At 36.1% G+C, this 144,179-nt stretch overlaps 9 protein-coding genes and 1 long non-coding RNA gene across 12 annotated transcripts; 4 read left to right on the top strand and 6 right to left on the bottom strand.

Annotated features, from left to right (window-relative positions):
* The first annotated feature begins 17,942 nt into the window (after window positions 1-17,942).
* On the top strand, window positions 17,943-21,130 carry LOC109158055 (LRR receptor-like serine/threonine-protein kinase FLS2). The gene is made up of 2 exons (XM_019305873.1): window positions 17,943-20,888; window positions 20,981-21,130. The coding sequence occupies exon 1, from the start codon at window positions 17,943-17,945 to the stop codon at window positions 20,871-20,873; it is 2,931 nt and encodes a 976-aa protein (XP_019161418.1). The 3' UTR covers window positions 20,874-20,888; window positions 20,981-21,130.
* A 40,027-nt stretch (window positions 21,131-61,157) lies between these two features.
* LOC109158311 (receptor-like protein 12) lies at window positions 61,158-63,498 on the top strand. The gene is made up of 2 exons (XM_019306236.1): window positions 61,158-63,136; window positions 63,273-63,498. Exon 1 carries the CDS (start codon window positions 61,202-61,204, stop codon window positions 63,119-63,121), a length of 1,920 nt encoding a protein of 639 aa, XP_019161781.1. The 5' UTR covers window positions 61,158-61,201; the 3' UTR covers window positions 63,122-63,136; window positions 63,273-63,498.
* Window positions 63,499-65,792: 2,294 nt separating this feature from the next.
* Window positions 65,793-68,581, top strand: LOC109158226 (DNA-binding protein HEXBP-like). Its single transcript, XM_019306113.1, has 3 exons — window positions 65,793-66,362; window positions 66,594-66,788; window positions 67,829-68,581. Exons 1-3 carry the CDS (start codon window positions 65,820-65,822, stop codon window positions 68,249-68,251), a joined length of 1,161 nt encoding a protein of 386 aa, XP_019161658.1. The 5' UTR covers window positions 65,793-65,819; the 3' UTR covers window positions 68,252-68,581.
* Window positions 68,582-71,506: 2,925 nt separating this feature from the next.
* Window positions 71,507-84,474, bottom strand: LOC109158224 (Fanconi anemia group D2 protein homolog). 3 transcript variants are annotated; one of them, XM_019306110.1, is made up of 31 exons: window positions 84,028-84,474; window positions 82,856-83,306; window positions 82,496-82,750; window positions 82,172-82,384; window positions 81,945-82,076; window positions 81,679-81,808; window positions 81,556-81,602; window positions 81,361-81,459; window positions 81,172-81,279; window positions 79,814-79,956; window positions 79,632-79,726; window positions 79,453-79,531; window positions 79,290-79,341; window positions 79,134-79,214; window positions 78,050-78,145; window positions 77,862-77,965; window positions 75,870-76,338; window positions 75,376-75,411; window positions 74,974-75,178; window positions 74,766-74,899; window positions 74,369-74,549; window positions 74,039-74,271; window positions 73,856-73,951; window positions 73,509-73,601; window positions 73,397-73,429; window positions 73,169-73,303; window positions 73,026-73,086; window positions 72,897-72,952; window positions 72,751-72,807; window positions 72,525-72,645; window positions 71,507-71,831 (listed from the first exon to the last, which is right to left on the bottom strand). In XM_019306110.1, exons 1-31 carry the CDS (start codon window positions 84,384-84,386, stop codon window positions 71,677-71,679), a joined length of 4,509 nt encoding a protein of 1,502 aa, XP_019161655.1. In that variant the 5' UTR covers window positions 84,387-84,474; the 3' UTR covers window positions 71,507-71,676. The 3 variants fall into 3 exon arrangements, with proteins under 3 accessions (XP_019161655.1, XP_019161656.1, XP_019161654.1); XM_019306111.1 differs by having other exon boundaries at window positions 79,814-79,953; window positions 82,172-82,387; XM_019306109.1 differs by having other exon boundaries at window positions 82,172-82,387.
* A 3,038-nt stretch (window positions 84,475-87,512) lies between these two features.
* On the bottom strand, window positions 87,513-91,540 carry LOC109158225 (cytochrome P450 CYP82D47-like). The gene is made up of 4 exons (XM_019306112.1): window positions 91,172-91,540; window positions 88,553-89,217; window positions 87,693-88,320; window positions 87,513-87,590 (listed from the first exon to the last, which is right to left on the bottom strand). Exons 1-3 carry the CDS (start codon window positions 91,506-91,508, stop codon window positions 87,712-87,714), a joined length of 1,611 nt encoding a protein of 536 aa, XP_019161657.1. The 5' UTR covers window positions 91,509-91,540; the 3' UTR covers window positions 87,513-87,590; window positions 87,693-87,711.
* A 7,336-nt stretch (window positions 91,541-98,876) lies between these two features.
* Window positions 98,877-102,063, top strand: LOC109158227 (protein WVD2-like 2). The gene is made up of 7 exons (XM_019306114.1): window positions 98,877-98,987; window positions 100,035-100,437; window positions 100,549-100,646; window positions 100,738-100,834; window positions 101,024-101,095; window positions 101,233-101,343; window positions 101,518-102,063. Exons 2-7 carry the CDS (start codon window positions 100,039-100,041, stop codon window positions 101,881-101,883), a joined length of 1,143 nt encoding a protein of 380 aa, XP_019161659.1. The 5' UTR covers window positions 98,877-98,987; window positions 100,035-100,038; the 3' UTR covers window positions 101,884-102,063.
* A 3,177-nt stretch (window positions 102,064-105,240) lies between these two features.
* LOC109158228 (PRA1 family protein F3-like) lies at window positions 105,241-106,023 on the bottom strand. Its single transcript, XM_019306115.1, has one exon. The coding sequence runs from the start codon at window positions 105,924-105,926 to the stop codon at window positions 105,270-105,272; it is 657 nt and encodes a 218-aa protein (XP_019161660.1). The 5' UTR covers window positions 105,927-106,023; the 3' UTR covers window positions 105,241-105,269.
* A 2,200-nt stretch (window positions 106,024-108,223) lies between these two features.
* On the bottom strand, window positions 108,224-110,618 carry LOC109157970. Its single transcript, XR_002050299.1, has 2 exons — window positions 110,494-110,618; window positions 108,224-108,757 (listed from the first exon to the last, which is right to left on the bottom strand). It is a non-coding gene; the product is annotated as an uncharacterized LOC109157970 (long non-coding RNA).
* A 20,103-nt stretch (window positions 110,619-130,721) lies between these two features.
* Window positions 130,722-131,453, bottom strand: LOC109158056. The gene has a single exon (XM_019305875.1). It carries the CDS (start codon window positions 131,451-131,453, stop codon window positions 130,722-130,724), a length of 732 nt encoding a protein of 243 aa, XP_019161420.1.
* Window positions 131,454-133,506: 2,053 nt separating this feature from the next.
* LOC109158190 (GDP-mannose 3,5-epimerase 2) lies at window positions 133,507-136,394 on the bottom strand. The gene is made up of 7 exons (XM_019306060.1): window positions 136,208-136,394; window positions 135,140-135,550; window positions 134,934-135,027; window positions 134,715-134,844; window positions 134,495-134,627; window positions 134,100-134,307; window positions 133,507-133,874 (listed from the first exon to the last, which is right to left on the bottom strand). The coding sequence occupies exons 2-7, from the start codon at window positions 135,547-135,549 to the stop codon at window positions 133,719-133,721; spliced, it is 1,131 nt and encodes a 376-aa protein (XP_019161605.1). The 5' UTR covers window position 135,550; window positions 136,208-136,394; the 3' UTR covers window positions 133,507-133,718.
* Between the last annotated feature and the right edge of the window lie 7,785 nt (window positions 136,395-144,179).

Consider the following 144,179-nt stretch of genomic DNA (forward strand, 5'->3'; position numbering starts at 1 on the left):
CGTTAACGGCGTTAACGACATTATTCATTTGTGGAATTATAAATGTACAGTTATGAAATTATGAAATGTACAGTTATGAAATTATGAAGCTCTGACATTATGAACATATAGTGATAAAATTATGAACATAGAGCTCTAAAATTGTGAACATAGATCTTCAAAAATAATGAATTTACAGTTATTGAATTATGAATGTACAGTTACGGAATTATGAATGTACAGTTATAGAATTATGAACACAGAACTCTGACATTATGAACTTATAATTATGAACATATAGTGATAAAATTATGAATATATACTCCTATAACGAAGCTGTCTGAAATTTAAAAAAAAAAAAATGGTGGAAGATAACGGTGCCACTAACGGCACCGTTACTGTGTCCACAATGTATGCTGGACACGGGTCCATAGCATAACGATTGTACGTGTGCTGTGCTTAATGCATGATTATTAGAAAAAGGAGGTGTTCAAATTGTTTACATGCATGCTCAACTACTATACATTACGTGTTGACCATGAAAACGTATTGATCAAGGGAAAATAAAGCCTAAAATCAAGGCGTCCTATAATATGAAAACAAGCTTGGTAAAGATTGAAAGCGTGGAGTTTAGGAGATTATCTATAAATAATAGAGTTAATACAATTTTTGGTCCTAGACTTATTGGAACATTGACACTTTTCATCTTTCATAATAAAAATTGTTAATTTGTAGCCACTCTTATTGGTCGTTGGACACTTTTAGTCATCCGTCAAAAGTGTAGTTTGTTGACCGTCAAATTAAAGGGTATTGTTGCATTGTCTTTTCAGTGGCTTGGAACAAATTGTTGATTCAAACTGTTGAATAACCAAACACTTTCTTTAGCATTTTGATCTTTGGGTTACATCATATTTACCAATCGTCCAATATCTTTGGGTTACATTATAATTAAAAAATTTAAATTTTTACTACTTCATCTAAATTCTTTAAATTAGGAATTTCTTTATCCATAATAATTTATTCAACAATAAGGTTGAATTAAATGAACACTGAGCAAAACACCAAAAGGACGGGTACCGTTGATTCATTCATTGATCTTGTATATATATGTGCATTCATTAAATATATTAGAACCCTTTGCAACAAAAATACTTGGTTACTATTTAAAAAAAGTTTAGAGGGGTGTATTCAATCATGACTTTGTAGACTTTTAAAGACTTTTAATATATAGATTTTAATAAACTTTTACTGATTTTCATAGAGTCGTTTTGAACTTTTTAAAACTTTGTAAAACTCTATAAAAGTCTATATAAAAAACATTCATAAACTTTTATCAACTTTTTATTTTAAAAAGACTACAAAACTTATTGTAATTCTAAATTGAACACATTCCTACAAATTTCCAATGATTTCAATTTTTATCATTTATAATTTTCTTACAAAACATGTTATAATATATCATAAAATTCTTCTTATTATATAGTTCTTCACCTACATCAATACTATTATTTTTATCCATATTATGGTGAGACTTATATTCTAATTACTTATACAGTATTAATAAGCATCAACAAAACAAAAAAAATCATAAGAAATTCATAACAATATTGAACACTAAAATTTATAGTAATAGAATTATTCAAATAAAATATTTAAAATATAATTACTAGTTGCATAAAATAAAACATTAAAAATATTATATTTTTTAATATTATAAAAAATATAATATTAATAATATTTTCAATAGCAATTCAGGATTGCGAATAAGAACAAGGTACTACTGTTTGCAGCCTCAAATTGCTATTGCGAATAGTAGTTCGCTATTCGAGTATTCGTAGTAGCTTATTGTTAATATATATATATATATATATATATATATATATATATATATATATATATATATATATATATATTACAAATATAAGCACAAAAAGAATAAAAATCAAAATATACAAGTATTTATATGAATATTATGAAACATATAGTAAAATAAATAAAAAATCAAAATATACAAGCAATAATAAAAGAAAAAATAATATTATTTCGAATTTTTAGAGGAAGATTGTAAAGTTTAGGAGAGATAAAAAATTGGTAGAGTTTAGGTATAAAGAAAATATAGGATAATGAAGAAAAAATAATTTATTGAATTTAGGTATAAGGTTTATAAAGTTTAATAGTGAGAAAAAAAAAAGTTTAAATAGAGAGAAAAAACCTTGGTAGAAAGAAAATTTTGAAATCTTGGAGTTGAGGGTTGGATTTCAACTATTAATATTTGAGAAGGAAAGGTCTACAAAAGTCCTAAAATTATAAAGTCTACTCAAATTCATAACTTTATAAATACCACATGACTTTTAAAGACTCTTTAAAAGTATTAATCGAATACCACCCGACTTTTAAAGACTCTTTAAAAATCTTGATTGAATACTGCCTGACTTTTAAAAACTCCTTAAATGTTTGAATTGAATACCTCCAAACTTTTAAAGTCCATAAAAGTCTTTAAAAGTTTATGAAAGTCATGATTGAATACACCCCGTAACAATTATAATGAATCTCATATATTACATTGTATTTATATACTATGAGTTACATATTTAAATAAACAAATTCGACATTAAATTATTTATGTATGAACTTCTCATATAAAATTTTACATTGATATACTTTCAAATATTTATTTAATTATAAACATTGGACATTAACTCATTCGCGCAATCCGTGTAAAACTAGTTTTATATACTAAATGTTCATAATTTACATACTGAATGTTTACAATATAACTTGTAACATTCAATTATCAGTATATAAATTGTGTATTGTAGACCAAGATCCATGGCATAACAATCCAAACTCAGCCTTCCTCCTCTCTTCGGCCACGAAGTCATCACAATAACAGTACACCATAACAGTTCCCATGACCCAAAATCAAAAGTGGATTGTTAACCTCTTCGTGCACACCGCCCACTTTTTTAATATGCAATCACAAAGGCCTGTGAAATGCCACAACTTTACATTTTTAATATGTAAATAGAAAATGTGTTTGAAGAAGTTGAAAATTTGAAGTTGTGCTTTATAAAATAAAGGGAAATTTTAATTTAAATACATCTACAATTACAAGTTTGAAAAAACTCGTGAATCTTGAATGCAAGAGATAATCTAAAGATTCCTACTAAATTTTAATTCAATTATAATTGTAATTTATGCCCCTCCATAATATGTCAATTATCAATGTCACTCCAGAATTATTAGTGGTGTAAATGTTGCCCCTCAATTTTCAAAACGCTACATATATTGTCACTCCCGTATAGTACGGGAAGAAAATTGAGGGGCAACATTTACACTACGAGAGGGGCAATATATGTATCGTTTTGAAAATTGAGGGACAACATTTACACCACTAATAATTTAAGAGTTGGTTCTAGTTGACAACCTATGGATGACTCCTCATCATCGAATTATTCTGTGGTCTGACACAAGTGTGGCGGCAAATTATTTTGTGGATTCATTTTGCAAGGAAGATTCGGGTCCAAAAATACACAATTTACGTACTGAATGTTTACAATTTTACATAATAAATGTTCACAATTCAAATCATAAACATTCAGTATATAAATTGTGAATATTTAGTATGTAAACTGTATTTTGAATCTGAATCTACCTTGCAGAGTGGACTCGGAAGTCTGGTGCATGATATAACTGCCGAAGTGTGAGGCAAATTATGTTGTGCATCCGTATGCACCATGCACCATGCATGGTGCATACGGATTCAAAAACAACGTCATTTTAATAAAACGCGCGTCTCCCCTTAAAAAAAAATCAGGTTCGATTCCCAGCAACAACATATGAACTAAAATTCCATAATCGATGAACTATAATTCCATAATCTAATCTACGAACTAAAAATTTCAGAATGAATGAACTAAAATTCCATAATCTATAAACTAAAATTTCAGAATCGATAAATTACAATTCCATAATCGATGAACTATAATTCCATAATCAATGAACTATAATTCCATAATCTATGAACTAAAATTCCAGAATGAATGAACAATATAATATTGTTGCTGGGAATCGAACCTGAATTTTTTTTAAAGAGAAGACGCGTATTTTTTAATAAAACGACGTCGTTTTGACATCCGTATGCACCATGCATGGTGCATACGGATACACAGCATAACGATTGGAAGTGTGACTATACTTTATTATCAAAATGAGGCCCCGCAAACCATTACAATATTTTTCGACTACTTTTTGACCCAGAGGTCTTTGTATGTCTTAATGCATTCAATTCGTTATTTAAAGAGAGGTTTGGAAATTTCCTTTCATTTTGTCTGAAATACTTCCATCAATAAACGCGTACGCGGTCAGGCCGGATCACGGCTTCTAACCAATTGCAATGATTTTCTGTTCCAAGTCAAGCTTCAATTCATTTTCCACGTACCCTTATTTTTAATTACTTTCCCATCAATAAACGTATAGAACAATCTTTTTTTTTTTTTTTGAAAGTTACTGGCTCTATTACATTGTAATATCTGTTCATATACTTTCTCAACCTACTGAAACACAAAGAACCAATAACGCCTCCACTGAGGCTTGAACTCATAATCTTCCAAATGGAAGTCCAACCCGGATACCATTAGACCACATAGTCCTGGTACGTATAAAACAATCTAGTTTAGATTGTTCTATACGTTTCAAAAAAAAAACGTATACAACAATCTAAACTAGAGCAGTAATATAATATATCATTTTCGATCGTAATTATGGACGTTTGCATTATTGCATCATATCTTTATCTTTATCTTTATCTAACTAACAACATAAAACTTATAGGATTAATATTTGATGCACCGTCGGTGTATAAATGCTATACATCGGCGGTGAAGGAGAAGATACCACATCATTAAAAAATAAATTCAATATTAATGGGTCTTTTTTTTTGCAAAATATCTAAGACTTGTATTTTATTAGGTAAGTCTTTTATTTCTAATTAACAAAATATATTTACTTTCCTAAACGTATTTATTACTTGATTATTATATATTTAATTATTAACAATTTTACACTTGCAAGTTCAATTCTATGATAGTGACAATGAAACCTGTATCATTCGTATGATTAATAATATTGTTAACATGTTCTATACTTAAAATTAAGAATTCTAATTGAATTAACATTTTTTAACTTTAATTAACAAAAATCATCTAACTTCTTATATTTATCTAAACTCCTAAATCTATTTAAACCCCTAAATTTAAATTACAACCTTAGTCACTATTATAAACAATTGCAACATCTTGTAAGAATACATATTCAATAATGTAAAAAAATCAACACTTAATCAAATATTATATAATAGTCAAATTATATCTTAAAACTTATTAAAAAGTTAAAATGTAATATTCAACACAACAGTATCCAATAATGTAAGAAATCAAATTTGTAAACTAGGATGATGAAACATAAAGCGAGCCACAAATTTGGTGAGGAGCCACAAATTATTTATAATCATGACTAAGGTTGTAATTTAAATTTAGGAGTTTAGGGATTTAAATAAATATAAGAATTTAGATAGATATAAAAAATTAGATGATTTTTGTTAATTAAAATTAAAAATTCTTAATTATAAATATAATAATTTAGAAATTCAGTTCAATTAGAATTATAAATTTTAAGTAAAGAACCTTTTAACAATATTTGTCAATCATAAGGAGGATCGTTATACCCTGCACTACGGCGCGCGTAGCACTCTGCGCCCTGCGCCTCCCAAAACGACATCGTTTTGGCAAGTTATGTAGGGAGTTGACGTGATTATGTGTATTGTTTATACAATTATGTGTATTTGTTTATACAATTATGTACATTTTTTATACAATCATGTACATTTTTTTATACAATTATATACATCCGAAACAGGAAATTTATGTGTATTATGTTAATAGTTGATGTTTATTATATTAAAAGTTTGTGTATATTATGTATTATGTTAGATTATATGTATTATCTTTTTTAAAAAAATGTGCATTTTGTTGTACAATAATGTACATTCATGTATACAATTATGTGTATTCTAGTATAAAATTATGTACATTTTTGAATATGAATTTTGTTTTTAAAGAAAATTAACCGCCAACACAAGGTATCGAAATTTCAAAAAAATAAAATAAAAATCTGAAACGACGTCGTTTTGCATCAGGGCGCACAATGCAATGCGCGCCCGCCCTGGTGCAGGATATAAATTGCCTCATAAGAATGATACATGCTTCATTTGTCACTGTCGTAGAATTGAACCTACAAGTGTAAAATTATTTTATTTTTTTTGATAACGAAAATGTAAAATTGTTAATAATTAGATATATAATAATCAAGGAATAAATATGTTTAGGAGAGTAGATATATTTTGTTAATTAGAAATAAAAAACTTACCTAATAAAATGAAGTCTTAGATATTTTGCAAAAAAAGGACTCGGTTAATATTAACTTTGTTTTTTAATGATGTGGCATCTTCTCCTTCACCGCCAGTGTATAGCATCTATACACTTACGGTGCATCAAATATTAATCCAAAACTTATATTGTGAAGGTTGAAGAGCTTAACCTAAAGAAGTTTTGTGATATGAAGAAAAAAGCCTAAACAAATTTTAAATTTAATCGGGAAATAGCAAATTAAAAAAAAAAAAAAAAAAAAAAAAACCTAATATCTGGGGAGTCCCGGAAATGAGCTATTCTCTTTGCATAAAAAGTATTACCAAATAATGGAATAAGTCTGCTTCCAAGAATGTCATTTCATTTCATGTGTATTTCATGAATCAAACTTGTTGTTAGTCTTTAAAGCATCTACGTTGAGCATAATTGGCAAGTTATTCCAATAATTATAAGCCTTTTCCCATCAAGTTTTATCAGACAATAGTTATACCATGGAATCATGTAACCAATACATTCCTAACTTTTCTTCCTAGATTTTTTCAAGTTAAAAGCACACAATTATTGAGATTTTGAAATGATATTATATATAAATAAATAAATAAATAAATAAATAAATAAATTATATATATATATATATATATATATATATATATATATATATATATATATATATATATATATCATTTTAGTCGGTTTTTTCTTCTGATATATTAAATTAACATTTATGTCCTTAAAGTAAACATTCTATTTATTTTTCTTTTCCAACAAATTATTGTGTATACGTAGGGATGACCACGGTTCGGTTCGAACTGAATCAGACACTATAGCAATCGAATTAAAAGTTTTCGATTATGATTCAGATCCAGAACCCAATATTTAGATTTCAGTTTATTAAAATTATGAATCGGAAAAACTGGATCTTGAACCGTGAACCTGCGGTTCCGGATCCGTTTCGCGATTTTGAACCGTCTTTATTTTAAAATTTTATTTTTTTATTTTAAAATAGTCTAAATTCTACAATAAATGTATTTTATTTTTTTCAGTTTGGAACATGAACCGGCCGTTCCGGTTCGCGATTTTAATAAACTCTAAATATCAGGTTTCAATTCTAAATTATAATTGAAATATTTCAGTTTAGTTGCTATAGTGTCTGTTTGGGTTGAACCAAATTGTGTCATAATTTGTTGGAGAAGAAAAATAAATAAAATATTTATTTCAAGGGTAAATATGTCTATTTAACATTTTAGAGAAAAAAACAGCCACTTAAATAATTCAGAGAAAAAAAGTGCTATAAGTATATAACGTAGGGGAAAAGTGCTATTTTTCCATTAAGAATTTATAATATTACCTTTATAAATCTGTAATAGTTAGTAATGAACCTGCAATAATAACTTAATGAACATATATTATACTTTATGCACTTAATTACCATAGTAACTTTATATACATACAATATCGATTTTATTAACTTATTGTAGTGATTTTATGTAGCTATAGTAATTTTATAAATTTAATTTGCAGTTGTGACTTTATGGACATACATATTGTAGCGTGATTTATGAACTTACAATAGTGACTTTTAAGTACTTGTATATTACATAGGATAAAGTAGCATCCTGCACCATGAATCATTCCTAATTATTCATGACGCACCATTATCTTTAATAAGTGATGTTTAGAGCCATAAACTATTAAAAAAAAAAATTCGTCTAGAACTTTTTACAGGTTTTCCACAGGTTACTAGTAATAATATTGCTGACATGGAATTTTTTATTAGTTTTTTTTTGGTATTTTTCTTCTTTCGCCTTTGTTTTTTTTTCCGTATTTTTCTTTTTTCCTAAACGTATAGGCATGCTCTGCATTTTTCGCTTCTCGTTTCTCCGATCAGGCCTGCTCTGTATAGGCCTACTCTACAGAGTTTGAAACGTTATGCTGTGAGCGCCCTTGCAAGGTGGGCACGGTTCCATATCTATAATTTCTATACCGTAGATTCATAATTTCTATACTAATTTTTATATTGTAGATTCATAAAATTTATACTTTAGATTCATAGTTTCTAAACCGTGGATTCATAATTTAAATATAGTAGATTCTTAATCTCTATACAGGAGATTCATAATATCTGTACTACAGATTCATAATTTCTGTACTGTAAATGTAAATTCATAATTTCTAAACTGTATAGTTATCGAATTATGAACCTATAGTTTTCTGATTTGTGAAAACAGAGTTCAACAATTGGAATCTAAAGTATAAATTTTATGAATCTACAGTATAGAAATTATGGATTTACAGTATAGAAATTATGAATCTACAGTATAGAAATTATGGATATGGAACCGTGCCCACCTTGCAAGGTGGGCACGTGCTCACAACATAATTTGCCGCGGAGTTTGGTATCAGAGAAACGAGAAGCAAAAAACGCAGAGCAGGCCTATATGTTTAGGAAAAAAGAAAAATACGAAAAAAAATAATAATACGAAGGCGAAAGAAGAAAAATATCAAAAAAAAACTAATAAAAAATTTCATGTCAGCAATATTATTATCGGTAACCTGTAAAAAGTTCTAGACGAAATTTTGTTTATGGTCTATGGTTCTAAATATCACTTATTAAAGATCATGGTGTGACATGAATAATCAGAAATGGTTCATGGGGCGGGATGCCACTTTTATATTAATTAATTTTTTTAAATATCAATATGGTAATATTTAAAATATCTTAATTAGATTTTTTAATGATTTAATTTCTATAAATTAATTTTATTTATAAAAATATTTGTACAAAATTAATATTTAATTTTTATACTAATGTTAGTTGACATATGCTGATTATGTTGATCATGAACCAAAGCAAATTATGTGCACATGTGCTATGAATGAAAATTCAAAAATGCAAAGAATATGAGGCAAAATCAAGACGCAAGTGGAAGTACGTGTGCAGGAGCGGATTCAAGAATATCGTTAAGTGTGAAAATTATATCCAAAGTGGACAAATTTCTTGTGTGTACTGACATTTGGCGCTGCCTACTAACCCATTGAATCACCATGATTTACATCCTCTCACATGCTCTATCAGGCCAGAGTGTGGGGGCCCTTAGAGTTGGGGATTTAGTCTTTTAGGTAAGAATATCGTTAAGTGTGGTACAATTTTAAAATATTTAAAGTGGCAAAATCAAAACGCAAGTGGGAGCTCGTGTGCAGAGTGGATCCAAGAATATCGTGGCACAAATTTAAATTTTTTTAAGATGTGATAAAAATATTTATCATAAAATATGAAATGATTGGATTAAATTACATATCATTTTTATTAATATGATATTCACAAATATTTTTAATTTATTAATTAATTATATGTGTTTTTAGATTAATTTGAATATAATAACACACAATTAATTAGTAAGTTACTATTATTCTCTATATACAAGTACTCAAGATTTGTGCATAGCACAAATTCAAAAAGAATTTTATAATTTAGTAGATTACTTTCTAGATCGAAAACTAAAGCTGTTTTAGATTTCCTATGGAAATTAAAGTGGAATCTTCCCCTGAAATGAATTATTTTATAATAGTATGTAACAACCATACTCAAAACGTTGCGTTTGATGCTTAGGCAGTTACGGTTAGAAGTAGTTAGAAGCAAGGAAAAGACAAGAATGCCCCTGCTTGTTATTACTTAAACCAACTGCTGTAACCGTTTCAAGTTGTTGAATGAATTCTCTTCTTTTCGTTTCTTCTTCTCTTCTCTTTTAATCTAAGAACTGTAACAGCTGGTATCAGAGCTCATGACGAACACCCGCAGAGATTACAATGAGGCAGCAAGACACATCACTGAAATTCAAGAACAAATGCAGACGATGCAAGCTCAGATGAACGACAGCCAGAGGGCTCAAGCTGAGACATTGGGAGCATTCCAAACGGGCTTCCAAGCATTCCAAGCTGAGGTCAGGCAGTGGATGAGGAACATGGTAGCTCCAGGTCCTGCCATTCTGCAAGCTGGAGGCCAGGCGCAGCATTCAGAAGCCGGAAGCACTTCAGTCAATCCTCCAACCAGGATTGATGGACCATCTGTAGGTAACCGGCCAATCCCTATTCATATTGACAATGCTTCAGGGGTACAAGGGGGGAATGCACAGGGTCAGGATCAGCCTAGACACTTGTTGCGCAATAACGAGGATTACTAGGGGATGGGTTCGAAGATGTAATAAATTCTTCCTTCTTTACCGTATTCCTGAAGAATTGAAGATGGAATATGTGTCTTTTTACATTAAAGGGGGTATTGATGCTTGGTTTGAAGGGTATGTATTGGATCATGGGGGGAGAATATTCTGGGATGAGTTTGCAGAAGATGTATGTAGAAGATTCAACTCTTTTGGCCTAGAATGTGTGGATGAGGAGTTCAAAATGTTGAGACAGACTGGGAGTGTAGAGGAGTACAATAATAGGTATGATGAGCTCAGAATCCAAATGTTGATGGCACATCCCACCTTGACAGAAATGTACTTCATCAGAAACTACACTAGTGGATTAAAGAGCCATATAAGATGCTTTGTTAAAACCACCAATCCACTTTCCCTAATGGATGCATATGTGTATGCTAGTCAGTTTGAGGAAGGATTGATGGGAACTAAATGGTCTACCAGAGGACTAGCTAATGCTCACAACCCATTTTCTGCCAATAGCAACAGAAGGCAGCCTACAGTCCAACTGAGTCAGGCAGAGATGGAGAAACTTAAGGAACAAAAGTTGTGTTTCTATTGCAGGGAAAAGTGGCAACATGGCCACAAGTGCAGACCTAAATCCTTTAATGTGATGACTGGCCTAGAAGGGACTCAGCTAGAACAAGGAGAAATAGAGGAAAATTTGGGGACTGAGAGCAGTTTTGAGGAAAAAGAAGGGGTTGCTGAAGTTTCTCTCTTAGCTATGCTAGGGGGGAGGGGTTGAGTACAATTAAGCTGCTGGGAAAAGTGGGAAAAAGGAAGTTGATCATACTAGTAGATACAGGAAGCACTCATAGCTTCCTGGACCCTGCAGTAGTTCAAGGGCTCAAATCTCACATCTACAAGACTAATCCTCTCTGTGTAACAGTAGCTAATGGGCAGACATTGATGTGTGATGAGGCTTGTAGTGAATTCTCATGGACAGTACAAGAAGAAGATTTCAAGAGAGATTTCAGACTGCTAAGAATGGGGGGATGTGATATGGTTTTGGGCATGGACTGTCTTGATCAGTTTTCCCCTATTCAATTGCACACCAGGCCATTAGGAATATCCTTCAATAAAGAAGGGAGAGAGGTGACATTAGAAGGCATCTCTGGAAGAATGAATCTTAAAGAAGCTACCACAAAAGAGAAGGCCAGTTGGACCAGGAAAGGAGCCCTAGGGTTCTTAATTGTCTGCTGCAACCCAGAACAAAACTCAACTGAATTAGCTGGATTCTGTAATGCTATAGAATCCTCATTGGCAACTAATGAGAAAGTGAGTACTGCAGTAGTGGAATTGCTTGAAAAGTTTGTTGATATTTTCCAGGAGCCCTAAGGGTTACCCCCTACTAGAAGACATGATCATGCCATTCCCTTGGTGCCCAATGCAATTCCTGTCAATCTGAAGGCTTATAGATACACTCATGATCAGAAGGATATCATTGAGAAGATGATTGTAGAAATGCTACAGGCTGGAATAGTATGCCCAAGTACCTCTCCATTTGCCTCTCCTGTGTTACTTGTGCCCAAGAAGGATGGAACATGGAGATTCTGTATAGACTATAAAGCCCTAAACAAGATGACAATCAAGAACAAGTATTCTATTCCTCTAGTAGAAGACTTGTTCTCAGAATTGGCAGGCTCCACATATTTTTCAAAGATAGACCTAAGAGCTGGCTACCACCAGATCAGAATGAAAGAAGGGGAGGAATTCAAAACTGCCTTCAAGAGTCAAGACACACCAGGGTCTATATGAATTCAAGGTCATGCCATTTGGCCTTACCAATGCCCCAGCCTCCTTTCAAGCCTTGATGAATGAGGTATTTCTGCCACACTTAAGGAAATTCATCCTTGTGTTTTTTGATGATATTTTAGTCCACAGCCCTTGCTTGGATACACATCTGGAACACCTTGCCATCACATTACAAATACTAAGGGCAAATCAACTGTTTGCCAAGAAGAGTAAGTGCTTTTTTGCTCAAAAACAAGTAGAGTATTTGGGCCATGTCCTCTCTGGTGAAGGCCTAGCCACTGATCCTGCTAAGGTGGAGACAGTTGCCCTTTGGCCCAAGCCTAACACCATTCAAGCTCTAAGGGGATTCTTGGGCCTAACTGGCTATTACAGAAGATTCATTAGGGGATATGGAGTTATTTGCAGACCCCTGACAGACATGCTAAAAAAGAATGGATTTATATGGTCTGAGGAGGCTCACCAAGCTTTTGAACAACTGAAGATAGCGATGTGCTCAGCACCTGTCCTAGCCATGCCAAACTTTGAGAAGGAATTCATTATTGAGGCTGATGCATCTTGTAGAGGAATTGGGGTTATTCTAATGCAAGAAGGAAGACCAATTGCCTACTACAGCAAGGGGTTAGGGCCTAAACATGCTGACTGGTCCATATATGAGAAGGAGTACTTAGCCATCCTTAATGCAGTGGAGAAATGGGGACCCTATCTACAAGGGAGACATTTTATCATTCAAACTGATCATCAGAGTTTGAAACATTTACTGGAGCAGAAAATCACTACCCTGATTCAGCAGAAGGGCTTAACTAAATTGTTGGGATTAGACTATTCCATTGTGTACAAAAGGGGAAAGGATAACTCAGCAGCTGATGCATTATCCAGAAGAGGGAAGTTGGGAAGTTGCCAAGCCATATCCAACCTTAAACCCCTTTGGTTGGAAGAAGTTCTGCAAAGTTATAAGGGTGACAATTGGGTACAGGAAACAATCACTGCATTAATGATTGATCCAAATTCTGTGCCAGTTATGAAAATGGAGAATGGACTGCTTAAACATAAAGGAAGGATGGTAATTGGGTCCCATGACCAATTAAGAGACAAGCTGATCACTGAGTTCCATAACACTGCACTAGGAGGTCACTCTGGGACACAGGTGACTTACAACAGGCTTAAGGCAGTCTTCTATTGGAAAGGTATGAAGAAGCAAGTTAAACTGTATGTGAAGAGCTGTGACAACTGTCAAAGGAATAAATCAGAAAATGTGCATACCCCTGGGCTGTTACAACCCCTATCTATCCCTGAGTAGGCTTGGGTCCAAGTGTCCATGGACTTTATTGAGGGATTACCTAAATCTAATGGCAAAGATGTGATATTGGTAGTAGTAGACAGATTCACAAAATATGCTCATTTCATGAGTTTGGCTCACCCTTTTACTGCAGAGAAAGTGGCCAATTTGTATATGGAAAATGTGTATAAACTGCATGGCTTACCACAAGGGATAGTGTCAGACAGGGAAAAGGTGTTTCTCAGCAAGTTTTGGAAGGAAATATTTAAAAAGATGGGTACTCAACTGCACATGAGTTCTGCATACCATCCCCAATCAGATGGGCAAACAGAGAGGATTAACACATGTTTGGAAACTTACCTCAGATGCATGAGTTCCCATAAGCCTAAACAGTGGGAAACATGGCTGGCCCTAGCAGAACATTGGTATAACACCAGCCATCACAGTGCTTTAAAAATGTCTCCATTTCAGGCTCTATATGGCTACCCACTTTCCCAATTGGCTATCAATGACACAACAAGAGCAGCTGATGAAAATGCAGAAAGCTGGGTTCAAGGGAGGGTAAATATGCTAGCCATACTCAAGGAGAATTTAAGTTAGGCTCAGCAGAGAATGAAGCACTATGCATACAGGAACAGATCAGAGAGGACATTCTCAGTGGGAGATCTGGTTTACCTAAAACTACAGCCCTACAGACAAGTAACAATGGCTATCAAAAGGAATGTTAAGCTTAGTTCCAAGTTTTATGGACCCTATGAAGTATTAGAAAGAATTGGGCAGGTAGCTTACAGATTGAAGCTTCCAGCTGGGGCCTTGATTCACTCAGTTTTCCATGTTTCCCAGCTTAAAAAGAGGGTTAGTCATGGAAGACAAGCTCACATGGAACCCCCTATGGTTGGTCCTGATGGACAACCATTAACTGAACCAATAGCCATCCTTGGGAGAAGAATCCTAAAGAAAAACAATGCAGCATCAGTCGAAGTTCTAGTGCAGTGGGCTAACCTGACTCCAGAAGAAGCCACTTGGGAGGAGTATCACCACCTTATGTCTCAATTTCCCAATTTTAAACCTTGAGGACAAGGTTGCTTTAAGGGGAGGGTACTGTAACAACCCTACCCAAAACGCTGTGTTTGATGCTTAGGCAGTTACGGTTAGAAGTAGTTAGAAGCAAGGAAAAGACAAGAATGCCCCTGCTTGTTATTACTTAAACCAACTGCTGTAACCGTTTCAAGTTGTTGAATGAATTCTCTTCTTTTCGTTTCTTCTTCTCTTCTCTTTCAATCTAAGAACTGTAACATAATACCTGAAGGTTACAAAAGGGACTGATTTCATCTGGATTTGTGCTTAAAAGGTGTTCCAAGTTTTTCAGTTTGGTGACTCTGGAATTTGACCAATAATTTTTATTTTTTTTACAAATCATGATACAATTGGTTTGGACAATTTAGTGCATCCACACTAATCTTAAATTTTTTGTGATTTTTTATGTGCCAATTAAAAGAGAGAACAAGAAAAAATAAAAGGAAAAAGAAATTTTGACAAACTATAAAAAAAAAAAAAAAACCACAAAAGGACCTTTCTCGTGCAGAGTGCCCGCCAGTTGCCCAGTTGGGGTGAGCAGTGTGCACCTGCTCTGATCTCTTTCTTTTTCTTTTTCTTTTTTTTTTTAATTGCTGACAAAAATTTTATTTTGCAAGAAGAAAAACAAGTCTAAAAATCATTCTCCAGATCAGTAAAATACCATCTCAAAATTTTTAGACTGACAAAAATTCATAAAAATCTATTAATATTAATGCTCTTATTATCAAGTATTTTTTGGAAAATCCAAAGTCAGGTCTTTAAGACGGAGATTGAGATGTGCCAACCAAAGCATAGCATAGAATTTGGACCGACTATCAACTATATTTTATTTTTCTTTTGATATTATTTCTAAAAAAAAAAAGATAAAACATTTTGATTAGTTCACTTATAAATATTTCCCGAGTTGGTACAAGCGCCCAATCAGTCCATGATAGACTTGCCCATGTCAGACGTTCATCAATTCCATGCCCCGGTCATCATCATTGCGGCTCGCTACCGAGTAACGTGGGCTTTTGGATAGACGACTCTATGTACGTCTTTATGGTCGGGAAACAGAATTTGCAAGGAAACAGTACGACCATTATGGCCGGGGTGAATAGGGTGGCTAACACATCTCGGAGCTCCAAGGTGCCCTCCTGGGCATCCATCTTCCTCCTCAACCTTGTCGTTAGACAAGCCCAAAGCCCGCCTGTTAGTCTCTCTGAACTTCTTCGCGTGTTTGTGGCGACTTGGGGCTCAAGCACCCAGTTCGACTGTCTCATGGAGGCAGTGGCGGAGCCACATATACAATACAGGGGGCCTTGACCCCCCTCCATTTTTTTTATATTAATATTATAAGGATTTTTTTTTTTTTTGTTGCCAATTGGCCCCCCTTGTCCCATCCAAAAGGTTCTAGAATAGACTTAGGTCTTGTTTGGTTGGATGTAGTTTAGTTGTAATTGAATTGTAATTCAATGAAGGCCTTAATTACAGTTTTTGGTTGGAAGGAATTGCAATGAAAACCTCAATTAAAATGTTTGGAATGACATTCTAGTCTTTATACTACTTTTTCTTTCACATCCTCAATAATTTTATTCCTCCCTACCAAACAATGTAATTTGAATTCCTACATTATTCATACCTTATTATTTTCCCACCGAATTGCAATTCATTTCCTTCATAATTCCTTCCTCCCAACCAAACACCCTCTTAGTGTAAACTTTGAAAAAAGTTCAGCTCCAAAAGCTTCCAGAGTACTCTTTACTCCAAAATTTAGCCTCATTCTCATCCAAAAAATTCAGCCCCCCCCCCCCCCCACCCCACCCCCACTCCCATAGTCTCATCCAAAAACTTTAAAAAATTTCAGCTCCAACAAAAATATCTTGTTTTTCTGACAATTATCGTGATTGGCCCTCCGCATTCCTACATCCTGGCTCCGCCCCTGCGTGGAGGATTCACCTTGAGATAGGCTCAATGTCGTTGAACTGGGCCCCAAATGGTCTTGAGCCGGCACCTGGGTGCCCGAGCATATTTGACCTGAGTTAGACGTTCAATTCTACGCCCCAGTTCCCAGGTGTCCTCAGGCTCGTATCCCCCGCACTTCGCTGCGCTTGCCTTCCTTGGCCTCAGATCACTATCTTGAGCCCCGGGTCTCCATTCTTAGATCATTTCTAATATCTCCATCACTTATTAGATTGGCTAAATTGAATGATTAGACGTTGTTGGTCTATCAAACACTATGTCTATATTGATGAGATAATATAGAATGTACCGTTTATAGTATATACAGTTTATGGTACTTACACTGCTTAGGAATAATTTTCAATACATTATCGAAGGTTCTGAGTCAAGTGTGAGACAACATGTTTAATTTTCTTCAATTCAGATATTCCTATGTGAGACGAAACATCTATACATTATTGCTTGAAATGGACAGTCATATTGGTGAATATAATGAAAAATTAATATACGACGAAGTTAGAAAAAAATTAAAGTTGGAATTACTAGTAAAAAGCATTTATTCCACATTAAAAAGTAAAGAAAATTTGTAATTTATGTCCCTCAATAATATGTCAATTATCACTGTCACCCCTGAATTATTAGTGGTACGGTGTAAATGTTGCCCCTCAATTTTTAAAACGGTACATATATTGTCCCTTCCATACCGTATGTGAGGGATAATATATGTACCGTTTTAAAAAATGAAAGACAACATTTAACCGCAAATAATTCAGATGTGACATTAATAATTGGAATATTATTTACACTTAGGTATACAATTCTCTACCAGGACTATGTGGTCCAATGGTACCCGGGTTGGACTTCCATTTGGAAGATTGTGAGTTCGAGCCTCAGTGGAGGCGTTATTAGCTCTTTGTGTTTCAGTAGGTTGAGAAAGTATATGAACAGATACTACAATGTAATAGAGCTCGTAGCATTCAAAAAAAAAAAAAGGTATACAATTCTCTTTTTAGAAAATTTTGAATTGTATGTAAAATTTTCTTTCGCCTTCATAGCTTGACTCGTGTGCCATACGTTACGTGCACAGATATTAATTATTACCACTGGCAGCATTAATTTATTGTCGGAACGAATAATCTACCCTACCTCCTATCCTCATCCACAAATATTAAATATTATGATTATTTTTTTCCACATTGGCATTCCCTCTAAATCCGCTATATATAGGATCACATAGAAGCATTGCTTCTTAGTTCTTATAAACCATTTTATTGAATTACTATTCATTAAACTATGATGAGAATCTCCATTTTCACTCATCTTTTTCACATCCTTTATTTGCTTGCACTAAACACCGCACCCTTACATGCAAACAAAGAAGAAGCTGAAGCTCTCTTAAAATGGAAGATCAATGGCGTATCATCATCATCTACTTCTGTACTAGATTCCTGGTCTGTAGAGAGCCTCACAAATGTGTGCAGTTGGGAGGGCATCATCTGTAACTCAGATGGTTCTATTTCAGAGCTAAATCTACCTCATGGAAACATCATAGGTACACTTGAGCCCCTCGCTTTTTCCTTACTTCCTAATCTTACTCGCATCAATCTTAATAACAATAGTTTGAGCGGAATGATACCATCCGCTATCAGCACCCTCCTTAAGCTCACTTTTCTAGATTTGAGCCATAACAACCTAAAGGGGGCAATACCAGTAGAGGTTGGTCAGTTGACAGAGCTCAGGTACTTTAGTTGTTTCAAAAACTTTTTGGACGATGTGATTCCATTTGAAATTAGCAATCTCCAAAGATTGAGGTACCTGGATCTGGGAGCGAATAATCTGGAAACTTCCAATTGGTCTAAATTCCATGCTATGCCTTTGTTGTCGCATCTCAACCTCCGTGCTAATGAGTTCACATTGGATTTTCCAAAAGACTTGATAACAAGTTGCCCAAACCTGTCTTACCTTGATTTGTCAAAAAATCATTTTACCGGCCAAATCCCAGTATCTGTGTTTTCCAAACTAGAGAAGCTGGAGCATCTTGATCTTGGTAATAATTTCTTCCAAGGACCTTTTCCCATTAGTCTTACCAACTTGTCTAGTCTTAAATTTCTTCGTCTTTCATGCAACAACCTTTCTGGTACAATTCCGGATGAAATTGGTTTGATCACCAGTCTTCAAGCACTGAAATTGTACAATAATTCATTTCAGCGGAAGATTCCGCCTTCCATTGGAAGCTTGAAACATCTTCAGTTTCTTTCTCTTGGAATGAATTATCTGAATTCTATGTTACCCTTTGAACTTGGGCTATGCACAAATCTTGAAATCTTGCTTCTAGATAATAACTTTCTAACAGGCAAGTTGCCTCTCAGCATGGCCAATCTTTCCAAACTAGTTGAGTTAGATTTATCTTCCAATATTCTTTCAGGTCCGTTAGTACCACACCTCATTGCTAACTGGACACAATTAACTTCCTTGTTTATAAGCAGAAATAATTTGTCTTGTCGCATTCCCTCAAACATTGGGGATCTGCAAAAGTTGTCTGAACTTAACCTTGAAAAAACCCACCTCTATGGTCCGATTCCTCCAACAATTGGAAATTTGACAGAGCTCATTCTGATAGATCTTTCAGATAACTATCTTAGGGGATCAATACCATGGGAAGTGGGATATTTAACATCACTATCTATTGTTTCCATAAATACCAACTTGCTTCATGGACCTGATACCTTATCAGTCTTTTGCAATGTCACATCTCTTTCAGTCCTTGTTATAGGCTTTAACAAATTGAATGGACATATTCCAAATTGCTTGGGAAACATCACGAATCTAAATAGTTTGCAACTTGATGACAATGAGTTTGACGGGGGTATCCCAAAATCACTATGCAATGCATGCCACCTTCGATTGCTTGGCCTGTCAAGCAATTACTTGAGTGGTGTAATTCCAACGTGCATGGGAAATTTTAGTAATCAACTCTCAGTCTTGAATCTTGACAATAATAATTTGCATGGTGCTATGCACGGAGAGTTTTGCAGTTCAACCTCTTTCAATTTTATTGACCTATCGGAAAATAGTTTGAGTGGTGTTATTCCACCGTGTTTGGGAAATCTAAGCACAACATTGTGGCTACTTGATTTAAGCATGAATCACTTTTATGGAAACATTCCAGAAGAAGCTTTAAAGGGTGATGTTCTGCAAGTTCTCATCTTGGGTTATAATGAATTTGAAGGACCTTTACCTCGTACTCTAATCAATTGCACAGTTCTCAAAGTTCTTGATGTTGGAAACAATGGACTAAATGACTCATTCCCACACTGGTTAGATGCTCTTCCACATTTGGTAGTGCTCATCTTAAGCTCTAACAATTTTCATGGAGTAATAGGCGGCAATACTACCACCAAGGTTCCATTCCCTATGTTGCGAATTCTTGATCTCTCCAACAATCACTTCACTGGGCATTTGCCTGAATATTATTTGCTGCATTTTACTGGGATTATAAATGATATTACTTCTGATTTAGAAGTAACATACTTTGATGGCAATATGGTTTATGGTCTTGGAAGTTCTATAATGCTAGTGGTGAAAGGGTCTGAGCTTCCCGTGGAAGAAATTCTAAACCTCTACACACTTATAGACTTATCAAGTAACATGTTTGATGGCGATATTCCTATTTCCATAGGAATCCTTCATTTCCTTCGGCATCTCAATCTGTCTCATAACAGGCTAACTGGCCATATACCATCATCATTGGGAAATCTGACATTGCTTGAAGCACTAGACATGTCTTGCAACGAGCTGACAGGGAAGATTCCATGGCAATTCTCAAAGCTTGGATTTCTTGAAGTACTGAACCTCTCCTATAATCATTTATTGGGAGCAATACCCCGCAGCGGGCAACTTGATACAATTGCCAATGACTCCTACCTGGGAAATACAGCACTGTGTGGCTTTCCATTGACTGTGGAATGTGAAGCCAGAAAACCACATGTGCGGTCACAAGAAGAAGAAGAAGAAGAAGAAGGGGATTCAGGTTTTTTTAATGGATTTTCTTGGCAGAGTGTGACGATAGGATACTGCTGTTCATTTCCATTTGGAGTCTGTGTGGGATATTTTGCTTTGCGATATGGAAAACTCAACTGGTTGCTAAGGAAACTCATATGGAAGAGAAGAAAGGGTTCCAAAACTACTCTTCCAAGAAGACATGGCAGAAGAAGAACAAATTAAATTATATTTGCAAAGGTAATTAAATTAAAACGAACTTCTTTTTGTTTTACAAACTCCAAATATAAAATTCCAATTTCTTCACTGACATTTTCTATTGCATATATAAGAACTTTAAGTTGTTGCATTTCATAGGCCTTAGCTTGTGATTGCAGGCGGACAGTTTAAAAGGGCAGCGTGCACACAAGTTCTCACCCGGCCAGCTTGGGATGGGAACCTTTATGGGGCAAATTATGCCCTGGACCCGTGTCCACAATGAATTGTGGACACGGGCCCAAAACGACGTCGTTTTTATAAAAAAACGCGTCATTTAGTTAAAAAAAAAAAAATCGCGCGTGTTTTGCCGTTAACGGCGTTATTTTTTTTTTGGATTATGAATGTACAGTTATGCCGTTATGAATGTACAGTTATACCGTTATGAATGTACAGTTATGCAATTATGAAATTATGAACACAAAGCTCTAACATTATGAACTTACAATTATGAACATTTATAGTGGTAAAATTATGACCATGGAGCTTTAAAATTGTGAATATAGAGCTTCGAAGATTATGAATGTACAGTTATGGAGTTATGAATGTACAGTTATGGAGTTATGAATGTACAGTTATAGAGTTATGAATGTACAGTTATTGATCGAATTATGAACAAATAGCTCTGACATTATGAACTTACAATTATGAACATATAGTGATAAAATTATGAACATAGAGCTCTAAAATTGTGAACATAAAGCTTCGAAAATTATGAATGTACAGTTATGGAGTTATGAATGTACAGTTATGGAGTTATGAATGTACAGTTATAGAGTTATGAATGTACAGTTATGGAGTTATGAATGTATAGTTATTAACATATAGTAATAAAATTATGAACATATACTCCTATAACGAAGCAGTCTGAAATTTAAAAAAAAAAAAAAAAAAAAAAAAAAAAAAAAAAAAAAAGATAACAATGCTGTTAGCACTGTTACCCGTGTCCAGCTTGGGTCCACTGCATAACGATTGCCTTTATGGAGTACTTTTTATTTGTATAATAATTATGTCTTTTAATTTTCCTATTGTCTGTTGTGTTATTTTAATTTGAAAAAAAGAGTCAAATAAACCCTCAAATTTTATCTAAAAAATTAATTAAACCCTCAAACTTTTTAAAGTTGCAATTAAGTATATAAACATGTCAATTAAGTTTATCAAAGCACCATTACCTTTTAGTAACCTGCAATATCAGGTCACTGAAATTTCGGCAGTTGTCCGATAATAAAAATGGACAGAAAACAATCTCCTAGGGTCAGAAGGCGACCAGTTTGGTCGCCATCTCCGTCCACTGGAACAAAATATCCCCTTTGCAACATCCTGGAATTCACATAACCAATGAATCACCAGAATAAGATGCAGTTGAGCATCATAAATTCGCCCACAGAAAAAAGAAGCGCTATCCTTGGTTACTACAGAACAAAAGATGGGAAAAAGAAGACGAACAATGGAGATTCTGTGATCCAGTGAAGTGACTGATTAATAGCAAATTAGCAAGGAGAAAAGAGGTGTTTTTCAAGCTACAGAAGCTGGAGCATCTTGATCTTGGTAACAATTTTTTCCATGGACCTTTTCCCACCAGTCTTAAATATCGCGCTACCAACTTTCATGGCATAATTCCAGACTAAATTGGTTCAATCACCAGTCTGGCGGCTGGAAGTGGAAGTCGAAGAGTTTTCTCAGTTTGGTGGCTTGGCAGTTCAAAATCTTTATTATCCTTAATATTTGTAATCTCCTTTAATTTGTTTGTCTTTCCCGTTGTTTGCACTTAATTTGCTATTCCTTTTCCTTGGACTCCTATTTAAACTATGCATGCTATTGTGGGAGAATAGATGAGTGATAAATTTGGAGTGTTTTGTAATCAGTTTGTGATTTGAAGAACTTCTCTGTTTTCCATCATTATTGTTCTACATCATTTAATCTACTTAATTCAACAATTAATTCCAGTTGAAAATTGGGTCCATGAATAGCCTTCGGGTATTAAAGCTACAAAATAATTCATTTCAGGGGAAGATTTGGCCTTCCATAGGAAGCCTAAAACATCTTCAGTATCTTTCTCTGGAAATGATTCAACTTAATTCTATAATTCTATCTTTCAGAGCTGAATCTACCTCATGGAAACATTTGAGGAACACTTGAACCACTTCGTTTTTCCTCACCTCCTAATCTTACTCGCATCAATCTCAAGAACAATAGTTTAAGCGGAGTGATACCATCTGCTATCACCAGCCTTCTTAAGCTCACTTTTATGGACTTGAGGTATAACAGCTTCATGGGGACAATACCAGAAGAAATTGGCTCCATGACTAGCCTTGAGGTACTAAGTCTATTCAATAATTCGTTTCAAGGGAAGATTCCACCATCCATAGGAAACCTGCAACATCTTCAGTATCTAGATCTTGGAAAGAATCTATTGGAATCTATAATTCCTCCTCAACTTTGGCTATCCACAAATCTTGTGTACTTGTATCTAGATGATAACTTTCTAACAGGGGTGTTGCCTCTCAACTTATCAAATTTTTCCAAAATACAAGTGTTAGATTTAGGTAATAATAATGAACTTTCAGGTTGCATTCCCTCAAACATTGGGGATCTTCAAAATTTGCATCATCTTTACCTTGAGGGTAACCACTTCTCTGGTTCAATTCCCCCACAATTGGAAATTTGACACAGCTCTCAGAGTTAGAACTTTCAGGGAACAATCTTAGTGGATCAATACAATGGGAAATAGGATATTTAACATCTCTATCTGCTTTTTCCATAAATTCAAACTTGTTTCATGGACCCCAGACCTTATTAGTCATTTGCAATCTCACATCTCTTGGACTACTTTCTCTAGCAAATAACAAACTGAATGGGCCTATCCCAGAGTGAGAAGCATTTGCTTGCTACAACAGGCAATTTATATCGTGCACCACGGTGCACATAGTAACGTGCGCCCAAGCACAAAACGCGCACATTTCATGCTGACGTCATACTGACATCACTCCATTCATTTGAACAGACCAAATCTCATTATGTGTATTCAGTTAAAATTTTATGTGTATTGTGTTATGAGTTTATGTGTATTCAGTTAAGAGTTTATGTGTATTATGTTAACCAAACTCATTATGTGTATTCAGTTAAAAGTTTATATGTATTGTGTTATGAGTTTATGTGTATTATGTATTATGTTAGATTATGTATATTCTGATATGAGTTTATGTGTATTCTGTTATGAGTTTATGTGCATTCGAAACAGGAGATTTTTTTTTAAACAACTTAACAAAACGACGGCGTTTTGGAGGCGCGGGGGCGCACAGTGCTATGTGCCGCAAATTATGCCCTGGACCCGTGTCCACTATGCATTGTGGACACGAGTCCAAAACGACGTCGTTTTCATGGAAAACGCGTCATTCTAGTTTTTTTAAAAAAAAATTGATTTTGTCTCGCTGTTAACGACGTTATTCGTTTGTGCCATTATGAATGTACAATTATGGGATTATGAATGTACAATTATGGAATTATGAATGTATAGTTATGGAATTATTATTGTAAATTATAAAATTATGAACACAGAGCTCTGACATTATGAACTTATAGTTATAAAATTATTATTTCTCCCCTTTTTGATAAACATTAGCCAAATGTAACACAACCATAACAGCATGTATTGAACAATGCAAGAAACTTCAACTAAGAGCATGCAATTGATATAAAATCTGAAATATGAGAGGTTCACAGCGGGATGTATATGAGAGGTGTATCAATACTGGAAAGCTTTCACACGAGATCTTCTCAAGTCCTTGTGAATCCATATTAAGTACATGGTAGCCCTCTTCCAGGTAACCAATTTAAGGAACCCTTAACTCTAGATAGCTTTCACTTCGGGCTGTTCTATGGTTCTTTTGAATCGTAGCAGACACCGGGTAGTCCTCTTCTAGGTAAGTATTTCAGATATGTCAATGGAGCGTTTTACACTAGACAGCTTTCCCTCCGGGTTGTTCTAGGGACCTTTGGAACCGTAGCAGACACCGGGTAGTCCTCTTCTAGGTAAACATGATAGTATGCACCAGTTCAATAGTGTCATAGAAGCTCAAGTTTAATATGGGTAATCAGAGTGGAGAAAAAAAATGGGCAATCAGCATTTTAATCTGGTTTAGAGTGGTGCCAAGAGGATAAACTATCCACAGACTATCAATAATATGCTCTAGAGGAAATACTTGCAAATTGCACAACACTACTACTGAAAGTTAAACATTACCAGTGACCCCAATAGAACTGATTCGATGAAGAGCTCGCGGATCCAAATGAAGTGTCACCATTGCACACAGGGTTGTGCCCATCACTATTTTCAGTACCAAAACCTTTCAGTTTTAATAGAAGGCGTTGGGTGTGAACCTCCCGATCAACCAATTCCTTTCGCTGATGAGAAAGCAGACATAACTCTTTTTTCTAGGAACTTAATAGTCAATTCTGTAGCACTTGCATTTTGACGAGGGACTCGCATGATCAACAAACTCTGACACACCTAGGTCAGCAAAATGTGATCACGTGAGAAGGTAGTGATCAACCATTATGAGTGCTGGCTCGGCTTATGCTTCCATATCAGAGTTGCAAAGGCTTATGAGAAGCATTTGTCTTACATTTAAAAGTGATGTTGTTTATACAATAATTTCTTTTTTAGAGAAGTTTGAATTGTATAGTAGAGATTCTCTTTCAATGAAAATATAGTTACTTCAATCTCCATCACCGGCATTCCTTTCAAGCTTATCAATGTAAATTAAGGGTGTGTTTGGTTGATGGGTTTTGCTCATAGGAATGGATATGAAAGTGATTGTTATTGTTTGGTTGATAGGTTTTTAGAACACTACTATGGGTTTCGAATTCCCCATCAATTGAAAAACCCACACCCAAGTAAAACAAGGGTTTCATTCCCTTATTCATTCTCAATCACTAGTATTAGTAATTGAAAATATGTAATGCAGAAATGTAGCACAATATGCAGAAATATACGAAGCACCAAATTAAGTACACAGTTGAATTTTTTAACGCAGTTAGAGAACACCTCCTAATCTGCGGGGCCACACCCAAACTTTTTCACTAAAGATCAACTCGTGATTTTTACAATTACAAGGCTCAATGAATTACAAAACTAGGTCTACCAGCTATTTATACATTGACCTTATAAACACAACTCTATGAAAAAAGTATACAATACAATTTGAACTAATTCTACTAATTAAACAAATTGTAACCAACCTGGATTTAACTCAACTTATACTGAATAAAGTGGAGCTGAATTCTCCGAATAATACACCAATCCTTTCCCGTCTGAAGTTTCCTTGTAGTACGTGTCTTATGAGTAATTAGTTGTAGCACACTAGCACCTTCCAAATTTGTATTGCCTTTTTCCGTTTTTGGAAATTTCATTTTCCTTTCAATACTATAATTGCTATTATTTATAGTATTTTCCACCTTGAATTGCGCAGCATGTAACCCACGTACTCCATGAAACATTTCCTTAATCTACTCCCATTCACTCATAATTAAAACATTCATTTACACTTCCCACAATAATAGTATCATGTCTCACCCTTACACATGTACACACACGTATTGACTATTGAACTTTCCATTGCGTGCTTCCATCCCATTCCATATGATCACACCTTGTTTGATTATATGCCAACAACTAAGTACTAATTAATATATATATATATAGGGGTGATCACATGTGGTCATGTTGTTAGGTGTGGTCATATGGTCAATTATAGGCCATTAGATTAGATAGATCCAATGAATCATATTAATCAAGATTTTTTTCAGTATTTCGCGCACATTCTCCTACCCAGCGAACTGCAAGGGTAAACTCGTCATAAAACACCGGAATAGGGGAAATCACATTGTTATGTGTTTTATTACACTATTGGTGCATGTTGTCAACACTGTTGGTGTATTCTGGAACCTGGCCGCTATAAATGGCCATTGTAATTACCATAACATGGGAATACACCATTGGTGTGTTTCACTGTGGTGTATTTTATTACACTATTGGTGTATGTTGTCAACACTGTTGGTGTATTCTGGAACCCGCCCGCTATAAATGACCAATGTAATTACCATAACACCCCCACCTACCAAAACGCGCGAAAATCCTCAGAATTACCACTGCCGTTAGATTAAACTGATTCAACGACACAGATACGACCACACGACCACACCTAATGACATGACCACATATGAGCGTTTTTCTATATATCCATAGATCGATGCATGTTGTGTCTAATGTTTTATATATATATTTTTTTTCACTTTAGTAATGTTGATGCTCTTAATCTTTACCAAGCTTGTTTTTATATTATAGGACTAGGGTTTATTTTCCCATGATCATACGTTAATTACCATGGTCAACACGCAATGTATAGTACGTAGTTGTGCATGCATGTAAGCAATTTCATGCATTAAACACAGCACACGTATACACCTATGCATGTTCCCATTTATTTTGCATTTTGATTTGTGAGAATACACAACACACCTACTAGCTGTAGCTCATGTTCCCATTTTTGTTTGGAAAAAGGGCCACATTAGCCCCTAATTAAGTCAAATATATAGTGCAATTGAGTCCCCCGATTAAAAAAAAAAAAAAAGCTTCATTCAAATTTTATAAACCTGCTAAAATGTTCAATCGAGATTATAGTAAAAGATTGAGACAGATTTTCCATTTTCTTTTTCTTGATGACAATGTAAAATGGTTGATTGGGGGATTGGGGGATGGGGTTTCAGTCTAAACATAAACCTGTGAATCTCCAATTCTTCAAAGATTGCTTTTTTCTTGAAAGGAAAAACAAGGATGAGCAGACTATTAATAATCAATTTCATAAAATTTATAGAGTTAATCAACGATTTGTACCAACAGTCAACACATTTGTGTTGGACCATGATCCACAATTATATCAATTGCCAAATTACCAATTAGAAGATATCGAGTATTTTGTCTGCAAGACAAATTTAAAGAACAAACATGGCCAAGGGATGAAATAGTGAAAATGGAAATAAAGAAACTTGGGAGCTAGATCAAAGAATCTTTCACCTTCATATTAACCTACCCTACCCACCTCTTCTCATCCACAAATATTAATTATTTTTCCTTTTTTATTCTTGCATAGTCATTCTCCCTAAATCCGCTATATATAGGATCACATATAGAAGAAGCATTATATTGCTTCTCATCAATCACGTACTTTATTGAATAACTTACTATTAATTAAACCAAGATGAGAATCTCCATTTTCACTCTTCTTTTTCACATCCTTTGTTTGCTTGCCGCACTAAACACCGCACCCTTACATGCAAACAAAGAAGAAGCTGAAGCTCTCTTACAATGGAAGATCAATGGCCTATCATCATCATCTACTTCTTTACTCGATTCTTCCTGGTCTGTCAATAACCTCACAAATGTGTGCAATTGGGAGGGAATCATCTGTAACCGGTGTGGATCTGTTTCAAAGCTCAATCTACCTCATGGGAACATCAGAGGTACACTTGAACCACTCCGTTTTTCCTTACTTCCAAATCTTACTCGCATCAATTTGAAGAACAATAGTTTGAGCGGAGTGATACCATCTGCTATCACCACCCTCCTTAAGCTCACTTTTCTGGACTTGAGCTATAACAACTTCATGGGGGCAATACCAGTAGAGGTTGGGCTATGCACAAATCTTGAGTACTTGCAGCTTGGCCATAACTTTCTAACCGGCGAGTTGCTTCCCAGTATGTCCAATCTTTCCAAACTAGTTGTGTTAGATTTATCTTCCAACAGACTTTCAGGTGAGTTAGTACCACACCTCATTGCCAATTGGACACAATTAACTTTGTTGTCTATAGATAGCAATAATTTCTCTGGAAGGATTCCCTCCGAAATCGGTTTATTGACACAACTTCAATATCTTTTACTGAGTAGTAACCAGCTTTCAGGTTGCATTCCTCCGGCAATTGGAAATTTGACTCAGCTCTCACACTTAAACCTTTCAGAAAACAATCTTAGTGAATCAATACCATGGGAAATAGGATATTTGACATCACTATCTATTTTTTCCATAAATTCCAACTTGCTTCATGGACCCCAGACCTTATTAGTCATTTGCAATCTCACATCTCTTGGACTACTTTCTCTAGCATATAACAAACTGAATGGGCCTATTCCAGAATGCTTGGGAAACATCAGGAGTCTAAGTCTATTGAGGCTCTATGGGAATCAGTTTCATGGAAATATTCCAGAATCACTATGCAATGCAAGCCAATTACAATATCTTAACTTGGGAGAAAATTACATTAGTGGTTTAATTCCAAAGTGTTTGGGAAATTTTAGCAATCAACTCTCATTATTATATCTTCAGCTAAATAATTTAAATGGTCCTATGCACACAGAGTTTTGTAGTAGTTCAACTCCTTTGAAAATCCTTGGCTTATCTGATAATTCTTTGAGCGGTGTTATTCCTCCATGTTTGGGAAATCTAAGCACAACATTGTCTCTGCTTGATTTAAGCATGAATCACTTTCATGGAACCATTCCAGCTGATGTTACAAGGGGTAATGTTCTTCAAGCTCTCATCTTGGATCATAACCAATTTGAAGGACATTTGCCTCGTACTCTCATCAACTCTACAGCTCTCAAAGTCCTTGATGTTGGAAACAACAAGTTAAATGACTCATTCCCGCACTGGTTAGATGCTCTTCCACAATTGGTAGTGCTCGTCTTAAGGTCGAATCATTTTCATGGAGTGATTGGAAATCCTACCACCAAGCTTCCCTTCCCTAGGTTGCGAGTTTTTGATCTCTCCAACAATTATTTCAATGGACCTCTGCCTACATATTATTTGCTACATTTTACTGGGATTATAAATGATAGTAGTTCTGACTTACAAGTAATATACACAAAAGCCAAATTCTCTTACCACCACTTTAGCTCTGCAACACTAATGGTGAAAGGGAAAGAGGCATCCGTGAAACGGATTCTAAAGCTTTACACGAGCATCGACTTATCAAGTAACATGTTTCATGGAGAGATTCCTGTTTCAATAGGAAACCACCTTTATACTCTTCGGCTTCTTAATCTCTCTCACAACAGGCTCACTGGCCATATACCTCCATCACTTGGAGATCTAACTTTGCTTGAGGCACTAGACATCTCCAACAACCAACTCACGGGGGAGATTCCGTGGCAACTGTCAAAGCTTGGATTTCTGGAAGTACTGAACCTCTCCTATAATTACTTATCTGGAGCAATACCCCGCAGCGGGCAACTTGATACAATTGCCAATGACTCCTATCTGGGAAACACAGCATTGTGCGGGTTTCCATTGACACTAGAATGTGAAGCTAAAAACCCACATGTGCACTCAAAAGAAGAGGATGAGGAAGAAGATTCAGGCTTTTTTAATGGATTTTCTTGGCAGAGCGTGACGATAGGATATTGCTGTTCATTTTCATTTGGAGTTTGTGTGGGATATTTTGGTCTGCGATATGGAAAACTCAACTGGTTGCTAAGGAAACTCATATGGAAAAGAGGAAAGGGTTCCAAAACTACTGTTCCAAGAAGACATGCCAGAAGAAGAACACAATAAATTTGTAAAGGTAATTAAATTAAAACGTTCGTACATACTCCTTTTGTTTAATTTTCCAAACTCCAAATATAAAATTCCAATTTCTTCACTGACATTTTCTATTGCATATACAACAATGTTACGTTGTTGCATTTCATTGGCCTTAGCTTGTGATTGCAGGCATATTAAAAGGGCAGCGTACGTGCACACAACGAACTTTACGCCCAGACTTTTGAAGTGCTTCTACTAGCTGATTGGTCATGGGAACCTTACTTAATGGAGTACTACTTTTAGTTTGTATAATTATGTCTTTCCCCTATTGTTTGAAGCTATTCTAAAACTATTGTTACAGTGTTTTTTATTTTTTTGTGTACTTGTTATAATAATTTTCAGACTTGTTTAATAAATAAAAATAAATAAAAATAAAAAAGACAAAAAGCATGCAGAATCAATGTGTAAAACATACATGATTATTTCTATCGGTTGTAAAACTAAACATATCCTCAGTGTGAACATTGTATCATCACGATTGCCAAAAAGTAATAGGAATACAATAAAGTAAGAGAAACGAGATACATGGAGAAAATTATCATCAATCTTTTATTGTTTATCTTTCAATCTAATATATACATGGATCGGAGTACAAAGTCACACTATAACTAACTATAAATAATGATGAAGAAGTATTATCATAATATAGTACCTCTTAGTTAAATTATTTTATAGTATACCAAATAATATATACTTTCAGTACTCAAATAATGTATCTTTAAAAAATAAGTATTTAGTATATTAAAAATGTATCTTTAGTAAATTAAAAATGTACCTTATATTAATGATTCATCTTACAAGGTCACTATGGTCCATGGTATAATGATTGAAATAGGAGATAAGTTTATTCCCAAAATGATTCTCCAACTATAGTCATTTTTTATATTGATTCCTTGATTTTTAATTACACCCAAACTGATCCCTCGATTTTTGAAATTTATGCTATATTGGTTCGTCATTAGCATTGGTGTTAAAACGAAAGGTAGTAAAAGTAATTTAGGTGTTCCACTCCATTTTAATGAAATTCTCTCAACCAGTCTGCAACTTCCCCACCCATACTAAGCTCCACAAAATTCGGACACCCCGAAGAAAACGCTTCAATCCCCTCATCACTCACCCTGCATCCACTCATACAAAGCTTTATCAAGCCCACACATTTCTTGGCAATGCAACAAGCTTCATCAAGCCCCCAATTCTCTAACTATGAGCAAAAACCACAACATCTAGTCGTTTTAACAATAAACATGTCCACATGGATAGCTCAATTGGTCATAGAGATAAAAATTGAAAAGAATGACCAGAGATCAAGTCTCACCCGTGATCGTGAGAGAAACTCTTTATGATTTACAACCCCTAGATACTCTGTTCGGTCGGGGTTTGGGTTCGATCTTTTAGAAAGAATAAATTGTCATTTTTTGTCCTCAATTTTAACGTCATCTTGATACCAATGCTAATGGAAATCAATATGGTTTAAATTTCAATCATCACGAGACTAATTTGGGTGCAATTCAAAATCAAGGATTCAATTTTTAAAAAGTTCATAGTTGAGACATTTTTGAAATTAACTCTTAGAGAAATAGTTCATAGTTGAAAGACATTTTGGAAATTAACTCTTATGGCATGTTTGGTTCATGGAATAGGTTAGGAATGGAATGACATTCCTTGGAATAGCCCTATTCCATTGTTTTGTTCGTCACTTTGTCATGGGAATACTATTCCTAGGAATGATCTATTCCGATCCCTTTGCAAGGGGAATAGCCATTCCTAGGGGGGGCCTTGGTATTAGCTATTCTCATCACCACCACCACCGCCATCATCACCGCCACCACCGCCGCCGCCACCACTACCCCACCACTACCACCACCACATATCTCTATAAGGGTATTTATGTCTTTTAAAACATATTTCATTTCTATTCCTTAAACCAACCAAACACTGTAATATAATTCCTAAAGTCTATTCCTTCCACGAACCGAACAATAGAATAGAGAAATTAGTTTCATGACCGGCCTTAACAATTGTGTTTGTTTTCACGCACGGAGTCTTCGGAATCTCCTTTTTCAAAGGAAATAATATATTGTCACGATCAAACCTATTAGGGAAAATAGTCAAATAAGTGCTCAAACTTTAGCGTAAAGTCAATTAGGCCTCTAAACTTTTTAAATGTGCAATTAGACCCATCAACAATTCATTTAAGTGCAATGAAGCCCAAAAACAAATTAATGACCATTAGGGTTCAGGCCACCTTCCGGCAAATTTTCCGGCCAAAAAAAAAAAAAAAAAAAAAAAAAAAAGTGATCAGCCAAATTTCTGACAAAAAAAGTGACCAGCGAAATTTTCGGCAAATCTGGGTCGGTTGCTGGTCACTTTTTTTGCCGAAAAATTCGTCGAAGGTGGCTTGAACCCTAATGACTTGTGATAGCAGGTCATTAACTTGTTTTTTCATTGCACCTAAATGAATTGTTGATGGGTGTAATTGCACCTTTAAAGAATTTAGGGACCTAATCAACTTTTAAGCTAAAGTTTGAGGGCGTATTTGATCCTTTCCCGAGCTACTATATTGGTTCACAATTATATTACTTATCAGATTTAGCTATAGTGTTGTCATATGCTATATTTTCTGTCACTCAAAAACAAACAATTTATACAATATACTGTGAACCATTATATATTACAAGTTTTTTTTACCCCAAAAAAATTAGAACCATTATATATATTCCTTATAAATCCATTATATGTGATCAGATAGAATCATTGCATCTTGTTATCAATTAACCACTTTACCAAATTAAGGCATGATGGGAATCTCCATTTTCCCTCTTCTTTTTCACATCCTTTGTTTGCTTGCATTAAACAATGCACCCTTACATGCAAACAAAGAAGAAGCTGAAGCTCTCTTACAATGGAAGATCAATGACCTATCATCATTATCATCATCTACTTCTTTACTGAATTCTTCCTGGTCTGTCAACAACCAAACCTCTCAAATGTGTGAAATTGGGGGGTATCATCTGCAACTCGGGTGGATCCAACTCGGGTAACATCTCTATCTGCTTTTTCCATAAATTCAAACTTGCTTCATGGACCCCAGACCTTATTAGTCATTTGCAATCTCACCACCGCCGCCGCCACCACCAGCCGCACCACTACCCCACCACTACCACCACCACATATCTCTATAAGGGTATTTATGTCTTTTAAAACATATTTCATTTCTATTCCTTAAACCAACCAAACACTGTAATATAATTCCTAAAGTCTATTCCTTCCGCGAATCGAACAATAGAATAGAGAAATTAGTTTCATGACCGGCCTTAACAATTGTGTTTGTTTTCACGCACGGAGTCTTCGGAATCTCCTTTTTCAAAGGAAATAATATATTGTCACGATCAAACCTATTAGGGAAAATAGTCAAATAAGTGCTCAAACTTTAGCGTAAAGTCAATTAGGCCTCTAAACTTTTTAAATGTGCAATTAGACCCATCAACAATTCATTTAAGCGCAATGAAGCCCAAAAACAAATTAATGACCATTAGGGTTCAGGCCACCTTCCGGCAAATTTTCCGGCAAAAAAAAAAAAAAGAAAAAAAAATGATCAGCCAAATTTCTAACAAAAAAAGTGACCAGCGAAATTTTCGGCAAATCTGGGTCGGTTGCTGGTCACTTTTTTTTGCCGAAAAATTCGTCGAAGGTGGCTTGAACCCTAATGACTTGTGATAGCAGGTCATTAACTTGTTTTTTCATTGCACCTAAATGAATTGTTGATGGGTGAAATTGCACCTTTAAAGAATTTAGGGACCTAATCAACTTTTAAGCTAAAGTTTGAGGGCGTATTTGATCCTTTCCCGAGCTACTATATTGGTTCACAATTATATTACTTATCAGATTTAGCTATAGTGTTGTCATATGCTATATTTTCTGTCACTCAAAAACAAACAATTTATACAATATACTGTGAACCATTATATATTACAAGTTTTTTTTACCCCAAAAAAATTAGAACCATTATATATTTTTTTTTTGAAAACCACATAACTCAAATTCATTAAAACAAATGTTCAATACAACGCGGTAAAGAAATAGACCAAATCATAGGATCAGGTTGCGAACGTGCCGCTCTAGCCAAAGCATGAGCCGCCATATTCACTGATCTCGAAACATACTGAATAGACACTATATCAAAGTGTCGTTGAAGATCTCGGCATTCACTTAGGATACAGCCGGCGTAGGTATAGTCTGGTAAAGAGCCATTGAGCAACTTACATATCATCTGGCAATCAGAGTGTACTCTAGCTTTTAAAATACCTCTCTCCTTAGCCCAAGAGAGAGCTTCCTTGATAGTTATGGCCTCAGCTAAATGAACATCATCCATGCATTGTACCTGGCCATTCTTCGCTGCGACAAAGTTACCATTTGCTTGTGTAATCACCACACCGTAGCTAGCTTCATGTGTGGCTGTAAAAACCGCTGCATCGACATATAGCATAAACATATCAGCCGACACCGTGTTTGATGCAGAAGTATTTTCCAGCCTTGCGCCACCACCTTTCAAAGCTTCCATTCTCTCCTGCCATTCATGTACAAGACGTGCTACTTCCAACTTGATGTGTGCTGGCTGCCAAGATTTATTGTTCCAAACAATCTCATTGCGACTCCGCCATATACACCACCATAGAGCAATACAATTAAGGTTGGAGGCATTATCAGAGAGTGCAATATACCCAGCCATCCAAGCCGCAAAGTCTGTAATAGTACCTGGCAAATTGCACTGCATTATATCCTGCCACAAAGGAATCACGAGCCCACATTCGCAGAACAGATGCATAAGTGATTCATTGGACTGCCTACACAACGGGCAAGACATATCAGCTTCAATACCTCGACTCCTCAACGCCACCATTGTAGGAATGACACCATGCAAACAGCGCCATAAAAAGTTTTGAACACTAGGTGGTATTTTTAGTTTCCATAATCGACGCCATGCTTCACGAGTTTCCATTGCAATTGTGCTAACGTCGGTCTGGAGTCTGTACCCCAGTTTTACAGAGTAAACACCCCGTATGTCACCCCTCCAACACCAAGAATCTTCAAAATGATCAGCAACTGGAATTTTCAGGATGAGCTCCGCATCTCTTTGATCAAAGGTATCATGAATCAACTGTCTGTTCCAGTCGTGTGTTGTGGTGTCAATCAACGTGTTCACAGTTCTATCCTCATCATCAGGTGAACACGTGGTATGAATATAAGGGTCCTCTATACTTGGTAACCACGGATGATTCCACACACTAGTAGTCGCTCCATTTCCCACGCGACGAACACAACCTTGCTTTAACAAACCTTGACCTGCAAGTACAGACCTCCAGCAGTAAGAGGGGTTGGCTCCAATTTTCGCTGAAAGGAAATCTGAATGCGGGAAATAGCGAGCTTTATACAATTTTGCAGCCAAAGAGTGTGGATTAGTCAAAAGTCTCCAACCTTGTTTTGCTAGGAGTGCTACGTTAAATTTGCTCAAATTTTTGAAGCCAAGACCACCATCCATTTTTGGGGCACAAAGTCTGCTCCACGCCATCCATCTTACTCCCCCACCACTGTTGTTGTTGTTTACCCACCAAAACTTGTTCATAAGGCGTTCTATTCTTTCACAAAACGTGACTGGAAGGTAATAAATACTCATCGAGTATGTGGGTAAAGCTTGGGCAATGCTCTTTAGTAAGATCTCCTTGCCAGCTCTGGATAGCACTTTCTTTTTCCATCCACTCAGCCGGTGCAGTAATTTTGTCTCCAGATAACTGAACACTTCCTTCTTATTTTTTCCAATTCCCAAAGGTAAGCCAAGGTATTTCCCTAGACTTGCTGCTTGAGGGACCATGAAGACATTGGCTACAGCAATTCTCAAGTTTTCACAAGTGTTGCGACTGTAAACAATGCACGATTTATTATAGTTGACGGCTTGGCCTGACATGCGAGCATAATTAACTAGACATTCTTTTACAGCTTCAGCTTCCCTCACCGTTGCCTTAAAGAAGAGCAAACTGTCATCTGCAAAGAAAATGTGAGACACTCCCGGGGCTCCTCTAGATATAATACATGGAGATATTGAACCATTACTAGCAGCTTCCATAATCAGGTGTGATAAAGCTTCTGCGCATATAATGAACAAATAAGGGGACAATGGATCTCCTTGGCGTAGTCCACAAGTTGGCTGTATCTGATCAGTAAGTCCACCATTAACATTGATTCTGTACTGCACTGTAGTTACACACCGCATAACCAAATTAACCCACCGCGGATCAAAACCCATTCGTAGCATAATCTCCCGTAAAAAAGACCACTCCATTTTATCATATGCCTTAGCCACATCAAGTTTCAGTGCACACCACCCTTCATTGCCTTGTCTCTTACGGTTCAAGTAGTGAATTAACTCAGAAGCAATCAAGACATTATCTGTGATCACATAGAATCATTGCATCTTGTTATCAATTAACCACTTTACCAAATTAAGGCATGATGGGAATCTCCATTTTCCCTCTTCTTTTTCACATCTTTTGTTTGCTTGCATTAAACAATGCACCCTTACATGCAAACAAAGAAGAAGCTGAAGCTCTCTTATAATGGAAGATCAATGACCTATCATCATTATCATCATCTACTTCTTTACTGAATTCTTCCTGGTCTGTCAACAACCAAACCTCTCAAATGTGTGAAATTGGGGGGTATCATCTGCAACTCGGGTGGATCCAACTCAGGTAACATCTCTATCTGCTTTTTCCATAAATTCAAACTTGCTTCATGGACCCCAGACCTTATTAGTCATTTGCAATCTCACATCTCTTGGACTACTTTCTCTAGCAAATAACAAACTGAATGGGCCTATTCCAGAATGAGAAGCATTTGTTTGCTACAACAGGCAATTTATATCGTGCACCACAGTGCACATAGCAATGTGTGCCCAGACACAAAACGCGCGTGTTTCATATTGACATCACTCCGTCCATTCGAACAGACCAAACCTCATTATGTGTATTCAGTTAAAATTTTATGTGTATTGTGTTATGAATTTATGTGTATTCAGTTAAAAGTTTATATGTATTGTATTATGAGTTTATGTGTATTAATGTATTATGTTAAATTATGTGTATTTTGTTATGAGTTTATGTGTATTCAGTTATGAGTTTATGTGCATTCGAAACAGGGGATTTTTATTTTTTTTAAACAACTTAACAAAACGACGTCGTTTTGGAGGCGCGGGGCCACAAATTATGCCCTGGACCCGTGTAACACGAGTCCAAAACGACGTCGGACCCGTGTAACACGAGTCCAAAACGACGTCGTTTCAGGGAAAACGTGTCATTCCTGTTTTTAACCTACTAAAACACAAAGAACCAATAACGCCTCCATTGAGGCTCAAACTCACAACCTTCCAAATAGAAGTCCAACCCGGATACCATTAGACCACATAGTCTTGTGTCATTCCAGTTTTTTTTTTTTTTTTTAAAAAATTTGATTTTGTCTCGCCGTTAACGGCGTTATTCGTTTGTGCCATTATGAATGTACAATTATGGGATTATAAATGTACAGTTATGGAATTATGAATGTACACTTATGAAATTATTATTGTAAGTTATAAAATTATGAACACAGAGCTCTGACATTATGAACTTAAAATTATGAACATATAGTGATAAAATTATATGAACATAGAGCTCTAAAATTGTGAACATGGAGCTTCGAAAATTATGAATGTACAGTTATGCAATTATGAATGTACAGTTACGGAATTATGAATGTACAGTTATGCAATTATGAATATACAGTTATGCAATTATGAATGTACAGTTATGAAATTATGAATGTACAGTTATGAAATTATGAACACAGAACTCTGAAATTATGAACTTACAATATGAACATACAGTGATAAAATTATGAACATAGAGCTCTAAAATTGTGAACATAGAGTTTCGAAAATTATGAATTTACAGTTATTGAATTATGAATGTACAGTTACAGAATTATGAATGTACAGTTATGCAATTATGAACACAGAACTCTGACATTATGAACTTACAATTATGAACGTATACTCCTATAACAAAGTGATCTGAACTTTTTTTTTTTTTAAAAGAAGAGAATGATGCCACTAACAGCACCGTTACCGTGTTCAGCATGCATGCTGGACACGGGTCCATAGCATAACGATTGAGATTTAAGTTGTTGGGTCATGTATGGCCCAATTCGATTAGACCTGGACTTATTTTAAAAAAATTATAGCCTGTTTGGTGTGGACTTTCTTCACTTTTATTATCTTCATCATATTTGGACTTCTTCTAAGGCTTATGCTTCCATATCAGAGTTGCAAAGGCTTATGAGAAGCATTTGCCTTACATTTAAAAGTGATGTTGTTTAGACTAGTACAATAATTTCCTTTTTAGAGAAGTTTGAATTGTATAGTAGAGATTCTCTTTCAATGAAAATATAGTTACTTCGATCTCCATCACCGGCCAGCATGACACTTGCATTCCTTTCAAGCTGATCGATGTAAATTAAGAGTGTGTTTGGTTGAAGGGTTTTGCTCATAGAAATGGATATGAAAGTGATTGTTATTGTTTGGTTGATAGGTTTTTAGAACACTATTATATTATAGATTTCAAATACCCCATCAATTGAAAAACTGATACCCATGTAAAACAAGGGTTTCATTCCCTTATTCATTCTCAAGCACTAGTATTAGTAACTGAAAATATGTAATGCAGAAATGTAGCACAATATGTAGAAATATACGAAGCACCAAATTAAGTAAACAATCGCATTTTTTAACGCAGTTAGAGAATACCTCATAATCTGCGGGGCCACGCCCAAACTTTTTCACTAAAAATCAACCCGCAATTTTTACAATTACAAGGCTCAATGAATTACAAAACTAGGTATACTACCTATTTATACATTGACCTTATAAACACAACACTATGAAAAAGTATACAATACAGTTTGAATTAATTCTACCAATTAAACAAATTGCAACCAACCTGGATTTTAACTCAACTTATACTGAATAAAATGGAGCTGAATTCTCCGAATAGTACATCAATCCTTTCCCGTCTGAAGTTTCCTTGTAGTGTCTTTTAAGTAATCAGTTGTAGCACCTTCCAAATTTGTATTGGCTTTTTCTGTTTTTGGAAACTTCATTTTCCTTTCAATACTATAATTGCTATTATTTATAGTATTTTCCACCTTGAATTGCGCAGCATGTTCCACGTACTCCATGAAACATTTCCTTAATATACTCCCATTCACTCATAATTAAAACACTCATTTACACTTCCCACAATAATAGTATCATGTCTCACCCTTACACATGTACACACACGTATTGACTATTGAATCTTTCCATTGCTTCCATCCCATTCCACATGATCACACCTTGTTTGATTATATGCCAACAACTAAGTACTAATATATATATATATATATATATATATATATATATATATATATATATATATTAAATAGTTAATATATATATAGAGTACGTAATGCATATATTAAGTATAGAGTATATACATATATACATAATATAGTACTAACAATCTCCCCCTTTGACATATGTTGATCAAACAAATATATAACGAGTTTTCCCCCTTAGCTTTTATTTTCTCTCCCCCTCAAATCATAAACATTTCAATTTCTCCCCCTTAACTTTTACTTTCTTTCCCCGTCAAATCATAAACACCTCAATTTCTTCCCCTTTTCAAATATATAACAATTTCTCCCCCTCAATTCATACTATATTTCTCCCCTTTTTGATAAACATTAGCCAAAGGTAACACAACCATAGCATCATGTATTAAACAATGCAAGAGACTTCAACTAAGAGCATGCAATTGATATGACGTAAATAGAATCTGAAATATGAGAGGTTCACAGCGGGAGTATATGAGAGGTGTATCAATACTAGAAAACTTTCACACCGGACTCTTCTCAGGTCCTTGTGGATCCATATTAAGTACAGGGTAACCCTCTTCCAGGTAACCAATTTAAGGAACCCTTAACTCTAGATAGCTTTCACTCCGAGCTGTTCTATGGTTCTTTTGAACCGTAGCAGACACCGGGTAGCCCTCTTCTAGGTAAGTATTTCAGATATGTCAATGGAGCGTTTTACAGTAGACAGCTTTCACTCCGGGCTGTTCTAGGGACCTTTGGAATCGTAGCAGACACCGGGTAGCCCTCTTCTAGGTAAACATGATAGTATGCACCAGTTCAATAGTGTCATAGAAAGCTCAAGTTTAATATGGGTAATCAGAGTGGAGGAAAAAAAATGGGCAATCGGCATTTTAATCTGGTTTAGAGTGGGGCTAAGAGGATAGACTAACCACGTACAGACTATCAATAATATGTTCTAGAGGAAATACTTGCAAATTGAACAACACTACTACTGAAAGTTAAACATTACCAGTGACCTCAATAGAACTGATTCGATGAAGAGCTCGCAGATCCAGATGAAGTGTCACCATTGCACACAGGGTTGTGCCCATCACTATTTTCAGTACCAAAACCCTTCAGTTTTAATAGAAGGCATCGGGCGTGAACCTCCCGATCAACCAATTCCTTTCGCTGATGAGAAAGCAGACATATAACTCTTTTTTCTAGGAACTTAATAGTCAATTCTGTAGCACTTGCATTTGACGAGGGACTCGCATGATCAACAAACTCTGACACACCTAGGTCAGCAAAATGTGATCCCGTGAGAAGGTAGTGATCAACCATTATGAGTGCTGGCTCGGCTTATGCTTCCAAATCAGAGTTGCAACGGCTTATGAGAAGCATTTTTCTTACATTTAAAAGTGATGTTGTTTACACTAGTACAATAATTTCCTTTTTAGAGAAGTTTGAATTGTATAGTAGTGATTCTCTTTCAATGAAAATATAGTTACTTCGATCTCCATCACCGGCCAACATGACACTTGCATTCCTTTCAAGCTTATCAATGTAAATTAAGGGTGTGTTTGGTTGATGGGTTTTGCTCATAGGAATAGATATGAAAGTGTTGAGTTTGTCTCATATATGGATTAGGAATAAGAGTTTGTCTCATACTAGGAGTAGGAGTGAAATAGATAGACCCTTTGTATAGGGATTAAATGCCTATAAATATATTGGTTGTATCCCTAAGGGGTAGTGTCACCACTATCACCATCACTATGAATATAAGTATTGTTTCACTCCCGTGGATGTAGGCACTTTGCCGAACCACGTAAGTCTTGCTTTCTTTATCCTTCTAGCCATTATTATTATTTCTTGTTCTTGTTAAATCTCAACAAATTGGTATCAGAGCACTGTTGAGATGGTTAGTTCAAGTACAAAATTCGAGGTATCAAAGTTTGATGGTATAGGGAATTTTGGGTTATGGCGGTCTAGGGTAAAGGATTTGTTGGCATATCAGGGCCTTCTGAAAACCTTGTGGGCGGAAAATCCAGCAAATCTAGAAGAGGCTGATTGGAAGGAGTTGAAGAAGCCGGAAGCTACGGACGTGGTACATGCTGATGATTCTTATTATAGTGAAGGTGATGTTCTAGCGGTAACTAGTAACAAGTTCGAACATTGTTTGGACTTGTTGGGCGTTTCTAGATGCTAAATGAGAAGGTGGTGACGGGTGCTGTGGTGTTGGGCAGCGCGGATACCAGGAGGGTCATGGACCTGGTATGGGCGGACTCTTCAAGATGAAGAGGTTCGTGAACATGCACTAGGAACGTTTGATGCTGCGTGGTGCGTGTTGCTGGCCAGTGGTAATTTCTGGTTAGTGGAGCATTGGGCAAGGCACACGGGTTTAGTGTGACTTTGCAGGAGCGCTGTTGTGTTAGGGGCAGCGTGGATACCATGAGGTGATATGGATCTGGTATGAGTCAGGCTTGTCATGAGTCACGACTGGTATGAGCTGGGTTACGGATTGCTTGGGACTAAGCAGTTTGTGAACATGCACTGGAAAACGTTTGATGTTGCGTGGTGCGTGTTGCTGACCAGTTGCGATTACTGGTTAGTGGAGCATTGGGCAAAACACACAGGTTTAGTGTGACTTTGCAGGGGCGTTGTGGTATTGGGGCAATGTGGATACCAGGAGGGGACATGGACCTGGTATGTGTCGGATGCAGGAGGGCAGCTGAACGAGACAGTTAGCATGAGTCGCGGCGGTATAACAGGTCAACGGCTGAGGGGCGAATGGCTTGGAACAAAGCAATTCGTGTACATGCACTGGGTAACGTTTGATGCTGCGTATGCATGTGGCTGGCTAGTTGGGATAAGCATGGTTGTTCCTACCCATGGGTATATGTGAGACAGTATTTTTCTCCTAAAGAGCATATTCGCGAAGGTGGAGATAGTCTTTTCTCCTAAAGGGCAGATATGTGAAGGTGGAGATGGTGAGATAAGTCTTTTCTCCTAAAGAGCATATTCGTCAAGGTGGGGATTTGTTGAGTTATCTTTTCTCCTAAAGAGCATATTCGCCAAGGTGGAGATTGTTGAGTTTGTCTCATATATGGATTAGGAATAAGAGTTTGTCTCATACTAGGAGTAGGAGTGAAATAGATAGACCCTTTGTATAGGAATTAAATGCCTATAAATATATTGGTTGTATCCCTAAGGGGTTGTGTCACCACTATCACCATCACTATGAATAAGAGTATAGTTTCACTCCCGTGGACGTAGGCACATTGCCGAACCACGTAAATCTTGTCTTCTTTACCCTTTTGCCATTATTATTGTTTCTTGTTCTTGTTAATCTCTACAGAAAGTGATTGTTATTGTTTGATTGGTAGGTTTTTAGAACACTACTATGTGTTTCGAATACCCCATCAATTGAAAAACACATACCCAAGTAAAACAAGGGTTTCATTCCCTTATTCATTCTCAAGCACTAGTATTAGTAATTGAAAATATGTAATGCAGAAATGTAGCACAATATGTAGAAATATACGAAACACCAAATTAAGTACACAGTTGAATTTTTTAACGCAGTTAGAGAACACCTCCTAATCTACGGGGCCACGCCCAAACTTTTTCACTAAAGATCAACCCCTGATTTTTACAATTACAAGGCTCAATGAATTACAAAACTAGGTCTACCACCTATTTATACATTGACCTTATAAACACAACTCTATGAAAAAAATATACAATACAATTTGAACTAATTCTACCAATTAAATAATTAAACTGTAACTAACCTGGATTTTAACTCAACTTGTACTAAATAAAGTGGAGCTGAATTCTCCGGATAGTACACCAATCCTTTCCCGTCTAAAGTTTTCGTGTAGTACGTGTCTTCTGAATAATAAGTTGTAGCACCTTCCAAATTTGTATTGACTTTTTCTGCTTTTGGAAATTTCATTTTCCTTTCAATACTATAATTGCTATTATTTATAGTATTTTCCACCTTGAATTGCGCAGCATGTAATTAACCCACGTACTCCATGAAACATTTCCTTAATCTACTCCCATTCACTCATAATTAAAACACTCATTTACACTTCCCACAATAATAATATCATGTCTCACCCTTACACATGTACACACACGTCCCATGCATATCTCATTGGTATTGAATATTTCCATAGCTTCATCCCATTCCACATGATCACACCTTGTTTGATTATATGCCAACAACTAAGTACTAATTAATATGTATATATATTTATAGCTAATATATATATTAAGTACATAATGCATATATTAAGTATAGAATATATACATATATACATAATATAGTACTAACAAGTAACTATTCTCATTCCACCCTACTACCAAACATGTTAAATACTTTCACTAAAATTTATTACCATTATCAAGTATTTGATACCAATTCTGATTTCGATTTCCATGTGCGAATCAAACACACCCTAAGAATAATGTGAGTTGATATTGATACATGATATAACTTCGATTCCAACTCCTTGGGCTATATATCCATAGATCGATGCATGTTGTGTCTAATGTTTTATATATTATTTTTTTCAGTTTAGTAATGTTGACGCTCTTAACCTTTACCAAGCTTGTTTTTATATTATAGGACACCTTGATTTTAGGGTTTATTTTCCCATGATCATACGTTAATTACCATGGTCAACACGTAATGTATAGTACGTAGTTGAGCATGCATGTAAACAATTTCATGCATTAAGCACAGCACACGTACGTATACACCTATGCATAATGCATGTTCCCATTTATTTTGCATTTTGATTTGTGAGAATACACAACACACCTACTAGCTGTTGCTCATGTTCCCATTTTTGTTTTGCACTTTGTTTTGTGATAGAGTTAATACCATTTGAAGTCCTCCGAGTATAGTGGTTTTGCCACGTTTAGTCCTACTTTCAAATTTAACCATTCGTGATCCAAGTTAACCACCCATGGTCCTTCAAGTTTTGAAATTTAACCAATCGTGGACCTCTTGAAAGGACCATGGTTGGTTAAAATTTAATAGTTGAAGGACCATGGGTGGTAAACTTAGACCACAGATGGTTAAATTTGAAAGTCAAACGACCACATATGGTTAATTTGAAAATTTAGAATTAAACGTGACAAAATCATTATACTCGTAGGACATTGGATGGTAATAATTTTTTTGTAATAACACACTTAAAGCAATGTGGGCGCCCATCATGTTCCAATTTATTTTAATTTGCATTCCCATTTAACCATAATTTACTTTGGTTCATGATCAACTAACATAAATAACATGTCAATTAACATTATATTAGTACAAAAATTAAATAATAATTTTTGTACCAACCGTCAACACATTTGTGTTGGATCATGATCCACAATTATATCAATTGTCAAATTACCAATTAGAAGATATCGAGTATTTTGTCTGCAAGACAAATTTAAAGAACAAACATGCCCAAGGGATGAAATAGTGAAAATGAAAATAAAGAAACTTAAGAGATCAAATCTTTCACCTTAGCTTCATATTAACTTAGCTACCCTACCCACCTCTCCTCATCCACAAATATAATTATTTTGCCTTTTTTTATTTTCGCATAGTCATTCTCCCTAAATCCGCTATATATAGGATCACATATAGAAGAAGCATTATATTGCTTCTTTTCAATCACTTTATTGAATAACTACTATTAATTAAACCATGATGAGAATCTCCATTTTCATTCTTCTTTTTCACATCCTTTGTTTGCTTGCCGCACTAAGCACCGCACCCTTACATGCATACAAAGAAGAAGCTGAAGCTCTCTTACAATGGAAGATCAATGGCCTATCATCATCATCTACTTCTTTACTGGATTCTTCCTGGTCTGTCAATAACCTCACAAATGTGTGCAATTGGGAGGGAATCATATGTAACCGGTGTGGATCTGTTTCAGAGCTGAATCTACCTCATGGGAACATCAGAGGTACACTTGAACCACTCCGTTTTTCCTTACTTCCAAATCTTACTCGCATCAATTTGAAGAACAATAGTTTGAGCGGAGTGATACCATCTGCTATCACCACCCTCCTTAAGCTCACTTTTCTGGATTTGAGTTATAACAACTTCACGGGGGCAATACCAGTAGAGGTTGGGCTATGCACAAATCTTGAGTACCTTTCTCTCAGGAAAAATCAACTGAATTCTATGATTCCCTTTGAACTTGGGCTATGCACAAATCTTGAGTACTTGCTGCTTGGCCATAACTTTCTAACCGGCGAGTTGCCTCCCAGCATGTCCAATCTTTCCAAACTAGTTGATTTAGATTTAGGTTCCAATATGCTTTCAGGTGAGTTAGTACCACACCTCATTGCCAACTGGACACAATTAACTTTTTTGTCTATTAAGAGCAATAATTTCTCTGGAAGGATTCCCTCTGAAATTAGTTTATTGACACAACTTCAATATCTTTACCTGAGTAGTAACCAGCTTTCAGGTTGCATTCCCTCAAACATTGGGGATCTGCAAAATTTGGGTGATCTTGTCCTTGAGGAAAACCACCTCTCTGGTCCAATTCCTCCAGCAATTGGAAATTTGACACACCTCTCATACTTGAGACTTTCAGACAACAATCTTATTGAATCAATACCATGGGAAATAGGATATTTAACATCACTATATTCTTTTTCCATAAATTCCAACTTGCTTCATGGACCCCAGACCTTATTAGTCATTTGCAATCTCACATCTCTTGGACTACTTTCTCTAGCAAATAACAAACTGAATGGGCCTATTCCAGAATGCTTGGGAAACATCAGGAGTCTAAAGATATTGAGTCTCTATAGGAATCAGTTTGATGGAGATATTCCAGAATCATTGTGCAATGCAACCCAATTTCAATATCTTAACTTGGGAAGCAATTACATTAGTGGCTCAATTCCAAAGTGTTTGGGAAATTTTAGCAATCAACTCTCATTCTTGAATCTTGAGCAAAATAATTTAAATGGTCCTATGCACAAAGAGTTTTGTAGTAGTTCAACTCCTTTCAAATTCCTTGGCTTATCTGACAATTCTTTGAGTGGTGTTATTCCTCCATGTTTGGGAAATCTAAGCACAACATTGTCACTACTTGATTTAAGCATGAATCACTTTCATGGAATCATTCCAGCAGATGTTTCAATGGGTAATAACGACGTTCTTCAAGCTCTCACCTTGCATCATAACCAATTTGAAGGACCTTTACCTCCCACTCTCATCAACTGTACGGCTCTCCGTATCCTTGATGTTGGAAACAATAAGTTAAATGACTCATTCCCACACTGGTTAGATGCTCTTCCACAATTGGTAGTGCTCATCTTAAGATCAAATCATTTTCATGGAGTGATTATTGGAAATCCTACCACCAAGCTTCCCTTCCCTAGGTTGAGAGTTTTTGATCTCTCCAACAATTATTTCACTGGACCTCTGCCTATATATTATTTGCTACATTTTACTGGGATTACAAGTAATATTAGTTCTGACTTACTAGTAACATACCAAAAAAGCCATTTCGGTTACGAACAAGATAGCTCTGCAATGCTAGTGGTGAAAGGGTCCGAGCAGTCCGTGGTAGGAATTCTAAAGCTTTACACGAGCATCGACTTATCAAGTAACATGTTTCATGGAGAGATTCCTGTTTTCATAGGAAACCACCTTTATACTCTTCGGCTTCTTAATCTGTCTCACAACAGGTTGACAGGCCATATACCTCCATCACTCGGAGATCTAACTTTGCTTGAGGCCTTAGACATCTCCAACAACCAACTCACAGGGGAGATTCCGAGACAACTCTCAAACCTTGAATTCCTCGGTGTTCTAAACCTCTCTTATAATCACTTATCTGGAGCTATACCCCGCAGTAGACACCTTGATACATTTGGCATTGACTCCTATTTGGGAAACACAGCATTGTGCGGGTTTCCGTTGACACTAGAATGTGAAGCTAAAAACCCACCTGTGCACTCACAAGAAGAAGAAGAAGAAGAAGAGGATTCAGTTTTTTTTAATGGATTTTCGTGGCAGAGTGTGACGATAGGGTACTGCTGTGCATTTCCATTTGGAGTTTGTGTGGGATATTTTGGTCTGCGATATGGAAAACTCAACTGGTTGCTAAGGAAACTCACATGGGAGAGAAGAAAGGGTTCCAAAAATACTGTTCCAAGAAGACATGCCAGAAGAACAAATTAAATTAAATTTGCAAAGGTAATTAAATTAAAAGGTACATATGTACTCCTTTTGTTTAATTTTCCAAACTCCAATTTCTTCAGTGACATTTTCTATTCCATTTACAACAACATTACATTGTTGCATTTCATAGGCCTTAGCTTGTGATTGCAGGCGGGCAGAATAAAAGGGCAGCGCACGCACCTTTCCAGTAATTTAATTTAGTATACTCTGCAGATTTGAAGATATTTTAAAACTATTGTCACAGTGTTTGTTTTTTCTTTCTCTCTTTTTCTGTTATAATCATTTTGAGACTTGTTATAAATGTATTTTTTTTTTTTTAAAAAAAAAGACAGAAAGGATGCAGAACCAATGTGTAGTATATATCCAACTATTGCTAAACCGAGCTTCCTTAGGGGTACCCTGGATAAAATCCCATGATAACAACGCATTTAAGTTTTTTCCAAATCGATTTTCATCATTCCAAAAGGCTGAACCCCAACCCTAAGGGCCCCCCACATCCCGGTCCGACAGAGCATTTGGGAGAATGTAAATCATGGTGACTCAACTGAACATGAACCATAGAGGCTAGACCGGTGCTCACTGCGCACAAGAAACCCCTCTCACTTTGAGTGTGCTCACTGCGCACAAGAAACCCCTCTCACTTTGAGTGTGCTCACTGCGCACAAGAAACCCCTCTCACTTTGAGTGTGCTCACTGCGCACAAGAAACCCCTCTCACTTTAAGAGGTTGCTCCCGTTGCTCCCACACTGCCGCTGGTGAGACTCGATCCCTGGTCATCATTCCAAAATTTCACCTCTATGACCAATTGAGCTACCCATGCGGCCCAAATCAATTTTCATCAACATAGTGTGTGTGTGTATATCTACTATGTCCACCTACTAGTCATCTATCACTGCAGGTCATCACGAGTCATATCCTAGCTGCCCTTGCTAATAAGTAGTATTGTATACTAATTACTTCCACTTGCGCAGTAGATATATGGTGGGCCAGGTGGTTGCTACCCTGGTAGCTAAGGCAAATTATGGTAAACACAATGTTATGTGGACCATTACAAAAAATACATTTTTAATATATTAAATGTACATTATATAATATAATGTACACTCAGAACAAAAATAATGTACATTATTTTTGTATTGAATGTACATTATTTTTATACTGAATGTACATTATTTTACAATAGACAAAATATGGTCCATACAACTTGTATGGACCATAGTCCACACAATAATGATTGGCTAGCTAATCCTACAAGTCTAGAGTTTGAGCCTTAATGCTTGTTCTCAAGCTTTGCTCTTAACCTTAACTCCACAAGCCCCAACCCGTGTTCTGATCGTCGAATGCTCTAGAACAAAACATTCCCCCTATCTTCTTCTTAACGTTAACCTATGTATCTTCTTTTTAACCTCACAGGCTGCAGCCATTGTTTAGATCGTCGAATACTCCGAAACAAAACATTCACCCTATCTTCTTCTTAACCTATGTATCTTCTTTTTAACCTCACAGGCTGCAACCATTGTTTAGATCGTCGAATACTCCGTGATGGATTATATGAACCCGGGGGTCCGGATTATACAACCCGTATATATGTTTGAATATAAGAAATAAATAATAAATGGATAAATATTATATTAATTGAACATAAAATGTTATTACAGAGGTTCGGGACGTGTAATAACGTTACAAGTATTGTCTGAAGGTAGGAGATAGATATCAAGTGTCGAGACTATGCAATATTTATACAAGACATGAGCCAACATACTCCCCTAAAGTCATGGTAGGCCACAAGACTAAGTCGAGGCCCACCTAGTGGGCTCGTGAGACTAGATCAAGGCCCATCATTGTGGGCCTTGACCGCTCGGGCTATGCACTCCTAGACCCGGGTCTCCATTATTGGGCCATATATTTCCAATATATCCATCATCAGTCCCCCACTCTCTAAGTTGCGAGAAGTCGACAACGAGTGAGAGTAAACGTTTGGCCCAATTGAAACCGCTCGATGCTCCAAGCCTGGATGAATGCTTCATGGTCAACTTGAAAAAACATTTCGCTTATTCCAACACCTTCTAAGCTTTTAGCTTTGTGATCTGAGTCTTCTTTGCTCGATAGCGGTTTGTCCGGACGACGCGGGGTCGCTTATTAGATTTTTGCTCGCATAATTTTGTTTTGTATATTTTTTTTTACCTTCGGGGTCGGTACACAAGGTCGGATCTCGTGGCCCTTAGGGTATCTAGATTGCGTTACGCCCGTTCGGCGATAGGCAAGGTCGGACCCCGTACCGCCCCTAGAACGTCTTAGCGATTCTGGGGTTGGAGTCTTTTGACTCTCATCCCGAATCCTTCCGTTCGGCGATAGGTGAGGCCGGACCTCGTACCACCCCTAGGGTATTTAGATTGTGTTACGCCCGTTCTGCGATAGGCGAGGCCGGACCTCGTACCGCTCCTAGGACGTTTTAGCGATTCTGGGATGGAGTCATTTAACTCGTGCCCCGAACCCTTCCGTTCGGCGATAGGCGAGGCCGGACCTCGTACTGCCCCTAGGGTGTTTAAGATTGCGTTACGCCCGTTCGGCGGTGGGCGAGGCCGGACCTCGTACCGCCCCTAGGACGTTTTAACGATTTTGGAGTTGGAGTCCTTTGTCCCGCGCCCCGAACCCTTCCGTTCGGCGATAGGCGAGGCCGGACCTCGTACCGCCCCTAGGGTATTCAACGATTATGGGTTGGAGTCGTCCGACTCGCACCCATAAGCCTTTCTGTTCGGCAATAGGCGGGGTTGAACCTCGTATCGCCCTTAGGTCTAGGTGTTCAGGCTGGCTACCGTGGTTGCCCGCGGAAGCGGCTGATTAGCTGGACGCCGACCCCTCAAAAATAACCAAAATATAATATTTTGGGCTTCTAAAATAGATCCAATATCTCAAATAGATTTTCGTGGTAATTAGATAAAGTCTATGTCATGAGACCATCATCTCAGCTCCAAATCTTCCAATATAATTCAATGTTTCCCATATGACAGGGCGGTCCATCAATTACCATAATTTATTTGAGAAACATATATAGATGATATTATATATAAATACCCATATGTTAGGAGTGCTTGCATGCATGCGTATGTACATGTTCCATTTCTTCTCCCAGATTGAAAAATTAACGCATGCGATCTCCGTTGGCAACTTTCTTCCTCTCTAGCTCTCTTAGGATTGGTTGCCAACATAAAATTTTCCGAACAGAGTCTTTGTGATTTTCAACCATATCCGAGAAGAGATCCGCAAGAGTATTTTGTATTTTGAGATGAGAAAAGGCACATAATCCTGCAAAGAAGACTTAACTTCCGATATGATGCAAATGCAGGTACCTTTCGAAACACATCATGTAGACTACTACGGCCCACATAGACATGAATATTTCTGCTTTAATGTAACATTGGTTTGCCAATACATCCATTAACTCCAACAGCCATATCAATACTTAGAATCTTTGCATCAAGAACATCAACATCGATTATAGAAGGATCTTGAGATGGACATTGCTAACTGAGATTTTGAGGTTTCCATTCCTAGCTGCATTTAATGATCTCAGCGGAGAATTTCCATCAGCTGGATTTCCTCCAAGCTTCGATCTTGCTTGTGCCCAAGGGTGGACGATTCTGCCTCTTGCAAGATATTGTAAACATAGACTCCATTATCTTGCAGGACACATGGACTCAACATGGTTACAAGCTGAAACAAAGGATCTAGCTGTGTATCAAATAAATCAGGGAGACTATTTCGCATAACCTCCTCAAAGCATGGACTTCACTGGGAGCACGATACCAACATTATGGCTTCCCCAAAGCAGCAGACCAATGTGAACATCATGTCAATGAATGTAGTACAGTAGCTGGATAAATCTCAAAAGAGATCGAGTACGGAGTAGCGATACTCTAGAGTCTTCTCGGAGATCTCCGACTCAGTTTTGTCTTTCTCAGTGTGGACGTCGCCGCAATGACCAGCTATCCCATATAAAATCTGAGTCGACTCTAAGCTTGAAGATGCGGCAACAGCAACGAGGTGACCGAGAGCGCAGTCAGCTGCGGCAGCATCGACGCCATTTTCGATGATATTAATTATAGCCGGCAAAGTGGATGCATTTATCCTCTGATGGGAAGATCACGGGAACGTTGTGATCTGCATGGTGGCAATCTAGAAGAGGGATGAAAAGTGTAGTTTGCAGTCTTGGGCCGACCGACGATAACTTGATCTGATCTCTCTCGACCAACAATAATTTTCTCTCCTCCTCCACGTAAAAATCTCCCAGTTGGATTAAACTGACTTTGCGAGAAACCAGCCAGTCTGACGTGCGGATCAGATTGCCTGCTTGTCGTCTCCATCCTTCGCAGCAGCAACAATCCCTTCGACGTTGCAGAGATCGCCACGATAGAGATTCTGTTGATGATTTGCAGAGTTGTGGCGGCGGCGGGGCATGGAGTAGACACAAAGCCGGCGATTCATGAAATCATGTGCTCTTCTCCGAGCCTACGAGGGGCGGCCCGGTTCCTGCGGCAAGCCAGCAGTCGGAGGATGATGCGAGAGCGGTAACGTTGTTCTGGGCGATAACAGCAAAGCAGATCTAGGGGAAGAAGAGCGATTGGGCCTACGCGAAGCCTATCATCAACCCAGATCTCATCTGGAACTTAGCTTTCACTGTAGTCTTATCTCTGCATGCTGGAAAATCTAGCCGCTGGTGGTGGAAAAGGATCATGCACGCTCAGACGCTGCATGCCGAAGAATATAAGCCACGGATAGTGCGCATTGAGCTGGAGTGCTAGAAACGGACTGACAGGGACAATATCAAGTTCTTGGACAGGGCGATTTGGTTCCTGTTTTGCAATTGGAAGAAGATCATAAAAGCTACATGGTAGTTGGTCGTGGTAGTCATGCTAGACCAAAAGTAGAGAGCAAGCTCGAACCTATACAGCCGCTCTCAACAAGAGCACCAATGATGGATTATATGAATCCGGGGGTCTGGATTATACAACCCGTATATATGTTTGAATATAAGAAATAAATAATAAATGGATAAATATTATATTAATTGAACATAAAATGTTATTACAGAGGTTCGGGACGTGTAATAACGTCACAAGTATTGTCTGAAGGTAGGAGATAGATATCAAGTGTCGAGACTATGCAATATTTATACAAGACATGAGCCAACATACTCCCCTAAAGTCATGGTAGGCTACAAGACTAAGTCGAGGCCCACCTAGTGGGCCCGTGAAACTAGATCAAGGCCCATCATTGTGGGCCTTGACCGCTCGGGCTATGCACTCCTAGACCCGGGTCTCCATTATTGGGTCATATATTTCCAATATATCCATCACTCCGAAACAGAATATTCACCCTATCCTCATCTTTTTCTTCCTCTATATTGTATTGTCTTGCAACCTATTCCTCTTTTAATTAATTAGGTGGCTGTGAAAATCTCGTGTCTTGACTTCTCCCTCTTGCGACGCAAATTATGCTATGCAAAACGACGTCGTTTTGGTTAAAAAACGCACGTCCCACTTAAAAAAGAAATCAAGTTCGATTCCCGGCAATAGCATTTTTATATATCCATAAATTCATAAGTATATATCCACAAATTCATAACTATATATCCACAGTGAATGAATGAAGTAAAAATCCACAATGAATGAACTAAATATCCACAATGAATGAACTAAATATCCACAATGATTGAACTAAATATCCACAATGAATGAACTAAATATCCATAAATTGATAACTATATATCCAGAAATTCATAACTATATATCCATAAATTCATAACTATATATCCACAGTGAATGAATGAAGTAAATATCTACAATGAATGAACTAAATATCCACAATGAATGAACTAAATATCCATAAATTCATAACTATATATCCAGAAATTCATAACTATATATCTAGAAATTCATAACTATATATCCACAATAATGCTATTGCTGAGAATCGAACCTGATTTTTTTTAAGTGGGACGCGCGTTTTTAGTCAAAACGACGCCGTTTTGCATCGTATGCACCATGCGCATGGTGCATTCGGTTGCACAGCGTAACTATTGCCGCCACCTAGCTAAGAAAGAGGATTGATTGTAGTATAATTCTCAAACAAATAATTACTCTGAGTAATGAGTTATCGATCAACTAGGACGTATTAAGCACTAGCTACTAATCTATTCTTGTGAAACTAATCCGAACGAATATCATGGGTGGTTGATTAAAATAATTAAAATAAAGTAAAAAAAAAAAAACAGGTTTGTAAAACAATAGAGAGAGAATGAAATTAATCTTGTGATTCAAGTCTTTAATCACCTAGTGGCTAGTGTCAAGTTTGAGTGCAATATCAAATATGGGTTTAAACAAGTGTGAGAATGCAAATAGGGGAAAGATCAGAGTTACTCCCGTAATCTCTAACCTAAAACAAGTGAATATTCACTCCCGTGATATAAACACTAAAAAATATAAGAACATGCATTCATGATAAATTCTTAACTACTACCATCTCCCGATGTGCAACAATCAAGAATTAAACTCTTCAACTAATTTGTCATCTCCCAAGGTGCAACAGTTAAGTGCAATTTGGTGTGCCCTAAATTATGCCTAACTCCCGTTATGACACAAAGATAGATGTGAAACAAATAATTACGACCATTAACTTCTAGCATCAACAATACAAAACATAATTGCAACACAAGTTTAAAACCTAAACATCAATATATTAAGAATCTAATGAACAGGTACATATGTTCATAAACACTTTTTACCCAAGAATATATAAAGTAACTTAGCCACACATGGCTAATATGCAATACATATCAATAATAAAGAGTTTACATATAATCAAAGTAAGTAGAAGAATAAACCAAATGATTCTCTCAAATCTCTCTAGCTTTTTTTTCTTGCCTCCAAAGACAACTTGTTGCTCTCAATTCTCCTCTTTCTTGTCTCCAAAACTCTGAATAGTGTCCTTAGGTTTGAGGGAATGTGAGATTTTATAGCGGGAACCAAGCTGGGGGCGATTTTGGAAATTTTTGCGAAATTTTGGAATCTGCCGCATTTGCAGTTTTTCGCCAACTCGGCGCGTCGAGCTTGGCGTGATTTTTCCGAACCACATTTTGGAACGACTTGACATGTCGAGTCCGCTGATGAGCGAGCCGTAACATTTTACCCAAACTGGACGCGTCGAGCCTTTGGCTCGATGCGTCGAATTCCCTGAGTCACGAACTTTCGGTCCATTTCGGCTCCAAACTCGTCCTAAGGGCTACTCCACGGGCTCCCGGGACAAAGGGCGACCCTCGGGCTCGCCCAAGGCAAGAACACGACAAACAAAAGCGCACGAAGGAGTCCATGACTTGTTGGTGTTCCTACAGAAGAGGAGTCCCAATCGCGATAAAATTACATTGAAATCGGCTAGAAAGGGAGGGCCAAGGCAGACGTCCCCTTCGCAGGCTTGGGGTCGACCTTCAACTCAGGCTACTCTCCTTGGTGGACGAAGACTCGCAACTCGTAGAGTAGGGAACTAATGATGGATATATTAGCAATGGGCTCGGGACAAACCGACCCGGAGAAGAGTTGGCGCGGCATGAGGGGCCAAGGGGGACCCTGACACGGGAGTATCAAATTACAGTATAGAGTTTAGATATCGTTCCACTGGAGATGGCTCTTGTAATGTTAGGAAATGATGCAAAGTGGAGTTAAGCACAAGCTAGAACAATTCTTTTAGAAGCTAGACCTATCGATAAGGAGATGGTTTGATACGAACAAGCTAATAACAAATAGAACAAGTAAAACAAAGGACCGGGATTTGGTTGATTCAAGTTAAGATGCCAAATATTGTACTAAGGATTAAGGAATTAAAAGAAGGCATAGGGTAAGTGAGATGCACAAAAGTGTCCAAATACCACTCTCGTAGCTATTTGGACTTGCAACCTCACCTTAAACTCCACTCTCGTGGCAATTCAACCCATGGTTGTCCAAGCAAGAACACAAGGCATAAACTCTCCTTAATACCCGAAATACTCTCGTATTGGGCAATAAGTGTGTGAATGTGTGGCTAGTGTACAAGCTCTACTCTCGTAGCAACAAACACACTCCAAATCAAGCATATAATTGGGATCCAACAATTATACACAAATTCACAACAAACCCAAATCACACAACTAACCCTAGAGCACCCAAATAATCCCCTATATGCAATACAACTCAAATAGGCATCAATAGCAAGAAATCAAACCAAATCCTAGTCCCAAAACACTTAGCTACTCATAATATAACAATAGAAACACAATATTAAAAGAGAAATTGAAAGCATAGATTAAAAGTAATGAGAAAAGATAAAAAGAACACTTCTCTATTGAAGCCTTTAAATCCAAGATTTGCAATGTTCTTGAGCTTGGAAATGGAAAGAAACCACCAATCTACACCTATCTAAGCTATTCTAAAGTTAACCCTAGCTATGGAGTGAAAGAGAAATGAAAAAGTATCTTTGGGGGTGAAAAGTCCCTTCTTTAAAAGCCAAAACGCGCTGCCAAAAAAAAAAAAAAAAAAAAAAAAAAAAAAAAAAAAAAAAAAAAAAAAAACAGGGAGTTGCCCATCGATGTGGCCACGCCCGTGGCCACCAGGCATAATACACTGCCTGGTGACCACAGCTGTGGCCACACCCGTGGTCACCAGGCAGTGAATTTTGCCTGTAACCACGGGCGTGTGCACGTCGCGGCTAGCCGGGTTCGCCTTCGAATGTGTCGATGGTCACTTTGGTGCTCTTCTCAGCTTCAGGTCACGCCATAGTCCATCCCAAAACATGCTAACTCTAAACAACATCACTTTGGACATCCAAAAGAGTCCTTGTGTTAAGGTGACACCAAAAACTTGATCAAATACTTCGTAGAATGCTTCAAAACAGCATTTCTTTATCAAATCACCTAACATACGCAATAAATCCATAAGTGACCAAAATGACTCTATAATATAATTAGTAACAAGCAAAAAATACTAAAATGCACATGGAAAAAACATTAGTTTTAGACATTCATCACTCAGCCTCAGCCCGACCACGGTTGGGGGCCGACCTCAGCCAGGGCGACCACGACCCGGGGGGCAGTGGCGAAAGGTGGCCCTAGTGAAGGCGTCCTAGGCCTCAGGTGTGCAAGTGGACCCAGTCAAAGGTGATCCAACCGCCTACCCTATTCTCAAGGGGCGGTTGGGCAGGAGCTTAGTATATAAGGAGACATCATTGTCTTGTTTAGGACGGTCACTACTACTACCTTGTCTGAATATTACATATTTCTTGTAATTCTCCTACAAAATACTATCAATACAAAAGTTGTCCCCGCGACATATATTCATTGCCTTTTCCTATTGTCTTTATTACCGCATCGTTCTAGTCCTTTTATTATCGAGTTTAGTGATCCGGGCTACTCCGGAATAATTAAATCCATCACTGGGCATTGGACTATTTGCACAATGCGCATGTGATAACTAATATGATAATGAGTATAAAAAGTATCTATAGACTATAGTAGGGTGCAAAAGTTTCCAACCAAACACAACCTTAATCTTCGATGTGACTATTTAATCCCATTATGATTATGATATTGTTTTAATGATTTTTTGTGAACACAGGTTCTTTGCACCCCCTCTTTGTCATGTATTGTGGAAAAAAGAAGAACAAGATAATACTCCAAATACAAAATTTCCGAGTCCTCTAATATCGCCAAAGACCACTGCTTTCGTTTCATTTTCATAATTTCATTACCACTTAATTTCTCAACCACTATTGTATTATCTGTTTCATTTTTTTCTTTAATTTTTTTTGAAGACAAAAAAAATAATAATAATAAAATAAAACTTTTCAACAAAATTTTATTTTTGTTTTGATATTATTCTTAATTAATTAATTATTGTGTATCTGAAAAAGAAAAAAGATAAAACATATTAATTAGTTCACTTATAAATATTCCTAAAACATTATAATTTTGATTCCTAAAACATTTCGACCTATACTTTATTGAGAGAATCTTACCTTTTATTCTTATTAGTTATATAGGTTACACTTTTCAATGATTATTTTATTTTGTTCTGTTCGTTTCCGTTTGTTCTTCAAGAAAAAAGTAATCTAAATTGATCATATTTGCATCCGTATTTTGGACCCGGCGATAAGAAAGTTATTTTAAGTTCATACCAATTTCATATAAAAACATATGTAATAAAGAGATAACAATGTTAACATATATTTATCAAAACTATGTGGTCTAATGGTACCTGGGTTGGACTGTTTTAGTAGGTTGAGAAAGTATATAAATAGATACTACATTGTAAATTTGTAATAGAGTCAGTAGCATTAAAAAAAATAAAATAAAATTGTTGAAGTATGAAATTTCTTGGTCCACACATATCTCCAAAGGCCATTATTGCTTTCAATTCATTTTCATTAGTGTCTAATTTTTCTAGGGTGCCTATTCCATATATCTATTTCATTATGAAATGGTACGATTGTTCTTTCACCGTCTGCTTAGTTGGAATGAAATATTATTTTGTATTTTGACATCGATCATCTAGGACTTTTTTTTTTTTTTTCTATATGTCACTATGTCAGCTTGGAATGAAATAACTTGAACTAAACGCCCCATTAAATTCCACATTTTAGGTAATCTTAGATTTGCTTACAACTAGGACTATGTGGTTTAATAGTACCCAGGTTGAACTTTCATTTGGAAGATTGTGAGTTCGACCTTCAGTAGATGTGTTTTTGGCTCTTTGTGTTTCAGTAGGTTGAGAAAGTATATGAACAGATGCATTAGCTCTTTGTGTTTCAGTAGATGTGTTTTTGGCTCTTTGTGTTTCAGTAGGTTGAGAAAGTATATGAACAGATGCATTAGCTCTTTGTGTTTCAGTAGATTGAGAAAGTATATGAACAGATGCATTAGCTCTTTGTGTTTCAGTAGATTGAGAAAGTATATGAACATATGCATTCAAAAAAAATTCCCACGTACTTTTTATTATTTTGCCATTTTTACCATTGTCATTTGTCTTTACCTTTTATGTTTCTAACCTCAATTTTAAAGTTAATTTATTGAAATACAGAAAAATATGGTAATAGTATCAAATTAAAATAACCGCTATATATAAAAGATAATTATCAATCAAACAAGTTTATATTAACATTTCCTAAGGTAATATGATATTTTGTGAATCAAAGGATCCATAAATGCATAGAAACTAAATACTTGAAGTTTTATCCTAATATTGTGTTGAAATAATTCATTATAAATAAGATAGAAAGAATTTAGAAGTTTTTTTTTAGTACTACTGACTGTATTACATTGTAGTATATGTTCGTCTAAACTTTTTCAACATGTTGGAGTACAAAGAGTTAATACCGCATTGTCTAATCGAGGCTTGATCTCATTACCTCTTATATAGGAAAGTCACTACATGTCATTTGAGCACAAGGTACTTACGAAAGAATTTAGAAATTAAGAGAGTATTTTGTCTTATTGTGCGCCATAAGAAAAATTTAAAAAACAAACATAATGAAGGCATGGAATAATACAGTAATAAAGAAACTTGGGAGCGAGATCAGAGCATACGATCAAAAAGACTGTCACCTTCATATTAACCTAGACTACCCTGCACTCCTCAATCCTCATCCACAAAAATTAATTATTTTTCCACTTTTTTTCACATAATCATTCCCTGTATCTGCTATATATAGGATCACATAGAAGCATTGTTTCTTATCATCCACCTTATTGAATTACTATTAACTAAACAATGATGAGAATCTCCATTTTCACTCTTTTTTTTCAAATCCTTTGTTTTCTTGCCACAGTAAACACCGCACCCTTACATGCAAACAAAGAAGAAGCCGAAGCTCTCTTACAATGGAAGAACAATGCCCTATCATCATCATCTACTTCTTTACTGGATTCTTCATGGTCTGTCAACAACCTCACAAATGTGTGCAGTTGGGAGGGCATCATCTGCAGCTCCGCTGGTTCTGTTTCAGAGCTGAATCTACCCCATGGGAACATCAGAGGTACACTTGAACCACTCGCTTTTTCCGTACTTCCTAATCTGACTCGCATCAATCTCAATAACAATAGTTTGAGCGGAGTGATACCATCTGCTATCAACACCCTCCTTAAGCTCACTTTTCTGGACTTGAGCAATAACAACTTCACGGGGGCAATACCAGCAGAGGTTGGGCAGTTGACAGAGCTCAGGTACTTTAGTTGTTTCAGAAACATTCTGGAGGATGTGATTCCATTTGAAATTAGTAATCTTCAAAACCTGAGGTACTTGGATCTGGGAGTGAATAATCTGAAAACTCCCAATTGGTCTGAATTCCATGCTATGCCTTTGTTGAATCATCTCAACCTCCGTGCTAATAAGTTCACTTTGGATTTTCCAGAAGACTTGATAACAAGTTGCCCAAACCTGTCTTACCTTGATTTGTCAAAAAACCATTTTACCGGCCAAATTCCAGTGTCTGTGTTTTCCAAGCTAGAGAAGCTGGAGCATCTTGATCTTGGTAACAATTTCTTCCAAGGACCTTTTCCCATTAGTCTTACCAACTTGTCCAGCCTTAAATTTCTTCGTCTTTCATACAACAACCTTTCTGGCATAATTCCAAAAGAAATTGGTTCAATCACCAGTCTTCAAGCACTGAAATTGACCGATAATTCATTTCTTGGGAATATTCCACCTTCCATAGGAAATCTCAAACATCTTCAGTATCTTGCTCTTGGATTAAATCTACTTAATTCAACAATTCCAGTTGAAATTGGCTCCATGAATAGCCTTTCAGTACTAGGGCTACAACATAATTCATTTCAAGGGGAGATTCCGTCTTCCATTGGAAGCCTTAAACATCTTCAGATTCTTTCTCTTGAAATGAATCAACTGAATTCTATGATTCCCTTTGAACTTGGGCTATGCACAAATCTTGAGTACTTGTATCTAGGGGATAACTTTCTAACAGGCGAGTTGCCTCCCAGCATGTCCAATCTTTCCAAACTAGTTGAGTTAGATTTATCTTCCAATATGCTTTCAGGTGAGTTAGTACCACAACTCATTGCCAACTGGACACAATTAACTTCCTTGTTTCTAGATAGCAGTAATCTCACTGGAAGGATTCCCTCTGAAATTAGTTTATTGACACAACTTCAATATCTTTCCCTGAGTAGTAACCAGCTTTCAGGTTGCATTCCCTCAAACATTGGGGATCTAAAAAAGTTGTCTAAACTTGGCCTTCAGAAAAACCACCTCTCTGGTTTAATTCCTTCAACAATTGGAAATTTGACTCAGCTCTCACACTTAAACCTTTCAGAAAACAATCTTAGTGAATCAATACCATGGGAAATAGGATATTTGACATCACTATCTATTTTTTCCATAAATTCCAACTTGCTTCATGGACCCCAGACCTTATTAGTCATTTGCAATCTCACATCTCTTGGACTACTTTCTCTAGCAAATAACAAACTGAATGGGCCTATTCCAGAATGCTTGGGAAACATCAGGAGTCTAAGAATATTGAGTCTCTATGAGAGTCAGATTCATGGAGATATTCCAGAATCACTATGCAATGCAAGCCAATTTCAATTTCTTACCTTGGGAAGCAATTACATTAGTGGCTCAATTCCAAAGTGTTTGGGAAATTTTAGTAATGAACTCTCATTATTGGATCTTGAGCAAAATAACTTAAATGGTCCTATGCACAAAGAGTTCTGTAGTAGTTCAACTCCTTTCAAATTCCTTGGCTTATCTGATAATTCTTTGAGCGGTGTTATTCCTCCATGTTTGGGAAATCTAAGCACAACATTGTCTCTACTTGATTTAAGCATGAATCACTTTCATGGAACCATTCCAGCAGACATTACAAGGGGTAATGTTCTTCAAGCTCTCATCTTGGATCATAACCAATTTGAAGGACCTTTGTCTCGTACTCTCATCAACTCTACAGCTCTCCAAGTCATTGACGTTGGAAACAACAAGTTAAATGACTCTTTCCCACACTGGTTAGATGCTCTTCCACAATTGATAGTGCTCATCTTAAGATCAAATCATTTTCGTGGAGTGATTGGAAATCCTACCACCAAGCTTCCCTTCCCTAGGTTGCAAGTTTTTGATCTCTCCAACAATTATTTCACTGGACCTCTTCCTACATGTTATTTGCTGCATTTTACCGGGATTATAAATAATATTAGTTCTGACTTACAAGTAACATACAGAAATAGCATATTCTATTACCACCGGTATAGCTCTGCAATGCTAGTGGTGAAAGGGTCCGAGCAGTCCGTGGCACAAATTCTAAAGCTTTACACGAGTATCGACTTATCAAGTAACATGTTCCATGGAGAGATTCCTGTTTCAATAGGAAACCACCTTTATACTCTTCGGCTTCTTAATCTGTCTCACAACAGCCTCACTGGCCATATACCTCCATCACTCGAAGATATGACTTTGCTTGAGGCCCTAGACATCTCCAACAACCAACTCACAGGGGAGATTCCGTGGCAACTCTCAAACCTTGGATTTCTCGGTGTTCTAAACCTCTCCTATAATCACTTATCTGGAGCTATACCCCGCAGTAGACACCTTGATACATTTGGCAACGACTCCTATTTGGGGAACACAGCATTGTGCGGGTTCCCGTTGACACTAGAATGTGAAGCTAAAAACCCACCTATGCACTCAAAAGAAGAGGAGGAGGAAGAGGATTCAGGTTTTTTTAATGGATTTTCGTGGCAGAGCGTGACGATAGGGTACTGCTGTGCATTTCCATTTGGAGTTTGTGTGGGATATTTTGGTCTGCGATGTGGAAAACTCAACTGGTTGCTAAGGAAACTCACATGGGAGAGAAGAAAGGGTTCCAAAAATACTGTTCCAAGAAGACATGCCAGAAGAACAAATTAAATTAAATTTGCAAAGGTAATTAAATTAAAAGGTACATATGTACTCCTTTTGTTTAATTTTCCAAACTCCAATTTCTTCAGTGACATTTTCTATTCCATATACAACAACATTACGATACTTGCATTTCATAGGCCTTAGCTTGTGATTGCAGGCGGGCAGATTAAAAGGGCAGCGCACGCACCTTTACACCCGCCCACACTTCTCAATTGCTTCGATCTATTGATTGGTCATGGGAACCTTACTTGATGGAGTACAGTACTACTTTTAATTTGTATAATGTCTTTTCCCTATTGTTTGTTGTGTTTTTTCCAGTAATTAATTTAGTATACTCTGCAGATTTGAAGATATTTTAAAACTATTGTCAGAGTGTTTTTTTTTCTCTCTTTTTCTGTTATAACCATTTTGAGACTTGTTATAAATGTTTTTTTTTTTTTTTTTTTTAAAAAAGGATGCAGAACCAATGTGTAGTACAACATACATGGATGATTTCTATTATCTTAAATATATGCTTTAATTCGCGCCACTCCAGCAGTGGTCAATTCCGGCCGGCAACCAAGAAGGCAACGGTTGGCTCTGTTCTGGCTCTCGCCGGACGGCACAATCTTAGTGGCTTACTCGCGGATTGCTTCTCTCCCCTCATGACCCTCTAGCTTGCAAGGAGATACTCTCTTAGCTCAGGGATCGTGAAATAACATTTGTGAAACTTCTCACTGATTGTTCCAATTTCCAGCACTATTTATCTTCTGTTCATGTTGATTTTTTATCATATGTTGGGTTTTCTATTGATTCTTGTCGTTCTATTATGTTGTCAATTGGGGTGCTCATACCCTATCTTCTACAGCTTTCTCTCCGTGTAGCTCTATGTATTGAGATTTTCTCTGATTTGATATAATACTCCTACCGTTTTTGGTTGGCTTTCAAAAAAAATATGTGCTTTAATTTATGATACTTATTGAGGGGAGTAGTCTTTTTTATGCGCGATACCCAATATTTATATTTAAAAAAAAAAATTAACAAATTTTTACTAATTAAAATATAAGTGAAATAAAATTTATTTATTATATTAATCCAATATATAATGTCTTACAAATATTGTTATCAATACAAGAAAAAATATGGTGGAAGCATGTGCATGGTAAAAATAATGGAAAAGATAACGGAAGTTATAACGATAAGGGTATTTTTGTCCAAAAAATTATATAATACAACTCTAAAAATACAATGTACAAAATGGTTGGCATTAAAAATATAGACATAAATAAGGGATATAACTTTGATTGCGACTTATTATATTTTTTAGATATTTCATTCTAAAAACTAATCTATTTAAAATTTAAAAAAAAAAAAAAAAAAAAAAAAAAAAAACCCTAATCTTCTCTAAAGCTATCTAAAAGCTGAAACATAATAAGTGTGGATGAATGTTATACCCTTCATAATAAGCAGTGTTGCAAAAATCGCACGTAAGAGCTATGCGCACAGCCTCCTAGGCGTTTCAGGCGCCATCGGCCGTCCCCAGACACCTAACGATTTTTTCAACATTGATAATAAGTGTGAATGAAGGTTATACCCTTCATTTATGTCTGTTTTTTCCGTTAAGTTTTATGATACATTATGCTATAAATGTTGTACTCCGTACTATACAATATTTTGGACAAATATACCTCTACCGTTATAACTTTCGTTATCTTTCCACTATTGCTACCATGCACATGCATCCAACATATATTTTCTTATTTTCAATAATAATAATAATAATAATAATAATAATAATAATATATTTGGGTTATATGTTAGTTTTTTTTTTTTTTTTTGAGAAAAGGTTATATGTTAGTTATTTTTTAAAATATAAATATTAAATTTATAAAAATGTTTTGCATTATTATTATTATTATTTACAATAATTTAAATATCTAAAATTTAAATAAATTTAAAATTTAAATATAAAATATTTATATTGGACACCTTTTTTTGCGCATCGCGCATAAGAAAGACTAGTGAAAAATAATAAGAGTTCATGGTGGTAAGGATATAATATACTAATTTATCTACTAATATAATAAGAGCTAATAACAGGAACAAAAAGATGTTGGTATAATTGTTTGTTAAAATGAATTTTTCATATTATTTTGATTTTAGTATTTTTTTTCTTTAATGATTTTCTTTATTTCTCCTCTATTATATTTTTTTCATTCCTTTAAATAACCACGAAACTAGCATATATTAATATTTATTTATGCATACTTATAAATATACTCTATACTTTTTATATATGTGCTTTTCACCACGTTTCATTTCTTCTTCATCTTTTTTTTTTTTTTTTTTTGTGAAATCATTAATTCCATTTGCCATGCTAAATAGATATGAAAAATGACACTTCAAAATTTATTTCATATTGTTCATCCTTGATGTGATAATATAATTTTTAATATTAATTGTGGTTAGGGATGTAGTCTTTTTGAGTATTATTAACTATGTAATACTATAATATTTATTTATAATTACTTTTTCAATTTATTAAAACACAAAGAATCAATACTACACTTACTAAGAATTAAACACATAATATTTTATTTGAAAAAGTCACTTCGTGATTCTAACTTACAAGGTCAATGGCAGGGATGTAGCCGACTTAAATGAGCGGGAAACGTAACATTACAAAATTAAAGTGCTCCCAAATTGTGTATGAGAGAGAGCGAAGATGATGGAATTTGACGAAGACGAGGAATTTCTCTCACAAGTGGCCGCTGCCGAGGCCGCAGCGCTTTCTTCGTCCAAGCGTCGCCGGATCTCCACCACCGTAACTCCTACCTCCATTTCCACCTCCGCCGCGAATTCATCGAAAATCACCTCTACCGCCCTGCAAAACAGAAACAATAGCACCGTCAGTCTCGGAGAAGGGGCATACATCGCGGCTCTAAAAGGCAGTAAAAGTCTCGAATTCCAACAGCAAGCGAAAATCTTTTCACCTTCTTCTGTACCACGCCAAAACTATAACCCCTATAGCACAAGCTATCAGAGCAATTCTTCGTTTCCGACCTCGGATTCCGGCAATACATGCTTCAAGTGTGGTAAATCTGGGCACTGGGCGCGCGATTGCGATGCCGGTCCGATTAATGATGAATACGGTTCCGCGAGTATCCCTGAGAAGAAATGTCCGTGTGGATTAGGGATTTGCATCACCCTCACCGCCAACACTGACAAAAATCGCGGTCGGAAGTTCTACAAATGTCCTAGCAGACAGGTCAATTTCAGTTTTGCGCTTTTTCTAATTTACGCCTATGTCTAGAATTAATATCAATTTTGTTTTCTAGATTATAATGCCATTTTCACACTTAGATATAGATGCTCAATTTGATCAGATTTAGTTCTGGACTATTGTGATCTTCTATGCATATTGCTGATTATTATTTTGTTTTGTAATGATATTATGCTGTCGTTTTATGTTCTAATGTGGAGCCAAACTCTTGCTCAGGAAAATGGAGGTTGTGACTTCTTTGAGTGGTGTGACAAGCCTTCAGTTACTTATAACACAGCCATCCAAAACAACTCTGCTACAAATTTTTCGATCCCCGCGCTTTCATGTCCATGTGGTGCCGGTCCTTGCCGTGTTCTCACAGCAAAAACAGGGAACAATATTGGCCAGCAATTCTATCGCTGTCCAAGTCAGGTATAAAAAGCAGACATGAGACATGGTTTGACTACTTTATCTGCTCCTGTAATCTGTTGCATAGTTGCATAGGCTTCATTGTTTTGAAATGTTTGAAGACTCTAGGAATCTGTATCTGGTCATTTAACCCATTTGTATTACTGGGAATGTCATTTGCAACTTATCAGATTGATTTGGGTGCAAAAGACCTTGAGAACGGATTGGTGCTCCTATCAGCAGTCGCATTTTGTTCTTAATCCCATTTGAAAGTAAATACTTTCTGGTAGTGATGGTTTTGAGAAATGTGGTACAAGAGACCTGAGATGCAGAGTAAGATGCAAAACATTAGATCTGGTGCAACATTGATAGGCCAAGTGGTTATTATTGGTACAGCTCTATGCCTCTATAAAGCTTGAAAAAATTAATGACAAAATATATAGTAAGTTGACTAACTAATAATAAAATGGGTGTAGGAAAAATGTAGTTTGTAAGACTTGTTAAATATTTGTTTCAATATCAATAATAAAATGGGATGCAAGAGAAACATCTAGTGTGGTCAAGTAACTTATCCTTACATGTTTTTGACAATGATTATTGTCTTCTCTTTTCTTTTTGTTCATTTTCTTGGTCTTTGGGGATTAATTTTTTAGTGTTGTTTAGGATAACATTATGCTTCATAAACCTCCTAAAGTGGTGGACTTTTAAAATTTAACCTATTAAAGATGTTCTTGATTGTAGAACTTCTTTCAATGCTTCTGAGTTGCAGAGACTTAAGGACTTTTAACAAAATTCACAGTCAAAGTACATCATCCAGGGTTAAAATTATAGCAAGCATCATACAATTTGTGTGTGTATTTTGTTCATTCGATCTCTTCAGCTCCCAAGATTTCTCTTGGCCTGCCCAATGTGTGTCTGTCCCCTAGTGTTTCATATCCTGATTAAGGATTTGTGTGGAACTGTGGACACAGCTGTATGCTTCTAGCATTTTAACTCAAGGCTTGGAATACAGCTTTCTCTTCACTTGACTAATGCCTAGCTAAGTAGTTGCTCTTGTTATGTAGGAAAGCTGTGGTTTCTTCAAATGGTGTAATGAAATCACAAACGCAGCTGGATCAACAGAGTCACGGAAAGCTCCTCAGTTTTATCAAAGCACGAATAATATGTCCAACAAAAGTCATAATTCAGCTACTTGTTTCAAATGTGGGAAAGAAGGGCACTGGGCTAAAGATTGTGTGCAGTCTCCTACTGATAGAGGTGGGAAATTGAACAGCATGTGCAACAAAAGCCATAACTCTGCGACCTGTTTCAAATGTGGGAAGGAAGGGCACTGGGGAAAAGATTGTACACTCTCGTTTTCGCTGTCCTCTCCTGCTGATGGAGGGGGGAAATCCACCACTGTGACTACATGCTTCAAGTGTGGCAAGCCTGGGCATTGGGCAAACAACTGCACTTCTGTTGTTGCCAAAAGACAGCCTAGATGCTAGAGCTAAGTAAGTAGTCTTCCTTGCACTTCCAAATAACTGAGAATCTCGATTCCTTGAATCAGCTGATTCGCATTTTGGTTGGAGGTTAAGTTGAAAACTTGCAACACATTATGTGATGCAAATTTTTCATCCCCTCCGCGTACGTATTAGTGTTTATGCAGTATTCATTTAGTTTATGAGGGAGCTCTGCATTTTTTGAAGATGCAATCAGTGGCATTTTTATTTTGTGTCATTTTCCCTGTGAACATTGCTATTTGGAGCAAGTAATATTAGCTTGTAATGGAAGTGGAACAAAGTTCTTGGGGCCACAATGATGAGGTTATTTTGGGGCTTGATTATGCATGGGAAAGAGGTAAAAATCTTTTTCTTCCTTGATTAAGTATACTACGCTATTAGACGTGGATATGCTAATAAGCTAAAGGCTACTTATCAAACAAGGAATATCTAAAAAGGATATTATGTTTCAAGAGGTGAGTTAGATGGGAAGGCGTAATAGAAATCCATCCTTGCGTGGGGAATCCTTTCTGAGGTTGTATCAATTCCCTTAGTCAAACAAGTCCAAAAATTGGTATCAATAATATTTGAAAAAAAATCGTTAGGCGCTTATCGAGCACTCGTGGGCGCTTAGAAGGTGATTGACCTGCGTCTGTATATTTTTTAAAAATTTGTTTAAAATATTTTAATTTTTTAAGACTCGATAATTATAAACTATTTAATATTAAAATATTACGGAGTAAATATTAACTTAAAAAATATCTAAAGTTTGAACAATTTAGTGTTATTTTAGTCAAAATAATGTCGTTTTAAGTGAAATAACTCATTTATAAAAGAAAGAAACAATAGTTAATTGATCGACTATGTGACCTAGTCGGTGCCTAGACGGCTTAGTCGACACCTAAAAGGCTTAGGCGGAGTTGCCTAGACCACTGATTATGGTGATACGCTAGGTGGCCGGCCAGAGCATATGTGGCGATTAATTGGTGCTTAGGCGAGATTTTTGCAACATTTTTTTGAACATGTATTTATATAGTAAAATACTTTTAAAATTGTTTACTTCGAACTTTGAGTTGTATAGCATTTTTTTTTTTTTTTAAAAAGTTAATACCCATTTTGGTCCTTCGACTATTAACTAATACCCCGATTTAGTCCCAAAGTATTAAACGTACTCAATTTAGTCCTCTTACTTTTAAAATCGCACCCAATGTGATCCTCTATTACAATTGTCGTTTATCCACCATTATTTTGAAGGCATAAACATCATTTTAGTGGAGATTTCTTCATCATATTCATCAAAACGTGAAGACAGAAACCAACAGCTTCTGCTGTTGTCACTGGCTACGTCGAGCGAAAGGAAGGGATAGATGAAGAGGAAGGAGGGTGAGAAGGTTGAAGAAGATGGAGGTTGTTCTTGTTTGTTTTTGGCGAGGGAGAAGAGGCTAAGGGTTGTTGGTTTCTGTCTTCACGTTTTGACGAATATGATGAAGAAATCTCGACTAAAATGACGCTTATGCCCTTCAAAATATCGGTGGATAGATGATAATTATAATGGAGGACAACATCACGTACTGTTTTAAAAGTAAGAGGATTAAATTGGATACTTTTTATACTTTGGGACTAAATCGAGTATTAGCTAATAGTCGGAGGACCAAATTGGGTATTAACTCTAAAAAAAATGAGGTTATGTTAATTTTTTAAAAATAATTTGTGTGCAAACTCAAGAAATTTGAGTTAGATTGGATTTTTTTTTAGATTAGAAATTATAATTATTACAAAACATAAATGTTTGATGTTAATTTGTTAAATTTTAAATGTGTCAAAATACGTTTTCAGTGTAGTAATATCATTCATACTCTTAATAGATCCACATACATAGATAGAACAATCATGCTCACATTGTGTGTAGCCAATCTTTATCATGTAAAAATAGCCAATCTTTATCATGTAAGAATCAAACTACTTGTACTATTACTTTGGAGCTTGTTTCAACCCATATAATGATCTCTTAAGTCTACAAACCATATGCTTAACTCCAAGTTTAACAAACCCTTTCGATTGCTTGATGTAAATATGCTCATCTAGATCATCATGTAAAAAAAGAAAAAAAAAAATCTTCACATCCAATTGCTCCAAGTGCAAATCCCAAGTAGCCACCAAAGCAAGAACTACCATAATTGGTGTGTGTCTAATCACAAGAAAAAAATCATCATAAGCTATCTCATTTTGTTGTAAAAAAAAGTCCTTCGCAACTAATTGAGCTTTGAACATTTCTCCTTCTTTATCTAATATTGGTGGCTTGTTCTTGTATACCTACTTGCAACCAATAGCATTCTTCCCCTCATGAAGCTGAATTGGCTCCTATGTATGATTCTAGTGAAAAGACTCCATATCCTCAACCACAATAATCATCTGTTTATCTTTCTCCCAGCTAGAAATAGCCCCCTGAAAGGTAATTGGAACATTATTACTGACAAGAAGTGTAAAAAAGACAATGTCCTAAAATCTGTACTTGCTAGGAAGCTTGACATTAGTGTGACTCAATTTGTCCTTGGCCAAATAGTAATCTTGTAAGTCTTTTCCATCACAACTTATAAACGTGGAGTATGAAATCTCAAGCCTCTCAGACATAGAGGAAGTATCTACCCTCTCAGTCAATAAAACCTAGTTTATATTCACCTCTACTGCAATTGGTATAAAACCCTACATGTGATCACATTTTCTTTGCTACAGAATCCCATAACTTATGTCCAAACTTCTTCTACAACCTTTCCACTTGCTTGCTCATTAATAGTTACGTTCAAGTAGAATGCCTCTTAACATAATAACAAATGATATTCACTTATAAATGCCTCTTGGTAGGTCCCCATACATCAAAATACATTAATTCTCTTGTTGAAGACCTTGTAGTTCAATGGTAATTCAATAGTACCAAGTCCCTTCCTTATAAGGGAGGTTGTGGAATCGAGCCATTGACTCTTTGTGCTTCAATAGGTTGAGAAAATAACTTTGATTTGCTTCTCAAACACTCAACTTATAGAAATCCAACTTGCAACACTTAACACCAAGCAAAATGAACTCCAATTTACCTTTTTATAAAAGCAAATAATTCTTAATTTATTTTTAAAGTAATACTCCATATTATATTTATTGTTTTCAATTTACAATAACTAATTAATAAAAAAAAAGTATTATCATATTAGGATATGAACATTAAAAGTAAAATTTTAAAAAATAACATTATTCTTTATTTTACCCTTGCATCTATTGACAGAAATGTAAAAAACGCAAAGACAGGGTAGATAGCCAGATATGAGATATATACAACTAATTACCCCCGTCAGTCGTCACCTCATGCTTCATAAAAGAACTGTGTATCTAATCTTTAGTATCCACACTGACACTGTACTCTAAAATAGTCTGATACTCATTCATTCTTCATTACCACCATCCACTGCTTGATCCTCCTCTGTATTTTCAGCTGCTTCTGGATCATCTTCCTTGTCATCCACATCCTCCTCCTCCTCCTCTTTGTACGCTTGGGAGCTCACTATATCTCCCACCAAGTTTTTATGCTTTAAATTTCCTGCCATCACACACACTACAATCATGAATTTGCACCTTTGGGACTAGAAAATTTCTACTTCTTTTTTCAGAAATATATTCTACTGTTCACTCATGTTTTGTAAACAATGATCTGCACACTTTTTTGTTCCCAATTTTCCAAATTTCTGCTTTCCATTAATAAACAGACATTTTAAGACCACCAAAGAATTTGAAAAAATTGTAATTTATGCTCCTCCGTTCAATTATCAATGCTGAATTATTAATGGTGTAAATGTTGCCCTTCAATTTTCAAAACGGTACATATATTGTTTCTCTCGTATTGTACGGGAGGAAAATTGGGAGGCAACATTTACACTAGGCGTAAATTACCATTTTCCCATTTTTTTTAAAGCACAGGATCCTCAACAAAAGGCATCTCTCAACACGGCTAAGTTTGTTCTCACACTAAACATGGTCTCTAAGAGTAGCATAAGTATAGATCACAACTCTTAAATCAACCAAGACCAACAGTAAAGTTTAAATCACATATATAATACATACTTTTGAACTGCTTAGAGAATTTTAAATCAGATTAATCAATATCTTGAATTATGCAATAGTAAAGCACAGAATTAAAAAAAATAAAAAAATAAAAAAATAAAAAAAAAAAAAGAATGCATACACTAAAACAATCTCATTCAATAGTATATAACCCACTGTGAAGGGAACTTACCCATCCAAAAAGTGCATCCGCTTGATGTAGAATGAAGGAGAGCCTTGACATGAAAGAGGAAGCGCTCCATAGATCTCTTTGTAGATGGAATTTTGCTGGTTATAGTAGTTTGCTTCAAGCCCTGCACCCAAATCAAGATTCTAGTATAAGCAGCAAAAGTTTTGAGAGACATCATAATTATTTATTGTCAGCATAAATATTTTCGATTTGGAGATGCAATGTGAACCTTTGCTTCAGAACATATTGCCTGTATGGTTCTTGTTGCCTTCTGAAGTTCTAGAACCTAATAAGTTTTCGAAAAGCAACCAAATCAATTCTTTCAACTAATAAGAGTAAGCAATCCCATTTAATAGATTAATTAACAAATCTCACCAGGTTGACTATTTGCTCTCCATGCAATTGAAATTGAGCCTGCAAAAACCCAAAAACTTTGGGGAAGGGGGCATTTGAATTTCAGTTACCTGCCTTCATAATTAAGTTATAGAACTGCATAACAAGTACCTCTGAGGAAAGAATCAACAAACTTCCCGCTGAACTTGACAGCCATTGCACGAACAGCGACCTGTTTCACCACTACTAATTAGTTTAAGCTTTGGTTTACACCTGCATAAAAACGTAAATGACTGGCTAGAGAAGGATAGTACCTTATCATGAGTTTTGCACATGCTAACTAAAGATACCACAACGTTAACAGATTGTTCCAGTCTGTTCAGTAGGCAATCCACACCTTCCACATTGTCACGAGCTTTGGATTTCTCCAACTGACAAACTTCCTTAACCTAAACAAGGTAAGGACCAAATTCAATTTCACTGATAAAGAATACTTACTCAATTTAACTGCTCCATAAAATAAATACAAATTTAGTACTCACTAATTTATTAAGCGTTGCAACATTCTGTTCATGCTGTAACATTAAAACACTTTGAGTCAATCTATCTGATACAACTGTATGAATACAAAAGCATAAAACTAAGGCTTCTCACCATCACCCGATACCAAGCAATGAATGTTGCAGGACAGAGACTTGGAAAGCTACATTTATCTTCTACTTGACTTGTCTTTGACTTTGAAGTCGCCTAAGAAAAAAGAAAAATACCATGAACTAGAAGATTGTATCCAGGTAATCAGAAATTTGACAGCACATCTAACAAAATAAAGTTCCAGTGCCTTCACAGTCATCAATCTAACTATTCAAAAAGTTATGATATCGGTAATGCCTAGTGTGAATTTTAAGACTTACGAGTTCAATAACAGCAAAAAGAAATTACAAATTCAACTTATAAATATTTTATTAACCAGTAACCAACAAGACTGCTTATAGTTAATGAACCTGGGGCAATATAGAGCAAGCAAGCTCATTCAAAGAAGCAGAGGTGGACTGGCAATTTTCCAAGTAAATGCGAAGAATCTTTTGGACCAATTCACGCTGCAAATCACAAGGAAATAGTCACAGCCTGTCCCATGAAGTACAAATTGTCTCCTACAATTGCAAGCAAAAGATAGATAGACTTACTCTGATTTTCGAATCCTCTTCAACATTTTCACTATCATACTTTTGTGTCAATAGTGTTTTAGCAGAAGTTCCAAGCTTTTCACATAAAAAGGAAAATAGCTCCTTGATAAATCCTTTCTGAATAATATTTCCAGTTTCAACTGAATCTTTATCTACAATCTTTCGGATTGACAATATAACTGCTTCTAAAGTCAGCACTACCTCTGAAGATAGTGTAAAAGAAATTGTACTTGCTGCCAGAAAAATAGAGATGCAGTAAAATTCCATATATACTAAAAAGAAAATCAACAAAAATATGAAAGTATTAAGGAGAGTAAGTCAGCTGCATACCTATGCTAAATAATTCTTCAAGGTAATAATATGCACCCGAATATAAATAATCTATGTTCCCAGGAGAAGGAATATGGCGCATGCCTAGAAAGAAGGAATCTGGAATTTTGGTTGGCTGGAAAGCCTCTAGAAGATCGGTTAGGACTGCTGTTTCCCTCTGAATCTCCGGAATGTTAACCATCTGCAGTACCCAAAGAAAATGGGATAAAGATTAAAGATTAACAAAGAGGAAAGATATATAAACTTCCACACTCAAAACATATATTCATTTTCCATCATACTGTGCACTCTTCTCCCTTCAATCCACCCAAACTTGGACAGACGAGGGAAAGTCTCAAGAAAAATTTACCTTCACAAAGCAAGTGTTATCGTGAAGAGTATCAAAAGCAGATTTTACCTTTGAAAAACAGCAGAGTGTCTCCTTTAAGACAGAGTAAGAAACTTTAGATGTGGAACAAAGAATGCCTGTTATATCTGGGTTCCCAGCTGCAGCAGATTGAACTTCCCAATGATCTTGACATATTTCAGTATCTACAGGAAGTTGGTGTAAGATGTTGGAAATTTCAAGACATCTCAAGGAAATAACACAGTTCAGGTTGCCATACCTTCTCTAAGAATGTGAAGCACATGATCAAGATTTTTTTTAAGAGAAGGAAACAGCAAGCGAACATGATTTAAGAAGTCCATTACATTCATACAACCAAGACTGGGTGGCAGATTTGCACGTTTGGCCAGTATTTGTTTCTGTTGTGGACTACAATAATCCAGCTTTTGGCTAAGATCACGTAGGAGATAAAGATGAAGCGGTAACTAGAGCCATCAAAGAAGAAGAGTTAAATATATAAAAAGATATAATTCAAGTAGACATGTAAATACCAAAGTGTCCCGTCTAAGGAGGCAGGTTCATCTATTGCCTCCTAAATACTCCCTAGCCCAGGGAAACGAAAGGCATTCAATTATAATATGAAGTATGAACAGAACAAATCTAAACAGAAAACACATATCACCTCAGCAGCTGGATCTCGGCAGCAAGAGTCTTGATTCTGCATTTGAAAACCTTTGGTCAAAAACACTTCTATATTTGGTAATATGGTACTCGCATAAAAAACATGGTAAAGAGGCACTGATATCCAGCTAAATGTTGTAGAGCGAATGTTCGATAAAATGGCTATCAATGGACTCCCCCTCAATTAGAGATTTAGTGAAATAAAAATAGTATTTAGCCTCTGGTGTATTCAAAAGATATGTTAAATCCTTTAAGAAGTATACAAAAAAACTAAATGTCACATAAACTAGAGGAAACAGAATATCAAAGAAGCTTTATCTTCTGAAGTACTGATAATAAAAAAAACATACAAAGACCAAGTCTAGTAAGAGGAATGTTCTTTAGATACACTCTGAGAAGTGGTAATTATACTCTGATGTGGTCACACCCCAAATCATGTTTGGTTTAGCAAAACAGGTATAAGCTAGGAATAGATTAGTAGACAAATGAAGTTACCTTTGATAATGCAAAGATGGGAAAACACTCCAGCAGAAGAGGTCTGAATTTGTGTCTCTGAGGTTCTAGAAACTTTGCAGCAGAAGAAATTTCCACATTAAGCGGGGAAATGAGGTTATTTTGATGATTCCCTGATGACTCTGGTATGCTTCCCTTTGAACACATTCCAGATAAATCCTCAGTTAGCACTTCTGGGCTTGGCATAACACCTGCTTTTCTCAGAACATCTGTGATAGTTTGCTGCCTCAGCTTTCCCTCCTCTTTTGAGCTTGCTGATAGTGCTGGGTTCTTTTTCTTTTTCTTTCTAGTACTCTCTGATGAACTTATATCTCGTTTAGTAAGCTCATTGCTTCTCTCATGTTCCCTAGTTTGATTAAGCAGGTTTTGTGATGGAGGCTCCAGAGGGCAGAGTTCCGGCAGAGATAAAGGGTATTGTCTGAGACAATTATTTAGCATGCTCTCCAAGAATCTGCAGTTTGAAAACTTATGAATCTTTAAGGAAACCTGTAGTCAGGGCTTAATAATTTATTTTGCTAATATAACATCATAAAAGAATACATAAAATCAAGTAGATGATTTATAAAGATCACGCATTAGTTTGTAAATTTAATGCACAAGCAATCTTTCTTGAAAAATGTTACAAATATAGAAACCCTGGAGGTTTACCCTATGCTTTTTCTTCCTCATACTTAAAATCTATCTCCAGTAAATAGTACAAAATTTTGGACCAGGGCAGTTAACTACCTACTGACACCCAAACTTAAAAACAAATTAATTGTAGGACACAAATGTTGTCCAATAATCTGTTGCTGAAAAGAGATGTTAAAACAGCAAGATTGTTTATTGTCCTTACCATGTGTCCTCTATTTGAGATGAACTAATGAGACATGTGCGATTGATTGTTGCAGTTATGTAAAATTTGAGTGTCAATAGATAATCGATTGTGCTATTATTGTGAATTGAGGCAAGGTTTAAGGTAATAACCCTATATATATATATATATATATATATATATATATATATATATGTGTGTGTGTGTGTGTGTGTGTGTGTATGTATATATAATAAAAAAAATAATCTGTTTTGCTTCATGAATAATTGGGCAATGAAATGAGAAGAAATGCAAACAGGAAAGCAGGAGCAAGGGGAAAATTGTTTGAACTATGGACTAGACACAGAAGTTGAGCCATATTTATTAATCAATAGTGTGGACCAAGTTTATTTCTCACAAGCCTCAAGGGTCTTGGCAATATTATCCACTTAAGTAAACATGCCTTTCTATAATTAGTAATGTAAAGATGGATATACTGATGTGCAATATTGATGTTAGATTTTTCTTTTCAAACTGTTCACATTTGTCATTGATGGATTTTAAAGATGTAATTTCATATTATGCTCTGGACATAATGAGTATTAAACATTGCTGAAACTAATAAAACCTTTATCACTTACAGTAAGTAGATACTAGATAGCCTATTATGTTAACTGCAGAAAATGAAAAGAAACTGAATAGAAGACTATATATACATCAATCCTTGAGAAAATTGTTATAGTATATATACAATCAAGAATGCCTACTACTAAAATATAAGCATCACCTACGGAGAGACAAAGTTAGCTGGGTATTCTTCACATGTTAATAACATTAACAAAAACATAACCTTGCACGAAATTATCTTGACATTTCTATACATACTTGATTACAGCTTGAAAGATGTGTTGGTCAAGATACAAATTAATATCTGAATAATGATGAAGAAAACCCCAGCTAATCAAATAACATGAGATAGTATACTAAAAAATACATAGTAAATAAATAAATAACATTAGATAGGTAAGAGATACAGGTTGCAATAACCAAACCTTTATTACTCAAATTCCTAAAGACTAACTTGTCCAAAATAACAAATGATTTCAGATGCATCCAAAAAGAAAAATCCTAGAGAAGGGGATCTTTTTAGTATTGTTGTAGGTAACATTATGAGAGCTTACATGAGGTTCCTCAACCGCTTGAATAGTTTAAGAGCTATCTCCTCCTTTGTTCCTTGGCTTACATAGTCACATTTGTTGGTAACTTGAGAGCAGAAGGCATTGAGCTAGATGGCATTGAACAAAAGTCTAATTGTAACAAGGAATTTCTACACCAATCCATGAATTAAACTATAACTTGGAATACCTACCAGTTCACGGATCCAATTAGCAGCATAATACAATGAAAGAATAATAATTTGCTTTTGGTTCCCGTTCAAAGATTGCCAAACAGATATAGAAAAGAGCTGAAAAAAATGTATATGACAAAGTCAGCTGACAGTTCTTTGTTTTGATGGGACAGTAGATAACAATAGTGAAAAGTTACAAGAGTGAGGAACCCCAGAGCCCCAAATCAGATAACTGGGGAAAACAAAAACAAAAACAAATAAAAAGGTAGTAGTAGTAGTAGTAGTAGTAGACTAGTAGTAATAGTAGCAGTATGATAGAGAAATGACAAATTACAAAGGTTTTCAATCATGCCAAAACCACCATTCTCCGGTTTTCTGGTTAGAATCTAAGCATCAGATCAAGAGTTTCTGCCTTTGAAGAATCAGAATAATCTGCCAGATGTGAAATAATTTAAGTGGAATGAGTCCACTACCCATTTCTATCTCTAAAGTTCTACCAATTTTCCTAAGCTTTTCAGCCAACTCTGGTCAAAGGGAAACAAATGAACTAAACAGTTAATGCTTAATAAACAGAACTAATACCTCAAAACTAGGCCTCAAATAATAAAATAAAATGAAATGAATTAAAAGGAGAACAAATAATCAGTAACTTTCATTAAGTCTGACTGACTGTTATTTATTCTGTACCTCCTACCCACTAGAAAGCAAAGAAAAATACACAACAGTTTCTGGCTTTTTTTCATAATGACCTCCCAATAGTTAATGCTTAATGAACTGGACCAATACCTCCAAACTAGATCTATCTTCTCCACACAGCCTAACTATTTAAAAAATCAAATGAGCTGTTTGGAATTTAGTTCTTCCTCAAACGTCATTATCCAGTAACTTTAATTAAATAAAATTCTCTGATTAAACTATTATCTCTTCTTCAAACATCATTACCTTTTAAATATACATTAATAAATTAATCTGATAGCACCATTAGCTGTAGATAGAATTGAAAATCAGTGGCAAGAAATTTACTGTCACAAAATTATTATTTTCATCAAGGTGAAAGTGTTTGAGAAAGATAAAATCAAAATAAAATGCTACAGAATTAATTCACCTTAGAGGAAGGGAGGTGTAAAGGGCAGCCAAGAAGTGCATCAATGCCTAAGAGTGATCCTTGATTTGTCAATTTCTCAATCTGGGAAAAGAATTGAGAGCATAAGTAAGACATTAGTCCATAGGTTAAGGCATGTTATGTCCAAAGAACACATACTGTAGAAAGCAAACTGATTTTTGCAGGTAGTATTTCCAATGATGGAGCAGACCTGAAAGAACAAATGTATCATGAGCAGTTTGTAGAAACATGAATTAGAAATTTGAGATGCAACATGATATATCGAGCTTGAAAGCAATCAGAGGATAGTCTACAAAATTACCGCAATGAAGAGGAAACAAGTGGCAATAAGTTCACACATATAGGAGATATATCTCCATCTAGGTTCATCCACAATTGTCCTGCATTTTTAGCAGGAGTAAATATTTCGATCACATATTTTAATAAATTTGAACAAAATATTGCAAATTGAAATAATATAAATACTCTAGTAGTGCTCACCTTCCAAACCACAATATACATCTTTAACTGGCAGCTGCCCACCATCAAGATCTGACAAATATTTTGATTCAAAGTCTCCTATATGTTTGCTGATCCTGTAGATAACACAAGCTTAGCTTTATAGGCTACGTTTTTACCTTTAAAGAGAGAGAGAGAGAGGGAAAAAAACATGTCCTACCCACCATTCTGTGATGGATGGATGAAGACTCCGGTTTTTCAATGTCACAACCAATTCATCATAAAACATAATTAGTGGCAATGTCATTTGTTTGCAAGATTCCAAAGATGTTTTCAAAAGCTCCAAAGCCTCCTCAACATTTGACTTCTAAAAGAAATTAAGAGGCCAGTAAAAAATGGTCCCATTGAATCTCAAAATAATTAGCCATGATAATGTGAAAAGCAATGAACTCAATGCAGGTAAAAGGTGACATCTTACAAGAAATAGGAATCTATGCTAAGGAAATATGAATTTCATTGCAAAACAAGATCCCTTATCACCACATACAGATATTGCTTTATTAATCATTATAGATCTGAGTTACAGATATCATTCCCAGCAATCATATAATTGAAGACTAAAATTGAATAGAAGGAAACCAAATGATCTTTAACACTGACAAAAGTTGCTCCTCTTACAAAATACCACCTGATTTAACTTACTCAAAACACCTAGAAAATTAACTGAAAATGCATGCCTTCTTTAAGTTCTGATAGAGTGATAGCTTTAGCAGATAAACTTTGGACTGCTTGAAAGAATACAAATACCCAAGTTTATTGAACTGAACAAAGTGAATTGTGTGACCAAGCAAATGACAAGGAACAAATTAATAAATGAACAGTAATTTGCTAAACATAAACGCATCTAGGCAGCCAAAATAGAGTTGATGTTTTGACCAGAATACATACTAAGATATACTATTGAGTATGTGCCCTCATCAGAGTTATGGCTCACCCATTGATGAAAAGGTTATGGCCCAAGCACTAGAAACAACCTCTTTGAAAACAAAGGCATGCATATGCCTCCCTTCCCCACACCCAGCATGACGTGAGAACCTACCTTTTTAAGGAAGAAGCAAATTTCCAGGAAGGAAGCATCACCCAATGAACCTTGGGTAGAGATATGGCTTTTTCCATTTATAGAATTTCCCCATGCAGTAAGATTGAGCAAAACACTTTTACAAATTGCATGGCAAGAATTATACTATTATAGACAGCAATCATCAAATTTCTGATGCATAGAAAGCATCAGGTAATACAAGGAGGAAGTTAGCAATATATGAACAATAATAATGCACACACAACATATGCAAGGTTTAGTTTTTAACTTTTTACTTTTCCAATGAGCAATTTAGAAATTCAAATCACTACTTAGATAGTAAGATTCCGTAAATGTAATTGTAATATTGTATACATCAGGAAAGCCTGAAGTACACTAGAAGTCTCTTTCAATGCCAAAAAGTGGTTGAAACTAAAGCTACAATTAGGGTGGGGAAAAAAGTAAAACTGCAATATGATTGTGCATGAATATTAAACAAATTACCTGAGATGAAGACTGGGAGGAGTTAATCACTTCAGCTCCAAAGTAATAAACTATCTTAACTGTCCCAATTAGGCCCATCTTTTTATACTTAAGATCAGGATTACTCAACTGTCAAGATATTTGAAGCGAATAAGTCACAATGCAAGGAGGTGCATGAAAATGGAAGCCTGGGTTATACTTTCCACTCACCTGCTTCCTAACAATCATCAGAAGTTCATTAGAAATAGAAGATCTGGACCCTGCATTAGATCTTGCTGAAAGAGCAAGAACGCTGAAAGCTTCATACACCTAAGCAAGAAAAGCATTACCATAATAACAATCCATATAAATTGGTTAGTTTACATGGCCAACAAAAACATAAAAATTAAAAATTGCAATAGCAACCTGGTGCAAGTTTTCAAAACTAAATCCTTCCAAATAATCCAAGATACCTGAAATAAAAAAGAAAACCCTTAGCAATAAAGCATATTGAACACTTCACAGGAAATATTGGATCAGTAAGCTTACCCATTATGTGAGACGAAAGAGGAATCAACTCAAGGGAGTACTTGGAGGCAAGGAGTACCATGGCTTGCAAACCAGATCTCACTTCATGATTAATCCCAGAGCCCACGTGAGTGATTAATGCTCCTAAAAGCTTCATAGTAAAAACAATTTAGTAGGACTAGAAGTGCAGTGCACAAGATGTTCTTTTTCATTCATTACGAGAACTAAGTGAAAAAATAATAATACACACACACACATTAAATCTGTGTGGTTTTACAAGAACTTACTTCCTGTCTTGAAAAGCTATCAGCAAACTCTTCAAATAAGCATTTATACATATGAATGCCAAACTCTTGTGCCTTTTGTTCTTTGCATGCCAATAAGTACCCAGAAATAGAGATAAATGTGGGAAGATAATCCTAATTTATCACAAGAATGAAATCTGTATCACATAAAAGCAATACATATTTAATAATCAATTGTTTTGACATGGAATTGAACTTTTCAGTCAAACCTGTGCAATAGCCTTATTCCCATTTACACATTGATCAAATAATGCTTCATCAATATAACCTTCGACAATTTTCTTCTTCAGTAACTTCTCAATGCTCTTTTGCAAGGACTCACCATTCTTGTATATTAGTACAAGTAGCCATATATCAATAGTCTTATGATCCCGAGCTTTCTCAAGGCTTTTCAGTTCTTTTAGTACTTCCTCGCAAATTATCTGCTAATTGCATGCCATATACAAAAGATTGTAATTTGTAAAAATGAAATGTCCAAAGACTAATTAGCAGGATGGAAATGATTAAATCAGTACAGAAAACTGTGAACTGACTTTATTAAATTGAAGACTTGACCTCAAGGCATCAAGAACTGAAGCCTCCCCATCTTTTACAATTGACTTCCCTTTCATTTTACCCTGCTGTGTTGCATGATAACTAAATCCTCCAACAAATTTTAACTGTTCCCGGATATGTGATATTATCCGACGGGTATTTGATATTGTGGCAGAGAGCAATAAGAATCTGAGTAGGTATGGCATATGCTCCATATCAGCTGTTCGAATGCAAGATAATCCTATTGTAACAACCTTCATTTGATTTTGGAGGAAAAAAAAATTGGTAAAACAGCTAATATGACCACAAGTCTACAAATTAGTGCAGAAACTGGTGCTTGTATGTTTATAAGAAAGAACCTGTTCTTTCGAAGTCTCGTCCAAATGGAGATTAGAGAAACAATCAAGCACAGGAATAATAACAGAGGGATCCTCTTCGAGCATGTGCTGGAGTGAATCTACCACAACTTTGTTGTTCTGATCCCCAATAATCTCAGGCAAAGATCCAATCATTTCCCTCTTCAAGTGAAGGGGGCAAATTGACAATACTTGTAACAACCGATCAATAAATGCCTCAGAATCCACAAGGAAGTCAAGCCACCGAAACTGGTTCAGTATTAGCCTGGCAATATCGTCCTCAAATCGGGGAGAGGGCAATGTCCCACTAGGGTCCATATCAAAGTATTCTGGAAGCTTCTCAAGCAACATGTTTTGAATGTCTGACTGAATAGAAGGAACAAGTAACAGTACTCTAACCACGCTTTCACTTCTCACCGAAACCAAACCATCACGATTTGAATGTGATAACATGCTGTTATTAAATTTTTGCATCAGTCCAAAACATGGCCAGAGAATTTCCTCAAACCTTTATTTTACTTGTTTTTTAAATAATCAAGCATAAACCAAAAAAAAAAAAAAAAAAAAAAAAAAAAAAAAAAAAACAAGTATCAAATGAATGTATGTGGATAACATTCCTATGCTGAAATTTCAAGTTTTACGGAACTGCTGACTCTCTTGGGCATTGTAATCCATTCTGATTCATTTCTCTGTTAGCAAAAGAGAAAACTATTTCTATTACACCATATTACACTTAAACTTGCAACATAAGCAATGTCATTTAACATCTAAGAACATGCCCATGAAAATGGCGGAAAGGAAGGTAAATTTGAAGTGATTGCCAGAGCAGTTTACGAGCTTCTGAAAGATTTTCCTATGATGGTGCTACATCCCAAAACGACTAACCTATTTCTACAGAATCTCCGCAGAATAGGCTTCGGAAGAATTGCCCAAAAACATAAAAATAAATAAACAATAAAACAAAAGAGAATACTGAATGTATAAATTACTTTGACATTTAACCAATAGGAGGTAACTCAATATCATACTCCCTCTAGTTTTAAACTTAATATTATGAAAATTTAAATTGTAAATAAAATGGAGGGAGCAGTAATTAACTTCAACTCTCTTTTTTTGGTCCTACAGATGATATTTATTTCCTTTTATGTTGTTAATTGGAAGGATGAAAAACTGACCGGCGAAGGTTGTTGGGGGAGTTGATATAAGAACAGAGGCCATGAAGGAACTCAGAACGCAACGTGGAGTCGGATGAGAAGAGATGGTGGAGGCGGTGGCGGAGCTTGGGGAGGTCGGACGGGAGGCACGGAGGACCAGTAGGGTTGATCAGCGTGCAACCGGCATCAGCTAAAACTGCAACCATTTTATCGACAGGGGTTGTGCTTTGAGATTGGTGCGGCGGCGCTGACTGCGAAACGGCGGCGGCTGCGGTGGTTTTGGGGATTTTGGGAGGGTGAGCAAAGGGAGGAACGAAGGCATTGTTGGGTTTGGAGGGGCGTTTACGGGACGAGAGCTGATTGCTTTCACGGAGAACCATTTGCGGAAACGAAGAAGAATTGGGGAAAGGGTTTTTCAGCTTCTTCGTTTTTCTTCTAATCTTCTGGGCTGGGAAGAGAGAATGAAGAGAGGCGCCAAATTTTGTAAGTTTTGAAAATCGAGGAGAGGGGATCACGGATGTGCTTTTACATTTTCAGCCCTACTAAATACTACGGAGTACATACGTACGCTGTATGCATACTCACATTTTTGCTCTTAATTACCAAAATAGTCCATCAACTATGTCAATTTCACTAATTTAGTCCATGTCTTTTAAAACTATCTAATTAAATTCTTCGACTATCAAATCTTTAACCATTTTCATCCTCGGGTGTTACCGGACGTCAAACCTCTTGTGAACATAAGGACAACGAGATCATTATATTATTACTTATTCCTTCTTTTTTTTTTACAAAATAATTATTTTATGAACCTCCTCTAATACCCTTCTTCCTTGTCATCGTTGTTGCCGCTTCCCCTATGAATGATGTCGGTTGTGGTACTCTGCAAGAGCTAGCGGCAATCTGCAGAGTGCTAAAGTCCAATGACTACAATTTCTTCTACAATGTCATCGCTACTTTTACTTTCAAGTCAACTTGCTTCCACCGTCAATGCCATTATTAACTCAATTAAGTTCCTCCATAATAACTGTCGACGCCACTTTCATTCTCTATGACCCCCGATGCCATGGATTGGGTCGCCTCTCTCAATTACTACATTGTCCCTACCCACGTTCTCGCCATCTCCAACCTAAAAATTGTATCCTCCCCGTTCTAGAAATCCTCTTCCCTCACTACAACAATTTAGTCTACAGAGTTTACATGGCCTTTATAGTGTCAATGGCATGACGCTCTTTGATCCAAAAATGTTTCTCAAGTTGAGCATCTCTATTCATGGGCTCGATAGAATTCTTTTGAAAGGTTATAGCTTGTTGTACAAGGAGTGCATCATAAAAAACCAAATATAATTTTTTTCATCATCAAATGAAGTTAACGCTAATCAAAATTGCCTAAACTTGTCAACACCAACACTTAACACTATGCCTACAATACCACCACTTTCTCTTATAACTCTCCTCTAACCCGCCTCCCTCTTTTCCCCCCTTCAAATCTCCATTTCCACTCTGTCCCCCAACCCCAATAATCCTACAACAAAGGAGGCAGATGTGTAGTTGCCTTTTCAAAAGGAAGGGGGTGATTGCCACTATGGCTCTCACCCTCTTTATTGTTGTCACATGGCAACAAAGGCAATTGACCAGGCCACTGTGTCCTTTTTTAAAATCTTGTTTAGCTGTTTTGGCCATGTCAACAATACAACATAAATATCCATTTAAGTAGTTATTTAAAGTGGTTGTTGTGTGGTATAATTTTCAATTAGATCCACTTTTGAACGGAATCAGGTTAAAATAGATTCAAATTCTCCTATGTGAAACGTTTAATTTGATAAATTATACACACAAAATTAATAATGAGTGAATGAGAAATTGATTCTTAAAGTATACCAACTTGAATATAAAAAAATAGAGTTAGAAAAGCTTTGAAGGAGTCTTAATCCCACATTAAAAAATGGATGTGGGCTATCATCATTATATATACAATTTCTTTATTTTGAATTGTATACTATAAACTAGCATTTTGTACGCGCGATGTGTGCAAACCAATGCCCAATATTAAAATATTGTTAAGTAACAAAATTAGTTAAAATTATGTTTCTCAATTCCTTAAAGTATGATACTTTTGAATTATCATATATTTGAATAATACAGTGATCGAAACAAAAACAAAAAAAATTATATTTTTATATAATAATAATTTACAAATAATACTAAGCTAACACCTACATATATGATATATTGATATGTATACACAAATAATATACATACATACATATTATATATATATATATATATATATATATATATATATATATATATATATAGAGAGAGAGAGAGAGAGAGAGAGAGAGAGTTAGGATCATATGAGAACATGTGCTTAGGTGAGAACACATCATGTGCATCCATCTAATATTTTTTAATGGTCTAGATTATATTAAGTGTGTGCGAATGCGCATTAAATGTGTGCAAACACACTAAATCGCGTTTGCACACATTTAATGCACGTTTGCACACACTTAATCTAATCTAGACCATTAAAAAATATTAGATGGATGTACATGATGTGTTCTCACGTTCTCACTTAAGCAATGTTCTCACTGGAACTCTACCCTCTATATATATATATATATATATATAATTTAACATTCATATAAATATTTAATTAAAATATAATTTATAATTAAATTAATTGTTATATGATAATTTTAATAAAATGATAATTAAAAATAGGAAATAGATATGATAGATGTAGGTGTATGGTAAGATTGATGGACATATTAAATATTAACGGTGTTATAACGGTGTAAGGGTGATTTTGTCAAATACAAATGAAATATACAACAATTAAAGTAAAATGTATATATTTATTAGCATATAAAAAAAGGGACAAAAATCACATAACTTGTATTGACACATATTATGTTTTTAGATATTTGCAACTACCTCTAATTACCCCACCATTTACCAAACAGGGCCAATATTATCTCTTAGCTAATTTACGTTTTTACAATCAGCTAATGTTAACAACTACCTCTAATTACCCCACCATTTACCAAACAGGGCCAATATTATCTCTTAGCTAATTTACGTTTTTACAATCAGCTAATGTTAACAACTACCTCTAATTACCCCACCATTTACCAAACAGGGCCAATATTATCTCTTGTCTTGAATTGCAAAATAAGCCTGAAAATGGTTAGTTTACTAGTTATTTTTTGTATATAAAACTTGCATCCAACTTAACCCACAACGGGTTTAGATTTTTAAAACCCACCAAAAAAACATGATTTACATGGTGTGTATTTGGGTGAATATCCGACGGGCGAATTAAAATTGCATCCCTAGTTCCAATCTATCTTAATCTGCTGGCTTTTAGTCTTGATTATACTCCTAAATCCATGCTCACATAAACTCAAGTTTATATTGTATCCCTATTCACTCGTTATTTCTATTAACCCCCTAAAATACAACTGAGGAAGAGGTTCAGATTATACTAACATACACAATCCATACTAAGCAATTAAGCACTCAAGAAGATTAATGCTAATAATTAACTTCACAACAAACTTACAGAGCACAAACTATTTACTTTAGGCAGCATAATACCAATCATCTTCCTCCCAAATACTCTGTCGAGGCGGAGTGTGGGGGACCCTTGGGTTTGGGATTCTTATTTGGCGAGTCCTACATGATGTATTTTGTGATATTGTCCCTAGAGAACATAGTGTAGGCGAGGGGTAACAAGCACCTCCAGTGGATTTGCTCTAGGCAGAGTGATCCCAAGGCCTTCTGTCATGTCCAATGCCGCATTTGAAACCGTACTAAAATTGAAACCTTGAAGTAATCTAGCAAGCGTAAGATGTGTAACTCGCATAGCATATAACATTCCAGGACAGGATCGTCGCCCAGAACCAAACGGGATGAATTGAAATTGGCGATTTGCAGCCACGTCCGCCTCCAAGAATCTCTCGGGTAGGAACTTCTCGGGCTGGGACCAAATCTCGGGGTCTCGGTGCAGCCTCCATACGTTCACATACAACTGAGTGCCCTTTGGAATATGATAACCGCCCACAGTACAATCTTCCATGGCTTCGTGTGGTACTAGGAAAGGCAATGGTGGATGCAACCGCAATGTTTCTTTGACGACAGCTTGTAGGTATACTAGATTTTCAATGTCGGAATCTTCAACAAGCCTTTCTGTTCCAACTTTGGTGTCTATCTCTTCTTGAGCTAGCTTCATAACATGTCTATTGTTCAACATCTCAGATAACACCCATATCAAATGAACGGCAATGGTGTCAACACCATCCAAAAGCATACTCTGCATGCAAAATCAAACAACTGATTGAGTTAGCTGGTTTGACCAGCTAATAACAGTTAGATGTAAAAAGTGTTTGGTAAAATTAACTGTTAACTGATAACTTATTACATATATAATGACCTTTACCTAATTATTGGATAGGTCAAAACACTAAAATGACTGATCAGCTAAAATTTTGGCTGTTCAGCCATTTACCAAACACCCCAATAGAAAACTCAATAATCTAACATACCCGGATTGTTGCCTTGATAATGGTGTCACGTGTAAAGCTAATGCCATCCATAAATTTGTCGTCGATCACAGAAATCATGACATCGATAATATCCCGAGCTTCATCCCCGGCAGATAATGACTGCGGGTTTTTCTTCTCGATCTTCTTGTTGACATGTTCATTGACCCAATCTTGAAAAATGGCATCCTTTGCTTTAGCAACCCTCTTCATGGACTTAATATGACCTTCAATATCCAACCATCTAAACAACCAGGATGGAGATAGTGCATCTCCGGATACAATTTGGCCTGCAAGAAACATGTTTTCTTTGAATATTTGTTTCAAAGCTCGAGCCTCTTGGTCTTCAACCCCATCATCTCCCCTGTACTCGTATCTCCTCCCAGCAACTATCTTCACAATCATATTTAAGGTCAATTGCTCGAACCATCGGCTCATGTCTACCTTAGCGGCTGTCGGAGAATCAACGTTGTTGTTGCTATCATCAGTGGCGATTGAAGTGTACAATTCTTTGATGTTAGCCTGCAGCTCAGAGATCCAAATATGTTTCAGCTGGTCAAGCCTTTTGTTAGACAGTAATTCCACCACCGACAACTTCCGCATTTTCCGCCAATATGGACCGTACGTTGCCCATGTAAACACTGCGAAGTTGTACGCAAGATATTTACCTGCAGCAACAATATACATGACAACACCGTAAAGAAGGTAAGATTTATATGGTTGGTAATAATGTTACTACTGGTGTTATAAGATTACCAAAGTGGACCAAACAAATGTAAGATTTATATGATTCAGCTATACGGGAGTTATAAATTAAGACCCGCTTTTAACACCATCAAAGTGGATCAAACAAGCGGGCTCCTGCTCTCTTGATTGCCACCAATACTACGGGTACTGTGTGAAATAATGTGGATCGAACAAGCTCTGGTACCATGTTTGGATGCCACCAATACCATGGGTAGACAATAGACGGGTGAACACAAAGTGCACCGGACAAACTCTAATACCATGCTATAAACTAAGATTGAACGACCAAGGTTACTAAAATAGGCTATAATACAAATTGGCCAAACTACAATTAAATCCAATTAATTAGCTAGTCTAACCCATGACTTTATAAACCTAAGTTAATTCCATTTCTTGTCCTTTGATTTACAAGTGATAATTCACTTAGCTTTTTAGTTTTTTTTTTTTTTTCTTGCAGAACGTCCTCCTTTAGTTCTAGCATTATTGTGTGGTATGACCATTTTTTGTCTTCTATCAACAGAATTGTTTAAATTTCGTAAAGTACAATGACATTTAGGTCTTCAATTATGATTTTTTTCATACAAATAAAAACAAAAACATAGCATATCAAATCGCTTTGTATAAAAAAGATCAAAGTGTTGACATTTCAATGATGTTGTTGACAGAATACAAAAAATGATTATACCACAATAATACTAGAACCAAAGGAGAGTGTTCTGGAAAAAAAAATTATAAAAGGACTGTCACATATAAATTTAAGACCAAAAATAGAATTAGCTATATTTTCATGTGGATTTTTAATGGTAAGATTTAGGGATGGCAACGGGGCGGGGAGAATACTCCCCGTCCCCGGTGGGGATTTGAAAAAATTTCCCGTCCATGTCCCCGTCCCCATGAGAAATTTGGCGGGGACGGAGAATCCCCATCCCTAGTCAACCTATAGTCAAAGTGTCAAATTAGTATAACTTTTAAAATAAAAAAGAAAAAAAATTGAAATAATATATAATATATACACCATATCAGTATGTAAGAATATGATTTATGCTTAATTCAATATTCAATACACAGTACACAATATATGATATTATGATTTATGCTTATTCCTCTCAAAGTGAGGGGCTCCTTGTGCGCAGTAAGCAAATGTCTAGCCTCTGTGGTTTATGTTCAATTGAGTTATCATGATTTACATCCTCTCAAATGCTCTATCAGGTCAGGGTGTGAGGAGCCCTTAGAGTCGGGGTTCAACCTTTTGGAAGAATGATTTATGCTTATTGTTTAAATGCAAAATTTAAATATGAGTATGAGTGTATCAGTTACTTGTGCGACAGGCAGAAATATATATATATATATATATATATATATATATATATATATATATATATATATATATATATATATTATTCGGGGACGGGCGGGGCGGGACGGGGCCATTCCGTCCCTGTTCTCGTCCCCGTCCCTGATTCCCGAATTTTGTCCTGTCTCTGACGGGGACGGAGATCCTCGACGGGTACGAGGCACATTGTCATCCCTAGTAAGATTTATATGATTTCGCAATGTTACTAGGGGGGCTAAATTAGATAACACCTATCTAGAGATACAAACAACACCTCTAGATATTTTCAAAAAAAAAAACAAAAAAGAGAACAACATGTACAAATATGAGTATATGACCCACACCGCTTTGCTCATATTTATTATATGAGATGAGAGATACTCAACAATAAAGGAGAAAATCTTGATAGTTGATGCTGTTTGGCACATCTGATTTGGTGGAATTGGCAATAATCTCTTCAGCTTAACAATTAAATGATTAAATTATCTAAATAAAGAGCAGAGAGGAACAGAATGGAATTGAAGGTAGCTAGCCTAGCCTACCTGCACATAAATCTGGGCGGGCGGCAAAGATTTTGTCGTTGGTGGCGAAGCAATCCCTGACGGCTTCCCAACTACTAACCACCACAGCTCGAGGAATCCCGAGGCGGACGGTGAATATGGGCCCATATTTATCGGCGAACGCGCCCCAAGTCCGAACCAGAGGAACCGGCGCCTGGAGTTGGTGGAGGTGGCCGATGAAGGGCCACCCACCAGCCGCCTCCGGAGGTAATGTTCCACCGCCGCTGGTGGTGGTGTTCCTTCTTCGCCATGACACAACGTAGAGCAACGCTAAAAGTAGAAGGCCGACAACCACTGTGAAATGAGTCATAAGTTGCATGTCTTTTTTTAGTGTATGAATAATTCACTCCATATGATATATATATATATATATAGAGTTAATTTCAGCAATGGTCCCCCGATTATATTGATTTTCCAAAATTAGTCATTGACTTTTAATTTGGACACTTTAGGTTCCTTGACTTTCAATTTCTTTTCAATTGAGGTCCTTTCGTCAGAATACGGTTAATTAAATTTTAAATGAAGGGGTAAACTCATCATTTCACCTGCCTATGTATTATTCTTAGTATTTCCCCATTGTAGCGATATACATGAAGATAATCTTAGTCGGAACCCTAAAATGTTCCTCGTCGTTCCCCATTTGCTGACTACTCGTGTGCGCGTTCCTCTATTATTGAGATGTTTACAAGGTATAACAGCGAAATACGAAGGGAGAAATACGAAGAATAATACATAGGCAAGTGAAAGAACGAGTTTACCCCTTCATTTAAAGTCTAATGAACCGTATTTTAACGAAAGGACCTCAATTGGAAAGAAATTGAAAGCCAAGGGACCTAAAGTGTCCAAATTAAAAGTCGGAGATTAATTTTGAAAAATCACTATAGTCGGAGGACCATTGTTGCAAATTAGCTATATATATATATATATATATATATATATATATATGGATACTCCACTGATCTCATTGTAAATTCGTCATGATCAAATCTATACAATTGTACAACTTTTTCCTATAAATAGTAGAATTTCTAAATTCCTTCCAATTATGAAAGTAAAAAATTAAATATTATGAAAATATCTGATTCTGTATGTAAAAATTATTGAATAAAAAAAAAAAAAGCCATCATTTTAGTAATTAAACTTGCAAATTAAATGTCATCACAATTTTGTACGATTATTGTGATTCTACTTTCCAAGTAACAAATATTTAGGATTCTTATACCGATTATACTTTCCAAATTCCAAGTAACAAATACTTAGGATTTTTATACCAATGTTCTAAGAGATCATTTGTGTATCTCGATCTTATTCTCCATTTTGATGTGTAAATTCTCATCTTTCTACTTTACTTCTGGTTTCGCATGGGAAACATAAAGAGAATATATAGCAAAATTCATCTTAAATAACAATAATTGATACGATTGAAAATAAGGTAGAAAGAGAGAAATTTACACGAATAATTTCATGATATCAGATCAAATTAGTATAAAAATTCTAATAAAATTTGATAGACCTAATGACACGTTATTTCAAAGAAGTTCTAAAACCGAATTCGGCCCGCTACAGAGAACCATGTGTAAGTCATAACATCAGTAAGTTTTGATCAAATACGAACAATCAAAAGATTAAAATCATATTTCCTCGGCCCCTACAAAATAATATTTTCAAATTTTCTGGATGTACCATTATGTCTTACCATTTCTTTAAGTTTCACACATTTTCGCTCATCCATGCTCATTGCGAATATATGCAAATGTGTTCACAACTCAGTTAGTACTTAGGTGATAAATTATAGATAAAGATGAAGGCCTGATACCTAATAATTAATGAGTTTTATATATATATATATATATATATATATATATATATATATATATATATATATATATATATATATATATATATATATATATATATATATATATACTAAGCACTTATCCTCTTACCTAAGATGCTACGATATTCCTAATAGGGGGATTTTGGATAATTTTTGCAGCTTTTACATCTATGTGGAAGAGAGAGAAACTTGGTTCCTCATGCAAGATTTGGTTTATTGTGGGACCCACTGTCCCACCGAAAAAAAATAAAAATAAAAAAAAAACAAGTCTTTCTCATTAGTTGCGCGTAGATGTCAGTGCACCACAAGTTAAATGCTTTTGTTCTAATAAATTCCTTAGTATTGTTACAACATTTTCATAAATATGTTGCACGACCAAACGTCCAATAATTTGAACTATGAATTTATATGAACAAATACAACATTAATAATTGTAGAATCTTTTGAACTTATTGTTTGACATACAATCCAAATTGAGATGTATGACGACAATAATTAAATTCATAATCTGAAACCACGTGCATTACACGCGCCTGTTGGGCGTGTGCATTTCACACGCCTGTTGGGCGTGTCATTACCCGTGCTTGCTGGGCGCGTTATATCTGTTAATCTTTTTTTTTTCTCCATTCCCTTCTCTCTCTCATGTTTTTTTAATTATCATTTTTGCAAAAACTAACTAAAATCTCCATCTATTGAAAATGCTCTAATGCTATATGTGTGAGCAGAGCAATTATTGTATATTTGTTCTTGTTCACTTTACAGTTGTGTGAAGAATTAGGAAATTATGCCCTTAGGGTTGGGGTTCAGCCTTTTGGAAGAAGAATTATGAAATTATTATTAAAAAAAAAAAGTGACATCAGCTCTCAATATTTTCGTAGAAGACGATTCACAATTTCTATGATGCGGCGGCATTTGTGCCAAACAAGACATCCCAGCTGATAATTGATAAGAACCTAACCTTTGTGCGTTTTCTTGGGGTTAACTAGTACGTAATGTTTGGTTTGGTTGATGGAATACATTGAGAATTAAATGTTATTTAGTGGAATAGATCTATTTTATTGTATGGTTCAATTTTTATAGTAAGGAATAAAATTCCGCTGAATGACTATTCTTTTGCAATGAAAATAATAATTCCAAAGATCCTCTTGGTATTAGACTAGCTATTAGCTATTCATAACCTATTAAGTGTATTTTTTTTTTCTTCAAAAAATATCAGTAATTTGTCAGCTTCTCATCATCACAAAAATACAATAATTGTTCATATATATCTTCTTTGTTTCTTTTTGTTTTTCTTCAGTTTCGTGTGCGTGTGTGTGTAATATTGTCTAAATCAAGAAGGGTTTAGGTAATATGTAGCCAGTTTATAGTTATTACAAAGCTCAAGCCTCAAGCACAAAAATAAAATTTACAAATTGTAAGTACAAATTATTAAAGACCTTATATATAACATTTGTAGTTGAAGATGAATACTCTCCATTGTCATTGCTAATAAGTATTCTAAGACTATTTGATTTGCAACTCTAGATAAAACAACGTACAGTTGTCCATGTACACAAATTGATTTCTTCAAAAATAACCTAACATTAGATAGAGTTTACCCATGACTCTTATTTATCGGCATGTCATAAGACAACATTAACGAAAATTTCTCTTTTGGAACTTAAATGACGTACAACTTTGGATCTAATGGTCAATAACAATGAGGGCCAATACCTTTATATTATACCTACATTATTTCACTAGTACAGAACTACACATCCGTTACACTTATATAAGTATAGCGGATATATGTGGGTGTCGCGAAAAAGCCAAAGCTTTCTGCTACACTTGTCGTTGTGTCGCAGAAAGCTAAGAATCCGCGACACTTTATTCCCAGAAAGTGTTGCGATTTTTTTTTTTTCAAAAAGAAATTAAAGGGTATCCGCGACACTTGTTTGAAAAGAAGTATCGTGGATACTTTAAAAAAAAAAAAAAATATATATATATATATATATATATATATATATATATATATATATATATATATAGCTAATTTTTTAAAAACAATCAACTCTACACATATTGGCATCATCTCCCCCTTTCACAACACAAATACATATCAACTAGTATAGAAACACAATTTCCTATCTACTTTAAAATGAGGAAAGCCAACAGATATTATTCATCATAGATAATACAATGCTAGTATGCTACCCAAGTCCAGATACAGTCACAGAATGGCAGCTAGAAACCCAACTTCATATCTACTTTAAAATGCTTTTCTAGACATGAAAACTGTAAGAATATCATCTAACCACTATCCGGAACTCACATAATCACTTAGCAGTTGAGCTAGAATGAAGCTCATCGGAATATCCCTAATTACAGATTAATCAAAAAATAAAAAGGCAGACAATGAAAATACAAAACCAGAAGGGCCAAAAATTGATGCACAAATACAATACTTATGTGCATAACATATATTTCAAAGAACAAAAGAAAACTAACAAAAAAAATTAGGCAAATTATGCTGGGCAACCGTGGTGTACACGGTTGTAAAAACGATGTCGTTTTGATTAAAAACGCGCGTCCGACTTTTAAAAAAAAATTAGTTTCGATTTTTCCCGTCAACAACATTATGTTGTGCATAATTTGAACTATATATCCAGAATGAATGAACTAAATATCCAGAATGAATGAACTAAATATCCAGCATGAATGAAAAAAAAACCAGTTTCGATTTCCGTCAACGGCGTTATGTTGTACATAATTTGAACTATATATCCAGAATGAATATAATGAACTAAATATCCAAAATGAATAAACTAAATATCTAGAATGAATGAAAAAAAAAAATCAGTTTTGATTTCTGTCAACGGAGTTATGTTGTGCATAATTTGAACTATATATCCAGAATGAATGAACTAAATATCTAGAATGAATGAACTAAATAACCAGAATGAATGAACTAAATATCCAGAATTTTTTTTAAGTTAGACGTCAAAACGACGTCGTTTTTGCAATCGTATGCACCATGCACATCATAACGATTGAAAAAGTTATCAACCGTGAAAAGAAAAAAAAAATCAAAAAAAAAATAAAATTGAGCTCGGGTTACTCAACTGAGCTATAATGTACATGGACCAAATCACACTAAAAAATTGAATCCAATTAACCACCAAAGTGGACCAAACGCAAATTATGTTGTGGACTCGTGTCCACAATGCATTGTGGACACGAGTCCAAAACGACGTCATTTTAAGGAAAAACGCGGTCTTCCAGTTAAATTTTTTATTTTATTTTATTTTGTCTCGCCATTAACAACATTATTCGTTTGTGGCATTATGAATGTACAGTTATGGAGTTATGAATGTACAGTTATGCAATTATGAATGTACAGTTATGGAATTATGAATGTAAATTATGGAATTATGAACACAGAGCTCTGACATTATGAACTTACAATTATGAACATATAGTGATAAAATTATGAACATAGAACTCTAAAATTGTGAACATAGAGTTTCAAAAATTATGAATTTACAGTTATTGAATTATGAATGTACAGTTACGGAATTATGAATGTACAGTTATGGAATTATGAACACAGAGCTCTGACATTATGAACTTACAATTATGAACATATAGTGATAAAATTATGAACATAGAGCTCTAAAATTGTGAACATAGAACTTCGAAAATTATGAATGTACATTTATGGAATTATGAATGTACAGTTAGGGAATTATGAATGTACAGTTACGTTATAGAATTATGAATGTACAATTATGGAATTATGAACACAAAGCTCTGACATTATAAACTTACGATATGAACATATAGTGATAAAATTATGAACATAGAGCTCTAAAATTGTGAACATAGAGCTTCGAAAATTATGAATTTACAGTTATTGAATTATGAATGTACAGTTACGGAATTATGAATGTACAATTATGGAAGTATGAATGTACGATTATGGAATTATGAACACAGAGCTCTGACATTATGAACTTACAATTATGAACATATAGTGATAAAATTATGAACATATACTCCTATAACGAAGCGGTCTGAAATTTTTTATTTTTTTTTAAAAAAGTGGAAGATAACACCGTTACTGTGTCCACAATGCATGCTGGACACGGGTCCATAGCATAACGGTTGTTTATAAGATAACTTTAAATTGGTTCTAACTGTCATCGGAGTATGTCTATTGGGTTGAATTTTTAGATAAATTCAATCCCTTATCTCCAAGGTCCTCTCGCTTTTTCTCTTGTCTGCTTGCTGTTTCATTTTGTTTTGTGCTTGCTTCAAGTTATCCTTCAATACAATCATCATAGCAGATCTCTCATCACTTCAGTTGTGCCTCTCTTCTCCATAATTGTTCTATATAGCCATCATGGGAGGGACATACACATACTCATACAAGGCCTGAAATGGTGTACACTTGAGAGAAGAATGATATATGGTTTGTGTTGTACCAAAATTATGTTAAGTGGAACTATTTTACCCAACTTTTTAACTAATGATATATGGTTTGTGTTGTACCAAAATTCTGTTAAGTGGAGCTATTTGACCCAACTTTTTGACTTATAATGATATACAATTTGTGTTGTACCAAAATTCTGCTAAGTAGAGCCATTTGACCCAACTTCTTGACTTATGAAAAATCATGCATATCATATATCCTTCAAGTCATTTGTTGGTGTGCTTAATCGTACTTTTTAAAAGTTTAGGGTCCTAATTGACTTTTCGAGTAAAATTTATAGGCTTATTTGACCCCTTTTCCATAGATTACATTGGAATTAGACATCACCCTACATTAAATAATTATGTTACTATTTGTAATTGAATTAATACTCAAAATGGTCATCAACTATGGTGAATTTTCTCGATTTTGTCCTAAACGACTTTTGTAACTTAATGTAATCCTAAACATGTGTGATTTTGCTCAATGTAGTTCTTCATTTGTTATTATGTTTAATTGGTGTTAAATAGATGGACTATTTGGTAATTGCAATATTTGCCTCTTATTTACCCTCTTAAACGTAACTGACATGAAAACCCCCATCTATTGCAAAGGATTAACATTTGCTAGTAGAGAATAGTTTAAAGAAGCTATAAACAAGTATGACATTAAGAATGAAAAAGATACGAAATTTGAAAAGAATGACAAATTGAGAGTGACAAATTGAAGATGGTGAAAGAGGGTAAATGAGTGGCAAATATTGCAATTATCAAATTGTCCCTCTATTAAATATCAATTAGACGAAATAACAAATGGAGGACTACATTAAGTAAAACATACAAATCTGAAACTACATTGGCTCACAAAAATTGTTTAAGACAAAATCAGAAAAAATAATCATACTCGATGACCATTTTAGGATTAACTCATTTGTAATTTGTATAATCTGACACAATGCACCCAATAGAATTTTCCAATAATTTTAATTGACTTATTTTTACTAAAACCTATTATAATTAATTAAAAAAAATTTAGTCCCAAAGATTCAAATCCTCAAATTTGAACCAAATTGCCACCAAAATATTTACAGCATGAGACTGTAGGTACTAGGTAACCCCACAAAATTGTGATTTACTCCGTATGACTTATGAGGCAATAATTCAAAATTTAAGGTAACCATCCGACAATAACTGAATAACGGTTCCGAGATTGACACTAACCAGGAAGAATAAATAAAAAAAATGAAAAAAAAAATAAAATGAGACGAAAAAAACAACGACAGTAAAAAAAAAAAAAAGAATAAAATGATAAAATAGACAGAAAAGAAAAGAAAATGGCATAGGATATAGGAGCCGTTGGACTTAGGAAGGGGCAGTAATAATTTCAACGTGAAACGCAGAAACTTGTTTGATTCTATGTTTATACGGAGAGAGGGGTGATCGCATTCTGGGACAGAAATCCCTTCTATCTTTTTGTGTAAATCGCCAACTGCCCTCGAAGCCTAAATCTTTGTAAGTTTTTTGTTTCCTCAATCTCTTCATGCTTCAATCTGCAACTTTGTCTTTTCAATCATTCCATTTCCCTTTCTTGAAAGAAAGATAGCTTTAATTTAGCTCTGCCTCGCCTCATTTGCTATGTTTTCTTATGCTTTTATCTTTCATTTTCCAAGAATTGTTGGCATGTGAAAATGGGTATTTGAGCCTAAAAAATCTGGGCTTTTTGGTCTTGAGAAACTGCAATCTTTGGGTAAATGTGGTGGCAATGGTTGGATAGAGAATACAAACATTCAACCTTTTCCTTTATCAGTTCATCATTTTTTGCATTCAGAATTTTAAGGGTGAGGGTTCTTGCACTTAATTGCATGCATTTTGTTGTTGGGGATAATTGGATCCAAAGATTGGACATTTTTGTTTTCTTGATTGCTCTTTTTATTTTGGGGGTTTTGGTAAATAACTGATAGCTATTAGCTTATTGGATTAGTGGTTTGATTAGTTGATAACATTAGCTGGTTGTATAAAGATGTTTGATAAATTAGCTGTTAATTGATAGCTAATTACATACAAAATGAATTTCTCAAAAAGCTTATCGATAAAGTTGTTTTGAGCAACTTTTTGAATTTTAATGTTTTGGAGGAATAAGCTATTACAAAAAGCTAATTAATGAAGCACTCATATTAGTTGTTTACGATTACGATTGTACCATTTTACAGGGCCTTTATCTTTCTGTTGGAAAGGTGTTTTTCGTTTCTTTGTTGCAATAATCAATGTTCATGTAGCTGTTGCATTGATTTACATATCTATTCATAATTTTTAAAATTGATGCTGGATATATGAAATCTTTATTTCCTAGGCTCTAAGATTCAGAGAAAATTAAAATCTTTATCCTCAGACTTGGCTTTGATACCCATCAAACGGTTATCACTATATAAAAAACTATAGCTAGTAGCGAAGACGCAATTTTATTTTCCTTATACCGCCACTCCATTTTCGAGAGACAGGGTGCTGGACTTTGCCCTGGCCTCAACAGAGTGCTTATGGTCTTGTTCTTCTTCGGTGCAGTGAGATGGGGAGGGATGTAACTGGCAATCGAACTTCAAATAAACCTGCTGTGGTCAATTTCATACCAAATAATGCAGTTAATGTTTCCAACAACATTTCATTAGAGAGAGTTGAAACAAAGGACACCAAGGCAGAAGATCATGGCGAGAAGCAAGACGTTTTATCTGTTAAGAGCATGAATCGCAATACAGACATGATGAACGAGGAGGAGAAAGCTGTGAAGGGCAAGAGTACTCTAAAGTCGAGTCACAACAAGTTAAGCTTGCCCATGAATGACAAAAATCCCATTGTTTCAAAGCCATCAGATCTTGGAACTGAGGATCATGCTATTCCCGAGACTGTTGATGCTGGCTCGAGCCATTCAGCGAATCCTAATGATCTCGAGACCCCCAATAAACCACTGGTGTGATAATTCTGCTGCATGCCCTCTTGTTTGCTAGTTTAATTTGAAAATTTGTGAAGAAATGCCATGCTATTTTCATGTGTCGAAAGACTGATTTTCGGGTTGTCCCAGGAAAATTCTCCCGAGGTTTCAATAAAATCACAGCAGCAGCAGCTGGATGATCGCAAAGATCATGAAGAAGAAGAAGATAGTTGTTCCTTGGTGTCTTCGTATCCTAGCTTTGTAATGTAAAATTTTGTATCATTACTGGGAATTGAATTGAAAAGGTTGTGTTTTTCCCCACATCCTTAGCTTGCATAGATCAGGAGGATCATCTGTGAGAGGCACCAAATTCAAAGTTACTATACCATTAGGACCAACATTTAGATCTGAAGAGCGGGCAGCAAGGCGTAAGGAGGTATTTTATTTTGTTTTCTATATATATTTATATATATATAGGGTTGAATGAAGTTTATATTCGAAATTAAAGAAAATGTGGGCGTAAGGAGGTATTTTATTTTGTTTTCTATATATATTTATATATATATAGGGTTGAATGAAGTTTATATTCGAAATTAAAGAAAATGTGTTTCATGCATCTTATTAGTTTCACATGAAGATGGAGGAGAAACACAAGGCTTTGGAAGCAGAGAAACAAGAACAGGCTGCCAGAGCCAAGGTTTTATTACAATGTTTCTTAAACTATATATATATATATATATATATATATATATATATATATATATATATATCTTTGTGTTTTTTTGCAGCTTTCTTAGCTTTATCAGTATTCCCTCTATAATTAATTAATCCTAGGAAATGGAGGAAGCAGCTATAAGGCAGCTTAGGAAATCCATGGTGTACAAAGCAAATCCAGTTCCTAACTTTTACCGCGAAGGACCTCCTCCAAAGGCTGAAGTTAAGAAGGTAAACTTGTAACCTTGTAATAGTTCCAAGTTTATATCTTTAACCAACTTGACTGGGGTTACTCGATAAATAGCCTGGTCCAAAATGACATTTAGGCTGTGCTCCAATCAAATTTGTTTAGAGGACAGACGACTAAATACTGATACATTATTCACCGTGTTGATATGATAATAGTTGCCTGTGACTCGTGCAAAATTGCCAAACCTTGCACGAAGAAAAAGCTGCAGCGATGTGTTCATTTCATATCCGGAGGAGAAGAAAGGGTGTGCAAAGGCCCGTCATAGCATTGGCTCTTACACTGAAGAAAGCAGCATCATAGTGAAAGGCAGACCCAAATCGGTTAAAGAAGCAATGGAGATGAAGGAATCATTTGCGGTGGAAGAGATACAGGAGGAGAATCTGGTGGAAGTGGAAGAAGAGATGATGATGGAATCGTCTCTGGTGAAAGAGATGAAGGAGGAGAATCCAGTGGAAGTGGAAGAAGAGATGATGAAGGAATCATCCCCGGTGAAAGAGATGAAGCAAAATTCAGCAGAATAACAGTAAAAAGAAATAATGAAACTTGTTGTTGTACTGAAGAATTATTGAATCATTGTATATTTAGTTAGCCACTCTTTCAAATGAATCCCAATTAAATGTAAGTTGTACAGAAGAGAGAGCCTTGCAAGTTGTAAAAGTTTGGAATCAACGCTCAACTAAAGACTTTCTAAGTTAATACTCTGCAAGAACACAACAATTTATGTCCATCTTAAAGTTGGGCAAAGAAGTCATATCCTAATCTGGATGCAAAAATCATTGCCATAATTTTTTATTTTTTTTTCCATGAAATTTTGTTTTTGTTTTTATTTTATTTTATTTTTTATTTTTTATTTTTTTGTAATTTGAATAAGAAAGTCACATCAATTCTAACTATAATATTTGGAAGGCACACAATAAAATTTCAATAAAACCTCTTAGAGCATCCCAATAGAGACTTTGGGGTGGTCTTTGAGGAAATGTAATCTTATGTGGAAGAGAGAGAGAGTAATTTAGATCTTTGCAAGGAAGACCTTGATTTTTGTCAAATGTGTGAACCCCATCAAATCAGTGAAACTGCTCCCTATTGCGCGTTATGTGCAACAAGAGCACCTAGTCAGGCACGTTATTTCATTTGCAGTTTTTTTTTTTCTTCTTCGTCTTCTTCTTTCTCTCTCTCCTAATCACCTCTGCAAAAACTCCTCAAAATCCATGTCTTCTATTCTCTCCTAATCACCTCTACAAAAACTCCTCAAAATCCATGTTTATTGAAAATGCTCTTAACAATTTCAATTGTACCATTTTACGAGTTTAGCCATTCAATCATAGGTTTTTTTTTTTTTTTTTTTTTTTTTTTTAATGTTTGATAGCATAATTTTTATTGTGTGAATAATTTGAGAGCATTTTTTTTTAACCTTTATCTCTAAAGAGAATAAGTAAAGAAAGAATGCTTAATTTGATCAATGAATTATAAACCTGGCATGTAAAATGTAATAAATATGGAGTAATGCTAGATAGAGTATGCTGTAGTGAAAACAATGATCGTGATGGCAAGTGGGATGGTGATAATAAGTATATAATGATTAATAGATACCATACATAATAAGTGTATTTTTTTTTAATACTATTACTCTATTACAATGTAGTATCTCTTCATACATATTTTCTCAACCTAAATAGATACAATACATAATAAGTGTACTTTTTTATTCGAACCTAAGACCTCCCATTTGAAGGGCCACAGGCCCACAGCTATGCCACTCGACCACAAGGCCTTTGACAGATAATAAGTATACTTAGGTAGCTAAAAGCCTAATAAAACTGAAGTGAAGGTAAGCCGATAGGTAAGGCAAAAACTTGTTGGTATTGGTGATGAAGTATATACTTATATATTTAGAAAAAAATTGGAAAGTATTATTAACAAGTGAGTTTTAAATGAGAAATATTTATTTTTCTCAATCTTAATTTTGGATCCAAAACAATTTTTATTTATTGATAAGCAAAAAGAGACCCATGTCTCTAAGTTTTAGTTCCCCTAGTCTCAAAAGAATTATGCATCAAACTGCCCCTGCACATTCAAGAGCAGACTTCAACTTTCACATAGAGCTATGATCTTTGGACTATTATATAGTGGTCACTTCATATGCCTAAACTTTTGGCAGTCAATTACTTGGCTCCCCCAGAGATGAGGCAGGGAGGGAGGAGCTTAATGCACCACAGTCCCAAGCATTTGAAATCTGGCTCTCTGGTGACTGGTGAGTGCCATGTTTTTTGGATAACGAGGGAAACCTCACAACCCTTTCGGGCGTGGGTAAACCCTACCTTGTGATCCTAGCCAGCAAAGAACCGCAAAGAAGTAAACTAGTCTAGGTTATTCATAGCTGACTGGCTCAAACCAATGAGACAATGATTCGAACTCGTGATCTTGTGATTACAAGTGTGGATCTCTTGTCATCTTGGTTGGGATTACCCCGGTGCGGGCACAGTTCCAAGCATTTGAAACCTGGCTCTCTGGTAAACCCCGTAAACTAGCCTAGGTTACCCAGAGCTGACTGACTCAAACCAAGGAGGCAATGATTTGAACTCGTGACCTTGTGGTTACAAGTGTGGATCTCTTGCCATCTTGGCTGGGGTTACCCCGGTGAGTGCCATGTTGTCAATAGAGGCATAAAAGTCTGTAGTGTCCAAACAAGGGGCTTAGCAAATACTCTGTCCCACTCTAAAAAGATGTCTTGTGCTCAAACTCCCAACAATTAAAGAAAGTGATACAACAAGGGCAGAGCTGCTGGGTTGGGTTGGTAAACACTGAACTATCAGCTGTTATTGTCAATAATAGACAACAACCCAGCCAATCAATTTAAATAATTCATACAACTTAAAACCAGAATATTTTGGGTTGCTAATACCATAGGAAACTTAATTAAGAAGGTGCATGGCTGGCTCCATGGAAGTCAAAACAGCTAGTGTCCAACTTTATGGTCTACCAAGTTCCCTTCATTCAAAATCTTCAAATGGATGGCATCAAGAGAACTATTCCCAACAAAAATTTAGCAAGAATCAAATCGATTTTCACTTGCAAACAGTTCTTATGAGCAATCATTAGAGGCTTTACAATGATCAATCAAAAAGAATGGTTGTGCAGGCATCAGTTAGCCGACAGACAACGAAAAGTAGGAGCCACAGGAGTTAATTTAATGTTCAAAACTACTATACAATTGTTGACTATTAGCACCAGTGTTTCATAAGCAATCCACTACAAAACCTATTGCAAAAGATCAAGAAAAACCACACCCTTGAAAGCCTATAATATATATACATAATATCTATCCATTACCATCCAGTTTTGCTGACTGGATTCAACCAAATGCAGATAATCAAGACTCTCAAGTATCTTTTTTTCTTTATTTATTTTTCATTTTTTTTTGGGTGTCAAATCATCACAACTTGAAGTTTAAAGAGACCAGCAAGAAAACATACAATGAAATCAAAAGACTTTTAATTGAACAAAAAAGCAGACTCTACAGCTAGTTCTTACTCACAATATCAAAAGAAAAACTAGTGGGTAGTGGCCAAACCTAATTGAACACAACAAACATCAACCTCATTCTATAAGATCAAAATAACAAGAGGTAAAAAGAATTCACCTTCCCCCCCAAATTTTACCTGTTCTACACAGTCTACTCTGCTGCTTCATTCTTGAAAAAGCCTTCTTCTTCACTATATATTCCCGGGAAGCAACAACACCAAACCACAAATATAAAGCCAAGTTGGGGGACAAGAACAATTGTATCCAAATTTTCAAAATTGGGATCTCCAAGCAATTCGATCGATTCAAATCTTGAACTCAAATTAAGAGAAAAAAAAAAAAAAAAAAAAAAAAAAAAAGAAGCCAAAAATTTGCGAGAAACCCATCACCGGAGTGTGGGAGAAATATGACCGGGCCTGATTTGCCCTTCACTCACTACCGAGACCAATCCCCCTTCCGAAGCCTCATTCTCATCCAAAAACAAATCCTCCGTGCCCCTAATCGCCGCGTGAATCCCCGCAACCAGAACCCCAATGATCAGCGCCACCAGCACATTCACCCCAACGTGAGTAAACACCAAGGCAACAACCGTCACCAAACCCAATACGATCGAAACGGGGCGGTCCCCAAACGTCTTGCCGAAGATCACCACCGGGTCTTCCCGGTAGAAGTACAAGAAAAACCAGGCGACGAAGACGGCCAGGAAGACGATCATGGAGATCGGGTGGTACACAAGGCTGATGAAGAGGATGGTGAGAATAACCATGGCGTAGTTGACGCGGAAGTAGTTGAGGTTGCGGTGCACGCGCGACATGGCCTCGGCGGAATCGTACGGGCGGGAGAAGGAGGTGTAATCGAAGAACACGCGCCATGGGCGGCGCGTCGCGTAATCGGATCTATTGCGTAAAATGGGAGTTACCGGAGGCAGCGGCGGTTTGAAAGCTCGCGGCGGTGGACGTGGGGGTTTTCCGGTGCAGATTGGGGCGGGGGTGGGGTGGGGTAGTGATCCATAATCGGAGAATGAGTTCTCGTTTTGAGACATTCTTTAGGGAGGGACAGAGAACACAGAATTGCCAAGGTTTTCCTTATGCCAGTACAGTATGGGCAAAACCGCCAAATTACATTTTTCTATTTCTTTTTCTATTTTCTTTTTAAAATAAACAAAATTTCGCGTGAGATTATTGATTACAACACGACCAGATCTTTCTCAAATGATGATTTTGGTTTGTCGTTAGTTTGTTATTAATTCATGTAGCCAATTTTCGCTAGTGTTATCATGTGATTGGTAGTTAAATTTATTTATTACTTACTGGTCAGTTAGTTAATTTATTAACACCTAATGAATAAAAGTCACATTTAACATGAAAGATCAAAATTACTAGTATTTATATTTCTTAGTGTTATAGAAATATATAATTTTTAAAGTAGATATTTTAAAATCTCTCGTGTTTTCTGACAGTATAATAATTTTGCATGCATATATTTTGAGGGGAGTAGGGGACCAAGACAGTGACAGAGAGCCAGAGAGGTTTCCACCAAATCACATTCTGAAGATGTTGATTGTTGGCCGGTGCCGGCTTGGCACGGGCACGGACGGTTTAGGCACTTAGACTGCTCCAACGGCAATGCGCCTTATGCCGGCAGTGGGTTTGGCCAAGACTTATTTGTTGTTTTTAAAATCTAATCAAATTTTACTCGGTGTTAATTTTATTAAGGATGAGTGGATGACTCGACATTAACTCTAAAACAAAATATGAAATTGTCATCAAAAATAAATAGACATAAGTAGAGTCGTCAAAACAGGTTTTGCCTGTCAAACCGGGCCGTCCCGCTTCCTACTTAGGTGAATTTTGAAAATAGCAGTCGTCAAGGAGCGGATCTTTTTGGCCCGCCCTGCCTAGGTGCACGAACTTGGCGGGACGGGCCTGACAGGCCGCGGGTTGCCCGAACTTATTAATATATATATATATATATATATATATATATATATATATATATATATATATTTTATAAAATCTAACTATAACCTAATAAATAATAACCATAATCCAGTTTAAGGTTTTAAAATTTTAGACTATAGACTTTATAATTATTGTTATGTATTATGTAATGTTTAATGTTTGATGAACTATGTCTTATGTTAGTTATGTAACAATTTATTTTAATCATTTTTAGCAATAGTTATGTTGTGCAACCGTGTGCATCATGCATGGTGTACACGATTGCAAAACGACGTCGTTTTGACTAAAAACGCGCGTCCCATTTAATAATAATAAAAAAATTCAATTTCGATTCCCCTCAACAGCATTATTGTGGATATATAGTTATTAATTATTGTGGACATATAGTTATGAATTTGTGGATATTTAGTTCATTCATTGTGAATATTTGGTTCATTCTTTGTGGATATTTAGTTCATTCATTGTGGATATTTAGTTCATTCATTCTGGATTTTGTGTTATTCATTCACTGTTTGATATATAGTTATGAATTTATGGATATATAGTTATGAACTTGTGGATATATAGTTATGAATTTGTGGATATATAATTCAAATTATGCACAAAAAAAATGCTATTGTCGAGAATCAAACCTGATTTTTTTTTTTTAAGTGGGACGCGCGTTTTTACTCAAACGACGTTGTTTTTGCAACCGTGTGCACCATGTAGCACAACATAATTTGTGCATTTTTAGAGTATACAAATGGTAAAACTTAACCAAGTGGCTTGTGGTCCACTGGTATCGGATTGACGGGGTTTGCCTAGCCCGCGGGTCTGATGGCGGGGCGGTCTGGACTAATAAAAGTGTAAAACCCAAGTTAGTCAAGGAGCGGACTTTTTTAGCCCGCCCTATCTAGACCCACAGGCTAGCGAGCTTTGGCATGCCCGTATTGACAGCTCTAGACATAAGATACTTTTTACATGAAAATTATAAGCTTTTTTAGGCGATTGGTGCGAGCCTGCGAGGCTAACCTAATACGGAGTATGTATTAAAACAGTAAAACAGAAGTGCAGTTTTCTAGCTCATTCTAGATAAATTACTTTTATTTTTAAATTTGAAATTACAATTATTTTTAAACAATTAAATAATATATATATATATATATATATATATATATATATATATATATATATATATATATATATATGTTAATTTAATTTATAGTAACTATTTCCCAAAATACTGGATTATTATATCATGGACTATGATCTACTATACTCTTTCATCTACTAATCCATCTTCATTTATCCTGTTTCTAGTACTGTTCTTTACATATATACATGATGTATAATCCCTAAATTATTTAGGCTATCGTCGGTGCTGTCTGGATATAACATGAACAATCATTATAAACAATATTAAATATCATACAAGAGCTGTATGGAATACAGGAAAAGGCAATAGCAGGGGGTAGAGAGGAATGAGGGGTGGATCAGAAATCGGTTCCAAAATGCAGAACAGTTCTACATAATAGCAAATCATATTCTGTTGCAATTTGTTTTTGTAAAAACATACATGTATGTCAAGAATACTTCCTCCTCTACCAATATATCGTGGCCGGTCCTGCACTTTCGAGACTAGAAAGGAAACGAATTACTTTCGCTTCTTTGATTTTACAGGAGGCTTCTCGGTAGCTTCACCTTCATCTTCGTCTTCAGAAGAAATCTCTTCTGGTTCATCGGGTACATCATTTGGAACATTATGCTTCGTGATGAAGTCCTTCAGTACACTCATGCTTTGCTCCTTCATCGAGACCAATTGCTCAGATACAATTCCCTTGTTCACCTCAACACAATATGTTTCCGACCCAAGGCGAAGGGTTGCTTTAACTTGCGGACAAAAGGCGTCTTGCATTTGAGCATCCATGTGAGCCTGCACCATTCAAGTTGTAAGCTTTACAATGCTTAATATCAGAAGTCATTTTTCTCCATTCCATTATTTTATGGCACATACTCAAATTATACTTTAGGGGTTAGCCAAAAATGGGTGTAGATGAATTCAGTACAAATTTTTCTACATATATTAATGGTAAGAACAGTCAGAAAGAACATTGGAACTTAAAACTCTCCATACGACCAAGATAAAGAAAAATAACTCAAGTGGTTAAGTTTCGGCAAGCAGAGGCAAGTGCAGTGAAACTATACTAGAAGAACGTTTTTAAGACTTATGAGCAGAGTTTCCCACACAAAGTAATAATTCCTTGAGTTACGGGGTAAAAGAATGGTAAACTTTGCGCATATACAAGCTACTAAAATGTCAAATCATTATTTTCTTGCTAAAAGCAGCCATCCACATAAATAGGTCCAATATGCATTCATCCTTTTACTTGTGGAATAGATTATACTTGTAGATTCCATTGAACGCATTACACTATATAGTTTTGACTTTTCTCATCTTTTATCAATCAAACCTTACTGTTTCTAGTAATTCGAATACAACCTCAACGGCAAGTTCCACCTAACTAAACCTGTGTCCTCAGTCCTATTTTCTTGTCCAAACTAAAAGTTAATATCAGCATGATTGTTGTCCTCCACAAGTTTCAGAGATAATACATTTCACCTACAATTGGTCAAGGCCATATCCAATGTCCTAGAAGGCGCTAGGCGCTAGTCGGGCACCTAGTTGCTAAGTCGCCGACTAAGCAGCCGGGTAATTATATATATATAAAGGCAGTGGGCAGCGAGGCAGACAGGCATTGAACACTACTTTAAACTGTTATAATCCGACAAACTAGTCAACTACATATGTTAGACTGTTTTTTAATTCTTTTGGTTTTAGCCATTTGGGGATTCACTATTTTTAAATTTTACATTCACAATTAAAAAAAAAAAAAAAAAAAAAAAAAAACACTCGGTTGACTCGCCCGAGTTGGGCGCCTAGTTGCCCGGCCAACTAAAAGCCGCCTAGGGCTGAAATCCCCTCGGCCTAGGGGCGCCTAGGTCAATTTTTACAACACTCGCCGTATCAACCCAAATTGGACTCAACTCTTAGCCCTTACCATTCTATGTTCACACCCCTCAATAGCCATTACATTCCACAAAAAGGAGAAGTACTCCTTATCCATAAACTACTAGCATGAGCAAGCACCAAAATTTTCATGTAACATTGCCTCTAAAACTGAGAAAAAAATGAATGGCTGGCAGGATTTGGAGGGAGTTTGCTCATGGCCAAGTGGTTGTTGATAACCAAACAATCTTTTCCCCAAAGCTTGGAGACATACTTACCTGGACACCATCTTTAGACCGTTTCCAGAACTAATTGTGAACAAGAAAGAAAGCAGAGCACATTTGGCTCAAAGGTTAAATATTTTGCTTGGCACCTTAAGATTAGAATATGCTTTCAAGCATTAAATTAAGCAGTTCAAAGTTTGAACCCAATTTTTCTGTAGTAAAGGACATCCTACATCGGTTTAAAACCACAAACCTAGTGCAGTGCAGCATTCAAAATATAGGTTCAGTTCAAATATGACATCCCAAGAAAAAGCATAAAAATTGAAAATAAAACTTAAAAAAAAAAAAAAAAAAAAAAAAAAAAGGAACGGGAAAAGCTGGAATAAGTTGAAGTATATCAACGCATAAAACAATAATAAAAAAAAATAATAACAATACCTGACTCAGAGAGGCGATAAAATGAATTTTTTTTGGAGAGCTGCAGGCGCCAGGCGGCAGAAGAAGAGTGCCAGAGGACTAGGTTTCTTAGGGCGAATTGAATGACAAACTGAAGAAGATGAAGAATGATTTGGGATTATTTTCATTCTAGACCCTGCCAATACTTAATTGCAAATTTCAGCCCCTTTTCTTATCAAAATTGCTTATCAACCTATTGTTAATTTGTTATTGTTATTATTAGGAGACACATTTAAGTCATACTATACCCAGACTAACTCTCTTAAGTGCAAAGTACTGACTATGTTGATTTTTTCATATGAGAGAAGGTTTTGAACTTCCGACGTCTCTTTGGGTTGAGTATGCACGATCACTCATGTCAACCAAGTTGATTTCTCATTTTATTGTTAATACTTAAGAACGACACAAACTGATTTTTAAAAAAATAAGTGTTATGTACATTGATTATGTGTATATGGTCTTAACCAAGGGTAATAGGGACAGCCAAATACACGAAGTTTAGTGTATCTAGAGGGAGTTTGAAAAAGGACTTCAAAAGGAGAGTGAGAATGAAGTGTAGGCATAGACATTCGGTTTATAAGATAAGAAGCTATGGCAAAGGCATAGGTCCAAAATGTAAGAGGCATGGATGCATGTGTTGTGAAAAGAGATAAGTCTGTTTCAACTATATGTCAATGACATATCTTAGCAAAACCATTGTCATGAGGGAGGAGATGGGGGCTTCAGCCAGCTGAGGATGGGGCTCGGAATCAACACACATGTTCCTCGATCGCCAACCAACCATGCACGGGGATTTCCAGATTAAGGTAGCCCTCCTATAACCAATTTTTCTCCATACATAACTTCAATTGTCGCCCATGGTTGCCTCCAAGAAATTAAACTTTAATTTGGATAATACATGTCCTTATACACCTTCGCTGCGAGGCTGTTATATGTAAATATTAAAGTCAAATGTGGAAATGGGCAGAACCTTTTTTTTGATGAGGTTAGGAGCAGGAGCAAACACTTGGTCTAAGAACAAGGTGCTCATCTCTGAAAGAGCAAGGTGCTCATCTCTGAGAAAGAGCAAGGTGCTCATCTCTGAAAGAGCAAGAGGAATTTGCAGGAGTGGGTTTGCTATAAATAGGCAACTCCTCTTCATCCAATCATCCCATTCCATCAGGAATCCTCTCATTAGCATAGCAAAAATATAGAGAGTTATATTTGTAATTCCTATTGTAATATCCTTTTGCCAATACAGAAAATCGTTTTTCAAATTGCCTTTATTTTGTGTGTGATTTATTTTAGATCTTACACTAGAAATATTCTCATTATTTTTAGTCCAAGTTGCCTTTGTATTTTGGTGTTGTGAACCGTATCGATCCTAACAAGTGATATCAGAGCCCTAGGTTGGTTCATAGATATATCTTTACTGTATCGTTTATGTTAGAACTCATACTGGTAAAGTAATTATACATGTCTAGGAAAAGATCTGGTTAAGACTTGGTATTTAAGCAGTCCATTTGTGACTCACCTCTCTTCTCTAGAAATATTTTCCTGGTGTACTGTTCAAAGGACCGGTAGTGTTCTATTATACGATACTATTTAGATATATTGTTCAGGATCAAGAACACCACTTACAATGATGGCAAAGTACGAGATTGAAAAGTTCAATGGGAACAGTTTCTCGTTGTGGAAAATGAGAATGAAAGCAGTTCTCAGGAAAGATAACTGCGTTGCAGCAATTGAAGAAAGACCAGCCGACTTCACAGACGATGCGAAGTGGACAGAAATGGATAGCAACGCTATTGCCAATCTGCACTAAGCACTTGCTAATGAAGTTCTGTCAAGTGTGGCAAAAAAAAGTACGACAAAAGAGATATGAGATACTCTCGTAAATTTGTATGAGGCCAAATCACTGCACAACAAGATCTTCTTGAAGAGGAAGCTATACACTCTCAGGATGATGGAGACATCCCCAGTAACTGAGCACATCAACACTCTCAACACTCTATTTTCACAACTCTCGGCGTTGAGTTATTATAAAATAGAAGTGAATGAACGTGCTGAAATCTTATTCCAAAGTCTACCGGATTCATATGATCAACTCATTATCAATATAGTTAACAACAAAGATGTACTTGTCTTCGATGATATTGCAGCTGCGGTTCTTGAAGAAGAAAATCGGCGCAAAAACAAAGAAGACAAAGTTGGAATTTCACAACAATCTCAAGTTTTGACAGTGACAAGAGGAAGATCAATGGAGCCTGGTTCTAGTGGGAGTCTCAACTGAGGTAGATCAAAATCAAGGGGTAAGAAGAATGTCAAGTTTTTTCACTGTGGCAAAAAAGGACACTACAAGAGTGAGTGTCGGCAGCTCAAGAAGGATGGGGCCAAAGGCAAAAATCCCGAGACATCAAATGCTCAGGGATGTGTTGTGAGTACATCGGATGGAAGCGATGTTTTATTTGGTGAAGTAGCAACAATTGTTGAAGGCAGGAAAAGTATAGCTGATGTCTGGCTAATGGACTCAGGAGCAACATAGCATATGACCTCACGGAAAGAATGGTTTCATGAATATGAACCTGTCTCTGGAGGACCAGTGTTCATGGGAGATGACCATGCCTTAGAGATTGCTGGCTTTGGTACTATTAAACTAAAAATGTTTGATGGTACGGTTCACACTATCCAAGAGGTACGACACGTGAAAGGCCTGAAGAAAAATCTATTGCCTTTAGGATAATTAGATAGTCGTGAATTTAAAATTCACTTTCAGGATGAGATCATCAAAGTAACCAAGGGCCCGCTTGTTGTGATGAAAGCTGAAAAGATAGCGGCCAATCTATACATGCTTAAAGGAGAAACACAACTACAAGGAAAAACAGTTGTTGCATCAGACAATCTTATAGAGGAATCAACGATGATGTGGCATCAAAAACTTGGCCACATGTCGGAACGAGGTCTAAAGATTCTTTATCAACATCTTCTTCCAGGATTAAAGAAGGTTTCATTACCTTTTTATGAGCATTGTGTTATAAGTAAGCAGCATAGATTGAAGTTCGAGAGCTCTAAAGCAAGGAGCAAGGCTATCTTAGAGCTAATCAACTCTGATGTTTGGCAAGCACTAATTATATCCCTGGGAGGTGCAAAGTATTTTGTATCCTTCATAGACGATTATTCGAGGAGATGTTGGGTGTATCCAATCAAGCGAAAGGCGGATCTATTTGAAGTTTTCAAATTCTTCAAAGCGCGTGTGGAACTTGAGTCCGAGAAATGGATCAAGTGTTTAAGGTCGGATAATGGGGGAGAATATACTAGTGATCTGTTTGATAAATTCTGTCTGCAAGAAGGTATCAAACGACAGTTCACGGTGGTGTATACTCCACAACAAAATGGAGTGGTAGAGCGGATGAACAGAACCCTATTGGAAAAGAACAAGGGCAATGTTGAGGACTGCAAGTTTGGCAAATTCATTTTGGGCTGAAGCAGTCAAAACCGCCTGTTATGTGATCAATCGGTCACCATCAACCGCAATTGATCTGAAAACGCCAATGGAAATGTGGATTAGTAAGCCATCCAGTTATTCTCACTTGCATACATTTGGGAGTCCGGCATATGTGATATACAACGCTCAAGAAACATCTAAACTTTATCCAAAATCAAGAAAATATGTTTTCTTGGGGTATGCTGATGGAGTGAAGGGGTATGCCTGTGGGATCCCACTGCCCACAAGGTTATCATCAGCAGGAATGTTGTATTTGTAGAAAACAAGGTACAAGAAGGTGAAAGCACAGTAAATGAGAAACCAATGACAACTACAGTATAAGTTGAGGGAAGGAAGGAATAAGAAATTCCAGTTTCCCCTGAGTGTGCTGTGTATGACTTGTATCTTGATCAGTTGGATGTGAAACCTGCATCTCTACATGGAGAAATTGATGAAGAGATTTACATGCTCCACCTAGGAGGTTTTGAAGAAAAAGATAAAGGGAACTTGGTTTGCAGGTTGACCAAATCTCTATACGGTCTCAAACAGGCGCCGAGATGTTGGTATAATAGATTTGATTCATTCATTCTGAGCCTTGGATAAAACATGTTTAATTTTGATCCTTGCGCATATTGCAAGAGATTTGATGATAATCAGTTTATCATCTTGCTGTTGTATGTTGACGACATGTTGGTAGTAGGCCCCAACAATGATTGTATCACAGAGATGAAGGCTCAACTGGCTAGGGAATTTGAAATGAAGGACTTGGGACCAGCAAACAAGATTCTAGGGATGTAAATCCACCAAGACAGAAATAATAGGAAGATTTGGCTCTCTCAGTAGAATTATCTGAAGAAAATCTTGCGCCGCTTCAACATGCAAGATTGTAAGCCAATTTCTACCCATCTTTCTATTAATTTCAAGTTATCCTCAAGTATAAGTCCTAGCAACGAAGTAGAGAGGATGGAGATGTCTCAAGTACCGTATGCATTAGCAGTGGGCAGTTTAATGGTTGCTATGATCTGCACTAGACCAGACATTGCACAAGAAGTGGGAACGGTGAGTCGATACATGGCAAATCCTGGTAGAGAGTATTAGAGTGATGTGAAGAGGATCCTTAGATATATCAAGGGTACCTCAGATATTGCATTATGTTATGGAGGATCAGACTTCATTATTAGAGGCTATGTTGATTTAGATTATGCAGGTAATCTTGATTGTAGTAAATCCACCACGGGTTATGTGTTTACTCTTGCTAGCGGAGCAGTAAGTTGGGTCTCGAAGTTGCAGTCGGTTGTGGCAACTTCAACGACGGAAGCAAAATATATAGCTGCTACTCAAGCTAGTAAAGAGGCTATATGGTTGCAAATGCTATTGGAGGAGCTCGGGCACAAAGTAGAGAAAATGACTCTATTTTGTGACAGTTAGAGCGCTTTGTACTTGACAAAGAATCCAGCATTTCATTCCAAAATGAAACATATACGGGTCCAATTTCACTTTGTTCGTGAAAAGGTGGAAGAAGGGAGTGTGGATATATAGAAAATCCATACTAAAGATAACCTGGCAGATATGTTAACAAAGTCGATTACCAACGATAAATTCGTATGGTGTAGATCCTCAATTGGCCTAACAAGTATGTAAGCAGCACGGAATTGGCGGAAAGGATAAATGTCCACATTGTGACTTTAAGTGGGAGATTTGTAAATACTAAAGTCAAATGTGGAAATGGGCAGAACCTTTTTTCTGATGAGGTTAGGAGCAGGAGCAAACACTTTGTCTAAGAACAAGGTGCTCATCTCTGAGAAAGAGCAAAAGGAATTTGCAGGAGTGGGTTTGCTATAAATAGGCAACTCCTCTTCATCTAATCTCATCCCATTCTATCAGGAATCCTCCCATTAGCATAGCAAAAATATAGAGAGTAGAATAGAGAGTTATATTTGTAATTCCTATTGTAATATCATTTTGCCAATACAGAAAATCATTCTTCAAATTGTCTTTATTTTGTGTATGATTTATTTTAAATCTTACATTAGAAATATTCTCATTATTTTTAGTCCAAGTTGCTTTTGTATTTTGGTATTGTGAACCGTATCAATCCTAACATTGTAGACTTTGGATTGTTGCCCACGGTTTGTATCAATCAATTAATTTTCATTTGAATATATTATTCAACATTTATTTTTGTAACAATGGTGACTTGCTATATGAATTTGTACTGGTTTTATTAGCCGGTAGAGGTGACTCTATGAACCTATAGTAGTGTATTCAAAATCATTTAAATTCAAAATCATTTAAATCTAATCACATGGTTGAACTCAAAAAATCTAAGAAATCGAGTATAATCTATGTCAATTGTTATATCGTGCACCAGAACGCAAAATACATTGTACGCTCTAAAAATCTCATGTTTCGTATATACATAATTATAGAGTAGAATACACATAAACTCTTAACATAATACACATAATCTTAACATAATACATAATACACATAAACTTTTAACATAATATATATAAACTTTTAACATAATACACATAAACTCCTAACATAATATACATAAACTCATAACATAATACACAACTCTTACGGCGCACAATGCATTGTGCACGATATAATTTGCCAATCTATGTGGGATGGACATGAGGGGCAACACTCTTTATGAAGAAGATTTAACGACTTAACCCTTTAAAACATATCGTTATAGCCTGCACCACGGCGCTTAGCACTGTGCGCCCTGCGCTTCCTAAAACAATATCGTTTTGGTAAATTATGTAGGGAGTTGACGTGATTATGTGTATTTATTTATATAATTATGTACATTTTTTTATACAATCATGTACATCTTTTTTTTTTTTATACAATTATGTACATCCGAAACATGAAACTTATGTGTATTATGTTAAGAGTTGATGTTTATTATGTTAAAAGTTTATGTATATTATGTATTATGTTAGATTATATTATTATCTTTTTTAAAAAAAGTATATGTATTTTGTTATACAATTATGTACATTCATGTATACAATTATGTGTATTCTAGTATAAAATTATGTACATTTTCGAACATAAGATTTTTTTTAAAATAAAATTAACCATCAACACAGGGTAGCAAAATTAAAAAAAAAAAAAAAAAAATCTAAAACGACATCGTTTTGCATCAGGACGCACAATGCAATACACGCTATGGTGCAGGATATAAATTGCCCATTAAAACCTACACCTAGCCCACGAGATAAAGTCCAATCTCAAGTCTAGTTTCAAGCCCAAAGAGAGACAGTAGACATTATGGTTGTGCAAGCAAATCTCAAAGGCTGAACACTATTGTTACTTTTTAATGGTGTTTTCTACTTTTTTTTTTTTTTTTTTTTTTTTTTTGGAGAACAGGTGTTTTCTACTTTTGATTACTGAATTTAAAATTGATTATATTTACTTTCTAAATATTAAAAATGCGCTACTTTTTTTTTTTTTTTTTTAGAAAGAAAAATGTGCAATTTTTTTAAGAACAGTTGTGTGAATCAAATAATGTACATTTATTATATAAATAATATACTTTTAGTATATTAAAAATATGCATTGTATTCAAGGAAAGTACATTATTTTGTATAATATACATTCATTACATTAATAATGTACTTTTAGTATATTAAAAATGTAATTTTTGTTATGGTCCACACAGTACTGTGTTGTGTGCCACACAATAATGTAAATGTGTCCTATCAATCCAATATATATCTTGTATCCGATATTAACATGATTTTATGGTGAGTCCGATATATATAAAAAAAAAAAAAAGAAAAAGCCATCAAGTAGATAACTATTAATTACTTTGAAAATTAGTACAATTTTGCCAGATTAATATAAATCATTTCAATTTTAACTTTAATTTGATATGCAAATCAAAGCAAAACATTTTGTTTGATTTTAATTTAATAAAATTTTAAATCAAAATATTCAACTTGATTAAAAATTAACCTTAGATTCAAACTAAAATATTCAATTTAATTGTTGATTTATACATGTGTGTAGGGCGGAACTAAGAGGGGTTGGAGGTTGTTTTGCACCACCCCTCCCCCCCCCCCCAAAAAAAATTGTAATTTTAAATTTTAAATTTTTAATATTAAGATTTGGAACTTGCATATTCCCCCGAAGGTGAAGAATTTTTGTTGGCAGTTGGCTTCTGCTTATCTCTCTACACGTGATATTCTCCAATTAAGAAATGTTGAATGCTTTTTGAATTGTCATATGTGCAGCTGTGTGCAGGAATCAGCCCTTCATCTGTTTGTTTACTGTGCTGAAGTGACCCCCGGCTTTGGTTTAAGCTGGGATGGCCACAAATCAATAGCTTTGCTGGTAATAGTATAAGTGTTTGGTTTTTTTTGGGCTATTAATCTGTTGGATGTTGTTTCTCTGCCTAAGTTTCTAATGGCTTGTTGGGGTGTGTGGAATAGCAGGAATGATAGTGTGTGGAAGGGTGTGGTCTTTGATATGAATATGGTGCTGCATAGGACTATGGTGTTCCTGGATTGTTGGAGGAATGCGAATGAGGGTACACGAACGAATCAAGAGCAGTCGAGTTGTGTGATCTGGACAAGACCTGCGCGGGGGAGATTGAAGTTGAATACAGATGTGGCACTCAGGCAGGAAAGTAATGAAATGGGGGTAGGCTAGGTGCTGAGAGATGATAATGGAGTTTTTCTAGCTGCTAAGAACGTGAGGTTGCCGGGAGTTTATATGGCTAAAGAGGCAGAGGCTCTAAGTATACGAGAGGCTTTGAGTTGGCTAAAGACTACTGGAATGGGAAATGTTGATGTGGAAACGGACTGTCAGAGTGTTTTTAATGCTTTACGTTCACAGTCTTTTAATTCTGATTTTGGTTTTTTTTAATTGAGGACATTAAAGTTTTAGCTTCTGAAATTGTAGATGTAGATTTCTACTGTGTAAAGCGATCTACGAATAGTGCCGCCCATATTGTTGCTAGGGAGGCCTTTTCTGTGTCAGGTTGCGGGGAATGGTTAAATTCTCCCCCATCATTTCTTGTGGACTCTCTTATTCATGACTTAATGAATTAGTTTTTCATCTTCAAAAAAAAAAAAAAATTAATATTAAATTAGTTTAAAAAGTTTTAAAACTAAAATTTTCAAAATCAGTTAATTGGTTCAAAATTGTAAACAAAGTTCAGAAACAATTTACATACGATATATCATTTTAGTCTAAAATCATACAAATATTACTATTTTTTTAAAAAATACTATCAACTATTCATAACATGTTATCATTATATTATAATCAATTAAACATTTTATCATGTTAATTGTAACAATATAATATCAAATTATAAAATTTAAAAATAGTAAGAGATGAATATATTTTGCACTTTAACAAAATTTAAGAGATGAGCTCAATTTTGTTAAAATACAAAATATATCACTTATTTTTACAATTTTTTAATATTCAACATTAATATGATTAAAATGGAAGTGGCTCGCTATAATCAATTATTATAGTATATATAAAATACTTATATTTTACGATAATTTTGAATTAATATTTTTATAAATAAATATGCTAAGTTATAGTTTGAGAGTCCTGAAAAGAATTTCTGATTTCGACCAAAGTAGATATGATAATCTATGTTACGTTTCTTATGAGGAAGACTGATAAGCACGTACAAATGCAAACCAAGCAATATTGTACAGACTACAATGAAGTTGACGTGGCTTTTTTCTTTTCTTTTTTAGAGGGGTGGGGTGGCATACTATGAGTCTATGGTGCATGATTGAGAGATGACTCATAATTTGATAATTGATCAGCTGTCGGCCTTATAATTTGTATCACCGTCGGTGGGGAAAGCTACTTCTGTCCACGGATAAGAACGACTATTCTCAAACCCACGCCTTCACTTTTGATGTCAACCAAAGATTATGTGTGAGGTGTTTGGTAAGTTGAAATTGCAATTTCAATTCCTACCAAGTATGAAATTATAATTTCATGATTTGGTTGGAGAGAATTATAATTTCATGAAATTGTAATTTCTAGGGTCTCTTTTAAGAATTGTAATTTCACACTTTGTGGAATTGTAATTCCATGGTAAATTATCATTTTATCCTCATTATTATTGTAATATATTATATAAGGGTATTTTAGTATTTATCCACTTCTTCCCTCAGCTCTCAATTCCCAATTATTCTATTCTTTCCTATCAAACAATGTAATTTAAATTTTCACTTCTCATTTTTCACGGAATTACAATTCTTTTCCCCTATAATTCCCTCTTCCCAACCAAATACCCTGTTAATTCTTGAATCACATTACATTTTCATCTTGACCCGACCGGCTCAGGAATAAAGATTCGTGAGAAGGTCTCACACAAATTTTTGCCAAGATTATTAAGAATTTGAAGGTTTTTCACACATTATATATAAGATTTTAAAGTTTTCATAATTTTTTTTGAAAGCCAATCAAACGATTGTATTAATGAATCAAAGCAGTAATAGCGTCAGGAGGGATAGAATCCCAATACATAGAATGTTCCTGAGTAAAAGCTAATGAAGCTAGAGTATGAGCATGTAAATAACCTGTCTAGATACATAATTTAACGAAAATTGATTAAATAAAGACATAGAAGCTCTATACTGATCAATCACAACCCCAACATAAGAGAAGATAGATGTTGTTTGTTGGTGTAAAGCACTCCGTAATACCATGCAATCCGTGAGAAGACAGACTGTCGTGACGTTCCTTCCCCTCAACCAAGATAGTGCCTCCTTACAAGCTAGCGCCTCCACCATAAGTGGTGAGAAACAAAACGGTAACTTCCCATTTTGTGCTGCTATGAATGAACCCTCCGATGAGAGTAACACAATGCCGTACGTGGCATCCCCGGTGTCTTGCCGAAAGCCGGCATCCACATAGCATCGTGGTGCGCCATGTTATACTGCCGCAATTGCTGTTGCCGGCGGTGGCTATGTTGGGCGGTGATGGACGTGGCAGTAAGACTGCATGGAGGCGGACGCTCTCCTCCAGACATCGACCGGGCGTGGTAATGACCCTTTCCACACTGCGGAATTCCGACTGCTCCATAAATGGTATAACATAGCCACCATGAGACCACATTGTTCCTCCGTCAAGACTGTCAAAGCACCCATTAGCCATGCTGAAAAGGAATTTGTAACAATGTTTGTAATAGGTAATTGTGTAACATTCCAAACAAGTGTAGAATATTCACAAAACACTAGAGCTTGCAACACATCTTCATGATCTAAACCACACATTGGGCAAGTAGGATCCACTTCTACCCTCTTTATAATTAGATTATTAGTGGTGGTATAATTAAATTTTTCATAATTTATTTCACTTAGATTACTCGATTTAAGGGTTTTTATTAAAAAAAGAAAAAAGAAATAAGAAATAAGGGTCAAATAGGCCATCGAACTACACACCAAAATGTAATTAGGCTAATGAACTCAAAAAACATGCAATTAAATTCCTAAACTAACCATTTTCATGCAATTAGTTCAATTTGCAGGTTTCGCAGGTTTCTATCAGGTCATCCCAAATTTAAAATATTTTTTAAAAATAATTATTTAAAATTAATTTGTTTCAATATGAGCCAGGAGACATGCAAAGCGTGCTAGATTGTATCTCGCCAAAGGTTACAACCTCAAATAATGCTCAGTTATTATGCCCTATAAGTGCAGATGAAGTTCGAGCAATTGTGTTTCAAATGCATCCCGACAAATCCCCAGGACCGGATGGGATGGGACCGAGCTTCTTCCAACATTTTTGGAATATCGTTGGAGATGAGGTAGTACATTTCTGTAGAAGTTTCTTTCAGACATGCAAGCTGCCAAACAAAGCAAATGACACCTTTATAGTGTTAATTCTAAAGAAGGCCAACCCCGAGAGTATGATGGACCTAAGGTGCTAGCAAATCATTTAAAACATCTCCTTCATGGGCTTATCTCGAATTCGCAGAGCGCTTTTTTCCCCGATCACCAAATAAACGACAATATTATGCTGGTAAGGAGGGGGTTATGGCTTTAAAGGTTGACACGAGTAAAGCCTAGGGTCGGGTTGAATGGAGATTCCTTGAGGCTATGTTGGTTAAACTAGGATTTGAGCAGGGATGGGTGGAGATGATATTGGAAACCGTTTCGTCGGTGAATTATCATATTTTACACGATCAACGTCAAATTGGTTCGATAATTCCAAAACGGGGTCTTTGACATGGGGACCCCCTTTTACCTTACCTGTTTTTTATTGTGGCAGAAGGGCTAAGTGGACTGATTGAAAATCGGATGAATAGTGGCATGTTACACGACATGATAGTGGCCCGTGGTGCACCTTCGATTTCACATCTTTTGTTCGCAGATGATTGCTTCATTTTTTCAGTTCAAATGTGCAGGAATGTGCTATTATGAAGTCTGTTCTTGACACGTATTCAGCGGCATCTGGACAAAAGATAAACTTTGCCAAATCGGCAGTTTGGTTTAGCACTAATGTGCAACTCACGGTTAGGACAGAAGTGGCGCAGACTCTTGGTGTATAAGAAGGGGATACTACGGGAAGATATCTAGGCCTTCCATCTTTAGTTGGAAAGAAGAAAAAGGAGATTTTGGGTTTTCTTAAGGAACGAATTCTGACCAAAATTAGGAGCTGGAATGCAAAGTTCTTCTATAGAGCAAGGAGGGAGGTCTTCCTAAAGAATGTCATACAAGCTATGTCATCATATGCAATGATGGTGTTTCTTCTACTGGTAAGTAGTAAGCTTATGCAAGGATATTGAGACGATCATGAATGATTACTGGTGGACGGGTTCGGTTGGTAGCGGTAAAGGATTGAAGTGGAGGACATGGAGTGGTTTGTGTGCACCTAAATCGAAAGGTGGTATAGGATTCAGACAGCTTCACGAAATGAATTTGGCCCTTTTGAGCAAACAAGCATGGTGATTAATTAAGAACTATCATCCTTAGTTGCTCGGGTGTAATCCCTTGGTTATCTGGCGTGGAATGTTGGCGGTTCAACAGACCTTGAAAGATGGCTATAGGCGTAGCATTGGGAATGGATTGAACACTACCATAGGTATTGATGCGTGGTTACTTGCGGATGATTCACCGTATGTACAAATTGATCTGCATGATTCCATTTTTTCATGCTCTTGTTGCTTCCTTATTGAATGAGCAAGGAGTGTACTGGGACTTTGATTGTGTAAAGGATATTTCCGATGAGCGGGATGCAAAGCTAATCATGCAAATACCAATTAGCATTCGCAAACCGCAAGACTCTTGGACTTGGCACTGAGATTATAAAGGGGAGTACACTGTGAAGTCTTGTTATAAACATTTAATATGTCTGACACAGGATAACCGCCCGTAGAGGAAAATTTTGGAATATACATGTTCCCCCGAAAGTCAAGTCTTTCATATGGCAATTGGCGTCCGCTTTCTTACCAACCCGTGATGCTTTGATGATGAAACATGTTTACTGCCCGCTGGTTTGCCACATGTGTAGGGTGCAGGAGGAGATTGCATGTCACATATTTGCTAAATGCCCTGAGGTGAAGAAAGCATGGAATAGGCTAGGTATTTCTTTACCACCTATTCTAAGCAATGATGTTATTGAGTGGCTGTTTAATTGCTTAATTGCTCTAAACAACGAAATTATTCCAAAGTTTGTTATGACATGCTAGGGTGTGTGGCAAAGTAGAAATGAATGTGTTTGCAATGGCATACCTTTTGATTTAAATGTTGTGTTGCGTCGTGCAATGTTATTCTTGGAAAGTTGGACAGCTGCAAACCTTGTCTCTAATGAATTACAGCACACGGCTACAGCACAAAGGTGGAGGAAACCTCATCCGGGAAGGCTAAAAATGAACACCGACGTTGCAATTGATCGCATGAACAACTTGGTGGCTTTCAGCTAGGTGATACGGGATGACTTGGGGTCCTTTTTTGCTACCAAAAAACGTCTGAATGTGGGGCTTGTATGGGGTGAAGGAGGCTAAAGCGATGAGTATTCGGGAAGCTTTGAGTTGGTTTATAAATACTGGCATGGGAAACGTTGATGTCGAGACTGACTCCCAATTGGTTTTTAATGTTGTTTCTGGTCCTTTTTTTTTCTGCTTTTGGTTTAGTTATTGATGATATTAAAGAACTAGCGTCTATAATTAATGATGTTGAGTTCAAGTTTGTTAAGCGATCTGCGAATCGCGCCGCCCACACTGTCTCCCAGGAGACCGTTTCTGAGTCAGGTTGCGGAGAGTGACTAGATGAACCACCTGTTTTCCTTGTAAATTGTCTTTGGGATGATATAATGAATTAATCCGTTATTCTCAAAAAAAAATTATTTAAAATTAAAAAAAAAAAAAAAAAAAAAAAAAGGTCTCTGCTGGAGACGAAGAAGCTTCTTCGTCAACACTTATTCCATGCAATAAACCATGCTACATTCTGTTAACAATTAAGGCACTCAGGCCTCCAGTCACAAACAAAAAAAGATAGGGAGATAGCGGGTTTCCCTAACGGAGTCCTCCACCCGGAATAATAGGCCCTAAATGTCGCTGTTTATGGAGAATGAACAAAACTCACCGATTCTATAAGAATGTCAACCCATTTCTGCACAAAATCCATTTTTAAAAGCACTGCCTGGAGGAAGCGTCATTCTACACGATCGTAAGCCTTACTCGTGTCAACCTTTAGGGCCGCCACACCTTCTTTGCCTTGAGTTTTACGTTTGAGGTAATGATGAGCCTCATATGCAAGCATGATGTTGTCGGTAATGAGCATACCATGTACATACGCTTTTTTTTGAAACAAATGGTTCACACTCCATTACCGCCGTAGCCAAGGTCGAATCATCTCTAACATCTTCTGTTCGTCAAATCGCTGAACAGACAACAAAGACGCAGATAACCCAGAAACATAAAGAACATCAGATAACTGAAACAATTTAGTAGGAGAAGCTACCCAAGCAGACCCAGTACTAGCAAGAGTTAAGCATTTACCGTTACCAACACGAAGAGTGTCTGAACCAGCATACGAAGCGGCAGAAGTCATCATCGATGAGTTCGGGGTGGCGTGATTAGACGCACCAGTGTCCGGAAACCACTGTTGGGCACCAATGGAAGGCGCATCATCCACTGAATATGCGACATTAACCCGAGGCCCAGGGGCACCGTCATATCGCTGAAAGCAGAAGGCGGCGGAGTGACCACCGACACCACATATCTGACACGGGACACCGCCTCCTCGACCACGGCCGCGGCCCTTGCCACGGCGACCGCGATTATTACCGCCACGCTGCCATCCAGAGCGACCGCCTCGCTGAGCCGGCATTGCCACCGCAGCAGCAGCAACCCCAGGACCATCGTCGGCACAGATTAATGCATGAGAGACCAGAAAATCCGACAGCTCGCTCAACGACACCGGAGCTCCTCTTGTCAATGACGCCACCAGAGCCCGGTATTCAAACTGGAAGCCACGAAAAATATACATGTTTTGGTCCTCGAGAGTAACCGGACGACCAACCAACATCAAGTCTTCGATGAGAACCTGCACACGGCCAGGATAGTCAGGAATGGAGGCATCTCCTTGCCGCAATGCATGCAACTCACCAACCAGGCGAAGAGCGCGAGCTCGAGTCGTCGATCCAAGAGTTTGTTCAATCGACAACCAGAGCTGCCGAGAAGACGTCCGACCAACCGCAAGGTGCATTATCTCTTCGGATAAGGAGGAAATAAGAAGAGAGAGCACAACCTTGTCCTGACGAAACCAAGCGGGCCGAGCAGCAGCAGCCCGAGAGACAGAAACCGCAGTGATTGCTCCAGCATCAGCCGGCGACTCCACCGATGGACACGACGCACTCCCGTCAACAAACCCTAATAATCCTTGACCATCAAGAAAGGGAAAAAGCTGAGTCCGCCAAAAAAGGTAGTTCCGAGACGTTAGTTTGATTGATACAAAATGATGCGCAGAAGAGAACGAGACACCCAAATGCAACGAAGCCGCAAGAACAGCCTCGGAGACAGTCCGTTCGGACGAATTGCCGACAGAGCCATCATTAGATCCGAGCGTTGCCATTAGAGAGAGAGGGGTGATCGTAACTTGCTGATACCAGATGAGGAATGTGTTGTCTGTGTTATTCACAATAGAAAACTGTACCAAAGTATATGAATACAATATTATGAGTCCTATCACAATACAACTACTCACAAGTAATAGACTCCTAACACATATCAAATATATAATGCTATTTCGATCAATATTTCTAGCCACCCGTAGAAAGTGGTCAATAACCAACAATGGAAATAAATTTAGATTTTTTTTTTGAAGGTCAACCAATGGGTTGTATTCATAGATAAGCTGAAATAGCGTCAGGTGGGATAGTATCCCAATACATAGCTGTGTCATACTGGAAAGCTATAGAAGCTAAACTATGTGCTAACAAATTCTGCGATCTAGGTAAGAAACTAACATGACAATAATTAAAAGTAGATAAATAGTTCCTACATCCATCAATTGCATAGCCAACATACGATCGTGTCAGCAGCTGTGGTGTGGTTAAGTAACTCTGCAGTACCTGGCAATCTGTAAAAAGCTCTATATTTTGCTCTCCAAGCTCGCGTAGCCAAGATAGAGCCTCCTTAAAAGCATATGCCTCGGCCATGAGTGGGGAAAAACAATGTGGCAAGGGTGCGGTGTATGCCGAGATAAACTGACCCGCCGGTCCTAATATTATCGCTCCTACCGTTGCTGTGTTGTCCGTGTGATGATATCCAGCATCGACATAGCACTTGGACATTTGTTGCGTTGGAGCGTGATTGAGTGTGGCATAGGGGACAGTACAGTTTACGGCCTCCTGGGCAGTAGCTTGCGCTGAGGCGCTGGTTGTCACGGGACTCGAGTCCCCTCTCGGCGCATGGACATGACGCCATGCTGAAAAATAGGCCTAGGCCGCGGCGAGCAATCGTCGTGGTCTGGGCAAACATGCCTCCCAAACCGCACCATTCCGAGCTCTCCATACATGGTAAACAATTGCAGCTGCGTAGGCAATACCATCAGAATCTAGAATATTTAACATTGCACTAAACCATTCATAAAAAATATTTGTCACAATATTTGTAGATGGAAGGTTAGATAGTGCCCAAATGGTCTTTGTATAATCACACAAAACCAATGCATGCATAATATCTTCATTTGCAACTCCACACATGGCACACACCGGATCAACCTCTACCCTCTTTATAAGCAAGTTTTTGGTAGTAGGAAGAATATCACTCAAAGTCCTCCATAGTAAGGTTTTCCATTTGGGTGGAATTTTTTGCTTCCACAATGTGAGCCACTTCTCAAACCCCACATTTGCAACATTTTCATAATTCCCCACCATACACCTATATCCATGTTTAACCGTGTAATTGCCCTTGGGGTCCCCATGCCAATACCACATATCATCATAACTTGGGGAGACTGGTATTTTTAGAATCATACTCACATCATTGGGTTCAAAAATATCAGTAAGCAAATCACGATCCCAAGTGCCTGTGTCCTGGTCAATTAAATTGATTACTCTGGCATCACTCAGTTGGGGTGGCATTTCTGTCTGGATCATAGGGTCGTCTTCATCTTGCAACCATGGGTGTCCCCACACCGAGGTAGAATTTCCATTCCCAATCCGTCTTCTTACCCCACTGCTAATTAATCCTTTTGCCGCCAAAATACTCCGCCAACAGTGGCTTGGGTTGTTCCCGAGAACCGCATCAGTAAAAGGTTGCTTCAGATAATATCTTGCTTTATAAACTTTAGAAACCAGAGAATCTCTATTGGTAAGTAATCTCCAAGCCTGCTTTCCCAAGAGTGCCACATTAAAAGCCCTTAGGTCCTTAAAACCCAATCCCCCGTACTTCTTTGGGATAAATAACTTATCCCAGGCTTTCCAATGAATTCTCTGATCAGTCCCTGAGCCCCACCAATATCTATTCATCAGCCGCTCAATAGCCGTACAAACAGAAATAGGTAATAAGAAAACACTCATTGAGAAAGTAGGCATTGCCTGAGCCACACTTTTCAATAAGATCTCCTTACCCGCCTGTGACAATAGCTTCTTGTTCCAAGACCCTATTCTCTGCCTGATCTTGTCTTCTATGTAAGCAAATGCTGCTTTCTTATTTCTTCCAATAAAAGATGGCAACCCAAGATATTTCCCATAGTTAGGAGCCTGGGTCACTCCCAATACTTGTGCCACATTTTCCTTGATCTCCTCCATCGTATTCTTACTAAAACATATGCTGGACTTATGATAATTAACAGCCTGCCCAGACAGATTTTCATATAGGGCCAAGCAACCTTTAATTTCATTTGCCTCCTGCACAGTTGCTTTAAAAAACAGTAAGCTGTCATCAGCAAAGAAGAGATGGGAGATAGGTGGGGCACCTCTTGCAACTTTGCATCCATGTACTAAACCCCTACCTTGTGCTTGCTGTAATAACAAAGAGAGGCCTTCAGCACAAATAATAAACAGGTATGGAGATAATGGATCACCCTGCCGTAAGTCCCTAGTTGGTATTAACGAATCACTACGTGACCCATTTACCAAAAAATTATAGGATACTGTGGTAACACACATCATAATAAGATCAATCCACTTATCATTAAATCCCAGGGCCACCATCATACCTTTCAGAAAAAGGCCATTCCATCCGACCATAGGCTTTTGCCATATCTAGCTTTAAAGCACTCCAACCAACCGCTCCACATTGCTTCCTGTTTAAATAATGGCCTACCTCCGAGGCAATCAAGATATTATCCGTTATCAATCTACATGGTATAAATGCACTTTGGGACTCAGATATAATACTATCCATTAGGGGTTTCATCCTCTGAGTAATCATCTTGGCCATAATCCTATAAATTACATTACTCAGTGCAATCGGTCTTAAGTCAGAGACCTGCTCAGGAACATATTTCTTAGGAATTAATACAACATCGGTATTATTGAGCCCAGGTGGCAACGAGCCTGTATTCAGACAGTTTACAATAAAAGCCGAGACATCACCCCCCACAATATCCCAGAAATTCTGATAAAAACCAGAGTTCATCCCATCTGGCCCTGGCGCCTTATCATGATACATTTCAAAGAGAGCATCTTTTACCTCCCCAACCTCAAAAGGCCGCACTAACAACTCATTATGTGCCTGAGTTACCCGTGGAGTAACATTGCTATAGATCAGATCACCATTCATGGGATTACCAGTTGTAAAAATGTGCTTAAAATAATCCAAAACTACACCCGCCATATCATCCCCTTCCACCCATTCACCACGATTATCCATAATTTTAAATAAAGTATTTTTTTTCCTTCGGTTCGAGGCATACCTGTGGTAGAATTTCGTGTTGGCATCAGCATCCTTGAGCCAGTGCTGCTTGGCCCTCTGCTTCCAGTATACATCCTCCTGCAACTCCATACGGCATAGTTCCATCTCCAGGCGGTTATACTCATCTAGGGATGCGTGATCAGTACATCCCCTGAGTTGATCGTCTTTTCCGGAGCATCTCAATCTTTTCCCCAAACTTATGGTAACGGTCCCCCCCCCCCCTCCCCCCATCGGGTTAACCGGTTTCCACAGTGTGCAATACAACTTTGTGTTCCCCTACTTCTTCCTTCCTCCCACGACTCAGCAACTACAGCTCTACACCCCTCATCATAGAGCCATGCCATCTCAAAACGAAATCTCGCCCCCCACCTCTCCTGACCCCATAATGCCGAATTCCCATGAAAATAGTCGAATGATCTGATCTTCTCGTCAACAGATTTGTAACCGTGGCCCCATTTACAATATCCCTCCACTGGTTAGTAACTAGTACCTTATCAAGTCTCTCCTGAATCCATCCAAGAGTGCCTTTGCCCGTCCGCCATGTGAACGGATAACCACTCATTGGTAGTTGTGCCAAACCACAGTGATCAATAGTCTCTCCAAATCTGCGTAAGAGACTATTCGGGTGTGGGTTTCCTCCTTTTTTCTCATACTGATACAAGAGATCATTAAAGTCGCCAATCACAACCCAGGGTAGCTCGGATCGTGTTGCCAACTGTTTCAATAAATCCCATGATTCAGTTTTCCGTGTTCGTTCCGGATAGCCATAGTAACAAGTCATCCTCCAATTTGAAAAACCACTTATACTAACCTCCACATCAATATGCGTCTTCGAGTAACCAAGTAAACTTGCAGTATTGTTCTTCCTCCATAGCAATGCTAAACCACCACTACGGCCCGTATTATTAACATAAAAAATGCCCTCATAACCGATCTTAACACGAACACGTTCAGCATGTATTCGCCCCACCTTCGTTTCCATCAAAAATACAAAATCAGGCTTCTTCTTGGACACCATGTCCACAACTGCAGGAGCTGTCCGTGGATTGTCCAAGCCACGACAGTTCCAACTCAGGGTACTCATTGTTGTGGGCGGGTCTGGGAACCAGAGCCCGCCTGTAACAAGTTTTTTGAACTGTCTGCCATGTTAACATCCATACCAGTCAACTGTTCCCCTCTACTCTCATTCCCATCATCCTGCCTGCGACGTTTAGTCAACGCCGTTACTCCATCCTCCTCCTCAGTTTGGCGGTGTACCTGCCCATTCACGCCCGGAGTTTCCGGCTCCTGACTCCTAGCCTCACGACGAACCGGCGGGTCCTCAGATGAAAGTAACCAGGGTTCCCCGATCGGCCGTGGTCCTCTTGCCTGACCCGCTCGCATCTATAAACCATACGGATATTGCTCAGGTGTCATCGTCGAGTTCCTAGCTTTCAAGCAAAATTTTTCCAAATGCCCTAAAAGTCCACAGAAAAAGCAGAAAGTATGCAACCTTTCATACTTGAAATTCACCCATCCCCATGACTTGTCCCGGCGAATTAATTTCATTCTTCTTTTCAACGGTTTATCCACGGGCATAGAAACCCTAACTCGGTAGAACGCTTTTAGAGGCCCCTTGATCTGTCTTTCATCCACCTTTAGGAACTTCCCCAAAAAATTCCCCGTTTGTTCTAGCACCGGTACCGTATTATATCCAACCGGCAGGTTATACACCTGCACCCATAGCTCAACAGTATCAAGCACCATGTCTTCCGGCAACTGACCATTCTTCACCTCTTTACACAACAGCGTACAATTCTCAAAGGACCACGGCCCCTCATCCAATACTCGCTGGACATCCGTTCTGTGATGGAACACGAACTGAAAAAGATTCGGTTGAAGCTCCGTGATATGCACACCACTAACCGGTTTCCATGCCGAGGCCATGACTTGTCTCATGTACTCAACCTTAATCACCCGCTGCGTCAAGAATCGCCCTACCAACATCCACGATTCTGCTACAGCCCCTGCCCCACCGTCGTCCACCGGCGCCTCAACACCAGCGTCCTCGTCTTCCAGAACAATATCTGCCCATCTGTCCGACAAGCGTGCCACCGTAGCTTCTGTCGCTGCCATAGCTGTACTCACGTCGCCCCTGCTGTGCAGCGTTGTTGCTGCGTAACTTCTCTGTCGATCTGCCTCTAGCTCACCGTGAAAGCGAAGAAACCCTAATTTTGGGAAAAACGTAGAGAGAATCCCTTACGCGAGGGAAAAAAATTAACCTTTAATCTAAAAAGGAAATAAATTTAGATAATTAAGTTGTTAGACTTGTTTTCGGATTTTCGACTACCCATAGTAAGAAATTTATAAATAAATAAATATCCTTCTTCCTTTTCTACGTCTCTCATCCTTGTTCTTTTTTCCTTCTCTTCTCTTCTCTTTTTTCTTTATTCACTATTTATAAAAAGTAATTTTTTTCAAAATTTTAAATAGTCGTCAACCACTAAGCCAATAGAAAATAAATTTTCTAATAAGGTAATGAAACTTTTATCACCCCACTACCAATGGTTGGACTTTTCAACCATCATTCACTATGGTTAAATTCTTTTTTAAAAAAATCACTTTTTAAATAATTGAATAAGTGATAGAAGTTTTGAAATTTCTCTACAGTATTTAATGAAAAAAAAAAAAAGATTTCTCCAAAATTGATTACTTCAAGATCTTATATCTTCAAATAAAGATATTATTATGCTTATATTTTCAAATAAAAATATCATTATCTTGCTTATATTTTCAAATAAAAATATCATTATCTTGCTTATATTATTAATTATTAAATTACCAAATTCATTAGCGTGAATAACCTTGATTAGCTGGCTATAGCAGCTAGACCTTGATTCCCTTATTCCTTAAAATATTCTATCGGAATATCATGGCAGAAAGGAAGATAAAAGATTCCACGAGACCTTGCAAGATATTCTGCTTTTTAAAAACAAAAAACATAAACAAATAAATAAATAAATAGCGAAAGCTATCAACTCTTTCAAACTCTAAATCTACAAGTAATGCAAATTGAGTCTGGCATCTAACCACCATCAATACAATATCAATATTTGACCACACCTAACACCAGCTAAAACCACATGTCATCATCTATATATAATAACTTTCTATTGTGTCACATTCTACCTTTCACTTTATTTAAATAAAAAAAAAAAAAACTACATATATAAAATGTTTTTATATTATGATATCATGAAACACCAATATATATGTGTGTGTTCAATACTTTTTACTCAAGCATCTTTTAACTAAATAAATAAATTTTAAAAATAAATAAATAAAGAGATGTTAAATTCTCATATTAAATTTACTTATTGAATATTATATTGTTTCCAAAATTGGCCCCTAAGTATGAATTTTTCTGTATTTGGTGTATAATTACTAATTTCTTGTCATATTTAGTCCTTTCAATTAATTTTTTGATCAACTTTATCCCTTTGTAAATTGTTATTTTTCCAACTTAAATTTAGTTGATGTGACAAGAATTTGATAGTCATGCATTATATGTGAAAAATTGATAATCAAAGGTCAAATTTGGAAGATGTACGGAGTACAATATTTGTGGACCAAAAGTAATTAAAAAAAAAAACAAAAAACAAATCTTTACCTATTGATATTTACCATTTCATGTGGCACTTCTTGATCAATTCATTTTTGGATTCAATTAGTAAGTCACTTTTTAAACTTAATTGCCTAGTAGTTAATAAATATAAAAAATGTATTTATGTGAAGTAAATTTTGAAAGGAGTAGATGAATGTGTGAAACATGATTCTTATACTAGATGGTAACCAATTCAATTCTTGTTAATACTTTTTTTTATCGAACTCGTCAACAGGGTTTATCCCTAAAAAATAAAGATAATAACAAAATTTTTGTCAGGGCAAAATTTCTTTTTAATAAGACCAAAATACTTCACTTTTTCAAAAATAAAAAAATAAAAAACCACATGGTTGTTGGATACTTGAAAAGATTCCTTTCCATGTATATTCCCTTTCAATCATTGTCCTTGAAGACTGAAGAGGAAGGCAGGCAGCACTTTACAAACTTGTCACAAAGTCACTAATAAAACAAGAAAACAGACAATATTATCAGGGAGTGGGGCAAAAGGGATATGCAATAATTTGGTTGATGAAGATAAAATGAGCATTGATTCAAATAAGAAAACCATCCAAACCATGATTGTACATAAACTTGGCCAAGACCTTATTGGGTTCAAAGGCAGAATAGTTTTTCATCAGCTAAGATAGGAAAAACAGGAAGATAAATATGCCCTCCAAACAAAGCAACTTTTCTTCAACATTTTTATAGGGTACAAGTACATCAGCTTCAAACACCACTCATTCCTTGCCATCAGCAGCACGGAGCGATCCAAGTTGCACCGGAGCTTGGGTTCCCACCACCTTGGAAGATCCATATGTGGAGAGATCAACGCCTTGAGCTTTCTCCTTCTCGAGCTGTTCCTTGATCCAGAAGTAGGTGATTCTCAACCCGTCCTGCAAATATTGCAATCGCTTATTTAGCAACAGCCAAATTGTACAATTGACTCTGTTACAATGTAGTATCTGTTCATAACTACTTTCTCAACCTACTGAAGCATAAAGAGTCAATACCGCCCCCGCTGGGGCTCAGACCCATGACCTCCTATTTGGGAGAGCCACTTCATGCCAGTAGACCACAAGACTTTAGAATGGCCAGAGTTTGGCTCTTAAGAGGCGTACCTTCAATCTCATCGTTGGAGCCCAACCAAGTTTCTCCTTTATGAGAGTGTTGTCAGAGTTTCGACCACGGACACCTTCTGGCCCGGGAATGTGGTGAATCGGCAGCCTCTTCTCATCAAAGCTAAGAACCATCTCAGCCATCTCATTCATGCTAACCATCTCATCACTTCCAATGTTAACAGGCTCCCGAAAGTCTGACTTTGTTAACCTGCATCGAAAGATCATTTGGCGGGCGAGTTCAATTTCATAATAAACCACATCCATCATAAGCAACAAAAGGTACACTGAACTGTCGTTAACATAAGAATGCTAAGAGCTAATTAGAATAACTAAAGGGGAGCTTTAACACAATTTTCGATCCACCAAATGTAGGATGACTCCACTAAAGTGCTCACCTGAGAACACCTTCAACACACTCATCGATGAAAGTAAACGAACGAGTTTGAAGTCCATCTCCCCACATTTCGAATTTATCAGTCGAAGTTAACGCTTTTCTACAGAAAGCAGCAGGAGCTTTTTCCCTTCCACCTGGACCAGTGAACCAATATATCAATTTGAAGCAACCAATAACAGATTATTCATGCAGCTATCCATAGTAATAATTAAATAAATTACCTTTCCATGTTCCAAATGGACCATAAATGTTGTGGAACCTTCCAATACGGCATTCAATTCCAAAATCTTTGTTGTAATGCTTGCACAATTCCTCGGTTGCAAGTTTCTCTAATCCATACGCATCTTGAGGCTTGAATACAAGCAGATAAAAATAAAATTACAACCGTAATTTTGGATAGCCAAACAAGACCAAAAGATGGGCAAGGCGTAAAAACAAACCTCAGCAGGCCATGCATCAGATTCCTTCAAACTCACATTAGTCTCTAGTTGCTTGAATTCCGGGTAAATGCAAGCACTAGAGGCATAGAAGAACCTGAACGAAGCCAAGGCTCAGATACAAAACTTTCTGAAGAACCATATATACATAGATAGTAAAAGATTTAAAGCCATATACAACTGAATCAAATGAAAATAAAGCAGCAGACCTTTTAACGCCATTAATCCTGGAAGCTTCCATCATGTTGAAGCTGATCATCGTGTTATTGTACATAATAACAGAGTGATTAGACTGAATGAACCCCATTCCACCCATATCAGCAGCAAGGTTGAAGACATGGTCAACTCCTTGAGTGACCTTAAGACAATTGTCCATAACCCTCAGATCAGCGAGATGGAACTCATGACAGAACATGTCCTCCGTCATGTGCTCGTTTTTCTTCCAGTCAGAAGCAATAACGTAGTGGCCCTCACTCTTCAGCCGGCGAGCGATGTGGGAAGCAATAAACCCTCCAGCTCCGGTAATGGAGATTCGGAGCTTCTCAGATGGCCAGTAAGGCTCCCTCTCGAGGTTCTCATAGGTGTAAGCACCATAATCAATTCCTCCAGAACTTCCCATCCTAAAGCACTTCAGTGAATCAGTAAAGTGTCTAAACACTAAAAAGGACAAAACTAAGAGTGCATTCACCAGATACAGTAACAAATCAACACAAAAACATTTAACTTATGTGAAGCACCCAAAGTCTTTAACTTAATCAAGTGTTCCCAAACATAATTTCACACCAAGCTATTCCAAAACTCAATTCCAATATCAGGGATAGAAAAGATTGCAATTCTTGAACACCATGGGTAGTTGAGGTACTTGAATCACAAATAAAATAAAAAAGGGAAGTAAATAAATTGATTGCAATTAAATGACATAAATGCTTTATAATTCAGGAGAGACATAGCAATTAGCAAGCAAACTCAGTCCTTGAATTTCCTTCTAGAGCACAGTATTACAGCCAAATAAAAGAGAGAAAGCAGTATACCACTGAAAAACCTATATACAAATCAAGGGGGAAATTAAAACCCACAAAGAAATCAAAGCAATGGTTCTAGAATGTAAAAGAAATAGTGTGAAAACAGAGTCAAAGAAGTGCAAAAGACCAAGACTTCTATCCCAGATTCCTTTCTAAACGGAAATGAACACACCGCAAAGATCTCCCTGTGAAATTGAAAGGGTATTCAAGATTCACGGGAAACACGACATACACACCCCGAAAACCTGAAATTACCTCTAAGGTTGTAGTGTTGGCAACGAGAGAGGCAAGGAAGAGAGGGAGAGAGAGTTGAATGGTTGAGAGTTGATAACAGAATATATGGGTAACGCTCGTTTCGTAGCATGAGTATTTATAGAGACATCCCGGCAATTTGAGAAGATAGCAAATGAATACTGAAACCACTCGTTTCTCTTATCAATCATTTTAGGTAAAATTTGTGCATTTTAAATAATTTTTGTCTTGTTTCTTCTCCCAAAAAGGTTGAATCCTCAATCTCGACCTAAGAGTATTGAAATAAGGTTCAGATAAATCATTGAACTACACACGAAAATGCAATCAGTCCATAAAAATAAAAAAAAATAAAAAATAAAAAGAAGATACAATTAGGTCCCGAACAATACAAAATGTTACAATTTAGTCACAAATGACTTATTTACCTGATGTGGAGGTTACCATATTAAAATAATAATTTTTATTTTATTTTAATAATTTAAAATAACAAAACTAAAAAAAAAACAGTTTTCCGCTGCCGGAGACAAAGAACCCGTCTCCGCTGCCGGAGACAAAGAACCAGTCTTCGTCTCTGGCAGCCTAGAGACGAAGAACCTTCTTCGTCTCCGACCGGGGACGAAGAGCTCTTCGTCCCTGGCCGGAGACGAAGTTCGACAGCCTGTAGACGAAGAACCTTCTTCGTCTTCGGCCAGGGACGAAGAGCTCTTCGTCCCCGGTCGGAGACGAAGAAGGTTCTTCGTCTCCAGGCTACCGGAGACGAAAAAGGTTCTTCATCTCCAGGCTACCGGAGACGAAGAGTGGTTCTTCGTCTCCCTGACAGTCAGGAGATGAAGCGACGAACTTTTTTTTTTTTTTTTTTTTTTTTTTTTTTTTTAGTTTTTGTTATTTTAAATTATTATAATAAAATGAAAAATAATTATTTTAACATGATAACATCCACATCAACAAGATAACAAGTAAACAAGTCATTTTTGGCTTAATTGCAACATTTTGTGTTGTTCAGTGATATGGTTGTCTTCTTTTTTTTTTTTTTTTTTTTTTTTTTTTTTTTTTTTTTTGTTTAATAGCCTAATTGCATTTTCTTGTGTAGTTCAATGGCCCATTTGACCTTTATTCCTAGAGTATTTGGAAATATGGCATTACATTGACACATACAAGGGATCTGTCTACTTTAGGCATAATTCTCACAGTGTCGGTCTGTCGCTGCCGATATTCGAACCTTAGTCTCTTCTCCTAAATACTCTCTACTGAACAAGAGCTAAGCCCGTGCGAGCATAAAACAACAGTTATACCATGGACCCAGGTTCACCTTTCAAGATGGGCCCGAGTCCAAAATACACAATTTACATAATGAAGGTTCACAATTTACATTTTGAATGTTCACAATTCAAATTGTGAACATTCAGTATGTAAATTGTGTATTTTTAGACTTGAATCCACCTTGCAAGGTGGACCGAGTCCACATAATAATTTACTAGCATTCAAATTTGTCTTGTAACCTTAATTGATTTTTTGGTGTAAACCACGAGGTGGTTCGAATTTTTTTCTGTCCATTTAACAATTAAGGTCCACTTGACTAATCCACGTTCGCTCTGAGAGGCTATAGAGCTAGCCCACGGGGAATCGTCGCTTGTGGGAATTGAACCCAGGTTGTTATAACCTCAATTGATGAAAGACCAAATAAATCAATTTAAATTATTCTTATAATTAATCGGCTCAAACTAAGGGCAAATTATGCAGTGGACTCGTGTCCACAATGCATTGTGGACACGAGTCCAAAACGACTCGTTTTCAGGAAAAACGCGTCATTTCAGTTAAAAAAAAATTGATTTTGTCTCGCCGTTAACGGCGTTATTCGTTTGTGCCATTATGAATGTACAGTTATGTGATTATGAATGTATAGTTATGGAATTATGAATGTACAGTTATGGAATTATGAATGTAAGTTATAAAATTACGAACATATAGTGATAAAATTATGAACATATAGCTCTAAAATTGTGAACATCGAGCTTTGAAAATTATGATTTTACAGTTATTGCATTATGAATGTACAGTTACGGAATTATGAATTTACAGTTATGTAATTATGAATGTACAGTTATGCAATTATGAATGTACAGTTATGAAATTATGAACACAGAGCTCTGACATTATGAACTTACAATATGAACATATAGTGATAAAATTATGAACATAGAGCTCTAAAATTATTAAGTTACAGTTATTGAATGATGAATGTACAGTTACGGAATTATGAATGTACAGTTATGGAAGTATGAATGTACAGGTATGGAATTATGAACATAGAGCTCTGACATTATGAACTTACAATTATGAACATATAGTAATAAAATTATGAACATATACTCCTATAACGAAACGGTCTGAAATTTAAAAAAAAAAAAAAAAAAAGAGATAACAGTGCCTAACGGCACTGTTACCCGTGTCCAGCTGCTGGACACGGGTCCTTAGCATAACGATTGCAAACTAAGAGTACCAACTATCTCAATATTATTTTATTCCATTATGCCATTATGTATAATTTTAATTGAGAAAAATATCTCAATATATTTAATTACTGAATTATATGACAGAACTAGAAAATTGTTCAATATATAGCAGGTCTATACCCAAAAAAAAAAAAAAAAAAAAAAAAAAAGGTTTCGGAGTATTTGGCAAATTATATTATGCATCAGGTCCACCTTATCTGGTGGACTCAGTTATATAAAAACAATATTGTTAGTACATAAAAATGGAACTAATAGTAGTAAATCTATATATTTATTTAATGAATTTATATACTTATAGAGTTATAGTAGTTAATTTATGTACCTACAATAGTAAATTTATGAGTAGTGAGTTTTTTAAATCAAATTTATGTATATAAAGTAATACTTTATATACTTCTAAATTTATTTTTAAAATATATATCATGGTAGTTTTCTCCAATACTGGGCAAGCTTATTTTGGTGTCGTAATTTTAGATGATGGGGGTAATTTTGTTGCGGCGAAAAATGGTTATTTACGTTGCTTAAGTAATGCCCATCTTGCAGAAGTTATGGCGGTGAAAGAAGTGTTATCCTGAGTCAAAGATAGAAATTATTCAATGATAAGAGTTCTTTTCGACTTTCAAACGGTGTGCAATCTATGATGCTGGCTATATTATTAATGAGTGCAATAGTTTTCAAAGACACTTTGAAGTAGTGTCCCTTAGTTTCATTACTAGATCAGTGAATAAGTTAGCACATGCTCTTGCTAGGGCTGTCCATTCTCAAACTGGTCCCTCTGTTTGGATTTCTTCTATTTCTCCGTGAACATTTGATATAATAATATTCCGGTTTTTCCTTTTAAAAAATGATATTTTTTATATATTAATTTTATTTGTATAAAAAAATTAATGAGGTAAAATTTTCAATCATGATCCACAATATTATTGATTTTATATATAATTGGGTCATTAAACCTATTTTCCTTTATCCAAAAATAATTTTCTTCCATATATTAAGAAGTTCGATCGAAAAATATCTTTTTTGTACAAATACATAAATATTTATTATTTTATTATCCAAAATATCATTTAAATAAGATTTTGAAACTTTAATATTTATTACTTAACATCTATTGATTAATGCAAAGATGTCTTATACTCTTCAACCTGGTTGAAAAATTGCTAGGCGCTCCTTGGGCGCCGGGGGCATTTAGTGCCTAGGTGACGATTAATCTGTGGCTAGGCGCCCATGTATTTTTTTATTTTTTTAAAATATGTTTAAAATTTTTAAATTTTTTAATACTAATAATTATAAATTATTTAATAGTTAATACTAAAATATTAAATATAAATATTAAATATTAACCTAAAAATATTAGAATTTGAACAATTTAGAGTTATTTCGCTCTGTCGTTTTGAGTGAAATAATCTATTTTTTTTAAAAAAATAAACAATAGCTAATCGACTGACTAAAAGGCCTAGACGACGACGCCTAGCCAGCCAGCCGACCGCCTAAACCACCTATATATTGATAAGCTAGGCGGCCGATCAACACCTAGCGCCTAAGCGGTTTTTGGAACACTGCTCTTCAACCTATACTGCAATTACTATTGGTAATCCAGGAGATATACTTATTAGTCAATACATTAATGTATTCTCCTAAGTCTATGTATTTATCAAAGGGGACAATATTTTTTTAGCAAAGGGAGTAATATAATATATAATCCACTAATACTGTATTTTTTTATTTTTTATTTTTGAAAGGACTAATACTGTATTTAACTCTTTCATAGTTGGTGGTGGATAGGGATGGGAGTAACTATACCCACCACCTAACCTACTGTTATAATTTTAATTGAAAAGAAGGAAAATACCTCAATATATTTAATGCATTACTCCGTATATGATAGAGTTATAAGATTCTTCCCTATGTAACGGAGCATTAAATTGTACTTCCTTTATCATTATGTATTGTACTCATTGCCAAGTATCATGTAGTGTGATAACATCTGGATTACCATTCTAAATAGATGGTCATAGGCTTGAACCCGGGATTTAAATTCTCTGTACTGAAAATATTTGAGAAAGTATAGAACAGATACTACTACTAAAGAATTATGAGTATTTCAAAAAATATATATAATTCTACTCCTTAAATTGAGATGCTTGAAATATGTATTTTTCTATAAATACAACAATATTTATAATTTTATTTTCTATTTTTTTTGAATGCTGCTGACTCTATTATAAAAGCCAACAACGTCTTCACTGAGCCTCGATCTCATGACCTCCCACATGGGAGAGGTCACTACATGCCAAAATGTCTTATTCAAATAAGAATTTGAAATTTTAATATTTTTTACTTATGCATCTATTTCTTAGTGCAAAAATGTCTTTTCTAACGAGTATAGGTGAAAAATAGGACTAAATTTCAAGCATTGATTCAGTCAAGATCAGTCATCCAAAATGAAGAATATTTTTAAAAATTGTGGTGACATTATGATAATTTTGTGTAAGTAAATTTATATTCTTTCGTTTTTGGGTGCATTATATATATATATATATATATATATATATATATATATATATATATATATATATATATATATATATATATAGAATCGCACTCAGGTGCGAATGCTTCGCCCATGAGCGAAATAGGAATGGATTCTGTCTGTCCATGTGTCTAGATCTAATGGATGAGAAACATTGATTTTTAAAAAAAAGTGCGGTGGCATTTTCGTAAATAATTGAACATCGAAGTGCAAGTAAAATGTATTACAAGTGCATGTAAAATGTATTATAGGTGCAAGTAAAAATTTACACTGAACACCAATACTAAGTGCACCTATAGTTATAAGTAGTTGCACCTATAGTTCTAAGTAGTTGCACAAATAGCTATAAGTATTAAGTAGTTGCACCTAGGTGCATGAATGTTTGCGGGTGGTTTTCAGGGGTATTACTTAGGGGTGGGCGTTTCAGGTTTCGGTTAGGTTTTTTTCGGTTTCGATTTCAGTTTTTCGGTTTTAAAAAAGTTAAACCATTCGGTTTAACATTAGAGTTCGGTTCGGATTTAATTCGGCTCGGTTTAAGATCCCCAAATTTCAACGTTTCCTAATTTTTCGAACATACTACCAAACAATACATATTCACATAATCCAAATTCAAACTCTAAACATTATATAACAAAATAGCAATCCAAAGTTCAAACACAATACTAAGTACTAATTACCAAACATCAGTTAATGTTTTTGCACAACCGACTCTTCAGTTGGTTCAGTTGGAATATATTTTTATTGATAAGATGAATAATCATCTATCTGTATAGTTGATATTAAAAGAACTAGTGTCAATTACTATATAGTTAATTTTTGGACACAATCTATCATTGCTAGTGCACTCGAAACATATTCCAGTACTAGAAAATAATTATAGTGCACTGGAAATCAAAATTAGAATGACTGTAAATCACATTACATTTATAGAAAAACATGAAACTAAGGAAAATACTTAATATTGTAAATATAACTCAAGTTAGATATAATTGTGAGGTAAAGAACAATTGCGACAAACAACAAAAGTGCAATGTAGAAAACAAGCTATAAAGAAATCAAATAAAAAATGTAAGGTTCGGTACCAGTAAAAATGAGAACTGAACGGCGGAGCAGGCATCAAGTTACTTGGATTTACTTCTTTATTATTATTATTATTATTATTATTATTATTATTATTATTATTATTATTATTATTATTATTTATTAAAAAATTATATAGCATTCGGTTCGGTTCGATTTTTGTCAAACCGTTCGGTTTCGTTTCGGTTCGGTACTAAACCGTTCGGGTTACAAAATCCCGAACCGTTTAATTTTCTATTACTAATTCGGTTCGAATCGGTTCGGTTCGAATAAACCGAACCGAAGTGCCCACCACTATTACTACCCGCTGAACTCATATCAATGAATGTTAACAAGGCAAAATTACATGCACTTATAGGTGAAAGTATGTGCACCTATAGTTATAAGTAGTTGCACCTATAGTTATAAATAGTTGCACCTATAGTTATAAGCACACCCATGTGCATAAATGTTTGCGGGAAGTGAATGCTAACAAGGCAAAATTACATGCACTTATAGGTGAAAGTAGGTCCACTTGTAAGTGATTTTACTTGCACTTCGATGTTCAATTATTTACGAAAATACCACCGCATTTTTTTAAGCTATTAGATCTGGACATGTGTCGCGCACTGATTCGTTCGCATATTCCTTTTTAGGCACTTATTCGCACCTGAGTGCATCCCTATATATATATGTGTGTGTGTATTCAAGGCGTCCAAGTAACGTTATCATTTAATCATGCAGTCCATTTTTAAAATAATTTTTGACCTACAACAGTGAACAAACCCAATCATTAATTTTCTTTTTCATTGTTTTTCCTCCTTATAATACTAATAACAATTTTGTAATCCAATGTTGTCTTTATGTGTATTACATAAAGTGTTTTACCAGTGTGATGACCGAAAAAATAATGTTATCATCAATTTTTTATGAAATAAAAAAAATGATAAGATCTTACAATATACAGACACTATAATACTTGTAATATAGTTAGATTTCCATATATTTGGTTAAATATGTATTTTCATAGCATATAAAATTAAAATTATAATTTTCTATGGTTAATATAGTTTCTAATTATTTAAATATTTAGATACATTTATAAACAATATTTACGTAATTAAATTGATCTATTCTTTATTGTATGTCATATATTTGTGAAAAATATGACTAAATCTCAGGCATTGATCCAGTCAAGATCAATGGTTTAGAATGAAGAACATTTTAAAAAAATACAATGATATTATGTAATTTTGTGTAAGTAAGGTCATATTCTTTTGTCTCTGAGTGCATTATTTTTCTTTGTTCCAGTCCATATTTTCCATTCTTCAAGTGCATATTTTTGTCTTTTTGAGAGCATAATGTCTCCCGTACATTGTTGTGTCTTGCACATTGTTACCTGTGCATATTGAACTTGACCAAACTCTTGGTGTCTTGGCATTAAGCAATACAATATGGAAAGGTACGTTACACTACTGTAAGCTCAATTTGTTTTTCCCAAGAGGCAAGTGAGTCCAAAACCATGAATTAGAGGAGAAGGGTTCCTGGAAAATTCACAACCATATGAAGCCAATACCGCACACCTGATAGCCGCATACCTGTAGCACGTAATTCACAACCACAATTTACAAATTTGCTGTGATGATATTCCCTTTCAGATTCCACATTCTCATAACGATTTCAGTCTCCACTTTCTCAGACTCTTTCGTCTCAGCTCAGTAATTTTAACCCCATTTCCTTTTGGAACTTGCCTCGAAGGTGCCAAGGGGACATAGAACGGGCAAGTTATACAGTGAATTACTGACATAAAATATATTTTTACTATATTAAAAATATATTATTTGTGTATTAAAAGTTTATTATTTGGTAG

This window comes from Ipomoea nil, unplaced genomic scaffold, assembly GCF_001879475.1.
Source record: "Ipomoea nil cultivar Tokyo-kokei standard unplaced genomic scaffold, Asagao_1.1 scaffold2805, whole genome shotgun sequence".
NCBI classification, from domain to species: Eukaryota; Viridiplantae; Streptophyta; class Magnoliopsida; order Solanales; family Convolvulaceae; genus Ipomoea; species Ipomoea nil.

Excerpts from the sequence above, each read along its gene's own strand:
- LOC109158055 (XM_019305873.1), top strand. The coding sequence starts at position 17,943 with ATGATGAGAATCTCCATTTTCACTCATCTTTTTCACATCCTTTATTTG.
- LOC109158311 (XM_019306236.1), top strand. The coding sequence starts at position 61,202 with ATGTCCAATCTTTCCAAACTAGTTGAGTTAGATTTATCTTCCAATATG.
- LOC109158226 (XM_019306113.1), top strand. The coding sequence starts at position 65,820 with ATGATGGAATTTGACGAAGACGAGGAATTTCTCTCACAAGTGGCCGCT. Across the intron at positions 66,363-66,593 it reads ACAAATGTCCTAGCAGACAG|GAAAATGGAGGTTGTGACTT; the intron begins GTCAATTTCAGT and ends ACTCTTGCTCAG. Across the intron at positions 66,789-67,828 it reads TCTATCGCTGTCCAAGTCAG|GAAAGCTGTGGTTTCTTCAA; the intron begins GTATAAAAAGCA and ends CTTGTTATGTAG.
- LOC109158224 (XM_019306109.1), bottom strand. The coding sequence starts at position 84,386 with ATGGTTCTCCGTGAAAGCAATCAGCTCTCGTCCCGTAAACGCCCCTCC. Across the intron at positions 72,953-73,025 it reads TGTTGATTCTTTCCTCAGAG|TTTTTGGGTTTTTGCAGGCT; the intron begins GTACTTGTTATG and ends CCTTCCCCAAAG. Across the intron at positions 72,646-72,750 it reads CAATATGTTCTGAAGCAAAG|GGCTTGAAGCAAACTACTAT; the intron begins GTTCACATTGCA and ends ATTTGGGTGCAG.
- LOC109158225 (XM_019306112.1), bottom strand. The coding sequence starts at position 91,508 with ATGCAACTTATGACTCATTTCACAGTGGTTGTCGGCCTTCTACTTTTA. Across the intron at positions 89,218-91,171 it reads CCGCCCAGATTTATGTGCAG|GTAAATATCTTGCGTACAAC; the intron begins GTAGGCTAGGCT and ends TTGTTGCTGCAG. Across the intron at positions 88,321-88,552 it reads TTATCAAGGCAACAATCCGG|AGTATGCTTTTGGATGGTGT; the intron begins GTATGTTAGATT and ends TTTTGCATGCAG.
- LOC109158227 (XM_019306114.1), top strand. The coding sequence starts at position 100,039 with ATGGGGAGGGATGTAACTGGCAATCGAACTTCAAATAAACCTGCTGTG. Across the intron at positions 100,438-100,548 it reads AGACCCCCAATAAACCACTG|GAAAATTCTCCCGAGGTTTC; the intron begins GTGTGATAATTC and ends GGGTTGTCCCAG. Across the intron at positions 101,344-101,517 it reads CAAAGGCTGAAGTTAAGAAG|TTGCCTGTGACTCGTGCAAA; the intron begins GTAAACTTGTAA and ends ATATGATAATAG.
- LOC109158228 (XM_019306115.1), bottom strand. The coding sequence starts at position 105,926 with ATGTCTCAAAACGAGAACTCATTCTCCGATTATGGATCACTACCCCAC.
- LOC109158056 (XM_019305875.1), bottom strand. The coding sequence starts at position 131,453 with ATGGCAGCGACAGAAGCTACGGTGGCACGCTTGTCGGACAGATGGGCA.
- LOC109158190 (XM_019306060.1), bottom strand. The coding sequence starts at position 135,549 with ATGGGAAGTTCTGGAGGAATTGATTATGGTGCTTACACCTATGAGAAC. Across the intron at positions 134,308-134,494 it reads TGTGTTGAAGGTGTTCTCAG|GTTAACAAAGTCAGACTTTC; the intron begins GTGAGCACTTTA and ends CTTTCGATGCAG. Across the intron at positions 133,875-134,099 it reads CTCCAACGATGAGATTGAAG|GACGGGTTGAGAATCACCTA; the intron begins GTACGCCTCTTA and ends CAATATTTGCAG.